Below are 121,896 nucleotides of genomic sequence, written 5' to 3' on the forward strand. Positions count from 1 at the left end.
GGTAACTATGTGGTAGCAGGTGTCAAACCCAGGAATCTGATATGCAAAGCATGAGTTCTATCTCACCAGTCCCACTCAATATTTTAAATTTTGTTATTTTTCTTGTGACTAAGGTCAGTCAGTGTTTTTCTGCTTTTTTACACCTGCAATTTAGCGCCTGTCCTGGATGGTGGTCCATAAACCAGCAGCTCTTACCAAGGTGGTAGGCCGGTAGTTTTCAACCTTTGTGAGCCTGCAGACTGTCCAGTTTGTGAGCAGGTGGTTGGAGATCACTGGCTTAAGTGACACAGTTGTAACAGTGTCAATATTCCATAACTTCACTACCACCAAAGTGCCTAAGATCTTCAATATGGTACTTTTTCTTTTCCTTTCTTTACTTGCAGTGCTACACCATGTTTACCACCAGAGTGCATGGATCCCTCCACCCTTATCCCAAGGTCCCTTCTCTCCTGTTCCCTCTAGTACGTTCAGATCACAGTTCTCTTGAATTTATCTCAGGGGATTGCTAATCTCTTGTTTTGTTTCTTTATATATCATATATGAGTCAGATCATCTGGTCTTTGTCTCTTTCTTTCTGAGTCATTTCATTTAGCATGACTTCCTCCAGTTACATCCAAGGTGCAGCCAATTGCAAAATTTCCTTTTTTCTCACAGCTGAGTAGTATTCTATGTGCATGTATATATACATATATACATATATATTTATATACATATAGAAATATATGGTATATATATGTATATATATACCACAATTTCTTCATCTGTTCATTTGTTGTTGGACATTTGGGTTGTTTCTAGATTTGGGCTACTGTAAATAACATAGCAATGAACACAGGTGCACATATATCCTCTTGAACTAAGTTTTCATGTTCTTGAAAGCCAAAAGGAAGCTTTATTCTTAATTTTTTAGAAGTTTGCAAACCATTTTCTAAAGAGGTTAAGTCTTGCCAGCAGTGAATGACAGTTCCTTTTGCCATCTTTTTCATATACACCATTCTCACTGGTATAAAATGATATCTCATTGTCATTCAAAAAATTCTTATCTTAAAGACAAATTTAAGTGACAAAAAGAAATTATTAAATTGTCAGCAAAGTGACTCAGTAGTAAAGTACATGTGTAAAGCTTTGGGTTCAATCCTTGGAACCAAAATTTTTAAATACTTAATCATCATCATCATCATCGTTCATCATCATCATCCCGTTGATCATCGATTTTCTCTAGAGGTCTCAGTAACCTTTCCATTCATTCTAGCCCTGAGATTTTAGAAGCTTCTCTTTACTCGTCCTTCCCAATGGTGCTGCATTGGAGGCTCTTTCAGGGTCAGGGGACTGAGATCATTGTTACTAGTTTTGGCATATGAATATGCCACAGTGAATTTTCCGGGCTCTCCCATGTGGGCAGGAACCTTTAGATAGCTTGCCAAGTTCTCTGAGAGGGAGAGCTAGGTTATATATTGGTTTTATAGTCTCTGGATGTTGGCGGTTGATGAGATTACACAGCTCGAAGAGAGGTGGGGGGGAGGGGGCAGTTTCTGGGTGTGACTGCTTAACTACTGGAAAATGGGGGATCTGGATGGAAGAAGTCCAATCCCAATCCAATCTGAGTAGGCTTGGAGATCTCAGCCTGGGTCCCACACACCTGGGTTCCTCTGCTGGTTCTTTCATGTGTGAGGCTCATCCGAACGTGTGGAGAAGGGCCTTGAGCATGGCTGTGGCTGGGTTCCAGAGGTCTTCGGCTTCAGGGGCTCTGCTCAGGGTGGGGAGGGAAACTCAACCTCCCCCCAGGGGCCCTGGTGAAGACAGCCAGGCATGGGGGCAAGAGACTCTGCATTGCTCTCTTCCGGGAGCTTGGTTTTATAGTCTCTAGGTGTTGGCCATTACATGGCTCAGGGTATATATTAAGTATATTTTATTTATACTTAATAATAAATAAACTAAGAGAAATATTTATAAAGCATGTTAATGATGGTTAAAGATAACCATTAAGTTTAGTAGTGAAGATTAATTTGCTCCAATACAAAAGTGAAAATATAATTCATTTCTCTCTTTAAAAACTTAGTAAAGGGACCAGAGCAATAGTACAGCGGGGAAGGTGTTTGCCTTGCACACCGCAGACCCTGGTTCAATATCCAGCATTCCATAGGGTCCCCTGAGAACCTCCAGGAGTGATCCCAGATCCAGGAGTAATCTCTAAGCATCACCAGAGATTAAAAATTAAAATAAAGTGCACTCATTAAAAAAACCCAACTTAGTAGACACTTCACCTGTCTTTTTGTAAAGACAATAGAATTTTTCCTATATGTTATTTCATATTGATTTCTGAATTCTATGCAATAATGGACTACTGTTTGTGTCTTCTCTAAATCAAAAGATGTTCTACAATTTTATTGTAGTATTAAAATAAAGACTCGGGACTTTCTTTAAATAGGAAAATATTTTTAGTTGAGCATGCTGACAATACTGCTACTACTGGTATTTCCAAATCCTATTTCCTCCCTAACCATATGCTCTTCCAGTGTATATTTTCTGCTGAAATTGAGGGTCAAAAGAGAATCACACTTCTGTTTCCTGCTGATAGTATGAAACCAAAATAATAGCCAATGAAAGCAAACATCTGTGAAGGCTTAGTCATAGCAGTTACTCACTGGCAATACCTCCTAAAGTGTTACAGCTTTTACTCTGAGGGAAACAAGTTTAAATGCCTCTTCAATGTGTTGATAATCTCCCTTTAAAATCAAATTATTTCCTTGGCAAAATGATGTGTATTTAAAGGTGACTTTTTTCCTCCTAACTGAAGTGGGAGATAGTAGACACAACCAGAGGACAGGAGCGTTCACTAGCATGTTCATTGACTAATAAAGATGGGTTATTGGGGGCTGGGGATGTAGTTTAGTGGTTGAGTACATGTCTTTATATACAACGCCCTCATTTCTTTCAAAACAGTTTAAAGTAACATTTTTAGGTAAAACAACAACTCATATTGAATATAATTATCTGTGTTGACACAATAATTTATTTACTAGGTAATTGTCACTGGTTAAGTTTTATATCTTAACCAGACTCATTAATAATCCCTGAGCAAAAAGTTTGTTTCAAGGATTTATGCAAGGACTAAGTCCAAAATGAATAAACGGATTCTCCCTTGGAGAAAGTTCACTTAGGAAGGAATACTGTGAGTAAGATTTAATTTATGAAGTACTAGATTTTCTTCCCTTCTCTCTATTATTACGGCTATTATTGCTATAACTGGGGACTCACCCACCTGGCTGTGGGCTTCACATACTTTGGTTAATGGTACTTACCAGTGGTCACACACCTATTTGTGGTGCAGTGGCGATTGCACCTTTTGTTGTAGCACCAGGGTTGACTATGTTGTCAGCATCATCTTGTCATATGGAGTAATGCCAGGAATCAAATAATAGATAGCTCGCCTATCTTTTTATAAAGTAAGTATAATTTTTCCTACGTGTTATTTTATGTTCCGAAAATATCTTCCCAGTATGATATCAGCAAAGCAAGAGCTCTACCACAGTGGTGGTTGGGGGAGTCTCTCGAGCTGCTCCCAGTCATGTTCAAGGGTCTACCTGGTCCTGGGGACTGATCCAAGGTTAGCTGATGCATGTATTACCTCTTCAGTTCTAGTGTTGGATTTTTTATGCAGATTCTTAGCAGAGAGGAAAACTTTCTTTTTAACAGTTTGCCTAATCACCCTATAACTACCCTGTAAGTAGCAAAAGTAGACAACCCCACCACAGCTTCCAGCAATACCCCATGACCTTGGAGGTTGGCAAGTATGAAATTCACTAAGCAACTTTTAGGCAAGAGTCCCTGGGAAGAGTTCATGTTGCTGTCTTGAATCCAAAAGCAGACCAAAGGCAGAATTCCTTCCTCCTCAAGAATCTCAGGTTTTTCTTTTAAGGCCTTCAACTATAAAGCCCACCAGCAGTGTGGAGAGAAATTGCTTACCTCAAAGTTTACTGGCTTGAATGTTAATCATATTTTAAAAATACCTTCAAAGTCACAATATATTCATAATGGAAAGGACTCCTGCCAACAGAAAATGCACAGAATGAAGGGAGAAGTGGCAACTGTTTCTTGACTTATATAAAGTATTACTTGTTCTGGATGGGTTGGGAATGAAGAATCTATTTCATGGAGCCTGAGTGATAGTACAGCAGACAGAGCACCCTATGCAGCCAATCAAAGTCCAATCCTTGGCCTCCCAGATGGTCTCCCAAGCACCTCCAGGAGTAATTCATGAGTGTAGAACCAGGACTAAATCTTGAGCATGCCAGGTGTGGCCCCAACAACACACCATGCCCCCAAAGTTGTTTGCAGAAAATGAAGAGTAAAAATTAAAAAAATTAAAGTCTGAAGGGTCAACTTTTATGGATGCCTTAGAGATATAATGGGGACAGACACTGCCACCAATAAAAATTTCAAATATTGGGGCCGGAGCGATAGCACAGCGGGTAGGGCGTTTGCCTTGTACACGCCGGACCCAGGTTCGATCCCCGGCATCCCATATGGTCCCCCAAGCACTGCCAGGAGTAATTCCTGAGTGCAAAGCCAGGAGTAACCCCTTGAGCATCGCTGGGTGTGACCCAAAAAGCAAAAAAACAAAAACAAAAACAAAAAATTTCAAATATTTTCATATGACAGTGTAATTGTTGTAGAAGTTTCAAATTATCATTACATTGACCGCTACATCAAAAGGACTGGAGCGATAGCACAGAAGTAGAGCCTTTCACATGGCCGCCGACCCGTGTTCGATTTTTCCGTCCCTCTCGGAGAGCCCGGTAAGGTACCAAGAGTACCACACCCTCACAGCAGAGCCTGGCAAGCTACCTGTGGTGTATTGGGTATGCCAAAAACAGTAACAATGAGTCTCACAATTAGAGACGTTACTGGTGCCCGCTTGAACAAATCAATGAGCAACGGGATGACAATGACTACATCAAAATTGAGAGTCTCTTGCCCGCACACCTGGCTGTCTTCCCCCGGACCCCTTGGAGGGGATGGGCTCCAGCTTCCCTCCCTGTCTCAAGCAGAGCTCCCGGCGGTTGAAGACCACCAGAACCTAGCCACAGCTATGCTCAAGACCCCTCTCCACATGTTCGGATAAGCTTCACGCATGAAGGTACTGGCAGAGGAACCCAGGTGTGTGTAATCCCATTAACAGCCAACATCCAGAGACTTAAAAGCAAGCTCCCAGAAGCGATATCTTAGAACCTACTTCTCCCTCTGGGAGAAACTAGCAAGCTACTGAGAGTTTCCTGCCCACATGGGACAGCCTAGCAAGCTCCCCATGGTGTATTCATATGCTAAAGCCAGTAACTGGTGGATCTCATTCCCCTGACCCTGAAAGAGCCTCCAATGCGGCATCCTTGGGAAGGCCGAGTGGAGAGAGGCTTCTAAAATCTCAGGGTTAGGACAAATGGAGAGGTTACTGAGCCCGCTTGAGAAACTGACAGACGATCAACAGGATTTCGTGATTCGTGATTCATGATTGAGCATGATTATGTAATTTAGTATCTTCATAAAGAAATCATATACTATTCTAATTTTTAAATATTTTTATATATTTTATTTCATCATCATCATGTGTATTTGATTTTATACTTAAATAAAGATTTTCTTACCATTTGATTGTTAACAAAGTCCAAACACAAAATATGTTAAGAAATCTTATATAAAACAGTCTATAATTCTGTTCCATTTATATTCATTTATTTAAAAATATTTATAAATGCTACTTTGTTCCATATACAAACTCCTAACTAAAAATGTGCATTGGAAGAATTTGAAGAAACAAGTTTAAAAAGGAGTTAGGAGCATAGTCAAGTATTAATTTAAACACCAACATAAATGTTGCAAGAATAATAACAGAAGAAAAGCCATGAATTTAGGAACAAATCCATTTGAAGGATTTCTTAGTACTATGTAATTTGTTACTGCAAAGCTTCTGATTACTGTATAATCAGGCTGACAAATGACTAATACTGGGCAGGTCCAAACAAGTGAATTCTAGTTTTGTTTGGGACTCTGTCTCCCTGTTTTTGTGTAGTATTGTGGAATGCAATGTTCTTGTTTCCTCTGGGTCATCTACCCCTCACTCTGAAAGAGTTTTAAAATGTTATCTGGACCCCAAACCTTAGATGGAGTAATTACCCAGAATCTTAGAGAATATTTGCTTTATCTGCATTCATTTTTAAAATTATTTCCACAAATGAGAACACCTATCTCACAAAATGCATAATATTTTTTATTATAAAACTCCTGAAAAGGAGAAATAGAAAACAATTTTAATTAACTAAAATTCATAGAACTCACACGTAAAAATTATTATAGTGGGCAGTGAATGTTTGTGTTCTTGAGTTTGATTAAAATGACCGTTACCATGATGACCTCTCAGTGTCTGTGTTGCAAGCTATAATATCCCAAAGTAGAGAGAGAGTATGGGGAATATTGTCTGCCTTGGAGGCAGGGGGAGGGTGTGAAAGGGAGGGTATACCCAGATATTGGTGGTGAGGAATGTGCACTGGCAGAGGGATGGGTGTTTGATCATTGTGAGATTGTAACCCAAACATGAAAGCTTGTAACTATCTCACAGTGATTCAATAAATTTTTAAAAATTAAATTAAAAAGACTGTTACCTCAAAATTTGAACCTCCAAGTACAAACCAAATAAATAAATAATAAAACTGTTCTTTTGTTTTTAGTTTTACTTTGGAGTCACACCCAGTGGTGCTTACGACTTACTCCTACTTCTGTTTCTGCACTCAGGGATCACTCCTTGAGAGTCTCTGGGGACCCTATGGGATGTCAGGAATCCAACCCAGGTTGGCTATATGCACCCACTTTACTATAGCTCCGCCCCCAAACACTGGTTCTTGATTTAAAGAGCTGATGGCATAAATCATACATACACCCAGAAAGCGATAATATCTGAAGACAAGAAACATGGTTGCTGGGGGAGAAAAATAAGCACATCAGCCCAACACGCCGTGGAGGAGGTTAGTGTATGCTTCCCTCACCCTCAACCCACACAAAGCTGGAATGAGCAGAGAACACTGGCGTTGTTGAGACCTGGTTTTCTGGTTCTTACAGAGACGTTAGTGGTCTGAGCAATAAACATTAATATGAAATGTTTAGGTTTGGGGATATTGAAGAAAGAATCTAAAAATAGTCTTTATTCTCAGTTCTATTTACGTCTACACTCAAAGTGTGTGTTGTGTGTGTGTGTGCTAATTGATTAAAAACTATTCATTAGTTAGTAACTACAATGGCCTGAATGCTTGTGTTCATCCAAAATGTGTATGCTGTAAACCTAGCCTTTCAAATGATGGTATTTGAAGGTGTGATCTTTAGGATTAAGTCAAGAAGCAGAACCTACCTGAATGGGATTAGAAACCTTATAAAGGACGTCCAAGAGAGTTAGTTCCCTTGCACATCTGGACATGTGAGATTATGAGGAAACAAAACACAATTGCCAGAAAGTAACTCTCACCAGATACCAAGTCTGTCATTTTTTGTTTGTAAACTTCCCAGCCTTCAGAACTGTGAAAAATAAATGTATCTTGTTTGTAAGATACAAGACCCTGATATTTTATGTAGAAGCCCAAACGGGAATGGTAACATTTTACAGAGAAAAAAAAATTTGTAGGACTGTGGTCATTATTTCTCTTCCTTTTAGAAATAAAGAACAGATTCTTCTGTATTTTAGTATTCAATAGTTTCACGTTTTCATTTTACCATGGTAACATTTGGACTGGCAATCTTTTGCACCTTTTAGAAAACATTTTCCTTTTTTGCAAAGTATACAAAAGAGAAAGAGTAAGGAGTATTAAGATGTTTTAGTTAAACACAGGCATTGAACTCTCAAATGCTAAAGTCAGTTATTAGCAAATCTACTACAGTTGTCACCAAATTCTTAGAAGGAGGTAGGTGTTATAAAAAGCCATCTGAATTCTCCTTTACGGCTAAATAATGTAGTTGGAGCTGTAATCTATAGTTTATCACTTCTGAAACCTCCCTCAATGTGTCAGCCAAGGAAAGGAAAATCTTAATTAAACACTTTTTATTAGATGTAACAATGAAGACAGTGCCTTCAACTAGCCAGCATGATGTTGTAATGAAATGATTAGGACATGAGAAATCCTACCCTGACTCATGCCGAGATTGCAACCAATCATTTCTTAGAGCAATGATGAGATTAGCCTGTGATTTCATATTTTACTCCAGAGACTGTTGTTGAACCTTGAACAACCTTTGCATTTTATTATGAACAGGTCATTTTTAACTTATCTAAGACTTAATTGGACCTATACAAGCACACCTCATTTTATTGTACTTAAAGACATTATGTTTTCTACAAACTAAAAGTTTGTGGTAACCCTGTATAGAACAAGTCTATTTGGCATCAAAATCCAAATAACATGTACTAACTTCTTGTATCTATCTCACAATTAATATGTTTTAAAATATAACTCTATTATACATTTAACAGGCCATAGTACAGAGTATACTTATTTTTATATGCACTGAGAAACAAAATAGTTTGTTTCATTTGCTTTTTCTGCAACCAACACAGCAATGTCTCTTGGGTCTGCTCCTATATACTCTTTTGTCTGCCCAGAAACTCTTTCCCAGAAAGTGTCCTACTCCATTGTCTGATCTATAGGATTGCTCAGGTCTTGCAATATTCTAGTAATGTGGTACTGACCTGCAGCTATAATTGATGCACTGAAAGTGAGCACTGGACCTTAAAGGGATCCACTGGTCTCTTCCCTAGGATTCTTTTGATGGTTGTTAGCTATTGGGGACACACTCAACTGTGCTATTGAGAAAGCAAACGCATAGTACCAGGGATCCAGCCTAGGGCCTCTCCTATACAAGGCACAAGCTCTGCTACTTCAATACTATTTCAGCCACTTCCCTGGTCCTTCTCAAGAATTTGTTTTTAAACTGAAACTGAGACAGACATATCATGTCCCTCCAAGTGTTTACACTATAAAAGCTAACTTGAAAACTCTCCCTTCTGACATCTGCCTCACAAACAAGAAAGCTGCTCTATGGTGAGCACATAAAGCAGATGTGGAGAGAGGGGCAGAGATAGTGGTCCAAAGGAGAAGCTGGATTTTATTTTGTATTCCTGCTAAGTGGTTATACTTTAGCAGTTCTGATCTCCTTAGAGTTAATTACTCTTTACAATAAATCCATCTTCTTTTATTTATTTATTTATTTATTTATTTATTTATTTTTGCTTTTTGGGTCACACCCAGCGATGCTCAGGGGTTACTCCTGGCTTTGCACTCAGGAATTACTCCTGGCGGTGCTTGGGGGACCATATGGGATGCCGGGGATCGAACCCGGGTCGGCTGCGTGCAAGGCAAACGCCCTACCCGCTGTGCTATCGCTCTCGCCCCTCCATCTTCTTTTAATTCTTTTAGTTTTGGGGCCACACGTGGCGACACTCAGGGAGTGTTCCTGTGGGGTTTGAGCGACCATCTGGTTTCCAGGGATCAAACCTTAGTCAGCTGGTGTAAGGCAAGTGCCCTACCTGCAGTATTTTTCTCTCCAGAAACTCTTTTAATTTTTAAACTAGCCAGAGTAGGATTTTTGCACCCAAAAGTGAAAATTCTAGCTAACATTAATTTATTTGATAAATTCATTTTAATACTTAATACATAACTTTTTCCTAATTAGTCCATTATACCTCTTGAGAATAGAAATTTAAAGAGATTTTAGTTCATTTTCTAAAGAACATGTCTTTCAAATATGTGAAGAAACACTTTCTACTTTTTTTTTCTTTTTTTTTTTTTAAATTTATTTATTTTTAATTAGAGAATCACCGTGAGGGTACAGTTACAGATTTATACACTTTTGTGCTTATACTTCCCTCATACAAAGTTTGGGAACCCATCCCTTCACCAGTGCCCATTCTCCACCACCTGTAAACCCAGTGTCCCTCCCACCCTCCCCAATCCCATCTCCCCCCCACCCCACCCTGCCACTGTGGCAAGGCATTCCCTTCTGTTTTCTCTCTCTAATTAGCTGTTGTGGTTTGCAATAAAGGTGTTGAGTGGCCGCTGTGCTCAGTCTCTAGCCCTCATTCAGCCCGCAACTCCCTTCCCCCACATGGCCTTCGACTACAATGTAGTTGGTGATCGCTTCTCTGAGTTGACCTTTCCCCGGAACGTGAGGCCAGCCTCGAAGCCATGGAGTCAACCTCCTGGTACTTATTTCTACAGTTCTTGGGGAAACACTTTCTACTTTGAGATTCAATATTAACTTGGTGCTCATCCTAACTGTATCCTTTATTTTTCAAGTACTTGGCTCATATTCTCTAAGAAACTATACTATTTAGTACCATTCAGATCTTGACGGAGGGATGCGGGCGAGTTTTCTTTGTTGTCCTCCTAGCTGAGGTCCACACTTTGTGGAGCATTCTGGTTCTCCCATATTGGGCTTCACATTGGCCAATAACACAAACCTCCATACCAACTCTCCTCTCTTCTCCCCATCCCAGCCATGTCTGTCCTCCCCTTCAGATGACCATCCCCATCCACCTTCTATCACACCAAAGTATAGATTTTGTCCAGGTCCTGTCTCTTGTAATAAAATCTAGATTGGCCACTGAAATGCTGAATGTGCTTCAGCTTCATTGCTGTACTAAGGGAGTCTCTCTCTCTCTCTCTCTCTCTCTCTCTCTCTCTCTCTCTCTCTCTCTCTCTCTCTCTCTGGTGGTCTGATTCTGGGTAATCTCTGTTCCTTTTGTGTTCAAAACAAGGAACATCTTCCTTTACCACCTTTGTGATGTTTCTCTCTCTTTAGCTCAGTTCTGTTTGCATATTTCAGTTTCCTATTTTATTCTAGACAAGGTGCTTGGTGATATAGACTCAAAAATGAAGGAAGAGCTCTCATAATCTGGTAGAAAAGAAATGTTAATATATGAATCATTGATATCTCTCTCACCCTTGATCCGTGTTTAGAGAGAAGGACAGAGAAGGAAAGAAATCGGGGGGGGGGGGCGGAGTGATAGCACAGTGGGTAGGGCATTTGCCTTGCATGCGGCCGACCCGGGTTTGATTCCTGGCATCCCATATGGTCCCCCAAGCACTGCCATCTGACTAAAAATCAACTCTCAATAACTTTGTAAACCACAGTTTAATTATATAAAAATTTATTTAAAAATCAATCATTGAGTTGCAGTGTTTAAGAGGTACCACAACAGCGAATTTTCAGTGAAATTCTTACAAAATTATTAATACTGCACCATGTTACCTCACTGATTACAACCCACCAACCTATGCATCCAAATTTGTTCACATTCATTTCCAAACCTTTCTGGTTTTATCTCCTCATCTACATATCTGCTCTAGCCCTTCTCCCCTAAACTGTTCTTTTCTGTGAGATCTTCAAGAGAATATTGTTTCTTTGCTTCCTCTTTATTCCCTAAGGCACACAACCCTGAATGAGCTAAAATAACTGTTAATAAAGGACTTATTCTTTCATGCAGCGAAGCCACACTCTCTTTTCTGCAAAAAATGGAAAGTATGCTCTCATACCAGAAACTGTTAGCAGTATCTCAGTATACTTTTTGTTTGCCTAGTTGCTGGTTCCAGGCCACCAAGAGTAAAGGCTACATAACCTGATTTTCTTGAAGCTAGTCATGAGACCGTGATCTGATTCTGGCAATAAACTGAGTCAGAATAGTGCATGTAACTACCAGAATACCTTTTTTTTTCTCCTTTCCCTTATTCTGGCTGTTTAGAGTTAGAGCCTCCATCATGGAGATCAAATGGGAATAGGGTAGCCTTAGACATACTAAGGTGATTCTTCCCTTTATAGAAGGCTGCTGGGAGTGATCTATAGCCCACCACACTCAGTCCTTCAGCTACCGAGAGTTATCACATGGAAGGTGATGCCCACATCCAGTGATAGAACACAATGGTAGAAGAAAGGATTGGTCTTTCAGTTTATCTCAAGACAACTTGAGATTGGCCTTGGTCTGAATGACAGCTTGATTTTTCCCTCTGCTCAGTCTTGCTTTTCTTTAAATCAACCAGATGGGCTTTTTATGGCTATTTCCTCTGGCTGCAATATTCTTTGCCCACAATTACAGAGCCCAAATTCATCAAGTCCTCTCTGGTCTCCATTCAAAACTTTATCTCATTGGGTCTTGCCATGATGACTTACTTAATCCTATAAACTATTTGCCCAACCAGAACTCCTGATCCTCTTGCTCAGGATTTCCCCCTACAAATCTATTATGTTAAATCACTTATCTATTAGTCTATTTTTTAAAATTTATTTTTATAAAACACTTTATATACCCTATCACCTCCCAGTAAGATGCAATATCGCTGTAGCATAAGAATCATGCATCCTACACACCTACAATAATGCCTGGCACATAGCAGGCATTTGATAAAGATGTGTTGAGGGTCAGAGATAGTATAAGAGTTAAAGCACTTGCCTTGTACGCACCTAAATCCAATTCACTCTCTGGCACCATCATCAGGAATGATTCGTGAGCAGAGTCAGGAGAAAGGCCTGAGCCCTATCCACTGTGGCCCAATTTCACCCTCCTCTCCACTCCAACAAACCCCCAGAAAACATGCTCTTGAATGGGTAAATAAGAATATTTCCCTGTTTCAGACTCAGAAAAAATTACTGGGCAATAATCTCACATGAATTATTTATTCTTTATTATCCAATAGCAAAAACTTGATTATGTATTTTTCTGAGTTGCCTTACACCATCCTTTTTTAATTGATATTCACTAATATTTCATCATACAAAGACTCCTAAGAATTATGACACCTTAGTTCACAGCAGAGGCCTGTGATTTCTATTTTGATATGATAGCTATTATAGACAGTGATTTTCCCTGTAGCACTGTAGCACTGTCATCCCGTTGTTCATCTATTTTGCACCAGTAAGGTCTCCATTGTGAGACTTGTTATTGTTTTTGGCATACCGAATACACCACGGGTAGCTTGCCAGGCTCTGCTGTGCAGGCAGGATACTCTTGGTAGCTTGCTCTGAGAGGGACAAAAGGATTGGACCTGGGTCAGCCGTGTGCAAGGTAAACACCCTACCCGCTATGCTATCGCTCCAGTGATTTTTTTCCCTATGATAAAAATTTAGAAAAAACAAACCTGAAGTTCTGGGGCACAGTTCTTCCAGGACAATTTGCTGGGCTATATAACAGCGGACAAATGCTTCTAACGGGAACTGTTGTTCTCAAGCACAATTCATTGTAACTGTGTTGGAAAGTTCATTTTGCTTCATATCACCACCTCCTGAAAGAAGTCAGTATCTGTGAGGTTACAGGAAATTTCCTTTGAAGTTAGAACTTCAATAAAAACATGAACTAGATCAACTGAACACCCATGGAGTTGACCTGAGGATTAATTCTTGCAGCGCTGAACCCCCAGGGGAGCATCCTCCTGGCAAGCCCTTGCTTCTTCTCCATTTGTCTTAAAAGGTAGTAAAGGTTACTCAAATGTCAATATGCAAATTAGTAAGGTGATCAAGAAATTAGGATTGATTATAATTCAAACACATAGCTTAATAAGAAACAAAATATATTTAAAATATTTGCAATTGAAAAAAGATCATAGCCCTGACAATGAATACAATATTGTTACTAACTAATTATTGGATAATAACAGAAAGGGCTAAGTGTACAAATAGTAATTGTATTATAGTTATATCATTTGGATGGTATGTTAATAACTTCACAGAAAAAGGGTAATTACTCCATTAAAGAAATTGTTTACAAAATTGCCTCTGAAGCAATATTGCCCTTCATCAATCTACCTCTGACTAATTCAGGTTCTGTGATGCAAACAGAACTCAGAAAGTGTTGGATGCCACTACTGGTGGTCCCACGGATAAAATTCAGACCTCTTGTGTGCACAGCATATAACCCAATCATTGAGCTATCTCTCTGGCTCAAGTTGTAATTTTAAAACATTAAATTGGACTGGAGAGATAGTATAGTGGACAGGGTGCTTGCCTTGCTTGAGGCTCACTTTGGTTCAATCCATCCCTGACACTGCATACAGTCCCCATAGCAGAGCCAGAAATGATCCCTGAATACAGAGCCAGAAGACCTGAATGCCCACAAACAAAAAGAAATATATATATATATATATATATATATGTTCATTTTGCTTTAGTCTACTATGTATATAGTAGACTAAAGCTCCAAATGTTTGTCTTTGGACAGCTTTGGTTCTGTAGCCATATAGTTAATAAAGATTAGCACTGTCATCCTGTTGTACATCGATTTGCTAGAGCAGGCACCAGTAACATCTCCATTGTGAGACTTGTTGTTACTGTTTTTGGCATATCGAATATGCCACAGGTAGCTTACAAGGCTCTGCCATGCAGGCGGGATACTCTTGGTAGCTTGCTGGGCTCTCCAAGAAGGAAATGATTACTTTAGAGAAAAATTAGTTTATTTAAAAACATATTTATGGTGGGTGGGAGAGAAATGGAGGCATTTGTGGAGGAAAGTGCACACCAGTGAAGGAATTAGTGTTGGGATGTTGTATGTTTGAAACCAAATCATGAATAACTTAGTAATCCACTGTGACTAGATAACATTTTTTAAAAGAAAAATATTTTTGAAATAAAAATATATTGGGGTCAGAGAGATAGCACAGCAGGTAGGGCATTTGCCTTGCACACAGCCAACCCAGGTTTGATCTTTGGCATCCCATATGGTCCTCCAAGCCTGCCAGGAGTAATTCCTGAGTACAGAGCCAAGAATAAGCCTTGAGCATTGCTGGGTGTGGCACAAAACAAAGAGTAAAATAAAAATATATTAAGAATTTATATGTGGGGCTGGAGTGATAGTGCAGTGTGTAGGGTGTTTGCCTTATATGAGGCCGTCCTGGGTTTAATTCCCATCATCCCATATGTTCCCCTGAGCACCACCAGGAGTAACCTCCGAGCATCACTAGGTGTGACCCAAAAAGCAAAAAAAAAAAAAAAAATTATATGTGAGGCTTGGGGTTGAAACCAAGTTAGCCTCACGCAAAGAAAATGCACATTCCACTATATCTTTGGCCCCTCTTACTGATTTTCAATGAAACTTGACGATTATCATCAAATGGATATTCAGTAAACCAGTGGAAGACAACAAATTGGTATCTATATTTTATTTCAGGCTTTATTTTTAGCGGGGATCTCCTCTCAGATAGAACCTAAGGAAAGATTCTTTTGCTTCTTCTATCCCCCATCTTCTTGTATCTTGATATTAATTATTTTCTCTAACTCTTAGGCATGTAATACAGACTTTACTATGGCTGGGTCCCAGTACGAAATCATTTTTCTGAACAATAACAATTCCTTAATCTATTCAATAAAAGTCTATTGCTATCTTCAAACCAGTCTCTGAAATATTTCTCAAGTGGATGCATGGTACACTAACCAGATACACCTTTAAGATGAGGGCCTTTATTTTCCTAATTGCAGATATGTTGGCTACTAAAGGTTTAACCACTTGAATTCCTTTACAGGAATTTCCCATAGCCAAAGGGAGTTTCCTCATCTGAGGTCCACAACACTCCCATCTCTCCTGCCAGTGGTACCCATATATAGAAAGATGTGTGAGGGATTATAATACCCATTCTAACCTGAATACTTTAATACCCATCTTAACCTGAAGCAATTTTGAGAGAACAGTTCTGGCCTATACATGGAATTGGCAAAGGTCTTTGTTACACAGCTCTCAGTTCAACTTCTGCCTCCTTCTGCTTCTTTCAATGCTGCCAAAGGTGTTGACCCCAAAGCCAATTCCCAGTTAATTTTCTTTTTAGAAGGCTTTTGGCAGAGAGCACACCTTGCAATGTTTAGGGATTATTTCTGACCCTGCACTTAGGAATTACTCCTGGCAGTGCTTAGGGATAGGATGTTGGGGATTGAACCCAGGTTGGCTTCATGCAAGGTAAAGGCTCTACCTTCTGTACTATGGTTCCAGTCCCCTCTCAGTAAATTGTCTATGTGCTATTCTGTATTTCAAACTCTGCTTTTAAAAAACTAATGTGTGAGAATTCTGTTGGTTGTAATTGAACTATCACTTTCATTTAACAGTCTAAAAGTATGATGCTGACTTGTACACCGGTCATGGTAGACTAATTTCCATAATAATCAATCCCCAAAAGTTAGTGACTTATCCCAATAAAATGTGCTTCTTACAACTTTGTACATTAAAACCATAAATATTAATACCATTATAACCATGTCAACTAAACTGCAATAAAAATAAAACACTTGGGGACAAAGCTATAATATAGTGAGTAGGACATTTGTCTTGTACAAGGCCAACCTTGGTTTGATCCTGAGTATTTTGTATGGTTCACTGAGCACTGCTAGGAATAATTTCTGACAGTAAAGGCTGGAGGAAACCTTGAGCATCTCTGGGTGTGGCCCCCAAACAAAAACGAAAAACAACTTTTAAAAAATGAGCTTCTTGAGGTGTTTTTTGTGGAGTGTGTGTGTGTGTGTGAGAGAGAGAGAGAGAGAGAGAGAGACAGAGAGAGAGAGAGAGACAGAGAGACAGAGAGACAGAGAGAGACAGAGAGAGAGACAGAGAGACCCGGCAATGTTCAGGGGTTATTCCTGGCTCTACACTCAGGAATTACCCCTGGCAGTTCTGGGGGACCATATGGAATGCCGAGGATTGAACCTAGTCGGCCGCTCGCGTGCAAGGCAAATGCCCTACCCATCGTACTATTGCTCCGGCCCCTAAAATGTGCTTTTTGGGAACAGAGAGATAGAACAATGGTTAAGACATGTTTTTGTCTTTGACTGACTCATGACCTGATCCTATGGTCCTCCAAGCAATGCCTGAGGGTACAGCCCTGCAGGGTTCCAGAACTGTAGAGTGGCTGGGGAACCCCAGCACTGATGCCACAGAACCCAGGAAGCACCATATTATTGACCCTGCTCATTGAATTGCTGGTCCAGTTGGTAAAAAATTCCTGGAGGGGCCCCTAGGCCTCCTGAGAACTGATTGAGAGGACCACATTTTAAAAAAATGCTTTTGTCTATTTCATGATGCGTCAAAATTCATCACAATTCACTCTTTCTGTGTCCCAGACTTTTCCCAACCTTTGGTTCTACATTTTATGAAGAGTTCTGCCCTTCATCTGAAAGATGAGGAACACAATTTGATTACTTTGGAGGACATCAATCATAATAATATTCCATTGACTGAAACTCCGTTCAATGGTCACACCATGCCAAGTAAAACTGATGTTCATAGTAGTTTGTACTACAGTTTCATGGAATGCTGTGATTTTTAAAATCTTCCATATTCCATGATCCATGACACTCTTTTTAAAACTTTATCTTTGTTGTTAACTGTAGAGCTCACTCCTGGAAGGGCTCTGGGGACCATGTGTTGCTGCTATCAGATCCAGGACTTCTTTGTATATCAAGGTATATGTTCTGCCACTTGAGTTACATTGCAGCCTCCATGTCTGTGACATTCTCATATCACCTTTAAACTTGTTAAGACTAAAATGTCCTCCATTATTTTAAAAAATTATTTATGTATTTATTTATTTATTTGTTATTTGGGCTAGAGCGATAGCACAGCGGTTGGGCACTCACCTTTCACATAGCTGGCCCGAGTTCGATTCCCCCACCCCTCTCGGAGAGCTCAGCAAGCTACCGAGAGTATCGAGCCTGTGCGGCAGAGCCTGGCAAGCTACCCATGCATACTGGATATGCCAAAAACAGTAACAATAAGTCTGACAATGTGAGACGGTACTGGTGCCCGCTCAAATCGATGAGCAACGGGATGACAGTGACAGTGACTTTTTTTCTTTCTTTCTTTATTTATTTTAATTGAATCACCATGAGAAAAGTTACAAAGCTTTCAGGTTTAAGTCTCAGTCATACAATGAACAAACACCCATCCCTTCACCAGTGCACACGTTCCACCACCAAGAACCCCAGTAGACCTCCCATCCCACCCATTCCCCCGCCTCTGTGACTGATGATTTTCACTTTAATCCCTCTTTACTTTGATTGCCTTCAATATTTCAACAGAAATCTTGCTATTATTATTTGGAATTTTCTCCCAACAATCAGACCTGCCAAAAAGGCATCATTTGATAAATATGTTTTCCATTGCTGAGAATGAAGAGCATATGAGGCTGCACGGTTTTGGATTTCTGGTAAAATGTCATTATTAAAGATTCAAAAGCAGTTAAGTTCTTTCCCCTTTGATAAAATTTCTGTAGGGAGTGTGTGTGTGTATGTGTGTGTGTATGTGTGTGTGTATGCACAAGCACACAGTACAATATTATCATAACCAGTAAAATTAATGATAACTCCTTATCGTATCTGTGTATCACTCAGTATGTTTACACATTTCCTATTTCTCAAAAGCTTTTTTTGTTTTCAATTTCAGGATAGTTAGTGATAGCTATGTTATAGTTCTTGCAAATTGATCGTGCCAATACTCCTCCTAAACCTTTCCACAACTTCTAAAGGAGCAAGAGACTCCTCTTTGAGCCCCTTATAAACCACATTTTCATGAATTCTCCGACATGAGCTGATGGTGTATTTGTGTTTCTATCCTGCAAATAATTTTCACCCACTTTTTTATCTATTACCCTTTTAGTCAAAGCACTCACTAGCACTCCAGCAGAAATTCTTTTTTTTTAAATTTTTATTTAATCACCATGTGGAAAGTTACAAGTTTTCAGGTTTATGTCTCAGTTATACAATATTCAAACACCATCCCTTCACCAGTGCCCATATTCCACCACCAAAATCCCCAGTATACCCACCGCCCCTGCCCCCCCACCCCAAACTGTATAACTGAAGAATTTCACTTCATTTTCTCTTTACCTTGATTACGTTCTATATTGCAACACAAAATTCACTATTGTTGTTGGAGTATCCCCCAAAGAAAGACAGCCCTACTAAGGAAGCATTTGATAATTGGTTTTCCATTAAAAGATTGCATGTTTTCAGTTTTTAGAAAAGGTCTCGGATGTGTCCCAGTCCCGCAAGCCGGAGCCGTGTTAGTTGCTGCTCAGTGTCGCCAGGGCTCCATCTGGAGAAGGTGTGCTGGCTGCACCTCCTCCGTCCGGCTCCCCGGTGTTGTCCAACAGAAATTCTTATACATGCCACAGTTACGGAGACACTCCGATTATCATCTTTTCAGGATTAGTTGCAGCAAATTTCTTCTACTCCTTTTTTATGTTAATTGTTTTCATTTCACAAATAATGCATGTATTATTAGAAAATTTTTCAGAAAGAGTAAAGAAGAAATTTTTTTTAATTAAAATTTTTTTTTTTTTGCTTTTTGGGTCACACCAGCAGTGCACAGGGGTTACTCCTGGCTCTACACTCAGGAATTACCCCTGGCAGTGCTGGGGGACCATATGGGATGCTGGGAATCGAACCTGGGTTGGATGCGTGCAAGGCAAACACCCTACCCACTGTGCTATCGCTCCAGCCCCCAAAGAAGAATCTTGATTATTTTTGCATTATATCTAAGTCTACAATATTTATGTTGGAAATTGCCTAAATTAGCAATACTTTCGTTGTACTTGAAAGTTCATAATAAATCCATCATAAATATTAATACAGTAGCAGTCTTAATAAGTAAATATTTTATTAAATATATAATAATTTAGCTATTTACCTTCTGATCAAATTTCTTTCATCTTTAGTGATTTATTATTACTTAGACGAGACAAACTTCAGTTAACATAATAGAAATTATTTAATAACTCACTAAATATATTTTTATATTTATAAAGAAAAGCAATAATTATTTTAATATGATGGACTGAGTAAATATATATTACATGTGATATCTTATAGCCTACTTCTCCTCTGGGAGAACCTGGCAAACTACTAGGAGTTTCCTGCCCACATGGGAGAGCCTCGCAAGGTCCCAATGGTGTATTAAATGCCAAAACCAGTAACAAGCTGGGTCTCATTCTCCTGACCCTGAAAGAGCCTCCAATGCAACATCGTTGGGAAGGGTTAGGACAAATGGAGACATTATTGAGACCGCTCGAGAAATTCAAAATCAAGGGGATGATGATGATGATGATGATAATGATGATGATGATGATGATGATGATGATGATGATGATGATGATGATGATGATCCCTCCCACCACCACCCCCTACCCCCTTTGTGGCAGGCGGATTCCCTTTTACTCTCTCTCTCCTTTAGGGTGTTGTGGTCTGCAATGCATGTGTTAAGTGGCCAACATGTTCGGTCTATAGTCTACTTTCAGCACACATCTCCCATTCCAAGTGGGTCCTTCAAGCATCCTTTACTTGGTGGTCCCTTCTTTATCTGAGCTGCCTTTTCCCCCAGCATGTGAGGCCAGCTTCCAAGCCATGAAGCAATCCTTCTGGTCCTTTCCTTGGGTGTTAGTCTCCCATTCTGTTACTTTATATTTCACAAATGAGTGCAGTCTGTCTCTCTCTTTCTGACTCATTTCACTTAGCATGATACTCTCCATGTTAATCTACTTACATGCAAATTTCATAACTTCATATTTTCTAATAGCTTCATAGTATTCCACTGTGATTTCTAGTCCTTTTCACCTGGTTTTACTTATTTACGATCATTGATTTTTTACTTACCATCATTTTTTTAAAATTTACCATCATTGTGGTTTTATTTATTTATTTATTTATTTATTTGCTGTCAGTCTGTAGTTCAGTCATTTTTCAGGGCATTGCAAAAGTCAAACCCTTTGATCATTATTCCATTTTAAAAATGGGTGTCTTCAATGCTTAGAAACTTAACATAAAAGCATTTGTAAAATATATATATATATGTGTGTGTGTGTGTGTGTGTGTGTGTGTGTGTGTGTGTGTGTGTGTGTATACATATAGCCAGGCCCAAGATCTATAGGGGTTAAGACACTTGTATTGTTCCCTAAGCAAAGAGCCAGGAGTAGTCCCTGAGCACCTCTGGATGTGATTAAAAAAAAAAAAAAGCAAAAACACAACAACAAAAACAAATAAAATAACAACAACAAAACAACTTAGCAGCAGAGAATCTTCTCTGATTGCTTAGTTCTAGTTGACTTTCTTTTGTTTTCAGCGCTGGTACCACACAATTATTTAACTATTGGTTGTTCATATTGTTTGCTATTGCACCATGTGTGTACAAGTAGGAGGCAAAATGTGGGTAGAAGTATGTTATGGAGACAGGCTAAGGTATGGATTTAGTGTCATGACTAAACTGATGAACACAAAGGAATCCTGGAAACAACTAGCCCACAGAAATCAAGGAAACCTGGGCTGAGAATATACACAGGTGTATCAGTCAAATCCTGAGACCTGTAAGAGAGCTTGAAGTCAGTATATCAATGCTAAGAACTTGATTAGAGATCCAGAAATTCATAGGAAAAAAAAGAAAAGTAAGGCCTGAATAAGACTAATATTAAAAATTATAATGATGATAATGTGTCCTGCTTGACCAAAGACTGTGTGATATATATACTTTTTTTCAAAGTATCATCATATTAGTGACAAATCATTTATAGCTCTAAAAAATATATCTTCCTGAGTTTTAAACTAGATATAATGATCATACTAGATCTACTACTCATCTAATAAACTAGATTTATTTTATCACATTATCTGGTGACAGGAAGCTAGAATCTGCATAACAATCAAGTGACATAAATCTTGTACTCCATAGAGTTTGGGGATTACTGGATTAAAGTAGTGTGAAAGGGTTTCTTTTAGGAATGTGAGTCAGTAGTAAAGCACTTGCCTTGCATGGGTGATGAGGTTTGGGGTTCAAGGCAGGCACAGAAGACAAATTTCTAAGAGTATTATGGATGTCACCTTTCAGCCCAAGGATCTGGAAGCAAGAAGGCTCTTTCTTTCCATTTAACTTTATATTCTTCTGCACTATCCCAGGGCCTCACACATGCAAAGCATTTGCTGAACTACTGACTTCTGCCCAGCTCCAACTCTTCTATCCTTTTCATTGCTGTTTTATTTGTTTGGTTTGGGTTCTTCTTTTGGTACCAGGAATCAAAACCAGTACCACACTGTGCAAGACTCTATCCCTGAGCAACATTCCTGGTACTTTCTATACTAAAAAAAAAAAAAAAGCAAACAAACAAAAATCTGACCATTTTTTGAGTATATAAACTCATGTAACAATTTATTCCCGATAGAAAATTTTGAGACTTAAAGACTGAAACATTAAGTGCCAATTTTCGAAGTCATGTAAATTAGGAAATACATTACCAATTTAGATCTTTAGGGAAAAGACTGGGGCTGGAGTGAGATAGCACAGCAGGTAGAGCATTTGCCTTGCACGCAGCCGATCCGGGTTCGATTTCTCCGTCCCTCTCGGAGAGCCCGGCAAGCTACCGAGAGTATCCCGCCTGCAACGGCAGAGCCTGGTAAGCTACCTGTGGCGTATTCGATATGACAAAAACAGTAACAAGTCTCACAATGGGTTAATGGTGCATGCTCAAGCAAATAGATGAGCAAAGGGATGACAGTGATGGTGATTCAGAATGCCCTCAGGGGGGAAATCCTGCCACCACCACCCCATTCCTCACCCTTGCCCTAGCTGCCTTTATGGCAGGCACTTCTCTCTCTCTCTTCTCTCCCTCCCTCCTCTTCCTCCTCCTCCTTCTTCATTTTCTCCTGAGCTGCAACTCTTTATTTAGGAAGAGTTTGGTCTCTTTAATGGATAGAAAAATACTCAGTATGACTGGAGTCAAGTGAGTAAAAGCATAATAACCAATAGAGTAGACTGAACCGGACATGACTTTTTAAACTTTTCCACTCACAATGCCTTTTCTCCTAAGAAATGCAACACAGGTGAGCACTAGCATGAATACCTAGGATTCACTATGCTGTTGATTTTCAATTAAAGTTTTGTCATTGCTTATTCAGAAACATTTCTCTTTCTTCTTGAACATGTCTCTCTCTCTCTCTCTCCCACTCTCTCTCTTCCCCTTTAAATAAGATTACTTTGCTTCACAGAAAAGAAAGAGGTACTGAATTAGAAAAAGAATCATTCTTTTTTCAGTGTCAGATGACTAACCAATGCTTTTTGTTTGTTTGTTTGTTTGTTTGTTGGAATATTTTTTTGCTAATTTTTTTTCCGATCAGACCTGGCGATGCTCAGAGGTTACTCCTGGCTGCACTCAGGAATTACTCCTGGCTGTGTTTGGGGGAACATGGGATGATGGTGATCGAACCTGAGGTTGGCTGTGTGAAAGGCAAATGTCCTATCAGCTGTACTACTGCCCCATAACCAATGTTTTGTTTTGTTTTGTTTTGTTTTGAGCATCATCATACCTGGTGATGTTCAGGGGCATCTCCTGGCTCTGCACTCAGGAATTACTCCTGGGGGCTCTCAGGGAATCATATACAGTTCTGGGAATTGAACCCAGGTCAGCTACATAAAAGACAAGTGCCCTATCTGCTGGACTATCTCTCCAGCCCTGTTAATATTACCAATGTACAGAAAATACTAAGCAATGGGAATTTAGAGATACTAAACAGTTCTCAAACAGGATTTTTTTGGGGGGAGAGTCACATCTGGCGATGCACAGGGATTAATCCTGGCTTTGCACTCAGGAATTACTCCTGATGGTGCTCAGGGGACCATATGGGATGCTGGAAAGCGAACCCGGGTCAACCGTGTGCAAGGTAAATGCCCTCCCTGGGCTATTGCTCCAGCCCCTTTCTCGAACAGGTTTACATGTAATTCAGCATCTCCTGATGAGTTTCTGAAAAACAGACCACATTGGAGATTTTAACCTGTTAGATTTGGAATACAACTTGTGTTTCAGTTTTTGTTAAAAAATCAAAACAAACTTTCTTTTGTGTTTCTTGTGGTCATGGTTGGTTGAGAATTACCTAGGTAGGACCATCTTTATAGACTGATTAGGTTGATATAGGAACTTACTATAAAGAGAGGAGAGATACATTAACTGTGCTTTGCAAAATGGGAAGTTTTAAATAGAAATAAAAAGAGGGCAAATCAACTCTGCTAGCAGAAACTGAGAGATTAGAATAAGAAGGTGTCATTGGGGAGAGCAGATAAATCACTCTTCACAGAAGTCAAGGCCAATAAAGATGACAGTGTCCATTGAATAAGGTAATTGAAAGGTAATTGTTGACTTTTACAAATGTAATTCATAAGACACTGAATCTAGATTTATGAGTTAGGAAATGAATGATGATGGGGATCAAAGCGTGGGTATTCAAATCATTTGAGTATCGAGAGGCAGGGCAAATAGAGAATAGAACAAAACATAAATAGAAATTTAAAAGAAGGGGATCAAGAGAACTCTTTACTTTTTCATTTCAAGAAAAAGAAACCTGAACATATTTGTAGAGGAGAAAATCCCAAAGAAGAAGAAAAGGCTAGGTATTTTAGAAAGGGTAATACTGGAATTTATATCTTCCAGTTGTTAATGTCTAAGAATTAAAATAAGTTATCATGAAATAATACTAATTATAATTAATTCTAGGAAAACAGTAGGAATCACAGATAACTTAATCTGTTTCTTCTTACTCATTTTTCCCTAGGATTGAGGGCTTTTGAGTGTCAGGGGAATGAGACCTATTGTTATTGTTTTTGGCATATCGAATACGCCACGAGGAGCTTGCCAGGCTCTGCCCATGTGGGCGGGATACTCTCGGTAGCTTGCCAGGCTCTCCGAGAGGTATATTTGTGTGTATGTTTGTGTGTGTGTGTGTATATATATATATATATATTTATATACATATATCACTTGTATCACTTGTCATCCCATTGATCTTCAATTTGCTCGAGTAGGCGCCAGCAACGTCTCCATTCGTCCCTGTCACATGCCCAGGAACATGAAGAGCCTCAAACCATTCGTTCAGGTTTTGATGAAGAAGTCTGACCATCTCGTAGGTGAGCGGCCATGCGGTCTTTTGAGACATCTCGTGGAATCCAGTCAGTAACAGCTCTAGTCCAGCGGTCATCTCTAAATCACATTACTTGTCTGGCCCATCTGATTTTTGAAGCATTGGCAAACGAGACAGCATCCCTGATTCTTGATCATCAAGAGACATTGGAACTCTGGATTCCTTCTCTCCCTTGAGTGAAATGTGATATTCCAAGCATAGGCTCTTTCAATTCCTCCTTGGGATACCTAAGTAGCGTTCTTATCCTGTTTTCATAGGGCACAGGTCTCTGAGGTGTATGTTAGTGCAGGAAGAACGGTGGAGTCGAAAAGATGTGCCCGGAGCCAAAGTTTCTTTGTCCTCTTAACAACTTCTTTGATGCTCTTGAAGGTGTTCCACGCTGCTCTCTTCCTCCTGCGCAGTTCTGGTGCCAAGTCGTTCCTCATGTAGAGTTCTTGACCCAGATACACATAGCTGCTGCATTTTGATATGTTCGTTCCTTTGAGAGCAAATGGAACATCAAATGTTTAGGGCAGAAAATAAAGGAAATTTTTACCAACCCTGCCCATTTTTTCCCCACTTGATACCAGCTTCACAAATTTTGTGAAAATAATTGAGAATAGGTGCAAAAATTAATAGACATGCTTCAGGTAAGAAGAAATAGACAAACATGTATAATCTGAGGTAGAACTCAGTCAACTTACATTACTAGTTAAGGCCAGCATTCTTTTAGTTATTTCTGGCTCCATGTTCCTGGCTCTGTGGTTAAGGAATCACTCCAACAAGTGCTCAGGGGATCATGTGGCACCAGGGATCAAACCCGGGCATGCAATCAGTTCATTGAACTATCTTTATGGCCCCTTGATGCAAAATTGCAGACTAAAATATAAGTTTTGGTAAACATATGTACTGGGATGTTACTGTCCACCCCCACAAAACAAGCCCTTTAAGTATGAACTATAGATGAAAGGTTTTTACATTTGATTAGTAGCATGTCTCATGTATTTTTTTTAATGGGTCAAGGAGATATGCACAGTTTAAAACTACCTTTGTGTATGGATTAAAGGCTTAGACTTCCTAATTATACAAGCCACTGGATACAAGGTATGTGTCAACAACCATGATAAAACAATATTTTATGAAGCAATTTAAATTTTAATAGTTGTATAACTTGATTTCCTTGCATTCATTAAGGAATTTGCAAGCAAATAGATGTTTTATACCTATGTCACAGAAACATTAGAGAATGAGATTTCTAGCAGGCAAGATCACCAAACTCTTTGGATAAAACTCTTAATATAACAACAATTTTTAAAAGGTAAATCTTGGGGGCAGGGGGAAAAAGTAAATATTGGGGTCAGAGAGATGGCTCAGAGGGCTGGAGTCTAAGCTTTGCAAGCAGAAGACCCAGATTCTAACCCTGGCTCCACGTGGTCACACAGAATACCCACAATGGCCCAGAGCACTGAGCCAGATATAAAGATGGGCACCACTGGCTATGGCCCTTCCCACAAATAAAACAAAACACCTAAAATTTTCACTTGATTAAACTTAAACAAAATTGGGAGGAGTCATACCCTGGTGGAGTTTAGGGAACCTTGTGGTGTTAGGGATCAAAATTTCTTCAGCCCTCAAACTATTTGTTGTTTGTTTTAGGGCCACACCTATAGCGCTCAGGGTTGACACATGGCAAGCCAAGTGCCTTAACCCCTGTACTGTCTTGTCAGCCTTTCCAAACCATCTTGAAATAAAGAATAAAGGTTCTGAAGCAATGTTTTTACTATCATTTCTGGAATGTAAAAGCTGAAGTTACTTTCTCAGTTATCTAGTCAGGTGTTTTGCTCATAGAAATCATTCCTACTTTAGAATATATTTAGGAAACTAAGCTCCTGGGTAAGGGAGAGAAAGCTTAAGGCTGGAGCTCTTGTTTAAATATGTGGGCCCAGGTTTGGTCCCCCAGGATCTGGAACAACCCTCCAGCACCTCAGGGAGTAACTCCAAATTTAAACAATAGCAACAATTAAGAAAGTTTGTTCTTGGAGGCGGAAACTCCAAACAATAATAGTGAGATTTTTTGAAATATTGAATGTAATCCAAGTAAAGAGAAAGTAAAGTGAAATTTATCAGCTACACAGGTGGGGTGGGGGGCTGGAGGGTGGGGTGTGGGGGGGAGGTTTACTGTAGTTCTTGGTGGTGGAATATGTGCACTGGTGAAGGGATGGGTGTTTGAGCATTGTGTAACTGAGACTTAAGCCTGAAAGCTTTGTAACTTTCCAAATGGTGATTCAATTAAAAAAAAAAAGTTTGTTCTCATCTGTGGAATATAAAATAACAGAATGGGAGACTAACACCCAAGAATAGTAGAAATAAGTCCCAGGAGGTTTGCTCCAGGGCTTGGAAGCCGGCCTCACATGCTGGGGGAAAAGGCAGCTCAGATAGAGAAAGGACCACCATGTAAAGTGTGGTTGGAGGTCCCGCTCAGGATGGGAGATTCATGCTGAAAGTAGACTATAAATTGAACATGATGGCCACTCAATACCTCTATTGCAAGCCACAACACCCAAAAGGAGAGAGAACAAAAGGGAATGCCCTGCCACAGAGGTGGGGTGGGGTGGGGGGGATAGAGAGGGGGGTGGGGATTACCCATAGTGGAGAATGGGCATTGGTGGAGGGATGGGTACTCAAGCATTGTATGACTGAAACACAAGCACGAAAATATGTAAATCTATAACTGTACCCTCACGGTGATTCACTAATTAAAAAATAATAAATTAAAAAAAAGAAAGTTTATTCTCTTGAAATATGCTTTTATAAAATCAAGTTAAGAGTGAAACCAGAGTTCCTTAACAACTTTTAGTCTACTTGACTTAGTATTTATATTAGGTAGAAAACTCCAGACCTGTGGCTATGAACGCATATGCACGTTCAACACATCTTTAAATAGGGCTTCCAAGACTTAAGTTTTCAGCTAAGGATTCCTGACATAAGAAACTCCATTTTAATTCCCCTCCCAGCCAGACAGTAGGTCTGGGACTCCCCACTAGAGTTCCAAGTCAAATGCAGCCTAATAAACTTCTCAGGTCAGGGAATCACCACCTCCAGTTCCAATTGTTCCTCTGCAATAGCATACCAGTTTAACCATTAACTAGCTTAGTTTGCTTCTGTAACCTGCTCTACGGACTGCATCTCCTTATTGACTTCATCCATTGTCTAACCAGGATATGACTGTCCTTTATAGACTCATCCCTGTCTGTCCTCCGGCTGTGTGAGTTCTTTGGGACCCTGTAGTCCTGTAGCAGTTACTCCTGGTTGCCTGCCCTCAGTAATCAAGACTGCCCATTAGGGCTCTGACTCCGAGTGGGTGTGGTGGTCTCTGTTTTTCACAAAATGCTCTGAGAACAATTTCAAAGGGGTGTGTGTTCCAATGTCTCTGGGCTGTGAACTAAGCCAGAGCTCCATGCTGCCCCAGGAAGAAAACTGGTGCACTTTCTAACATAAATCTCACTGGACTTAACTACTAAAGTACTAAAATGCAGAAATCCTAAATCGCGCGGCTGCTATTGCGCCTGCATGACTTCATACCTCTTTATTCTCAGCAATGGAAAACTATCAAATGCTTCTTTGTCAGCAGGGCTGCTTTTTTTTTTTTTTTGAGGGGAAACTCCAACAACAATAGTGAATATTGTGTTGAAAAATGGAATGTAATCAAGGTAAAGAGAAAATGAAATGAAATTTATCAGCTCCGCAAGTGGGGGTGGGGGGCGGGAGGGTGGAGGCATACTGGGGTTTTTGGTGGTGGAATATGGGCACTGGTGAAGGGACAAGTGTCCGAGCAGTGTATAACCGAGATAAGCCTGGAAACTGTAACTTTCCACATGGTGATTTAATTAAAAAAAAAAACAAAACACAAAGGGGTGTGTGTGTGTGTGTGTGTCTGCACGTGTGTGTGACTTTTACAGGGCTTTAACAGTGATTAAGAGATAGTGGAGGCTACTGAGTGTCCTTCCGTGTGAAATACCTCTACCTGTGAAATACCTAGAGTAGAAACATAAGTCTCACGCTTGGAGGTTTTTATGCGGTACTGTAAAAACAGTTTCCATGGTCCCTGTCCACACGGTCTTCCTGCTCTGCAAGAACCTAGAGTCTTGCCCAGCTCAGGTGCTCAAACTAGTCAAGTGACTCTGCAAAGAGGGCACAGGGCTTATTCGATCTTCTGTGTCGGCTGGCTCTCTGTCCTTGAGCCACTTATTGGCCTTAGGGGCGAGGACAAATGGTCTTGGTCTCAGCAGCCAAGGCAGCCTGCGGTGCGTCATACACCAAACAGTCCAGGTGGCCCTCAGCGCAGCGTCCCTACTTAAATGGCCTTGAGCTGAAGGCCAGAAAGAAGCGGCCCTTCACCCCGACTTAAGAGTGGGGGTACAGTAGCTCCAAGGCGTTTCCTTCTGTTTTCCATAATGGGATGGGTAGCCCGGCCAGGCCCGTGTAAGGGACAGTTACCAGCCAACATAGATGGCACGCTCAGATGAAGCACCGCGCCCCTAGATTCCCAAGTCCCCCCATCCACAAGAACCACCTCGGAAAACTACAGGGGCCCCTTCCAGCGTTCGCGCCACAGCGGGAGCGACGGCTGGAAGCCAGAGGGGCTGGAAAGCCGCGCGGGGCGCGCCGCGCGGGGTCCCGCCTCTTCCAGGCCGCGCGCGCCGAAATCAAATGCGACAGCGGCTCGTTGGGCGTAGCGGCTCTCGGAGCGGGGCCAGCCTGGGCCGCCGCCCGCCCGCCCGCCCGGCTCGGCTCGGCTCGGCTCGGCTCGGCTCGGCGCGGCGCGTTGCGGGGCGGGGCCGCCTCGGGGCGGCGCGGCGCGGCCGGCGGACGAGGAAGAGAGGCGGGCGGCGCTGCTGTGCGCAGGCGCGCGGCGCCCCGCCTCCCCAGCGTCGGCTCCGGGGCGGGCGGCGCGGGCCCTCCCACTCTCCCCCGCGCCGCCTCAGAGCCCCGGCCGTCGCTTCACCCCGGCCGCCCGGCGTGCGCATCCTCCCGCCGCTCTGCAGGCCTTGTGTGAGTGTGTGTGTGTGTGTGCGGGGGGGGGCACCCCTTCGCCTGATTCCTGCGCCCCCGCCGCCGCGCTGCTCCTCGCGGCCCCCGCTCGCGTTCACGCTGTCGCCCGGGCCGGCGCGGCCGCGGGCAACCGCCCCCCCTCCCGCACCCACCCCGCCCCCTCCCCGCCTTTTCCGCCCAGCCGGCCCCCTCCCTCGGCCCGCCGCCGCTGCTCCAGATGAGGTGATGGCAACGGCCAACTTCGGCAAGATCCAGATCGGCATTTACGTGGAGATCAAGCGGAGCGATGGTGAGCCGGGCCCCGGGCTCGGGGTGTGCACCGAGGCGTGGGGTGGGGAGACGCGGGCGCCGGCCGCCTCATTGATGGCTCGGCCGTGGGGGCGGGAAGGCGGCGGCCGTGGCGCTTTTGTGTGTGTGTTGTGTGGCGTGTGTGTGTGTTGTGTGGCGTGTGTGTGAGTGCGAGGGGAGGCCGGCGTGGGGGTCCGCCGCGGGTGCCCGCTGCAGTGGCGGGGCCGGGGAGGGGCCCGGCGGGCGGAGGGGGAAGGGCCGCGCCGTCGCCGGCCCCGGGCGCCTCCCGCTCCTGCACCGCCCCGCATCCTCCCGCCGGCCGCGGCCTCGCGTCTCCCCGCTTGAGCCTTCCCGTCTTCCGGGGCCGCATCTCCGGGCTTGGGGTGGGGTGGGGTGGGGTGGGGGGGGATGGGGAGAGCGGGAAGAGCGTGTGGAGTTGGGTTGTCTTCGGCGTTTCCAGGAGCGGCGGCTGGTCAGAGGCCGCGGGGAGGGTGGGGTGCGGTGCGCCGCGGCGGGGACCTGCCCCAGGCTGGTCCCTCCGGTGCTCAGCAGGATGCGGAGAATGTCAGGCTCGGCTTTGAATGAGGGTGGGGGAGCCGAGGGAAGGAGTGGTGGTGATGTGTGTGTGTATGTGGGGGGGGGGGGTTGGGGGGCTCGATGCTTGCGCCTGGCTTAGAGGTGATGCGGCTGCACGGGGAGGCGAGGGCTGAGCCCGGGAGAGCGGGGCACGCGGCTGCGGGCGGGGGGTGGGGGGAGGCCGGATGTTGCTAGTTCCGCACCCTCGGGATGCGGCGGGGAGCAGAATAGTGGAAGGCGAGGTGCGGCCGTGTGACCTGCGCCGCTTGTGCGGGAAGCCTCGGGCTCGTGGTCTCTTTGCCCGGGTTCCAGGCGGGCAGCGCGTTTGCGTGCCCCGCTGGCGCGTCGTGGAGGTGTGCGGCGCTCCGGCCAGCCAGACTTGGCGTTTCTATTGTAAAGGAGATGGTGCACGGAGGGGCGGAAGTCGAATGATTTCCTTTCAAGCCGAAAATCGAAAGAACCGGCAGTGTATTAATACCCAGAGGTGTGCAGTGGTCTTTAGGCCATCTCCCTTAAGCCCAGACCTTTTATTAACGGTTGATTCATTAGCCTCTGAGTACTAACTCTCCCATTCTAACCCCCTTTGGGTTTCCACCAAATCAGGAAAAGCTGCGTTGACTTCCATATTTTGTCTATGATTTACTGGAAGAACCTGTATAGCGAATGGTTTCTTCCCTTCGTTATGTTTGAATTTGTGTTTACAACGGGAGCATCCTTAACCTGTATGTGAAAATATGAGGTACATTATTATACAGGTAGATTATTACTACAGAGAGCTTTTGAAGTTACCAGTAACAGTACTGGGAAGGAGAAGTCAGCCAATTACTTTTTAAAAACAGTGCTGTTTGGGAATGTCAGTTTACTGTAGACCATCTCCAAAAGTTAAGACGTATTGGACGTTGAGGCTGGGTGCAATAAAAGTGTAAGTTTTTCCATTTACATTTCCTCAAGCTTTACCTCTGAACGTAAGCTCTATTGGAGAGTATTAGGGTAGGATCAAGGCATTTATGGCTAATTATTTCATTGAAACTTACCATATTTGAAACAGTTTTAGTGCTCTGGAGGTTCTAGCATCTTTCCACTTTCACTTTCTTGTATGTACCAGAAACCCTGACACTTGTGTTCTTACACCAGTGTTAGTATTTTAAAATCCCATTTCAAATCAGTTTGCCTGTAAGAAATAGTGGATATCATTACACTGTGTATCATCCTAACCTGTGGCCCTAATATTTATGAGCCTCAGGTTAATGATGGAGTTGTGGCAGGTATCGAGAACTTGAAAGGAATACTCATTTAATTTGGATGGGGGCAGTTCATAGCGTAGAGAGGAGGTGATGTTCAGGAGCATTCCCCTCTAGCTTTCCCTTTTTAACTTAAAGAAGCTGTCTTGTTCCCCCCCCCCCCCCCTAGCAGGCATGTGTTAGGTAAAACATGGATTGGTGTCCAATAATAAACTTTGTGGTTGGATGAATACTAAAATAATGCTGGGGATCATGGAAATAACATAAATTAGGAAGTGTTTGCTGTCAGCTGATGACTTGATGCTTTTCTGCATGTTTCTAATGGTGATTCCTGCCCTTGTTTCAAGTATATTTTTCTATTACTGATCTCATATATTGGTGAAACATTCTTTCAAGGGGCTGCTCAAGACTAATCCCAGTAAAGTTCACTATTTACAGGTAGCCCGACAACCTCTGGGTCTCTAAAACTGAGCAAATAACTCTTTATAACTTATAAGACAGTCTGAGGATGAGGAAGGGTGCTTCTGCAGTGTCTTGGAGCCCCTGGACACTCCTGGTGACACTAGGTCCAGCAATGCCCTTTGAACTATCCCCCCCAGCCCCAAGACAGCATTATTTCTTTACATGTTATATTTGAGTACATTTTTCTAAATGTTTTCACATTGTGCTGAAGAAGGTTGGTATGGAGAATGCAATTAAGAGATGGCAGGCTGCCTACCCACACTTCCACAGAAGCCCCAGTGCTGTAGAATTGAAATAAGTACTAATAAATTCTTAGATTCCCTGAATTATCTGTGTATCCCCTCCATGAACCTAGTGAAGTTTCTTGCATTTAGGTTTTGAGTGGCTTATTCATTATTGGATTTTTGGTTTTCAAGAGTTATTTTAAATAAACATGAAATCTTACAGGAAACCTTTCCATCTGTGCTTATGCATGCGCTGCCGCCACCTCCCTATTTTCGCCTCCCATAAGCAAGACCATCCAGTTAAATCCAATTTTAGTTTAAGATTCCCAGAGTTGGTTGAGATCAAATGATCTAATGCTAATCTGACTACTGCTGTTCTAAGGTTAGAAGTGACAGCTTAAGTTTGGACTTCTGAGGTTACTTCTAGCCACAGTGGATAGACTAGTCTGGAATTGAACTGGTTTCTGCAAATGGGAGCTCATGTATAATTTATTTTCTTCCATGTGTCTTCCTATTATTTTTCTGATGCATATCCTTTTTAGAATTCACTTACTAAAGACCAGTCTTACTGTTTCTTACATAGCCAGATGGTCTTTACTGGGAAGGTGAAAAATTAGTCATTGTTAAAACATTCCTTATTTGTCCTATAATATAAGTACTACCCTCTGAGGATTGGGGGAGGGATGAGGAATGTTTTGAATATTTAGAAGCTGCTGCTCAAATGGAAATGTTTTTTGACATCTCTTAGTTTAATTATAGATTATTTCAACCAGAAAAATCCTTTGAGTTAATTTTCAGTTCTTATTTTTATAATATGGAAACTGAGTCCCAAGTCACTGTGACTTTATTAAAGTTTGTCAGTAGCATCCAGGAACCAGTCCTGCCTAGTGTAGAAATCTTACTATCCACAGATAGCAGTGACTGCTAGAGAGATAGTACAGTGGGTATCCCGGTTATCCTGCACACAGCCAGTCCCTGGATTTGATCCCTTGGCGCCCCAAATGGTTCCCTGATCACAGAGCCAGGAGTAAGCCCTGGGCACAGTTGGATATAACCCAAAATCTAAAATACTGCTACTACTAGCAATAATAATAATAATAATAATAATAATAATAATAATAATAATAATAATTGACAATAAAGGAAGAAGCCTGTTATTTGGGAGCCATATATAATTTTCTACAACTCTGTTGTTTCTTAACAGAAATTGTTTCTCAGTCATGGAAAGACTGTAGGAAAGTAGTGTTAAAGATCCAGATAGGAATGATACTATATAAAATGATGTACAACTAGAAGGCCATAAAAAACTAAAATTATGGGATAAAAATGTTCATTCCTTAATTAAACATTCATGAAAAGAGTGCTGTAATGAAATATATAAAATCCAGAGCAAGTTGAAGGTTTTGAAATGTCACTAAACCATTAGTGTAGGTATTTAGGGTAGGAAATGTTCAGAAAAAAAATGTAATTCGTATAATTTATTACTTTGTTGCATTTATTCTTCTGCTAGTTTATCTTTGCATGCTAGAGGATAAACTAAATTTAGGTATAAAAATTAACCACACAGCAATGCAAGTTTTCTTTGGGTACATATAGTTAAATTACTCTGATTATAAAGTGGGCGGAATGGATATGTGGATTAGTAATTTACTTTTACATGGTAGCTAGAATGATAAAATGGTTCAGTATATTTATTAGGCCTTCACTGTTTTCTAGACATTTTACCTAATGAGTTTCTTACAGAAACCTTATGAGGTTAGTAAGATAGGAAGATGACAGATGACAGTTCTGTAGGTAAAGAATTTGAGGTTGAATTATTTGCCAGGGTCACCTAGCATGGCATGAACCAGATTCTTATTTCTTCAAGTGCTGGTAAATGTTTGTGGATGATGGTATGAGTTATAAACTTTCTGTACTTGAATTTTTTTCCTTTTCTGTTTTTGGGCTATGCCCAGCAGTACTTGGGGCTTACTCCTGGTTCTGCACTCAGGAATCACTCCTAGTGTGGCTTGGTTGCCAGCGATCGAACCAAGGCTGGCTCTGTGTAAGGCAAGCACCCTACCCATTGTACTTTTGCTCCAGCCTCAGTGTACTTGGATTTCCCTTTCTCTTCCTTTCCATCGTTGGATGCTTAGGGGTTATTCCTGGCTCTGCACTAAGAATGGAATGTCAGGCATCAAATCCGGGGTCAGCAACATGCAAGGCAAGTAAGTGCCTTACCCACTGTACTATTTCTCTGCCTCAAGGATTTAAAAAAAAAAAAAATTTCTTACTCCTAGCAGAGAAGCTCAGAAAACTTGCCATTGATAAAATTGCTTAAACTTATCAATTTGGTGAGAGCAAGTTTAATTCTGAGAGTTTATTATGCACAGGAGCTAAAATTTAGGAACCTAAAACTTTTAGGTTCTTTTCAGTAGTCACTTGAGGTTTCTGAAAGTACCATGGAAAGCCAGAAATATAATTAGTCATTGCTCAGCCACTTGATTCTTAGGGAAAAAGTGTGGGAACCTAGGGAAAAGTAGTGTGTTCAAATTAAAAAACAAAATAGAGAAATAGCAGAGCCAGTCAAACCACTAATTGTTCAAATAGAAGAAGGAGTGAATGGAAAATCTATAATCATGTTCTTGAGAGATAATATCTGTATCTTCTGTTTGTAGTCACAGGTATGCTTGACATTAGTATTATGTTTATCTTTTTGCAAAGCTTATTCGATTCAGGTGTCCACTTTGCTTTTAAAACAATGATCATATAATCTAAAATAATTTATGGTGGGTTTCTTTTTATCTTTTTTTCTTTTTTGAGCTTCTGTTCTGTGCAGACGTAATATTTTAGGTCCTAGATAAGACTAATTTTCTTCTTGAATTGGTTGTAGAGCAAATACAGGTTGGTTGTCCTTTTATCACACACCTGCTCTTGGTTTAAGTAATACTAATGGTATCATAGAACCTAAGTGAAATAGACATAGAATCCCACTATACTAAACAATTAAGGATTTACTAGCTGCTAGTGTCTTTTATCTGGTGGGGGAGAGGACTTGGTGCCACATCGAGTAGTGCTCAGGATTTTCTCCTGGCTCTGTACTCAGGGATCATTCCTGGTGACACTTGGGGGGATATTTTATTTTATTTTATTTTTTTGGCTTTTTGGGTCACACCCAGCAATGCTCAGGGGTTACTCCTGGCTTCACACTCAGGAATTACTCCTGGCAGTGCTTGGAGGACCATATGGGATGCCGGGGATCGAATCCGGGTCGGCTGCGTGCAAGGCAAACGCCCTACCCGCTGTGCTATCGCTCCGGCCCCACTTGGGGGAATATAAAGGGTGATAGGAATCAGCCTGGAGTCAGCTGCATGCAAGGCCTGCACCTTAACCCTTGCACTATCTCTCTGCCCCTGCCCCTGTGCAAAGTACTTAAAGTGGGGAACTAAATAAATTAAAGTTTGTAGTCATTGGGATTTTGTCTAGTGAGAACAATATCCAGTGGGATCATGTTTCATTGTTCCTTAACCCAAAGTTAACTTTTGTTACTCTTTCCCAAATGGGAAAGAAGGTATCCCTTTAAAAAGTCAAACCTCTGAATCTAGCTTTGGGTTTATTTTTGATACTGCTTTCCTTTTCACTATCATTGTCAGTACTACCCTTGCAAATTGAATATGAGCATGAGGATAGTTAGATATATAGAGATATATAGACCTTGAATGATTATGGCATGTTACAAAATAGTGTGTTCTCAATTTGTTTTCCTGTTGCAGATTTTATTACATATACTGTAACAATAGCCTAATACAGGTTGAGCATTCTGATGGATGTTGGAGATGTCCAAAAAAAGGAATAAGGTTCATAGTCATTGTCCTCAAAAAACAAATTTGCTTTAGTGCTGATAGTTGGATTTCATTCTTTGTCTACATCCTCACTTCCCATTTTAGGTTTGGCCTCTTTAGTTGATTCTTAAGGTTAGGTGTCTTTCAGATGGAAAAATACTTGTCTTAATGCCTTCTCTCTCACCACCTCAGGTCATAGCTGATCCATTATCAGTTATTTCTCTTGGTGTGCTTTCCTAAGCATGTTCATGTTCAGCCTCAGAAGTCTTAAAGCACACCAACATCAGTGCTGGTAATCTCTGCACTCTACTGAAATTGGCATTATATGTCCTGACTGCTGTGTTTTCCATTCTCTAATATCTACTTGAATTTCAGCTTCCTAACTTTCAGCTTTTGTCCTAAGATCTCAAGAAAGAAGTTGTGTTCATATATACAATTTTGGTAGGCCAGTCCCTGGCAGCAGTTTACTCTGAATATACTGGGTTGGGATATATACCAGAGACTACGGAATGGAAAACAAGCTGCTTGCTGGTTCTTCTGTGTAATTTGGGAGTAACATCTCTATGCAGTGTGTCCAGGAGACTATAAGAATAAGACACCTACCCTAAGCCATATTTTACTTTTAAGTACTTTTTTCCATATTTTAATTGGTTTGCCATTTTAACAAGATTTCACCTATATAGACTGTTCTAGAGGAAGGCTAGGACCAGGAGGAGATTTTAGGTAGTATTTGCTGTTTTCACTGCAGTTTTAAAAAATTTGAACCTTTTTAACTTGTGGACTAGTAAGCTCCCTCCTTAGCCTCACCAGATAACTGGTATCATTTATGTTGCTGCCACTTGAAATCTATTTCTTTCTTGGGGCCAGAGTGATTAGGACAGCTGGTAGGGTATCTGTCTTGCGTGCCGCTGACCTGGGTTCGATCCCCGGCATCCCATATGGTCCCCCCAGCACCGCCAGGAGTAATTACTTAGTGCAGAGCCAGGAGTAACCTCTGAGCATTGCCGAGTGTGACCAAAAAAAACAACAAAAAATGATTTCTTTCTTGAAAAGTGAATTCAGCTGTTATTCTTGATACCTCAAGGGATTTAAAATTTGTGCCTTTCATAAGCGAAATGCTATGCTAAATGTGTAATATCCAATTTCTTTTTTGATTTTCATGGTAACAGTATGATAGATTGTGTTATATCCCTTTTACACAAGAATCCTGTGCATTGTATATTAAGTATATTGCAAGGATTTAAGCCTGAAGAAAGACCATGTTAGGTATTTTCATTATATGCATTGGTCAAGGTTTTGTGGTAGTCTATTTTAGGGGTGTTGAGTATGGGTATATATATATACATATACTTAATTTTTTTTTCCATTTTGAGTCATACCCAGCGTTCTACAGGGGTTACTCCTGGCTCATGCACTCAGGAATTACTCCTGGCAGTGCTTGGGGGATTATATGGGTTGCTGGGAATTGTACCCGGGTCAGCCACGTGCAAGGCAAACCCCCTACCCGTTGTGCTATCGCTCCAGCCCCCAGAGTATGAATATATTTAGAGAATATACTGGATAAATGTAGTTATGGGAAGTTTTTTCTATCTTTTGTTTTGGGGCCATATTCAGTGGTGCTTAGGGCATCATGTTATGCTAGAGATTGAACCTGAATGGGCTTCAGAATAGTGCATGAATCCCTGTACTTTGTCTCAGCCCCAGTGAGATTAGGAGCAGGAGGGTCAGTGTATAGTACTTTGAAACCCTCACTACTCCTTAGAATGATCGATGGGGCTTTGGGAAAAACTTAACCAAACAACAAAAGCAACAGTCTGCCTATTACTATTAATACTGCCCTACCTCCTACTGTTAATATCTGGGTACTTTGCCTAGGAGTTCTGACTTAACGTATTTGACTTTTTTGGTGGGGACAGCTGGATAACTGCAGACCAAACCTGGGGCCTCATATATGCTAAGCTTATGCTCTACTGTTGAGGTATTTACTTGGCCTGAGTTTCTGTTTAAGTTGATCATGTGTAAAGTCTAGGAGTCAGTCATTATTCTGTTGTAAATTGCCTCATACACTGGTCATTTCATGAGGTTGCCTAGGGCTGTGATCTGTTTTAGAAAAAAGTAACTTATATAATCAGACAAGACTTTGTTGGTTCCCACATTTATTAAAATTTAGATGGAGCGAGATGGCCAGTAGATTTCCATGCAGGGAAAGAGACATTTTAGAGTCTGTACACAACATTGGAGAGAGGATCATGGGCAGAAAACTGGAGGGCTGTTGAATAAATGGTCATTTGAATCAGGCAGACAGGAGAGTGAAGTAGGGAAGGTGGAGGTAATTGCAGGTAGTTATATTAAAGACTTTGTTTCAAAGGTAAAGTAAGACATTACTTGGAATTAATTTCTAGGATACTTGGAGACTACTGTAGGCCTTGATCCTCCTGAAAAGCAGTAATAGGAGTTGCTCATGATTAGTAATAGATTAGAAGGAGAGTGGTACTGAAAATGAGAGCTAGCACAGATAAGATTGCATCAGTCTGGGAGGGTGAACAATGATTAAGGATCTAGATGGAGAATGTACTTCAAAACGAATTGATGGTATATTTGTGCTAATTAAAGGGCAGAAAGGTATGAACTTGTGAAAAAACTTGCAGTTTATAAAATCTCTTCATTTCATATATTATTTTAAATTTTATTTTATTTTTTTAGGTTTTGGGGGTAACACCCAATGATATTCAGGGATTACTCCTGGCTCAATGCTCAGGAATTGCTCCTGGTGAACTTGGGGAACCATATGGGATGATGTCATGAATCAAACCCAGGTTGGCACATGCAAGGCAAAAATACCTTATCCACTGAACTAGCGTTCAGGCCCAATAATCGTGTATATTTTTTAAAATATAGAATAGGACCTGTGTACGGTTTGGTATCAAAGAGTATTTCAAGTTCCTTTTTGCCACTAATGTCTTAAAAGTCGAGTCTAAGTTATGAGCCAATGCCAATAGATGCTAATATGGACATCAGATTTATCTAAGCTACATAACTAGCTGCTTTGGTATCCTAAGAAGACTCAGTTACATAGCTAATTAACCAAGACCTCAGAATTCTTTCAGAGATTGGGAAGGGGTATATCTGGTGTCATTCCTTTAATGGATGAAGTGTTTTTATTCTTTTTTTTACCATTGTTCCCCCTCATGTTTTGATTTTTGAATTAGAGCTGTGCTTATACTTTTTTTATTTTTCTTTTTGGGTCACACCTGGCGATGCACAGGGGTTACTCCTGGCTTTGCACTCAGGAATTACTCCTGGCAGTGCTCAGGGGACCATATGGGATGCCGAGGATCAAACCCGGGTCGCCCACGTGCAAGGCAAATGGTCTAGCCCCTGCTCTCATACTTTTTCTCTGCTCTTATGCTTGTTCTATTCTTCCTTCTTGCCTTCCTTTTTTATCCACAAGATTCTGAATGTCATTTTAGTGTTTAGAATCTTTTAATTTATTTGCAACGTAAGAACTAAAAGGGGTGGGAGTAATAGAGCAAAGAGAATTTTCAGGGCAGTGAAATTATTTTGTATGGTACTTGTTACACATTTGTCAGAGTCCATAGACACATATAATAGACTTCAGAGTCCACGAATGTTGGATCAAGTGTGAGCCCTAATGAAAATTATGGACTGAATGTTAGTGATGAGTCCATCAGTCTAGGTCCCTCTGTTCTAACAAGCATGCCTAGTGAGGATTTTGATAGTATGGGAGATGATTATATAGGGGCAGGGAGTACAGGAATGCTACTGTCTCTTCCATTTTGCTTTGAACTTGACATTGCTGTGCTAACACAGCAGAAAGGAGGTGTGCAGACTGTAGGACTTAAAGTCAAAGACACCCTAGAAATAATTTATCAATTTGATAATCAGAATTTATAGTATTTAAGAAAAAGAATCAACCACGCAGGGTTGTAGTTAAAGTAACTTTTTGCTTATTTTAGTTGTGCTTGGAGTCACTATGACAGTTTAAGGTTTGCTGAGTTTTCAAATTATGTTATAGTACATATGAGGATTACATGTGGGGATTCTTCATACTTGGTAACCTTAGCCTCACTTCTTTAGCCATAGACATTTTGAATTCAGCGTCATGATACATGTGTATTTGAATCACACTCACCCTTACTACTGGCTCTGTGCTCTGTGCTTCCTCACAAGGTTCAGGGGATTTGGGATGCTGGAGATTGAATTTAGATTGGCCATATGCAAGGCAAATGCTCTACCCTCTGTACTAGTATTCTGGCGCCTCCCTGTCCACTTTTTAACATTGCTCTCTGTCCATTTTTAAACATCGGTGTTTCGTGGGATCTTACTCTAACCCTGCACTATTATTATTATTATTTTTAATTGAATCACTATGAGATGCACAGTTAAAAAGCTATTCATGATTGTTCAGTCATACAGTGTTCCAACACCCATCCCTCCACCAGTGTACATTTCCCACCAATGTCCTAAGTTTCCCTCCTGCCCCCACCCACCACCCCAGCATATCTCTATGGCAGGCTGGCAGGTAGGCAGGCAGGCAGGCAGGCAGTCTCTCTCTCTCTCTCTCTCTCTCTCTCTCTCTCTCTCTCTCCACACACACAGCTTTGGACATTATGGTTTGCAATACAGATACTACTTTTCACATTTTCACAATATTTTTGTTTGTTTTGGGGTCATACCCGCCAATACTCAGGGGCTACTCCCAGCTCTGCACTCAGGAATTACTTCTGGCAGTGCTTGGGGGACTATATGGGATGCCTGGGATCGAACCCGTATTGGCCTTGGGCGAGGCAAATGCCCTACCCACTGTACTATCCTCCTTTTCACATTATTCTTTCTCTGGGCAAACTGAATGCTTCTCTGCAACTCAGGCTGACTGCAGACATGTACTATTGGTACAATCACTGGATTACTGATGATCTCTCTAGTAAAATCTGTCAACAGTTATTTAAATTTGGTGTGCAAAAATGAGCCTGTTACCCTGTCCCTTTCTTCAAGTATTTCTCATTTCTTTGATTCACCCTGTTGCCCAAATCAAAAATATGGATGTCAGGGCCAGAGAGATAGTCGATGGGCTATCTCTGAAACTGAGTTCCAGTTTCTGTCCAGGCCCCACATGTTCCCCTTGACACCACCAGGGTTGACCCCTGAGCACCAAGTTGGGAGCAGCTTCTAGGCACTTCTTTTGGGCTCTCCCTCCGCTCCCTTCCATCCCCTGCAAAAACCCAGCCAAAAATAAAAAAACCAAAAACAAACAGAAAGTAACGTTGCTGACTTCGAATTTCGTGGTATTTATCTTTTGTTTTTGAAGAAAAAAATTTTAATTTACATAAGGTTTATTTGGGGGGGTCACTCTGCTGTGCTTAGGGCTTTTTCCTGGATCTACACTCCTAGAGGGGCTCAGGAGACTATATTGGTGCTGGGGAGTCAAAGTCCATTTGGCTGCATGCATGGCAAGCACCCTTGCCCTCTGCTTTATTTTTCCAGCCCTTTGTTCTTTGTTCTTTCTTAATCTCTCATAATTAACTACTTATCTCTTAAACTTGGAACTCTTTTTTTTTTTCATCTTTTCATCATAATTTTGATCAAGGTAGCATCATGATTCATCTTACACTGTTGCACCCAATTCCTCCACTTTTGGTAGATTACACTTTGAGTAAACTTTCAGATGTATATATCCCCACCTGCTTAAACTTTGGGGCCACTTTTAGCTTCTATATGGTTCCCAGGTCTAGAACCTGAGCAGTCTGATCTCTCAGGCTCATTTTGTGTTCTACTTTCTTTACCTTTATTGATGTTGTGTGGTTAACTGGCATCACCCCATGGTTGGGTGCTCACACCAGTTTGGCTGGCGGTGGAATGGGAGATAGTACTCAGCAGTGTAGTGTTCTGTGGGGGATGGCTTTGTGGCTCCATTCCTGCAAGGTAGCATTTTGCCACTAGCCACATCCCCAGGTCCTCCGTTTTATTTCTTGCCACTTGAGCTACTGTAGGTAATACTTAGTTCTTTTCTTAGAGTACTCCACTTCTACTTATCCTAAGTAACTCCTGGTAACTCCTGTTGTTCCTTTTTTCCTCTGTTAAATGTTCCATTCTTGGGGCTGGGAGATAGTACAGAGGAGAGAGGTAATACAGTGGTGTAGGTACAGTGCCTGCCTGTCTTGCATGCTGCTGACCTGGGTTTGATCCTCCACATATGGTCCTCTGAGCCTCATCAGAAGTCCCTGACCCCAGAGCCAGGAGTGAACCTGAACACATCCAAACTAAACCAAACATTCCATTCTTCCTTTATTGTGTTTTTTGAGGGGCCACACCCAGTCGTACTCAAGGCTTACTCCTGGTTCTGTGCTCAGGAATTACTCTAATCACTCCTGTGGTTTTTTTTTTTTTTTTGGTTTATTTTTATTTTTGGTCTACACCTGGGAATGCTCAGAGGTCACTCCTGGCACTCAGGAGTTACTTCTGATGGTGCTTCTGGGACCATATGGGACGCCAGGAATCAAACCTGGGTTGGCTTTGTGCAGCGCAAGTTTGCAACCTACTGTTCTCTCTCTCCAGCCCCTCAGGAATCACTCTTGGCAGAGCTGAGGGACCATATGGGGTGCTGGGGATCAAACCCTGCTTGGCTGTGCAGGAGACAAATACCGGGCTTGGACTTGCTGTCCTCTCTCTCCAGCCTCCCCCCCACACACACACACATTTTCCCTTGATACCAAGACAGGTGGACTCTGCAGTTCTACCTTATGTTCTCAAAGTCTCTGTTTACTGTCTGGTCACTCATGGGATTTTGTTCTGTTTAACTGTCTCAGGTCACAGTCCCTTCCTCTGTATCACCATTTCCAGGACAGGATTGCTACATCCTTAATGCTTATTTGCCGAAATGATTAAGTGAATGTCTAGCTCTGCTGGTTTTTTTTTTTCTTCTTTATAATTATTCTGTCTGTTCACAATTTCATTCTGAAGTTGATTTGTGTTCTTCACATCACAGGAGTATGGAATGGAAAGTTTAATGTTGTTGCTTTTAATGTACACTCTTAACATTCTTTTTAAATCTAATTACCTGTGTTGAATAGCAATACAATCCCATGGTTAATAATTAAGTTGCAAAAAAAGTCTTTGTCATACTCTTGCCCCTTAACCACTTGATTTTTCTCCCAAGAGATAAACCAGTGTTACCAGGATTTTGCATATTTGTGTAGAAGTATTTGTTTTATATTTTCAAGCAAATGTGTGAAATCTATTACTGTAAATATACACTTTTCCCCTATAGGTGATCTATTGTATGTCTGTATAGGTTAGGCAAATGCATATATGTGCATACTGTAGTATAATTAAATATCTGCAAACACATCTTTTTTCCTGCAGTTGGTATGCCCTTTAATTATAATTTTATTTTTATGAAAAATAGTAACAATACAGGGGCCAGAGTTATAGTACAGCAGGTAAAGTGCTTGCCTTGCATACAGCCAACCTGTGTTAGCACCCATATGGTTCCCCGATCCTTGCTAGAAGTAACCCTTGAACATAGAGCCAGGAGTAAGCCCTGAGCATTGTAATTTTGTTAGGTGTTTCCATTGTGATTTCTTTTGGGAGTGTACATTTACCTTCCTATCTATAACTTGTATATGTTTTTCCAAACCCTTGTCCATACAGTAAAACATGCTTTGTTTTATTTGGTTTTGAGGCACACTCAGCAGTGCTCAGGATTTAACTCCTGGCTCTGAACAGGGGTCAGTCCTGCTGAGGACTGCACCCCATATCCCCCAAGCACCCTGCCTGCTGTACTATTTCTCCAACCTCAACAGTATGCACTTTAAAACTTGCAACTTGGATTATGGATTTCAGGATGCACCTTTAAGAATCTTTTTCTGAAATCAGCTCACTCATAGATGACGTGCATAATTTATAGTGCTTATTATTCAGGGTTGGGGAATTTTAGACCCATGGGCAGTATAAGGCCAGCAGAATCCTGTGACCAGGCCTTGGTGCATGATGGGACAGACACATATGCTTCAGCTGCACACTGCTCAATTGCCTGCATTTGTTTTATGGTCTTTGGTGTTATAAATATCTAAATTGTCCTGGGTAGAAAAAAGCTTTTGTGACTTTTAAAGTCCCAGATATGTAATGAACAACATAAAAATTTTGGTGTTGTGATAGCCAATACAGAAAAACAAGGCATCACATATTTAACATCTTATTTTTAATTAAATTTTTGCAATAGAAGCTAGAACTGGTCTTAGTGACCGTAAAAGGGGGGGTGGAGATACTAATACTTGTCTAGAAGTTTAAACTTGAAGCTTGCCCCACAGGACTCATAGTATGCCATGTAGCACATGGTCTACTTTCAAAGAAGGCTTGAGTTTTATCCTGTACTTTCAAACAAGGTAAGAAAGAGGAGAGAGAGCATGAGAAGGAGGGGAGGGGGTGCGTTAAAGGGAGGAGGGGCAAGGGCAGGGCCAGGCTAGGTTAGAGGCGTGGACCCACTGACTTGACTATATGCTTTGCTTGTGGGAGACCCGGGTTTGATCCCAAGCACAGGAGGCGTTATTCCTGAGCAAAGAGCAGGGTCAGCCACTGGCCACCACTGACTGTTGCCACAAAACAAACAAACAAAAAAAACAAAACAAAAAACCAGCGACACAGTTTTAATGTCATAAAGTTGAATGGTTTTATGAACTAACAGGTTCGGGTTTTAAACTCTGAAATGTGCTAATGAAAATGTCACTGTCTAGCTCTATCAGTTTGAATTAGGTTAACTCATTTAAGGAGATTGTTTCAATATTGAGGCCAGAATCAAAGAAAAGCCAGTTACTTCTCTGTTCTTGAACTGCTCTAGGAGACTATCCTAACTAGGAACTGAGAGTATGTGGTTTGTTTTTATGTTCAGTCAACCTGTGTATTTAGTACTTTAGGCAGGGTGCTAGGTTGGTATTGAATATAAAGCTTGGGGGGGGTGGGGGGTGGGAGGTAGGGGTGTCACCAAAATAGCTGTGAGTAAAGCGCTTCAATTTAGACAAAGAACGTGGAAGATACACAGGCTTAAACATGCCACCCAATAATTTGTTGAATGAAGAGAAATCAAGTCAACATGTCAGTGCTTGAAGAATTTAGGGGGGGTGAGAACTATCTGAAAATGAAGAATGAGGAAAATTTATCTGTATCCAGATTTTGAAGGGCTATAAAGGATGTGATCTGTAACACGGCCTTTCTAGGCTGTATGTGATTAGGCTCTTTCCTTTCCAGTCCCCTGTTATACACTTGCCCTCTAACTTCACTGGCCTTCATTTAGTGATTTTTAATTGCCTGAGATTTTTTTTGCACAAACTTCCTTTCACATATTTTTTCTTCTTGCCCACTCTTCTTAGATTTTTGCGTTCAGTTCAAATATTACTTCTGTGAGGGGTAGACGTTTGATAACAATTCTTTTGGAAAAGTGCAGAATTGTGCCCCTGAAATATACAGTCTTTATAACCAGCATGTGTTACAGAATGCTCTTTCTTCCTTTTGATGAACATCTTGCATGAAAGTGGAATGTTTTGTTTTGATTTTTTTTTAAATTTAAGCACAATAATTTATGATTCTCTCTCTCTCTCTCTCTCTCTCTCTCTTTCTCTTTCTCTCTCTCTCTGCACACATGGTGGGGAGGGTGTTGTTTGTTCTTTTTTTTTTTTTTTTTGCCACACTAGCAGTGCCCAGGACTTACTCCTGGCTTTGTGCTCAGGGATCGCTCCTGATGGCCTTTGGGGGGGCCATATGGGATGCTGGGGATAGAATCTGGGTCAACCGCACAAAAGGCAAACGCCCTACCTACTGCACTATGTTTCCAATACTACATTCTGTTAGTGGTAGGATTTCATGCATATAAGTCAGTGATTTTTAATTGAAGTTCTGTGAACTGGTGCTGGTACACAGGTATAAAAAGGTTGAAAGATTTCCTCTGTTTAAAATGGTAGACTTGTGGGCTGTAATGATAGTACTGTGGGTAGGATACTTGTCTTGCCTGCAACTGACCTTGGTTCTGTCCCAGGCATCCCAAATGCTCCCCTGTGCACCACCAGGAATAATTCCTGAGAACAGAGCCAGGGGTAACCCCTGAGCACCGATGGGTGTGGCCAACTCCCCTGACCCCTGCTAAATAAAATGATTGAATTGTATGTTATGTTAACTATCACTATCACTATCACTATCATCCCATTGATCGTCGATCTGCTCGAGCAGGCCCAGTAACGTCCTAGCCCTGAGATTTTATCAGCCTCTCTTTACTTGTCCTTCCCAACGGTGCCCCCATTAGATGGTGCCGCATTAGACCCTCTTTCAGGGTCAGGAGAATGAGACCCATCATTGTTAACTGTATTTGGCATATGAATACACCGCTGGGAGCTTGGGAGGCTCTCCTGTGAGGGCAGGAAGCTCTCAGTAGCTTGCCAGGTTCTCCAAGAGGGAGTACTAGGCTATAAGATGTCATGCAGCCTCGAAGCTTCCAGGGAGCTTGGGTTTAGTCTCTGAATGTTGGCCATTGATGGGATTAGATGGCTCTGGGAGCAGTTTGTGGGTGTGGCTGCCTAGCTACTGGAAAATGGGGGATCTGGGTGGAAGAGGCCCAGTCCCCATCCAAGCAGGCTTGGAGATCTCAGTCCCGGGTTATGTTAACTATATCTCAACAAAATAACTTTGTGGAGAAAATGGTCAGTTATTTAAATTCGAACTTGGTAAAAGAACATTTTTTTATTGGGGGGAATCACTTGTACTTTTTATGTGACTTTTTTTGTTTTTTGCTTTGGACCACACACAGTTATGGCAGTCCTCAGAGGACCATATGTAGGGTGCCAGGATTTAATCCTGATCATTTCGTGTGCAAGGCAAGCGCCCTGCCCACTGTACTATCTCTCTGAATTTGCTTAAAATTTATCGTCTTAAGTAGATTCACACATAAACAACTGTTCCTTCTTTTATTTCAGAACATTTTTTTTTTTTAATCACGAAGAAACCCATACTCATTGTTAGTTACTCTGCATTCATTCATCTAGCTATGGTATGGAAGAATAACTTTCTGTTTTATGAATTTGCCTGTTTGGGACACATATATGGAACTATGATATGTGACCTTTAGAGACTAGATTCTTTCACAGCATAATCTTTACTCAATATTTATTTATTTTGTTTGCTGTTTCAGTACTTTTCTTTTTTGCACTTTTTTTCTTTTCTTTTTTTTTGTCACACTCTGTCATGGTTGAGAGCTTTGCAGATATTTTTTTCTCTTCCTTTTCTTTCTTGAAAATACCCCCCTCCCCTTTTTTTTTTGCCACACCTGGCACTGCTTTGGGCTTACTCCTGGCACTGCGGTCAGGCATCATTCCTAGAGTGCTCCAGCCCCAACAGTTTTTCTATCTTTTACTGTTAATTTTTTTTTAGTAAGGCTTTATCATAGATATGTACATATTGGGTAAACTGTATATCAAATATATTACATATGTGTGTCTGTGGTGGTGGGGTTTAGGTATCTACTTGAGATTTTGGATATAACTGTACCTTAAAAGTAAAATAATTCACTTTCAGCGATGCTTGGTTTAGCATTGTTCTAGTACAACCACAGACTCAACACTTTCAGTTAATATTTCATTTATTATTAATGTTTATTATTTATTACTCTAACCATTAAAAAATTTATAAGGAACACAGCCAGCTGCACTGAAACTAGCATGCTTGGAAGGACATGTGGTCTCTCTCTCCTGCTCAACTATCTTGGCAGTCCTGTGCTGTTTTACTAGGAATGTTTTAAGTGTAGCTATTTTAATTATTTGGCTTGAATAGGAATCTTCAGATGCTTCATTTGCTAGTGACGATTAACTTTAGGAGTAAAGGGTTTCTGAAATTGACCTGTGATGTGTTTATGACACTTTCTCAAGGGCTCAAGGAGGTCCAGATAGATAGCTTGATGGACTAGCCATCTGCTTTTCGTACAATAAATCAAGATTCAATTTCAGGCACCACACAGTTCCCCAAGCACATCAGGGAGTAGCCCCTGAGCCACTACTAGCGGTGGCCCCCAAACCTGCATCTAGCCCACTGTCCTGGAAGACGCACTAGCTTTTTTTTTTTTTTTTCTTTTTGGGTCACACCGGCGATGCACAGGGGTTACTCCTGGCTCATGCACTCAGGAATTACTCCTGGCGGTGCTGGGGAGACCATATGGGATGCTGGGGATCAAACCCAGGTCGGCTGCGTGCAAGGCAAACGCCCAACCCGCTGTGCTATCACACGGCCCCGCACTAGCTTTTTAATAGTAGTACTTTTCTTCTTTGTGGTCACCTGGCCTGCTGTTTCTGTAGACACTGACAAGTTCTTTTCTCAGTATGACTTGGCAAGAATCATCTCAGCTGACTGTTCAGATTGCTTTATGCTTAGGCTCTTTTATCAGTGAGAGGTCTTTTGAAAGATTCTGATATCTTTTTGGCCTCCTCATTGACTTGATGGCAACTTATACTTACTCTACTTAAGTTCTCTGAGGCTAGTCCTTAAGTTTTAAGTTTTGTTAATAAATATATATACAGGTTTACATTGTCTAGGTTATTGCTCTTGAAAATTACTGCAAAGCATTCTGAAAGTTTTCTGCCTCTGGTTAAGATTTTTTTAAAGCATAAGCAAAGAAGATACCTACCTGATGCTGTTTTGGTGTAGATTTCCTTTTGTTTTATTTTGTGGTCATACCTGGCTGTGTTCAGGGTTTGCTCTTGACTTTCCACTCAGGGATTACTCCTGTTGGGATTCAGGGACTACCTGGGGTGCCAGGGATTGAATGCAGGTTGGCCGTGTGCAAGGCAAGCACTCTACCCCCTGTACTATCGCTCTGGCCCTGGTCTGGAATTCCTTTCTGAGTAAATAAGAATTTAAGCCAGGAAATGATTAGATAATATTGTTCGTGTCCAGCAGAACATCTGTCAAGGCAAAAATCTTGGACTATCAACTTGTAATTTCAACAACATTACATGTTAAATTTTTTACTTTCTAGATAGCTATCATTAATTCTTTAACAAATATTTAGGATATTGTTATGCTGGGAATGTAGATGTGAAGAATGACCTTTTAACTAAATTGTCTTGGTAGTTGTTTAGATAAAATACTGGAACGAGTTAGCTTTATGAAATTTATCCTGTTGGATGTTTTGGCTGACTCATATTGATATATAACTCAGAATTTTAGAAATTTATTTTTATGTTCTTTTTTGCTAGTGGCTTTGTTGTTGTGGTGGTATGCTAGGGATTATACCCAGGGCCTCACAAATGTAAGGTAAGTGCTACCACCCTAGCCCCAGTAAGCTTGTATAGTTTTTTAAGTTATTATTTCTTTTGTTCTCCCATTCCAAATATATAGACTAATAATAATTAAAAAATTACTTACTTGGCACTTTAAGGTATCCTGGTCCTTTTATTATCTTTGTGCAGATTCAGAATGGAACTTTGCAGAAAAGCTACACAATACATCCTTCTGAATGATAATTTTACCCAAATTGTCCCTCAGTTCATTCATCACAGAAACTGCTCTTAGGAGATCTAAGTTTCTGTAACCCCAGGCAAATGAGCACTATTAAATTTTAACATCCCTTTTAAAGAGAAGGACCAGATGAGATAAGTTAAAAAATTGTATTTATATGCAGTTGTTTGCCCCGTTTAAAAATGGTATTTTCTTTGTGAAAACTATTGTCTGTAGTATTTCCTTTGTTATTCTAGTGACCAAAATCCACCTTTGTTTTCAAAATCTAAGAAGATAAATGCAAGAACTTTAAAATTTAGTTACAAACAATAACATCTTAAATGTGATATGCCAAAACAAAAAGGTCTCTATGTTTGGCTAAGTCATGTTCCCCGGGGACTGACTAAACAGCAACGGCACTGTTAGCAGTGTCAGCTGAGGCACTATTTGTGTTCTTCTCTAATGGCTCCCTGTTCTGCCAAGGCTGTTGAAGGAGGTGTGGTGCTTACATCGTCCTTATTAAGGATTCTTTTCATTATTGCTTAGATGAAATAACTAAACCTAAACCTGGCGGGTGGAGTGATAATACAGTGAGCAGGGGGCTTGCCTTGCATGCAACTGACCCTGGTTCAATCCCTCCATGAACCCCTGCGCAAGAGCCAGGAGTAAGCCCTGGGCACTGCTGCGCGTGACCCCAAAAAGACAAAGAACAAGCAGAAATACAAAACCTGGCTGTCACAATTTGGTGCTATAACTTCTGGATCTGCTGTCATGAAATCTCAAATCACATTTTTCTGTGTTCATACAAATATATATGAGGACAGAATATATATGGTTATGATAAACAGACATATTTACTGTTGGAGAGATGTAATTGGCAAAACAAGAACTATGTAGGGACGTTATTGTGTAGCTCACATTTTTCATTTTCTAAATATTTTTTGTAACTTTGTTATATTGTCTTTGTGTTTTGTTTCTGGGTCACACTCTGCTGTGTTCAGGACTTAACTCCTGGCTCTGAACTCAGGGATCACTCCTGGTGGTGCTCAGGGATGCTAGAGATTTAACCCTTCTGCTGTGTACAAGACAAGTGCTCTGCCTGCTATGCTATCACGTTGTCCCTCAAAATGATGCTTTGAAATACAGAGACTTAGGGACCAGAGAGATAGTACAGCAGATTAGTTGCTTGCCATGTTAATGGCTGATGACCCAGGTTTGATCCCTGGCACCCATATGGCAGACACCTCCCTCTCATGCTCCCCAAATCATGGAATGTGGTCCCCCAAAACGGCATCATTTTGGCAGTCTTCAAGAATGGGTATTTATGCTTGCTTATCTTAGACCTGCCTTGAGAAAATATGAGAAAATAAGGTTTTGTTACTACTTTTTAAAGAACTCAGTAAAACCATGGATGTGACTCATTGTGTGAGACCCTGGATTTAATCTCTGGCATTGCCAGACAAATAACCACAACAGTGGTTATTTCAAATTATGTAGTGGTATCTGGTGGAAAATTGGGCTATTACTAGAGAATTTATCTAATACATATAAGTGTATATATAGATGTATACATATATATATATATGCACACAATAGGGGAAGGAAGAGATGGACTTTAAAGTGACACTAGGACTGTGGGGAAGGGTCTTGTTCACTTTGGTGATGGAGAGGCAGGAAAGATGTACACCATAGCATGATGCTGTTGTAACCGTGTTACTTTAGCGTCAAACAAAATAAAATAATAGATATACTAGAGATAACTTAATTAGAACACAAGTTTAAGATTTTTTTTAATTTATTTTATGAATCACCATGTGGAAAGTTAGAAAGTTCTCAGGCTTATGTCTCAGTTATACAATGCTCAAACACCCATCCCTTCACCAGTGCCCATATTCCACCACCAATAAAAACAAAAACAAAACAAAACAAAACAAAAACAGTATATATCCCACCCCTCACCCCCCAACCCCCCCCCACCGTGTGACTGATAATTTCACTTCCTTTTCTCTTTACCTTGATTACATTCCAGATTTCAACACAAAACTCACTATTGTTGTTGGAGTTTCAACACAGACTCACTATTTTTGTTGGAATTTATCCCTCAAGAATACAGCTCTATTGACAAGGAAACATTTGATAAGTTTTCCACTGATGAGAATGAAGAGATAAAAAGTTGCGCGGCCACAGTTGCGGCCGCACGGTTTACAATTTCTGTATTATAGTAATTAAGTCCAGGGAGATTTAAGTTGGAAAATGAATAATTTCCCTTCCTGGAACAGCATGTAGCAAAAGCTTAGTTCAGAGTCTGCATACATGGTTGCAAGCACTCGCGGGAACCCCAAGTCCTAAAGCTTTCTCTGGTTCCTGCTCGTTCCAATCAACACGGCTGTGCAAAGGCATGGCCACCCGGGTCGAATCTCGGCCGGAGCCCGAGCTCCGGCCCCGGCCCGAGACTGCCCAGGTGTCCTGCGGCTGTTGCAAGTTCAAAGCACATTTTTTTTTCCCCCACACCACAAAGTTCATACCTGCTCAAAGGACCCACAAAATGTTGGACACCACGCCTTCTCCAGGAGGGGAGAGAGACCAAGAAAGAAGGATATTTCCTCCGTTAGCCGGCGTGGGGCAAAAGCTTAGTTCACAGTCTGCATACATGGTTGCAAGCACTCGCTGGAACCCCAAGTCATAAAGCTGGCTCTGGTTCCTACTCGTTCCACATCCACGCGGCTGTGCAAAGGCATGGCCACCCGGGTCGAATCTCGGCCGGAGCAGACTGTGAACTAAGCTTTTGCCCCACGCCTGCTAACGGAGGAAATACCCTTCTTTCTTGGTCTCTCTCTCCTCCTGGAGAAGGCGTGGTATCTGACATTTTGTGGGTCCTTTGAGCAGGTATGAACTTTGTGGCGCGGAAATAAAAAAAACAAGTTTAAAAATTTTTTATGGTATTTTGTGTACATATAACTGACTTGTGACTGCTAGTTACTTGAGTTTGCAAAAAGATTATTTTAAGCTAATAATTAAAAAAAAAATTTGGGCCACACCCTGGGGTGTTCAGGGCTTACATTTTGTTCTGTACTCCTGGCAGTATTCAGGGGAATCTTATGAGGTGCTGACGATCAGACCTGGGTCAACCACATGCAAGGCAGGCGCCTTATGTGCTGTATTGTGTCAGTGGTTCTTTAAATTATTTTTGTCATTAATTGATCAAACTTTAGACTAATGCATTTGATTTTTATAAGCTAATCATTTTAGTTAATGCCGCTGTTTTGATAAATGTATTAAGATCTTCACATTTAAGAAGAGTAAGAATTTATAGAAATAAGATAAACTGGAAATTGACGCATGCTTTCTGGAAAACGTCATGTATGCATATGTGTATCTCAACTCTGGTTAGGCAATAGAAGGAAAGAAGGAATTTATCATTCTAGAGACATCAAAAACAACTGCAGTTTTTAAAAATAAAGATCTTTTGGGGCAAGAAAGATAGTACAGTGGGTAGGGCACTTGCCTTGTACGTGGCTGACCTGGGTTTGATCCCTACTGCCCCATATGGTTTCCAAGTCTGCCAGTAGTGATTCCTGAGTGCAGAGCCAGAAACTAGCCCTGAGCACAACTGGGTGTGACCCCCAAACATGACTGTAATTCTCAAAAGAAAGGATTTTTCATATTTTTCCTAGTGTTCTAGCATCAAATCTATTTAATAAGATACATATATTTGTTGGGCTGGAGCCATTACAGCGGTAAGGCATTCGCCTTTCATGCGGCCGACCCGTGTTTGATTCCTCCGCCCCTCTCAGAGAGCCCGGCAAGCTACCAAGAGTATCGCGCCGGCACGACAGAGCCTGGCAAGCTACCCGTGGCGTATTGAATATGCCAAAAACAGTAACAATAAGTCTCTCAATGAGAGGCGTTACTGGTGCCCGCTGAACAAATCAATGAGCAATGAGATGACAGTGACATATATTAGTATTTTAAATATTCAGACTTGTAAATAAATATAATACTTTATTAGTTTTATATTGACTCTTTCTTCTGCTTTTGCAACCAAATTATACTATATGCTAGACTGTAAAAAACTAAGCCACGCCGAAGGGTGTGTGCACTCGTGGGCTCTCCGTGCGGCTCTGTCTCACCACCCGTGTTCAGTGCTCTGGAACCGCTGTGTGTGCTGTTGGTCAAGGCAGGCGACAGAAGGAAGAGGACCAAGCTGGTTGCTGATTAGTTACCGTTTATTCAATCTTCCATCTTTCCCATCTCCCGCACTTCTTGATCCACTTCTTGATCTACTGCCGCCTTCTCTGGCTTCTCTTGTCTCTCTTCCCTCTTTCTCTCTCCCCCTTACCCCTAGGCTACAAACAGCCAGGTATCAAAATCATCATAAGAAAGCCCTTCCTGAGGGCTGGGCATTCCAAAGCCCTTCCTGACTCTTAAGGTGTTCTTCTTCTTTTCTTAGTCCAAGCACTCATTAACATCTTAATACTAGTTATTTTTGTATGGACATAGCAAGAGATACCTTGAGGCTTGCGAGGCAGCTCTCCTGGCAACATTTTGCCACAGACTCAGACTACAGCACTCAGGCCAGATTAATCACTCCTCACCCTAGCAGGGTCCAAATCTAGTTATATTGTTTGGATCATGACAACATTTGTCCATGATCAAGCTCTTAACTTATAGTTAAGCATTAGGCACTTTGGCCAGGCCCATCTCGATGCCAGGGTAGCATACAACTCACCGCTTGCCTTTGGTCTGTCTCGTCCCTCGTAGGGACCTTGCTTTTGGGGGTGTTAGGAAGTAAGGGCAGCTGAGGCTTAGGTTGAGAGAACAGATGCCCAGGAGGAAAATACCATGTAGAGTCAAATGACTCCCAGGTTACAAAAGCATAGCATTTGCTAAGTCTTCCTGTGTCCATACAAAAAGGACATTGCTCTGAATAAACTATGCAAAGGACTCAAGGAGAAGAGAAAAACAATATTTACAAGTCAACAGAACACTTACAAAGAAGCTACAAATAAACACAGAGGAATAGGAGCACTGTGATGGGAGTAACCCAATAAACCTAAACTACCTGAGGCTATGTTATCCTACCGGGAATCTTTTCAGCATCTGTATTTTTTTTTGCCCAATGATTTACGACATTTCCCTCTATGATCTCAACTTGGGAATTATCCCAAAAGGCAGAAAGGCTTTGTTTCTTGGGAATAATTTAAAGCAATGAGTGTTTCTTAAGCAGTTGACAACTATCTGCTGATTAAATAAATAGTTAAATTTCAATGAAGGGGTAGCTGCTTTGGAATTACAGCCAGGTATAGTATTATGCATTCCTTCTGCTCTGTTTATGAGCACAGGAGATAATGTTGCTAATGAAAGATATTATTCTATAACTGATATCATTTTATCCTACATATCCTACATATCATTTTGTCCTACATATCCTATGTTATCCTACACTAGACAAGGTTTATGCCAACCTAATTGGTTAGCTGGCATTTCTTAACTTCACAGCTGCTGTGGATTCAGCTGTGAACTAGGAAACATAATAGAATTCTGTTTTCAAAGACCAAAAGGCAGTTGTCAACATGTGAAGCTTGGTTTTGATAGTTCAATAAATATAGGCTTTTATGGCAAGTTAAAGAGCACAAATACCCATATTGAGGAAGCTATTTTAATTTTAAAGTTTAGAGTGTCCAGAAGCATCCAACCCTGGCGTCATTCATATATGAACCCAAGCATTATCAAAGTGCACTCCAGAAGCTCTGAGCGTAGAGCCAGAAGTAAACTCAGAACACTGTCAGGCGTGACTCCCCCAAAATAGCAAGAACGATAGAAGGTCTAATAATATAGAGTCTGTCTATGTTAGGTTGGTTCATCAGGGCTCACGTGATTTGACTTTAGGTGCTTGTTATGTTTAGTCATCTGTGGCTTTTTTTCAGTTTTTGGGTAGAAGTTGATATTTGTTTTTTCCTGCGATTTCACCATAATAGAAACTTAAGTGATGCAAAGATTAATTTCTTCCCCCTTCTAAACCCTACCCCATGCTCCAGTTTTTGAGTAGGGACCACTTGCAAGGGTGCTTCTCAGCTACCCTGAGGATGCATTGTTTGGGTTTGGTAGCAAATTGCTGTGGCTCAGCAATCTTTAGGTACCACCAGGCCCACCTCAGTGGTGCTGCTTGGTGGTCGTGCTTGCAGACGAAGTATGCAGTACCAGGGGTTGAAAGCTGGACCTCCCACATTAGGCATGTGCTCTGTCATTTGAGTTATCTCCCCGGCGCCCTTCACTTATGTTGTGTCTCCGGCTCAGGCACTTGACTGTGCTGCTTGTCAGGAATTATATGTTTGTGAACTCTGTTGTGGTATGCTGGAGGCTGCATTTGTTGACACTCGGTAATGTGGACCAGTGCTGGGGTTCAAGCTTGAAGCCTCACACATGTAAAATAGGCACTCCTATTCCTACCACCACTGGCCCAACTTTTTATCTTTTTCCTTCCCCTGGGGATTCTAATCCTGGGTTTTACACACCCTTACGTGTGGGGATGTAATCTACACAGAGTCACATCCCACACCCCAAATTACTTCTTAAATGAATCAAACAAGTGATTTTTAAATAGGGCTGAAGTGATAGTATAGAGGGCAGGATGCTTGGAAACTGCTAATATGGTTTCAGCCCCCGGCACCCCATATGGTCAACTGAGCACTTCTGGGTGGGGACCCTCCAAGAAATTTTGAAATATAGGTTATGTTTTGAAATATTTAGTATATTATGGTGGTTTATTTGTTTAGTACATAATAGTAACAATAGGTCTCATTCCACTGACCCTGTAAGAGCCTTTAATCTTTGGGAAAGATGAGTAAGGAGAGGCTACAAAAATCTCAGAGCTGAGTGTAATAGAGACGTTACTGGTGCCCGCTTCAGTAAATTGACGGAACAGTGGGATGACTGATAAAGTGATACATAATAGTACACCCAGTGCATTGTTCAGAGAACCATGTGGTGCTAGGGATCAAACTCAGACCACCTTACATTCCAGTGCATACACAGATATAAATCCTATATAAACATTAGCTAAAATATTTTGCGTTGAATATAAAGTTTGAATTTTAAAACCCAAGAGGTATTAATTCCACTGGAAAAATAATGATTGGGAAGACATTCTGCAGGATCTGTCAGTAGTTCCCCAAACTCCTTGCCAATGTTTTTCACTCTCACAGTGGAAGTGAAAAAATTTTTACATTCAACAAATGGTGTTTTCTACACTGTAATTTATTGTAACAAATAGGTTGAAATAAAGATGAAATCTTTTGCTGGGCGATGGCTCAAAAGGAGTGCATGCTGATTTGGTCCCTGGCATTGCATGATTCCCAAGTGCTGTTCCCGGAGTAGCCTTCTATTACTGTAAGGTGTGATACAAAAAGCAAAAAAGAAAAAGGTTTCAATTACTGTGCCTGTGCCACATGTGACTGATTTGCCAGCCGAGGACCAATGCAGTTATTTTGTGAGAAGTTGTCCTGCAGGGTGGTGATGGCACCAGGGGAAGGCTCGTACTGAACTCACTGGAGCCACCTGGGAGTCTGGTATTGCCCTACTTTCTCTGGAGTTAGAAATAAGTTTCCTGATCTGGCACCTCTGCTTTCTGGCAGATTTCTACCTTTGTCCTTGCAATTTTCCCGCTTTTCTTTGATGAATGCAGTCCTGTACTCTTTGGGTGCAATGCTGAGTCTTAAATATCAAGTTTTCTTATTTGGCATACAAAGAAATAAAGCAAAAGGGAAATATCCAGTGGAAACAAAACCCCGTAGGTTCTGATCAGAGAACTGAGATTGGGAGTGTGAAAGGGTCCAGTGGATGATTGTTGAAGGATATTGGCACTTTGGTAGGGGTGGCTTTTGGTTTTATTTTGTATCCCTAAAATATATAAACATTTTTACTCTTACAAACCCATGTGTCGGGGCTGGAGTGATAGCAGAGCGGGTAGGGCGTTTGCCCTGCAGGAGGCTGACCCAGGTTAGATTCCCAACATACCATATGTTCCCCCGAGCACCGCTGGTAGTAATTCCTGAGTGCATGAGCCAGGAGTAACCCTTGTGCATCGCAGGGTGTGACCCAAAAAGTGTGTGTGTGGGAAAGCCATGTATTTTCATCAAAAAAGTACAAGGGAGTGGGAGATACAGTACAGTGGGTCGAGCGCTTGCCTGGCACATGGTTGATCAGGCTTGATCCCCGAGCATTTCATCTGGGTCTCCTGAGGACAGAGCCAGGAGTAAACATTAAAAAGGAAAGAAAGAAAAGAAGAAAGAAGAAATGTAAGAAGCCAGGAATGTAGTTTTGAAGTCAAGTTAATTTACATAAATACTGTTCTAATTATTTGGTTTGGGAACTGAACGTGGTGTTACCTTGAGGCTGCTCCAGACTTTCTGTACTTTGCAGGTGGTTCCCAGTAATTCTCAGGGGATCATATAGTCATGTGGATCAAACCTGGGCTCAATTCTTTCAGTTATCTCTTTGGCTCCAGTGTTGATTTTATCTAATTAGGCCAAATTACAGTTTTCCAAACTGACTCCCATTTTCATTGAAAATGATTTATAACTTAAGGCATGGGATGAGACTTTTGGTCAAAATAGTATAGTGTAGCTTATGTGTTGGCAACCTATTGTCCTAGATACAACAGAGAAAACTAAAAAGGCATGTAGTGAGCAAAGAGATAGCATAGAGATTAAGGCACTTATTGCCTTACATGCAGCCTTTCATGGTTCAGTTGCTAGAATGACCCCTGAGCCCAGATCCAGGTAGTAGCCACAGACCAAGCCCCTACCAGAAGGAAAAAAAAAAGTGTATAACCAGAAGACATCACTATGAAGTAGAAATGGATTAGAAATAGCACTGTAGCAGTGTCTTCCCATTGTTCATCAGTTTGCTTGAACGGGCACCAGTAACATCTCCATTGTGAAACTTATTGTTACTTTTTTGGCATATCGAATACGCCATGGGTTTCTTGCCAGGCTCTGCCATGCGGGTGGGATACTCTGGGTAGCTTGCCGGGCTCTCTGAGAGGGATGGAAGAATCGAACCCAGGTCGGCCGCGTGTAAGGCAAACGCCCTACCCCCTGTGCTATCGCTCCAGTCCACAACTATGTGAAATCACTTGAATGAGTAGCTGAATGAATGCATGCATTAAGATCATGAATTAAATGCACCATCATCATCACGGAGTTTTAGCATTCTGGTAATATGAAAGTATAAACAGACGGGAGAGGGAGTACAGGACATAAGGCACGTGCTTCGAAGCTGACCCCCGCTTGAATCCCTGACATCACAAATGGCCTTCAGAGTACCGCCAGGGATCACATCTAGTGATCCTACTCACTGGCTAGGAGCAGGACTTCAGCACCGCCAGGTATGGCTCAACATCCTCTGTCACTGTATCACTGTCACTGTCATCCCGTTAGAAAAGATGAAGTCATGATATTTGCATATAAGTGGATCAACACGGAAAGTATCATGTTAAGTGAAATGAGTCAGAAAGAGAGAGACAGACATAGAAAGATCGCACTCATCTTTGGAATATAAAATAACAGAGTGGGAGACTAACACCCAGTAGTAGAGATAAGACCAGGAGGTCTGCCCCACAGCTTGGAAATTGGCCTCACATGCTGTGGGAAAAGGCAGCTTAGATAGACAAGGGAATACCAAGTTGAGGATATTGGGAGGACCCATTTGGGTTGGAGGATGCGAGCTGAAAGTAGACTTTAGACTGAACATGAAAGCCACTCAGTACCTCTTTTGCAAAGTACAACACCCCAAAAGAGTGAGAACAAAAGGGAATGCCCTGCCGAAGAGGCAGGGTGGGGGTGGTGAGAGGGATACTGGGATCATTGGTAGAGGAGAATGGGTACTGGTGGAGGGGTGGGTAAACGGTCACTGTATGAGTGAAGCGCAAACACAAAAGTTATAAGTTTGTAACTACATCACAGTGATTCACTAATAAAATTTTTTAAAAAGTTATATCTGTTAAGCTACTTTAAAATAATCTCTATAGGGGCTGGAGTGATAGCACAGGGGGTAGGGTGTTTGCCTTGCACCCCGCCGAACCTGGGTTCAATTCCCAGCATATCCCATATGGTCCCCCGAGCTTACCAGGAGTAATTCCTGAATGCAAAGCCAGGAGTAATCCCTGAACATCTCCAGGTGTGACCCAGAAAAAGCCAAAAAAAAAAAATCTATAAAAATCTATCTATTTAATATATATTAAATATAATATTTTATGAAATTTATAAACACACACATGTATAGTCTCTGGGTGCCCACGGAAGGTCCCGGCGGCTCTCCCCCTTGCCGCCCCGGTTCGGTGGGTCTTGGGCTACTCTCCCAGCCATGGCAGCCTGTGCCATGGGGCAGACGGAGGAGGAAACGAGGGCCAAGCTAGTTGGTTGATCGGATTAGAAACATTGAAAAATAAATATGCAGCCAACGAGGGCAAAAGTTTGATTCCTAAAGGGCTGATTAGGCACTGAAAAATCAGTATGGCTCCTCTTTAAAGATGCTGAGAATTTTCTGATTTACTTCCTTGAACTAGATTTGTAGGAAATAATTTCTCTTAAGGGACTCAGTCCATTGCAAATAAGATAGAAATACAGGACATACTTAGTCACCGTACAGTAGAAACTATATCAGTTGCTTGTGGCTTTGGTTTGTTCAGATTGGTCAAGTGTATCATCTTGAGAAAATTATTTGGATATCTAGAATACCTCCAGGTGTTTAAAATTTAAAAACACTTCCAGGTAACTCGTGAATCAAAGATTTATAAAGAAAATTAGAATAAGGGGGATAGTTCCAAGTAATGAGTTCACATGCCAGTATGATTAAGACTCTGAGTTCATCCCTGGTACCACATGGTCCCCCCAAATTCTACCATACCCAGAGTGGTGCTGGGAGTGACCTTTTGCCTCCCAGTAGTGTTGGGTGTGGCCTCCGATAGATTTGAGAACCCTTTGAGCACCCTATTCAGCGCAGAGGGACAGAGACAATTAAATGAAGAAAATATGACAAGTTTATTGAGGTGCGCTGCTGGATGGAACTCTGCGAACCTCTGATGAAGCTGGGGAGAGACTAAGGGGGCTTTTAAGTTGTCTTGTGGGAGGGGGAAGGGGAGCGGGGAACAGAGACCAGTGGAACCGGTGTGTTTGGTCTGGCCTGTTACCTGTTACCTAGGAGGTGGATATGAGGAAGCATGGAATGCAGCCTCGTGGCTTCCTGTCCAGGTGGGCCATAAGTCCTGTCTTCATGTTGGAGGCAAGGTGATCTTTGATTCTTCCGGAAATGTCACTATTTCATCCGCCGGCCTGAGCAAACCTTACAGCCTCTGCAAAAGTTTTTTTTTAAATAATTACCTCCCAAATTAAAAGGATTTTGAATAATATTTAGAATATTACGTACAGAAATTTGTGACATGTTGCTAAAGCATTTCTTGGAGAGAAATAACTAAATATCCCAAGAATTTGGTGTGTGTGTGTGTGTGTGTGTGTGTGTGTGTGTGTTGGGGGCAGGGGGTATTGTTGAGGATTAAAACTCAGGACTTAGAACATAGGAGGAGCATGTGCTATACCAGTCCTTTCCACCTAAGAATTTAAGGGGGATGCTGGGAATGTGGTTCAGTAAAGCCATTAACTGTGCATGTGTGTATCAAACTCTGGATTCAATTCCTGATACCACCAAAACTTGCTTTCTTGAGGGAATGTCAGATTTAAGTTGAACAATTGAAATTTTAATAAAAGCGTTAAGTATCTAAAGGCTCCAAAAAAAAAAAAACACCCATTTTTGTCTCCATTCTTTTCCTTTCTGTCTTTGGGATGACATAGACGCTCACAGTTGTTGGTTACAGTGCTCACAAATGCTTGGTATTTGTAACTGTAATCAGATTTAGATGTGGGGTACCAGGATCAAAGTAGCTTCATGCCTACAAGAGAACAACTTCACCCTAAAATCACTTTTCTCAGACCCCTATTAGAAAAGACAAAATAAAATTAACAAGTCGGGTGAAATTGTTCAAGGAAAAAAGTTGAAAAATTGGGAAAGAAAATGTGATTGTCCAAATGAATCTCAAAATGGATTACCTCCCTACAGAGTCGTCTCCGGGCCCCAATCATTTATAATTTTAGAATTCCAGGAGCGCTTTGCTGTGTGACCACTCATGATATTCATAATAAGCAATAGAAGATAAATTATCTGGCATCTGCCTGTGGCAGGTAGGCTTGAACGGTGGTGGGGAAATTCGAAATAATGTTAGTGGGAAGGTGTAATGTGATGGGATTGGTGTTGAAATATTGAATATGGTAATGTGAACAACCTTATGAAAATAAAATTTAAAAATTAAAAAAAGAAAGAAAATGTGATATTCATTACAGATACTCAGTATGATTATGAACAACTTTATGCCCAATGTGTCATATAAATCTACTAGAAATTATCAAAGGAACCAAGAATAGAAAACTGCAATAATCTTACAATTATTATGGAAATCAAATCTTAGAATTCTAAGCCAAGATGGTTTGAACTGTTGATTACCAAACACTCAAGGTTCAGGTAATTTTGTTGCATAAAAACAGAGCCTGGCAAGCTACCCGTGGCATATTCGATATGCCAAAAACAGTAACAACAAGTGTCACAATGGAGACGTTACTGGTGCCCACTCGAGCAAATCGATGAACGTTAGGACAGTGATAGTGACAGAATAACTTTCAGAATAAATTGGTGTGAGGAGGCAATTTATGGCCAGTTACTCTCATACTGTTTCCCTATGCAGTTATTTAAGCTTCTCTAGGACAGTTCTTCCCCCCAACACCCCGTTACACACAGTCTCTCTCTCTCTCTCTCTCTCTCTCTCTCTCTCTCCCCCTCCCCCCCACTCCAAACCCCATAACTTACTGATAGGCTGGGTTCTCCCATCTCATGCTGTGGCCTCCCATATCTGTGCCTTATATCTGTGGTTCCCTTGGAATATCTCTAGGACTCCTGTCTGAGAAATGCTTCTCCAGGAGTGGAAATAGTTGTACCTTTTACTTGGCCCTGTGAATTGATGTCTGGTGACCACTTACATGTCTCATTTTCCAGGGGGAAAGAATCCTTAGAAAGGGCATTCTGATTTAAAGGATATTTGACCACCTTGTGAGTACAATGGAAGGTTGAATCCAAATTAGAGTCTGAAGAAGAAACCATCATGTTCAGATCTGATTTAACTTATTAACAAGCAGGACAAATTGATTGCTTGCTGAAGATACAGCATTGCTGTAACTAGCAGTTTTAGATGTTTTAGGTGTTCCATGGCTTGAAAAGTGTAGAATCCCCTCTCCCCCACCCCATGCCTGTAGATGGCAATGGAAGTCAATTCATGTGCTGTTTTGTTACATGTTTATTATGTGCAGTGATTTTGGAATTTGTCCGTGCTGCCACATTTAGGCTTACTCTATTCTGTTGTAAGGAAGATGTTTTTGGACTGGAGAAATACTATAGCAGATAAAGTACTTGCCTTCTACTTGACCAACCTGGGTTTAATCCCTGGAACCCCATGTGGTCCTCCAAGCTCCACCAGGAGTGATCCTTGAGCACGGAGCCAGGAGTAAGTCCTGATCACTGTCTGATGTGGCCCCCCCCAAAAAAAAAAAAAAGATGTAGGAGAGGATGTCTTGGGTTGGAGTTATAGTACAGCAGGTAGGGTAGGGCGCTTGCCTTGCCCGCACACAACCAACCCAGGTTCAGTCCTTGTCTCCCATAGGCCCCAAGCACTGCAGGACCATAGCAGGGTGTGTACCAGAAACACAAAAGAAGAGGTCTTGAAAACCAAATAGTTGCAAAAACCATATTACATTTAAAAATACACTTAAAGTGAAAAACAAAGGAATGGGCTGATTAGGGTTTAGGAACTAAGGAAAATAGTTCTCCACCTGACTTCTGTGCTGGTCTGTATCTGAGATCTGTCTTTTGTGAACCTCATGAAAGGAAAATCATGAGATTGTACTGAGGATTTTATCTCTCTCCCTACCCCCCTGACTGAACAGGGTTTGATACCTTGTTCTCAAAAATGACTGAATGACAGTAGGGCTTATTTTACAGGCCAAGACCCAGATTCTATTGGGAATTAGGCTGTCTTTGTCTTGCAAATGCAGGCATGGTTTTAGAGACTTGACAGAAAACTTATAGTACAGAACTATTAAAATTAACCCAAAGGAAGTTTCCCTGCTTATAAAATAAACAGTGACAGTTCAGATTTTAAAAAGACATAATTCAGGTGTCACTCAGCAGATTAAATTTTGGAATATGTAAGGAAAGCAACTCTAGGTATTATACAACATTATAAATGCATCTTTTGAAACATTGTTATTCAAAAGAAGACTGAAAGGAGAGTCAGAATCTCCTTAAAAGCCAGAACTATAAAGCCAGCTTTATTATCATGTTATGATAGTGATTATCTCTCGTAGCGTGAAAGGGTAGATCACTGAGAAAATGACACATAGGGTTTCAAAGTTACTGTCTTAAGAGGTGTTTTGTTGTTGTTGTTTTGGGGCTGTACCTGGCCATGCCCTGGAGATACCTCTGTCTCTTGACTCAGGTTATTCCTGGCCGTGCTTGGGGAACCATGAAGTTGGGGATAAAATCCGATTCCTACATGCAAAGCATGTACTCAGCCTGTTAAGCATCACTCTAGCCCTTAGAGGGCTCTTAAACTCTTAAACTGGTGGTATTTGTTCTGTTATTTTTTTGAGTATGGTAGTGTATGTGATGGAATTCACAAGAAGGTAAATAGGCATCAGATAGTCAAAGTGCAAGGAGTCAGTGAAGATGGAATACAGATGTTTTCTCAAACCAGAGAAATGGGATGATATTTGGAGGGCCATGATTGATGGAGGATTATCTCTGTGGAAGTGTTACTGCAAAAGTGGATTTACTTCTGAGTTTATGGATTTATTTTTTAGCTCATGGGTTCTTGACTATTGTATGAACAATTTGCATACCAAACACTTAAAGAGGCAAAATTTATTACAAAGCTTAAGTAGACAGGTCCCTCCCCAGTGTTCAGTCCTCTCTTTTTACCTGTGCATGATGTCACTGACTGTCTATCCAGGCCCAGATTACAGTGCCCTAGTTCTGTCACTCACTATCTCTGCTTCCAGCATATGATGACCTGGTCTTGTCCCTACACTGTTCTCTGTCCAGTGTGCACATCCGTTCCGAATCTGTGACCTGCCGTCGAAACGACCTGCCGTCGAAACCTTGTAACCCGTGACCCCTGCTGGGGCTTGGTGGCACTGTAAGCTGTTGCTGGGCATATGTACACCTGCCCCTTGGCTTTCTTTAGTCTCTGGCCACGGCAGGTGTGCATGGGTGAGAACCTCTGCTGTCTGCTTTCTGGGTGTAGGAGAGGGCAAGCCTGGGCCCTTCATCTGCTCCTGTCTCCTAACCCAGCCATCCCATGAACTATTTTGACTAGGTGTTTTTGTCCTGCTGAGAATTAAAATGTCCAGTTAAATTTACCTGGTGCTCCGTATCCTTCTACTAACTGTGACAGAATTTTGTTTTCGTTTTGGGGCCATACCCTGTGATACTTGGGATTTACTTCTCCTGGCTTTGTACTCCGGGATCATACTTAGCTGGACTTAGGGGACCATGTGGGCTGCTGGGGATTGAACCTGGGTTTGCCATGTGCAAGGCAAGTCACCTGTCCACTGTCGTATCTCTTGGCCTCAGAAGAATGTTTTTAATACTGATCTTCCTCTGTGTTGTCTGTGTCTAAGATCCTTATTAACAATGAATTTTAGATAAAGCATCACATTGTTCTGCCACTAGTAGCTTACCAGTTGTCAAGCAAAAACTTTCCTATAATGATTTTTTTTTTTTAAAAAATACTCATATATACCGGGCCCTCACAGTTAGCAATGAGGTATTTGTGAATCTCAGTGAACCATTTATTAAACTTTAAAAACAATCTTTAAGGGTATGTTAAGAAAGGTTAAAGTTTTGTGTATTTATGATACCAAGGATTGAACCTAGGTCCTCACTGGAATATTCTGCTGCTGAGCTACATCCTAGCCTTCTTTAAATTTTTTTTTTTTTCTTTTTGGGTCACACCTGGCAATGCACATGGGTTACCCCTGGCTCTGCACTCAGGAATTACTCTTGGTGGTGCTCAGGGGACCATATGGGATGCTGGCAAACGCCCTGCTCACTGTACTATCGCACTAGCCCCCTTAATTTTTTTTTTTTGAGAGCAAGGAATACCTCAGTGGTAAACTAATCTTTCAGGCATGAGGCCGTGAGTTTGATCCCTGCTAGTACTCCACATACTAAATGCAACCTCCAGCATATGGTAACCAGGTGTATGTAAATGCTATAAAATATGCAATACCCTTGTTTATTGGAACATACAACAAAAAGGGAAGGAGGAATTTTAAAATACAGAGAAGTATCCTTTGGTTTAAAAAAAGCATACTTAATAGATATGCCGAAAACAGTTACCAAGTCTCAAAATGGAGACGTTACTGATGCCAGCGCAAGCAAATCGATGAGCAACTGGATGACAGTGATGACAGTGACAGTGAATAGATACTATAGCTACTCCATGTAACATCTTTTTTTTTTGCTTTTTGGGTCACTCCTGGCGGTGCTCAGGGGACCATATGGGATGCTGGGAATTGACCCCGGGTCGCTGCGTTCAAGGCAAACCCCCTACCCGCTGTGCTATTGCTCCAGCCCCTTCATGTAACATCTTTATGTCAACAGACTATTTAAATTATCCTAGTAAAGGATTAGTTAAATTGCAATCTGTCTCATACATAAGGACCATCCCCAGCAGTTCCCAGCCCACTAGTTCAAGGCCTGAGAAGGATTAGTACTTGACCATTACTATTGCTATGCATAGTGGTGCTGGGAATCACATCTGTACCCTCTTAAGCTAACACCCTGCATGATAGTTCATTTTTTGTAGAATGCTACGTAGTTGTGAAAAGTAGCCATGTAGGACGTCAGAGAGATAGTTCAATGATAGTACAGAGCAAGCCCTGCACACAACTGACCCTGGTTCAATCCTTGCCACTTCATACCATCCGCAAGCACTGCCAGTGATGATCCCTGAATACAGTAGTATTTTGGAGCCCTGCTCCTCCCCCGCTTCTCACAGAAATTAATTTTTAGATCTATATTGTTTGTCTCTGTCACTGTCACTGTCATCCCGTTGCTCATTGATTTGTTCGAGTGGGCATCAGTAATGTCTCTCATTGAGAGACTTATTGTTACTGTTTTTGGCATATCCAATACGCACGAGTAGCTTGCCAGGCTCTGCCTCGAGGACTCGATACTCTCGGTAGCTTGCCGGGCTCTCTGAGAGGGGCGGAGGAATTGAACACCGGTTGGCCGCATGGAAGGCCAACGCCCAACTGGTGCCCGCTCGAACAAATCAATGAGCAATGGGATGACAGTAACAGTGACAGTGATATTGTTTGTCATGGAAAGGTTGTGAGTATACTTTAGTGTTGTTTAAAAGCCTCAAAGGCCAGGGATGTTGCTCCATTGTAGCACTTTTGCATCATATTTATGAGATCCTGGGTTCTTTCCATGTCCTCCCCCACTTTGGGGGGTTTGTTTTAGTTTTGGGTCCATGCTGGTGGTGCACAAGGCTATCCCTGACTCCGTGCTCAGCAGTGTAAGGAAAACACTTATTTGTGCCTTGGCACTACCCCTCCCCCCAAGCCTCTTGCTTTGTTTTTAAAGTGAAGGTTAAAACAAGTAAACACTTGTAGGGGCTTAGAAAATGCTTCCTTGGCTAAAACACTTGCCTGGCAGATGTGAGTTCATGGTGGTACAGCTCTTAGGTAGTCATGATATTCCTATTGTTTGTGATTCTGCGTGTAAAGGACACCGATTTCTCAGTGATTTCACCATTAGCCTTCGGTCACTATCTCTATAGTTACAAGTACTGAACAGATGCCAGTCTGCAGATGTACAGAGATTGAAGAATATTGGCTTAAAGCACTTGTCCAGCCAGCACATGGCCAAGAGTCAAAAACCCTGGTGTTAAAAATAAAAAGCACCAACGTGACCCTCATATCACAACCCCATGGTCCAGAAGCCACAGTGATGAGCTGGGCTGGGGATCACCTGTGTATTGTGTAAGAGCATTTACACCTTTTAATAATAGAAGTTCAAAACATGATTTTTATTTATTCTTCCTTCAAGTACTTTTTAAATAATTCTTTTTCTTCTGCCTTTTGATGTGATGGTCGGGGCGGGGGTGGGGTGGAGATCATTCACACTCCTTTCCGTTGCAGTTTTGGCACACATGCTCACTGGTGATGCACCCTCCAGTTGTGCCTGACATACTTCTCTGGTGTGACCAGAAATTCCTTGCCATTCTGGGACTAGCAAACTGTCAGAATTGCTCTCAGCACGAAAGATCAGACTCGTGGCCTTGTTCTCGAAAGCCAGGTGCTTTACCACTGAGTCATCTCGTTTCCCTTTCTTCAGATCTTTATATAAGCCCATAGACAAGACTGTGAGTAACAGTCATTTCATACATAAACAATAATACAAAACTATCAATGCCATGTTTTCTGTGAGGAAATTAAATGCTTTTGTTACAGTCATACTGTTTTATAGTGGGAATTTTAAAAATTGTTTCAAGAGCTACGCATTATCCTAAAGTAATTATATATGTTCTAAGGATTTTGTTTAGAATGTGCACATGAAAATTCATATATTCAGCATTATCATTTTATTAGATGTTGAAGATGCAGATATCTAACAGTCTCTTAAGAAATAATTTGAATGGGCAAGATGAAAACATGGAATAGGTTAAACAGTTTGAGAAGGTAGGAGGTAGTACAGTGGCTAGGGCACATGTTGGGCAAGGCTTCCATCCACCTCCTGGCCTGGCAGGCATCATGTGGACCTGGAGCCCCGCCCCCGCCCCCAACACCACATGGGTGGTATGGACAGTCTCCCCAGTTCCAGGACCACATATTAAACCACTTTCTCAGCTGAGTATTGCTAGGTGTGGCCCAGGGCCTCTTGAGTGCCACTTTTGAGGTTAAAAAAAAAAAATTGAGGTTCAGGAAAAGACAGGGTTAGACCTTGCCTTTTATGAGGTCAGGTCTAATTAAATCCTTCACATTGTGTGTGGTCCTTTCAGCACAGAACCAGGCATAACTTCTCAGCACTGCTGGGTATGGCCCCAAACCCAGTTCCCCAAAACTGGGACCTGGGGAGACCTTACCTCTCAGCATCCTCAGACCCTCGTATAGAACCAATGGCATAATTGCTTGAGTAACTGGGCTCTGGTCTCCCTGAGCACTGTTTGAGAGTTGTCCCCATCTCTCTCCTTATGTTTATAACCAGTTTCTCTTTCTAGGGTTTGTCCCAAAGAAATAATGTGACAAATGCACAGTGGCAAAGGTGTAGTATTATTTATTCCAGTGTTTATAGTAGTAGAAAATTGCACAGTAGCCTAAGTGACCCCCAAAAGGAATGAAATAACTGGAGATAAACATAGTGGAACTATGTAATAATTTAAAAAAGGTGGGTTGGGATGTGACTCAGTTGTAGAGGTCCTGTTTTGCATGTGTGCAGGATATTGTGGGTCACACACACACACAAACACACACACACACACAGAGAAAAGCAGGGAGAGAAGCCTCTGAGGGCCTCTCTAGAGAATGCCTAAAGAACTCAAGCATAAGCTTTGAATTCTAGAGGAATGGTCCACCATGCACCAGCAGGTGCAAACTTTGAGAACTGTCAGGAGGAGCCCAAAAACGAAAGGTGGGGGCAGGAATCATAGTGACCTATTAAGATCAATTTAATTATTATATTAATTTAATTCTTAATTTTTTTTCCTACAGATAGAAAATAGGGACAAAAAATTTGTGTGGATAAGGTGCAAAAAGAGACATTTTTGATAGGAATTTCCCAAACTTTTGTAGTCAAGATCTTTTATCTTGGTTTTAAAATGTGGATTTAAGGGTCCTGATGGGTAAAGTGGGTAGGTTGTTTGCCCTGCACTTGGCCAACACAGGTTCAATCTCTGATATCCTGAATGGTCTCCTTAGCATGACTATGAGTAACTTTTTGAGTGTAGAGCCAGGAGTAAGCCCAGAGCACCACTGGGGATGTCCCCAAAACAAAAAACAAAAACAGAAAGTTCACATTTTAAAAAAATCAATATAATAGTATTTGTCTTAATTTCTCTTTTGTGTTCTATAGTCATTGTTGATTTATAGGAAATTTGTATTTGTTTCTGGTGCTCAGGGCTGACTTGTGGCTCTGCACTCAGGGATCTCTCCTGATGAGGGTTTCGGGGACCAGCCCAGGTTGACTGCATACAAGGCAAGTGTGCTACCCACTGTTTTCTCTCTCCGGGTCCAGTTAGGAGTTTCTAACAGTTGCAGCCACTTATCAGAATAGAATCTCAGGCAGTTTATACTATCATAATCATCTATCTTACAAGAGGAAAACAAACTTTTAGTCTAATTCAATTTTTTTTAGAGTTCCAAGTCTTAACAATATAGCGAGGTGATTTATGGTTCCATAAACAAAAGTTCTTTCCCTAATTTGGAGAGTGTATAGATATCCTAAGAAATGCACTAGCATAGTTTAGAAAGGTTTGCAAAGTATAAGGTTGGATTTTTTTTATTGTGGTTTTGTGTTTTGGGCCACATTCAGTGGTGCTCAGGGCTTACTCCTGTTTCTGTGCTCAGGGATCACTTCTGGCAGGGCTCAGGGGTACCAGGGATCAGACTTGGTTGACCATGTGCAAGTTAAGCACCTTACCCACTGTATTGTCTCTCCAGGCCAAATGATTTTTGACTGTGTTAAGGAGTACCGTCATTCATGGCATTTAAAAAATACCTGTTTTGCCTCCCCTTAGGCCGAATACATCAAGCAATGGTAACATCTTTAAATGAAGATAATGAAAGTGTAACTGTTGAGTGGATAGAAAATGGAGATACGAAAGGCAAAGAGGTATGAACACTAGGCTAAGTTTTGTTTCTAGTCCCTTAATTTTCATTTTGCATTGGGAATAGGGGAGGGGCTGGGGAAAATTCTGATTATAAAATAGCAGAGAGTATATACTTTTTAATAGGATTCATTTGTCATTTTGTGAAATACTTTCAGATGATAAAAAATTTCATTTAAAGGTAGGTTTCTCTTGCATATTTATAATATCGCCTATATAATCAAGATCACAAAATGCTTACGTAAGAATTTTCAAATATATGTCAGTTTTAGTTCTAGATATTTCTATTTTTAAGACAACACATTGAGCTGAAACTCTTTGACATTTATTCTCTGTACATTTATTTGGAAAATAAGTACCATTGACATACACTCTAATAATAAATGCAATTTTACAAAACAGATTGACTTGGAGAGTATCTTTTCACTTAACCCTGACCTTGTACCAGATGAAGAAATTGAACCCAGTCCAGAAACACCTCCGCCTCCAGCATCCTCAGCCAAAGTAAACAAAATTGTAAAGGTTAGTGACAAAAACTAAGAGTTGTATATTTGTCTTCAGGTTTGAAACATGAGGACTTGGAAGATTGTTCTAAATAGTTGTTTACTTTTTTATTTTATCTTTCTTTCCCTGCCTTTTGTTGTTCTGATGACCAGCGGTCACGCTCACTTGGTGGTGGGCTTGCTAAAAGTAATATACAGGGTTACAGTGTTCACACAATTGATTGTGTTCACGGAAAGGTGGGGGGCGCTGCTGCAGACTTTGTTGCACTGTGTTAGAGGTCATACACTTTGTTGTGCAATTCAGCAGCAGTGCTGCTGGGCTGGGCTTGTATCCAGCATGTTGGGCAGCACTAAGAATCAAACCCATTGCCTCATGACCTACAAGGTACCCTCCAGCTGAGTTATTTGTTCCCACATTCTTGGTTGTTGGTTTTTTTTTTTTTCTTTTTCCAACCCCTCCCCCCCCCCTTAATTTGGCATTGGAGAATTAACTCAGTGGGCTAGAGCATATACTTTGTTTACAGGAGGCAGCCCATGTTCAGTTCCTGGAACCACCTGATGCTCTGAACACTGATCCAGGAGTAGCCCTCAGCACTGCCGAGTGTGACCCCAACAACAAATAACTTTAATTCTTTTTTCATTCTCCTGCGTATATATAAACACAAACTTAATTTTTTTTTGGCTTCTTGGGCCATACCTGGTAGCTATTGGGTTATTCCCGGATTGTGCTTGATTGCTCCAGGGACAAGAAACTGAGTGCAGTTTCTTGTGGTGCTAGAGATTGCACTCAGTCTACAAAACATGCATGAGCCTAGTCCTATAGACCTTTCCAAATATTGAGATTGTCTAATGCACAGTTAATGAGATGTGAATCTAAAAATTTCTTCTCTGGTTAAGATTTTTCCTAATACTGATAACTTCTTAAGAGGTATCGGTCAAAACCATTAGCTTGTCAGCGTCCATTAGTAGAATATGAATTTGGTAATGAAAGAATGACTTTAATAAATTTGTGTTCTATTTGAACTAGTAGTTTTATATATAAGAATTTATAGTATCTATCATAAATTCCTTATCAACTATAAAGAGTAAGCCATTGCAGTATCCTTCCTTATGTTTTTGTTTTTACAAAATAGATGTAATGTGTTTTTATAAAACACATTAAAAATTATTATTTTTTATTGTTGTCTCTTTGATTTTGGGTTACACCCAGCAGTGCTCAGGGCTTACTCCTGTGTCTCTGCTCAGATATCACTCCTGGCAGGGCTTGGGGGACTACATACAATGCTTGGGATAGAACCCAGGTAGGCTGAGTGTAAGGCAGACACTTTACTGGCTATCCTATCTCTCTGACCCATTTTGTTTGTTTTCGGTTTTGGGGCCTTACCTGGAGTACTCAGGCTTTCTCCTGGTGCTCAGGATTACTACTGGTGGTGCACAGGGGACCATATGCTATGCAGAGAATTGAATTGGGGTTGGCTGTGTGTAAGGCAATCTCCTTAATTCCCTGCCCTGCGCTATTTCTGGTACTGTTTTTAGTATTTTTAAAGAAAAGTCCCTTTTCCTTTGTATTGAAACTTACCATTAAGCTTTGTACATATACAACTCTTTGAAAACCAGGTGGTGTTGTTAAATCTGTCATTCTTTGTGTTCAGAAAGCATTCAAGAAGCATTTGTTGGTTTTCTCCGCTATTTACAAAGAGGAATATGACTTGACTTTAATCCTGTAACTCACTTTCCTGCTGGAAAAGCATATATATAAGTATCCAAATATAGTGTAAAAAAGTCTTAACTATCACTATTACTTTCTGCTTTGTAAACTATGCATAGAAATAGATTTCAGTTCATATGATTTTAAAACACTGAGAGCCCTGCTTGGTGGCTATTAGTTACTATTACAAATTGAGAGTATTTATAGTTTATTTTCTTAGAGTATATCACTAGCAACTCTACTGTGCTTTAAAATTGCCTGGAGAACTTATTTTGGAGGGTGCAGTTGGGGGAGGCTCCCAAGCAGTGCTCAGGAGCTCTGGAGGCCCCATCTGTGTTTCTTGACCAGCCAGGCTGTTGATCCAGCATGAGGGCTCTGTCCATTGCTGGGGGTACTCAGGTCACCTTGGGTTGTTGGAGACTTTCAAGGATGCACCTAGTGATGCTGAGGAGACCATGTGGTGCTGGGAATTGTACCTGGATCATATCTCCAGCCCCCTAGAGATTTCATGTTTTTAACTGCTCGTTCCTTGCACTTACTCCTAGAGATACTCAGATTTCTGTATAAGGAGATAGGATATTGCATCAATATCCATTAATTTTTTGTTTGTTTTTTGTAGGGGTGGGGAGACCCTTGACTCTGCTCAGGGGATTCTTCTGGCTCTGGGTTGGGACTGTGTGGTGCCCAGGACCCAACTTGGGCCTCCTTAAAGCATGTTCTCCAGAGGTAGCTCTATTATTGTTACTCAGGCCTTGATACCCCTTTAATAGTACTAATCTAATTAGAACACAGCTTGTATTGGAAACTATTGCATTTTGTTTTTCAGATGACAAAAGTTTTAATAAAGCTTTTTAACATGATAGTGCACATTTTGTGCATTTTTCTTGATCAGTTTACAGTGAACTGTAAGTTGTCTAAAACTACTTTTTATTCATAATCCCAGTAGATGACTGGAGAGATGGTACGGGGATAGGGTGCTTGCCTTCATGCCGCTGACAGACCCCAGTTCGGGCCCTGGCCATGCATGTGATTCTCAGCAAGGAATAAATAGCCTCTAATTTATTCTTTCCTGAGCAAGGAATAAATAGGCTCTCATCACTGCCAGGTGTGGCCCAAAAAGCTGCCCAAACACACACACTACTAAAACTCTGGCTTTAACCTGTTGCTATTGGAACTGGGAGATAATATAGTGGTTAGGGCATTTGCTTAGCATGCACCCAACCCAGATTTAATTCTCGCTGCCACATGTTCCCTAGGTGCTGTTGGCTGTACCTGCAGGCCCCCAGTAACACTGGGGTGCCCAGGGTATCCTTAGCACTGCAAGGCTCCAGTAGTGTTTGACCCTCAGGCCTTTGCACTGAACTGAGACCCTCAGTGGCACTTCTGCAGCCCCTGAGCACCCTCCCCCCACGAAGAAAGAACTCCAAACAAAAATTATCCCCTGACATACAAAGATGAAATTTCTCTTTTTGATAGTATGATGATTAAAAGTACAAACTTTAGGGGAATTTCTTCCTTATTTAGGTTTCTTTATCTATGAAACTGGAATGGCAAAATAATGACCTTATAGGGCTGTGGTAATGATTAAATTAATCAAAGTCTGAGCAGTGCTTAGTTCCTATGTTCAAAATAAATGGCTTTGGAGTTGGTAATACTTACATATAAGAAAGTTCAGTGTTGATAGTATTAATAGTACATTAGAAAATGGTTTTCTCCATTTAGTTTTGTTATTATGTCTTCCCTACTTTTATTTTAAGCAACCAAATTGAGGGTTATGTGTGTAAAGAGAGAATATAAATGTTCATTTTATAGAATCGACGGACTGTGGCTTCCGTTAAAAATGACCCTCCTCCAAGAGATAATCGAGGTAAGGTAAAAAATTATGTATTTTCCTGTTCATTTCCTGATATGGCCTTGTAGGAAAATTTTAAGTAAATGAAAGTAAATATTATTGCTGACAATTATTTAAGCTTTATATTAGTAATTTTTAAAATATCTTCTTTATTTCCCGATAAAATAATGTCAGTAATTTTGGTCCCTTGCACAACATATAGTCTCTTTAGCACCATCAGGTTTGACCCCAAAACAAAACAAATATCAGTAATTTTTTTTAAGTATGGTAAAAATAAAAAATTACACTATATGGAATTTTTTATGTATCTGATTTTCCATATTTGAGGGCAGAATTATGTAAAAGGGAATGAAGAAGTCACATTCAAGTGTAAGTTTAATCATAACATTTTGCATGGTTTTCTGGTTAACTTAGTAGGAGAGAGATTGTGGGAAACTTTGAAGTCAGGAAAGTTGAAACATTAAGGCCACAAGAATCACTAATCCCAGGCTTTCAATATTTTTTTTATGTAAGAAAGTGTAATGCGTAGTTAATTTATTCTCCCCATCACACACATACTCTCTCTCTTCTCTCTCTCTCTCTCTCTCTCTCTCTCTCTCTCTCTCTCTCTCTCTCTCTCTCACACATACTTTTTTGGGTTGTGAGTTTGGTTCTGAGCCATACCAGGTGATGCTCAGGGATCCTCCCTGGGCACACTGGGGACCATACGTGATGCTAGGGTTCAAACCTAGATCTGCCTCATCCTTTTTTTTCCCCTCATACTTTTGACTCTTTTTCACAGTTGAGCTCACAATTCTATTTTCCTACTATTGATGGTGGGGTAAGATATTTATAGGTACTAGAAATTATGGTTGAAAGTCTGTGTTAAACACTGTCCTTTGGGTTTGTAAAAACTTATATTTCTTTGTAAAATATTTAACTTTATAGTGTTTTCCACTTTATAATGTCCCTGCATATTTGAGAAACAGAAAGAGGGATTTGGATTGTAGAAAGTTGAACTTTTTGGGGGGCCACACTCAGCAGTCCTCAGGGGTTACTCCTGGCTCTGCACTCAGGAGTTATTCTGGTGGTGCTTGGAGGACCATATGGCGTGCCAGGGATCGAACCTGGATTGGACACGTGCAAGGCAAGCAGTTTACCTACTGTACTATTGCTCCAGTCTCAAAAGTTGTATGACTTCAATAAAATTTCTGCTTTCAGTACTACTTTCTGAATTACATAAATTTTTCTTCTTTTGTGCTAAATTATACAAATTTTTTTTTGTGTGTGTGTGGGGGGGAGGTGCACCCACATTGTGCTCTGAAGACCCAAGGGTCCGTTCCGATGATTCTCATTCAACTGTTCCAGAAGTTCAATGCTAGGGCTTAGAGGATGCATATTGCTACTCTGTCTATGGGTTGCTGGGGATTTCCAGGCCAGTTCTGGTGGTGCTTTTGAGGCGAGGATCCGGGGGTGGAGGGATGTCTCAAGGACTGCTTCTGGAGGTGTTTGTGGTCCATGTGATACTGGGCATTGAATCAGGGTCAGTCACATGGAACAAAAGCCCCACCTTAATCCCTGTGGTAACTCTCTAGTGCCTGAATTTTGTGAATTTTTTCAAAACCAGAATGCAGTTAAAATCTATTTTTATGGCCCCACCTGGCAGTGCTCCAGGATCACTTCTGGCAGACTTGGGGAACCATATGGGGAGTCGGGAATTGAACTTTGATCAGCTACGTGCAAGGCAGTCGCCCTGCCCACTAATGCTATCTCTCTGGCCCCTAAAATTCATATTTTTTTGCAGTTTTTGTGGAGCAGTGATCAGGGTTGAGGTTTATTGAATTCAGCTAATCATGAGGTTACTCTTGTGGTGCTCTCTCTGTCCCACTTAGGATGACAGGGAACTGCACCCTGGAAACATAGGGAGCCCATCCTTGGGTGCACTTGGGTGTCATTGCAAAGGACCTGGAAGGGGCCCCTCTCTAGGTACATGGACCGTCTTGCACACTTATTTTTTTGTTTGTTTGTTTTCTTTTTGTTTTTTGTACCACAGTTAGTTTGTTCAGAGTTTACTCCTGGCTCAGTGCTCGCAGGTCACCCTGGTGGGCTCAGGGGGACCATATGGAATGCTGGCTATGGAACTAGGATTGGCTGTGTGCAAGACAAATGCCTTACCTTCGGTGCTGTCACTCTGGCAGCCCTGTACATTTAATTTTCAGTGATTGTTATAAATGAAGTTTGTCTTTGGTTATTATATAAATTATTTAGATTGTGTTTTGTAGCAAAGATTACATTCATGAGACCCAAATCTGCACATAATTTTGACCACCTCTTTTAACTCATCAGTTAATTGAGCAGAATTAATTGTATATTCCACTTAACACACGATTAACTAGAGGCTTGGCATTTTGCTTTTTGCAGTGCTAGGAATTGAACCCCCGGCCTCACATCATATCCCAACACCTGACACAACATGTACATTTTAGTTCTTTTTTATGTCTCACTTTCTTTTTTCCAGGGTTTACCTTTACTATATTTTGGTCAAAGTTTAAAATTTTTTATTCCTTTGCAGTCATTGGTTCTGCACGTGCACGGCCTAGTCAGCTTCCTGAGCAGTCTTCCTCTGCACAACAGAATGGTAGTGTTTCAGATATATCTCCAGTTCAAGCTGCAAAAAAGGAATTTGGACCCCCTTGTATGTAAATTATGTATCAAGGATTCAATCATTTTAGGCATACATGTATTCTCTCTTGGTCATCCATATAAATTCACAAATGAACAGTATAATTGCCAATTTTATTTTATCACTGTTGGAAAATGTTTTTTTTAATTAGTTTTTTATTTCTATTTGAAAGGAAAACAAATATTAAATTATAATAGGGCTTCTGTTGCTTTGAATTAAAAATTTGGGACAAATAATAATTTGACATACTATAAGGCAGTTTTTACATTTGGTCCCCCCCACCCCCGCTTCATTCAAAACTTTGTGATTATAGACCAAGAGATGACATGTATCAATATGTCAGAGTCATTTTTTTTTCCGACTCTTTGTATATCTTCCCATTCCTAGTTTTGTCAAAGCAGCTCATAGTGGTTTAGGCATGCTTTATCATTGTGTATTCTTTCATTTGGCGTGTATGGTGAAATTACTCATTAAATTTTTGTGTTTAAGTTCAGTACTGTACAAATGATACTTCTACAGCTCATCTCTCTCTTTTCTTAGCACGTAGAAAATCTAATTGTGTAAAAGAAGTAGAAAAACTACAAGAAAAACGAGAAAAAAGGAGACTACAACAGCAAGAACTCCGAGAAAAAAGAGCCCAGGTTTGTTACAATAATGTATTTTATTTATGCACTAACTAAAAACTTATGTTAGGATCATAGGATCAGATGCTTGCCTTACACTTAGCCAGTTCTGCATTTGGTTCTTGGCAACACCTGTGTTTCCTGAGCATAGCTAGTTATGGCCCAAACTTCCTTCTCTGCCTTGTAAAATTAAATTTCAGTCCTGGTTACTGCGTGGACCAGAAATAATGTCCAGTGTAGTCTTGGTGCCTCCAAAGAGCTTCTGGACCTAAAGAGTGTACCATCAAGCATCACAAGATACAGCTCTATTTAAAAAATAAATTAGGAAAATACATTTTCAGGGGCTAGAGAGACTCCACTGGGTATTGTATTTGCGATGCACATGATCAACCCAGATTCAATCTGCAGCATTCCATATAGTCCCAAGCCCAGCCTGGAGTTATTCCTGTATGGAGAGCCAGTAACCCATGAGCATCCCCGGTTATGGCCCAAGAACAACAAGAAAGGAAAAAGGAAGTTTTCTTGGGCCAGAGATATTAGAGTGGGTGGGCACTTGCCTTGTATGCAACCAACTTGAGTTTGATCCTTGGCATCCCATGTTGTCCCCTGAGCCATGCCAGGAGTGATCCCTGAACACAGAGCCAGGAGTAGGCTGTGAACAGAGGTTTTCCTGGCACGTTTTTACTACACAAATTTGTCATATTTTAGTGGGTACCTGTTCTAAAGCTCTAAAGTGTATTCCATTTTGAATAATGCGCTGTTGTATAACAGTTTTAGTTTTGATTCACATTATACCACTTGAGAATAATAGGGTTTTAGCTTTGTATATAGATCTAAAAATGCATTTGGGAAAATTAAGTATATGATTGCACCATAAATTTTATTATTGTTTTGCATGGTCATAAATTCAGAATGTTGTAATGAAAGAGGAAGCGTGTGTTTTGATTTATACTAGCTATTGCAAGCAGACCTCTACTTCTCCCTGTGTCTGATTTAGATGGTTCCAAATGTAGTTAATAGTAGTAGAAGACAAATCTTCATCTCTCTACATAGCTTTACATATTATAAATTCTTGTCACACATTTAGTTTCTGTGTCTATGTTGTATTCGTAGAACTTGTTTCCTGTGTAGTACTGTTTATTTAAGAGTATATTTAAATATTAGTCATAAAGTTTTAAGTAGTTCTTAGTTTTCGTGTTCAATCTGAATAAATCAGTGAGGGTTTTGAAATAATACACAAAACATCACAGCTACTTAGCACAGACGCCCTCTGCTGTTTCCTTTGGGTACTCCAAAATAGTGTCACATTTCTTTGTGATTTTTAAAAATTTTTCCGTTATATTTTGCTTCTCAATTGAAGCAAATAGTTATATTATTTTTTAGAGCTACAATTACTAACGAACTGGAGCAATAGCACAGTGGATAGGGCGTTTGCCTTGCATGAGGTTGACCCTGGTTCGGTTCTTTTGTCCCTCCCGGAGAACCTGGCAAGTAACCGAGAGTATCCCACCCGCATGGCAGAGCCTGGCAAGCTACCCGTGGCGTATTCGCTATGCCAAAAACAGTAACAAGTCTTACAATGGAGACGTTACTGGTGCCCGCTCGAGCAAATCTATGAACAAAGGACAACAGTGCTACATTATTGCTAACATTTAAATAAATGTTTGTAAGTCTTTAAAAATTTAATTGTATATTCAATGGAAATTTTTTTTGGAAAAAACCTGACTTATTATAATGTTCTATAATTTATTACTCATGAACTAAGAGTGATTTTAACTATTGCCTTTTGTATCTTAATAGAAATTTTCTTTTTTGCTTCAAAAAAAATTGTAGTGAGTGCTCAGTTATTGAATTTCAAATATATATTTTTTCTTTTTAGTTATTTTTTAGTTCAAAAGCAGACAAATTGGGCTACGCCTGACTGTGATTAAGCTTTAGTCTGGCTCTTTGCTTAGGGATCACTCACGTTGCCAGGGACTGAAGCCAGGTTTGAAGAAAATGCCTTAATTGTTGTATAAATGTTTCTATTGTCTGATTTTAAATTTTCATTGTAGTTTAATTAGATAATCTTACAAAAGTGTTAACCTTTGTACTTTCATTGTACAAATTACTGTACCTTCACCACCACCACCACTATGCCCAGTAGTCTCCACCACTTTTTTTTTTTTTTAAATACTGTGCTGCGCTACACCATGCCTATCATCCAAGTGCCAGGATCATCTTCTTTCATGTCGCAGTAGACGAAAACTTGAGTTCAAAGATATGAGTGAAATTGTCCTGTGATTGTTTTTTATTCTCCAACTTATTTGGCTACCTCACATTCCATCTATATTGTATTAAACTGCAAGACCTCATCTTTTCTCATAGCTGAATGAATAGTGTGTGTGTCCGACCATTTCTATAACCACTTATGTTATTGGGCACTTGGATTATTTCCATGTCTTGAATATTGTAAATAATGCTGTGAAGAATATAGGTGTGTGCATATATCCTAAAGTATTTCATAATCGTGGGGTAGATGCCCGGAAGTGGAATCGGTACTGAGAGATCCTGAATTGTAAAGATACATATATATATGCATATATCTATATATATGTATCTTTAAAATACATTTATTTTATGTATGTGGCCTTTGGGTCACACCCAGCAATGCTCAGGGAATACTCCTCGCTCTGCACTCAGGAATTACTCCTGGCAGTGCTTGAGGGACCATATGGGATGCTGTGAATTGAATCTGGATCGACCATGTAGAAGGCAAACACCCTACCCCGTATGTTTGCTGCTCCAGCCCCATGAATTTTAAAGATTCTTTAAATACCCTTACTTTGAGTCCTTTGAATCTGTTGCTCTATATGAAGGAGAGAATGGAGCATAAAGGGAACTTGCTTTGCATGTGGCCAATCCCAGTTTGGTCCCTGGAGCACCAGGAGAGTGATCCCTGAGTATAGACCCAGGAATAAGCCCTGAGCACCACTGGAAGTGGCCCAAAAACAATGGTAACATAATTCAACATTATGTTTCTTTCTTTTTCTTTGCTTTAGTTTTTTTAAAATTGATTTTTTTGTTTGCAATATTCTAGCATACAGTCATTTAAGTTCATACTCGTGTGTGTGTGTGTGTGTGTGTGTGTGTGTGTGTGTGTGTGTGTGTGTGTGTGTGTGTGTGTGTGTGTGTGAGATTGTCATGCTCTTCTGTTCATTTCTCCTCCATCCCCTTTTTATCTCTGGTAACTACTGGCAGTTTTCATTATCTTCAGGAGTTAGTTTTGTTGGGTTTTGTGTGCATGTTTTAGTCTTTGTAGGTATTTATCAAAAGGAAATGCATGTAAATGAATATATTTTTACTGTACTGAATATTAAAAATTGGGATGAAAATAAGTTAGGAAGAAGAATCTGATTTAATAACTTTTTCTGAAGTTTATCTTTTCCATAGTTATTTGTCATTGTTTAAGATAAGTGATATTTTATTCTTTTATTTTCTTTTTTGGGATAATTAAGATATATATGAAAGATGAGTTTTGGAACTAGGTCAAAGTTAATTTTAGTGAGCGTTGGTTTGGAACTACCAGAACAGTTGAAGACTAGCATAATTGTGTTTTTAATAAAAAATTAATGAAGGCATATTATTTATCCTGAACTGTGAAATGAAATTATGTCACATCTCTAGTATGAGCTTGGGCTTGGCTATAACAAATGTTGTAGTCAATTAGTTTAGTTGTTAAAATAGATATTTGACAAAACAGATATTGTCCAAACAGATATAAAACTACATGATTATCAGTATGACAAATGATGAATTCCCTTTGTCTCACAGGATGTTGATGCTACAAACCCCAATTATGAAATTATGTGTATGATCAGAGATTTTAGAGGAAGTTTGGATTATAGACCATTAACAACAGCAGATCCGGTAAGATTTTTATAAATCAATACTCTGGAACTTCTTATACTCTAAATAAAATATGTTTGATACCATTCAACTAATATCTTAATTATGTGGTTTTACACTTTATTTTTTATTTTTTGTGGGGTTTTTTTTTTTTTTTTTTTGCCACATTGGTAGTGCTCAGGAGTTACTCACTCCAGCCTTTGTACTCAGGAATTACTCCTGGCAGTGCTTGGGTGACCGAATGGGATGCTGCAGTTCAAACCTGGTTAATCAGGTGCAAGGCAAGCTCCTTTACCTGCTGCACTAGTGCTTTGGCCCCAGTTTTTCCACTTTAATGAATATTCTTTTTTCTTTCATTATTATTTTTTGGGTGTGTGTGTGTGTGTGCAGGATGCAGATTTGGGCCACACCTAGTGATTTTCAGGGGTTCTGCACTCCGGAATTACTGCTGGTTGTGCCGGGGGTGGGGGGGGGGCCGAGCTCAGCCCATATAGAATGCCTGGAATTGAATCTAAATATACTAGGTGCAAAGCAAGTGCCTTCCCCATTGTACTATTGCTCTGGCCTTAAACCTCTCAGTGTTTGATAGAGCAGAGCAGCAATTTTAAAGGAGGAGTGATGTCAGAAGACCCAGTTTCCTTTCTGACCATCAGTTATAATTTGACCTTAGTTACAAGATTATTTCTTTCTTTGCTTGAGCAATCTATCCCATCATCATTGCAGTGTACCATGTTTGTTAATTTTTTTTAAATGTCATTATGGCTTTTAATAATAAGTGATATTAATAAGTGATAGTTTTTAGGACAGCAGTAGACCAAAACTCTAGTTCGGACCTATGTTGTTGAAAGATCAATTCTATAGACTCTTCCTTATCTTTATTCTTTAAAAAATTACAGTATGACAAGTATTTACATAGCATTTACTTTGTGTTATAAGTAATCTAGAGATGTGTTCAAGTATATTAGAGAATGTGTGATTAGGTTATATGCAAATGCCATATAAATTTATATGCAAGTCCTGATACAAAACATGTTTCGTATCAGGGACTTGAACTTCCTAAAATTCTTTGTCTAAAATTTTGCATATAATAAAGCTGAAAATAAGATATTTGATAGGAAGTTTGACTTTAATTGTAACAATTCATCTCAGTCTTATAATAAATCTAATGCCACTAAGAACAGTAGTGTCCCCCAAAAGTTTATTTCTTAATGACTCGCCAACTTGCAAAAATGTTTTCATTATAGTCCGAGTTTTTTAGAAATAATTATACCTCACAGCTGTTAGAATTTGTACAAGATAATTGTTATTTAAACTTAAATTTAAGCCATGCATAAACAGAAAATTTTTATAGGAAGTATTGTATTGCATAATATAGGCAAGTATTGCATAATATTAATAACCGGTGAAATAAATTTTATTTTTAGATTGATGAACATAGGATATGTGTTTGTGTACGAAAACGGCCACTCAATAAAAAAGGTATGATTGGTTCTGCCCTACTTGTAATTTATTTTGGTTTATAGAAGTCAGATTGGTTTAGAAGAGCAAACTATAAATCTTATTTTTTACAAACCTATACAAGTTTTATCTCAGTACATACCTATACATACATACCTTTTGTATATTTCTTTAGTTAGATCTGTTGGTTTATTAATATTCTATTAATCATTGCCATTTCTTGTTCATCATAGAAATCTTGGGTTTTTTTCCACATTGTTATTAAAGAATTATGTCTTACTGAATGACATAGGGTAATTATTTTTATAGAACTTCCTACTTTACAGAACATACTACTTAAAATAATATTGTGCATTAATTCAAGTGCTGTGAAAAATTTTGGGGCATTGATTTTCATTTATCCTTTTAGAAACTCAAATGAAAGATCTTGATGTAATCACAATCCCCAGTAAAGATGTTGTGATGGTACATGAACCAAAACAAAAAGTAGATTTAACACGGTACCTGGAAAATCAAACGTTTCGTTTTGATTATGCCTTTGATGACTCAGCTCCTAATGAAATGGTTTACAGGTAGGTAAATGCACTATTAATCAGAATTTTTTATTATAATACCATGTGTGCAGCCCACTAAAACTTAAAACGATCTTATGTCTAGAGTTGTAATGTGCTTTTCTTAGTTAAAACAAAGAAAAAATGTAATTGCAGAACACTAATGAAAATTAATACTTGTTTTCTATAATGTTCTCCAAATCAAATTTTTTATTACTTATTTTTTTATTTATCTCATATACTACTTGGAAACTTTTCCATTAGATGAAACGTTTCAAAAAATGTTAACATTTTCATAACAAGGGGAACTTCCATCTTTTTATCTCTATACTATTGAAATGATATGAAAATATTAATTATATATTTATCCTTAATTGTCTAAACCTTTATTTAGGGACTGGAAAGATAGGATAGTGGGTAAGACCTTACACATGGCCGACCCAGGTCTGATTCCTGGTACCCTTGAGCCTCTTAGGAGTGATCTCCCTGAGCACAAAGCCAGGAGTAAGCCTTGAGCATTGCTGTATGTAACCCCAAAACAGAAAAATAAATGATCATTTAAAAATTTTATAAACTTATTTGGCATTTATGTATTTAGGGAAAAAATTCTGTAAATCTTGCATTTTCATCTTCTCTTAAGTTTTGGGATAGATTATTACATGGAATTCTTTTCTAGTTAAAGAGTAAATTTGAAAAAAATTGAGATTTGCATTTATCAAACATTAAAATCTCATGTTTTTATGCCAGATACGGATGTTCATAGCTAATTTGTAAAATATTCACTTAGAAATTTTGTTACAGATCAGTTTTAGCAGATTACTGTTCTGTTTTTAAGAACTACCTTGGCGGTTACTTGAGTGCTCTATATTTTTGGAAGACAGAATATTTAAGGATCCTGAAGATTGAAGATTATTAAAAATCTTCTGTGTCCTCCTTAATCTGTAGATTTAATGGCCTTCTAATTCTCCTCAGTCATTTCTCTTTCATCAGAGAAATTTTGATAATTTTGACTTTAAATTTGATACTTAAATAGAATGTTTTTTGCTACTTTTGTTGTATACTCTCCTATTTTGCCTTAAAAAATGAGCAGACCTTTGTGTTCCATTTAAGTTATTTTGTATCTTACATTAAAAAGACTTGTTTTGGGTGTCAGAGAGATGGTACTGACCATGCCTTGCTTACAGCTGACCACAGTTTAGTCCTCAGCATGACACGGTCTCCCTTAGCATCATAATGTATAGCCCTGGAGGTCCTGATGCTCAGGGCTCACTCCTGGCAGGGCTCGGGGGACCATATAGGAATGCCAGGGATCAAGCCCGGGCTGGCCGTGTGCAAGATAAATAACCTACCCACTGTACCCTACTCTCTGAACCCTAGGAGGCCCAGGTTTATCCCTAGGGCTACATTTTCTCAAGCATTACTGGATGTGCCTTTAAAAAAAAAACAATAAAAATTTGGATTAGAGGTAGTACAAGCAACTTCCTTTCCACATAACTGACCTGGGATTGATCCCTATCACCTTGGAACTTTATGGGTACTTTGAGTACCCATACATCAGGAGTAAGTTCTGGAGATAGCTGGGTGTGGCCAAAGAGTAAAAGAAAACTGTCGGCACAGTAGTATTTTAAAAGTAAAACATTTGGGGCTGGAGTGATATGATAGCACAGCGGGTAGGGCGTTTGCCTTGCACGCGGCCGACCCGAGTTCGATTCTCAGCGTCCCATATGGTCCCCTGAGCACTGCCAGGAGTAATCCCTGAGTGCATGAGCCAGGATTAACCCCTGTGCAACGCCAGGGGTGACCCAAAAGGCAAAAAAAAAAAAAAGCAAAATAAAATTACTCTTTCAAGGAAATAGTAGCTTTTTTTTTTTTTAATGTTAGAAGATCTTAATTTCTTTCCTGAGTCACCTCCCCCACCCCCCACCCCTGTAGCTTTCTTCTTTTGAGGGTATGTCATTATTTTAGTCACATCCAGTGATGCTCAGAGGCTGTTTCCAGCTAGGTACTTAGAGGGCTCAATTGGACCATATAGGGGACCCAGTAGTTCAAAACAGGGCCTCCTGTACAAAACGTGTCTTTTTAGCTGTCTCTGTTACCATTAAAGAAATCTTTTTAATTTGTTAAAACTCCTGATTCTTGGAAGGGAGGGAAGGTTTATGTTTGTTTTATGTGGCTGTTACTGTCAGAGTTGTGTTCATTGATTCATGGTATATTACATTAATAAAATTTGAAAAGGGTGATATTACAATATTTGATGCTACTTTCATTGTTTGATTTAAGTAATGATCGCTGATAACGAATGAATTTCATTTTTAAGGTTTACAGCTAGACCGCTAGTGGAAACTATATTTGAAAGGGGAATGGCTACATGCTTTGCTTATGGGCAGACTGGAAGTGGAAAGACTCATGTGAGTAATATGTCCTAGTCTGACACTATAGTTTATTTTCCTAAATTAGTTTTATTTTGATATCTAAATTTTAAAATAAATTATTCCTGGGAAATGTCTGCTCTTTATTTTCTTTTTAACATATAGACTATGGGAGGTGACTTTTCAGGAAAGAACCAAGATTGCTCTAAAGGAATTTATGCATTAGCAGGTAACTTCTTTTTGCATATCATATATAAATGCTCAAGTATTGAGGTGTTTTGAAATAAGAATTGGAAATACTGTAGTATTTAAGGGTATTTACAGTGCTATGCATACTTTATGTTGTCAATTTTAGGTTATCAGGCTGATAAAAGATAGCGTTTTAGGGACAGAATTTATATTATGTTTATGTCATTGTAAGCTGTTTTCAGAGCTTAAAAGTTGTAGAACAGCTGGTATGTGCAAAGCTCTGTTTTGCTATTGTGAGAGTATTCTGACTGGGGGTGTGGCTTAGCAGTAATATGCATACCTCATGGGTGTGAAACCCTGGGTTCAAACCTGGGACACTGCAAAAAAAAATTTAAGTGGCCTTCTCTTTAGTGAATATGAAGAAGAGTGACATTTAAACCTAAAATGTAAAAAAAAATACTATTACTTGTGTAATAAATAATGCTATTTATTATTTAAATACTATTAATACTTCAAAATGCTATTAAAATACTATTAGTACTTATAAATAGAATTAATGTTTAGTCTTCATTTTTGTTATTGATAATTAGAATGTAGGTAAATAACAACATTCATCTAAAAGTAGAGAATTTAAGGCTAGGCATGTATGTCGTGGAGTTTATGCCAAAGAGCAATTTTGGGAATTTGATTTGCTTGGGGCTTGGGGGCATGTTAGGCCATAGCAGTAGTGCTCAGAGTATCACTCCTGGTGAGGTTTGGGAGACCATATGGGGTACCAGGAATTGAACCCAGATTGGACCTGTGTAAGGCAAGTGTCCTGCCCACTATGCTATTTCTCTGGTCCCTGAATTGCTTCTTAAAAACATTATTGTCACTTCTTAATGTATTTCCTTTGTGTGAAATTCTTTACAGCTCGAGATGTTTTTTTAATGCTGAAGAAGCCAAACTACAAGAAGTTAGAACTTCAAGTATATGCAACATTTTTTGAAATTTATAGTGGAAAGGTAAGTGAAAACTGTTAAATTAAAAAAAAAGTGGTTATAAAATATGTAGCAAAATTTACCGTTTAATTTTTTATGAAGTATACAACATCTGCTTAAATATATTTACATTATTGTGCAATAATCATAATCATACTTTTACATGTATTTGTATGATTCTTTATTAATTTATGCAGTGTCTTTAATGCCCATTGAGTCTTTTCAATTTCAGTATTTAACATGATTTTATTTATAGTGACATTTTACTGAAATAATCTCTCTGGATTACTCATGTTTATATAACTTTATTTCTTTAAGTTAGTTTTCTAATTTGAGTTATCATTTTATAGGTGTTTGACTTGCTAAACAGGAAAACAAAATTAAGAGTACTTGAAGATGGAAAACAGCAGGTCCAGGTGGTGGGATTGCAGGAACGGGAAGTTAAATGTGTTGAAGATGTTCTGAAACTCATTGATATAGGCAACAGTTGCAGGTAAATCTCTTCCAGGGAAGGAAATGGGCCAGAGATAGTACAAGGGTTTGGACACTTTGTATGTCCTTACATGAAGTTGACTCCGTTTAGATCCCTGGCACTGCTTGTGGTCCCCTACGCACTGTTGGGAGTGGCCTAACTTTCCCCATTTTTCTCCCCTTACCTCTTTACCCCCAGATCAATAACTTTTTTTTAAAGAAAGAAAAGATTGGGAACTCGGCCATAGAAATAATTGAGTGGCCTGAGTGCATGCTTTGCATGTAGAACACCCAGTTTCAGTCCTTGACACTGTGCACAGAGCCAGGAGGAACCACTGAGTACTGTTGGGTGTGAACCCACCCAAAAAAGAAAAAGAAACTTGATTCCATAATCTATTTTGGGTATGTTGGGTATAGCATAACAAAGCAAGTTTGTTATTGTAATACATCTTGCAATTAAAAGGCATTGTTCATAAAAACTTTTGTTTCTTTTAACTTTGAGCGGTATGTAATAGATTGATAATACACTATCAGTATGTTAGAAATATATTTTGTAGGCCAGAGCAATATTACAGGGGTTAAAGCATGTGCCTTACATGTGGCCAGCTGCAGTTTAATCCTTGGCACTACATGTGGTCCTGTCAGTACTGGCAAAAGAGACCCTTAAGCACAGATCCAGGAGTAAGCCTATAACATAGCTAGGTGTGGCCCAAAAACCAAACCAATAAAAAAAACTATATGTATACACATACATATGTATACACACATACACATATATCTATATATGCATATATATACATGTATATATACATATATGAAACAGATATGTCAAATGATGAAAATTGGTTGGCTTCTGAAAATACTGATTTGAATACATAAATTGATGTTTTTGTATTAAAATAATGTTAATCACATTGTAGGACATCTGGTCAAACATCTGCAAATGCACATTCATCTCGGAGCCATGCAGTGTTTCAGATTATTCTTAGAAGGAAAGGAAAACTACATGGCAAATTTTCTCTCATTGACTTGGCTGGAAATGAAAGAGGAGCTGATACTTCCAGTGCGGACAGGCAGACTAGGCTTGAAGGTGCTGAAATTAATAAAAGCCTTTTAGCACTCAAGGTAAATAAGGCAAAATTGATCATGAAATATCTTTTTGTGTGTGTGACTTTAAGTTTGTTTACTCAGAAACTGCTAGACACTTGTTTTGTGTAGTTTAGCTTCTATTTGCTCTTAGAGGTGTGTATTATATTTGCTTTTAGAAGTTTGTATTATATCCAGAAATCGTCTTTTTATTGTTTATTTAGTGTGTATAAAACATTTGTTAATTGGCAGATTAGTTCTAAAACTACTTTCAGGAGATTCTCAAGGGACATGATTTAGGACATTTAGGACAACAAGGAACTACAAAATTGAGCCAAGAAGTCATTTTTCAGAAAAATGTGGAATGACTTAGAAAAAGTCATTTCATATATTCTTCCTTGATTAGAAAGCCACAGGTTGGCAAAACTACTCAAAAGCACAGCTTTTTCTTCTGGAATTTTGCTTTAAAAGTTGAACTTTTACTGTTATTCTATTTTAGTTCTAATCACTGCCTCACAAATATTTTGGAAAATAAAAGTAGGTGTTATTATTTTTTTATTTTTTTGTTTTCATGTTCTTGAATTAGAACTTCGGTATAAAATTGTTAGTAAATTTTTCAGAACTGATCAGAATTTAGTCTTGGGAGTTATAGTAAGATCTTTTCAAATATGTTCATTACTCTTCTGTAAAAGTGTAATCTGCGATGCTTGCTTTCTTAATTTTCAGGAGTGCATCAGAGCCTTAGGTAGAAATAAACCTCATACTCCATTCCGAGCAAGTAAACTTACTCAGGTGTTAAGAGATTCTTTCATAGGTGAAAACTCCCGAACCTGCATGGTAAGTTTGTTTTCATTTGTTTTGTTGTTCAATGGATAGCTACACTACAGAAAAAATCATATATTAATGACAGTTATTTAAATCCTATTATGAGAGAGAACAATGATACGTAATATGTGATCCCTGACAGTGTTAGAATTACATTGCAATTATAACATGTTCTGTTTAGTAATTTTAGCATATGGGTTTTCTATTTGGCTTTCTTTTTTTTTTTCTCCCTCAGTTATAGTCATACCTTTCATGTATCTAACAATTTTGGATTGTATTATTACCTTACTAGATGCTAGTTCTGTTTTCCTAAAACTAATGAATATTTCTTGTTTTAGTAGAATTGAATATAGCTGAACTTAACCATTTTTTCCCTCCCCTGTCTGCATAGTGAATAAAATTGAAATTTTAGTTTAGTTCAGTTTTAGCTAACTTTGTTGCTTGGAGTAAACAGTACTATTTTACTGGTCAAGGATCAGCTGGAGATAGGGACAGTTTAGTTGTATAATTTGGGTTTCTCACTCTTTGATTCTCTCTCCTGGGTCAGACTTCACTTTGCAGCTATTATGGTTCCCAACTCCAAGCTTTGTCCTTTAATGTTTCTAGATAACAACAGTAAGGGATTTGGTTGCCCTTAATTGAAAACAAGCAAACAAAAAAACCGTAATAGAAAGGGGGAAGTTCATATAGATATTTCCTTCTATGTTTTCTGCCTAATTTGGACCATTATATGGTGCCTTCAGAGAGTTTCTATTTTAACTGAAGTTTATATCAGATTATGGACTTCTTATCTCAGAGTCCAAGTATCATTGATTTTTCTTTTTATTCAGATAATAACCATATTAAGATGAGTCCTTAATGAGCTATATGACAGTGTAACTATCTTCATTATTCATGACATTTTCTTTGCCTTTGCATTTCCCCCCAATAGATTGCCACAATCTCTCCAGGAATGGCATCCTGTGAAAATACTCTTAATACATTAAGATATGCAAATAGGTATGAAAATTGGTTATTCATTTTTAAATTTGAGGCGAGTAGAGCAGTTTATAACTGAATACCTAATAGCTTAATTTTATTAAATTGTTCTTTCAGTTTTCAAAAAAAAAATTGCATGTTATTCAATAAGATAACATTTCATTTGGCTCTAAAAAGTAAATAGTAAATTTAATTTTGGTAGAAAATTGTCTTTATCACTAGTAGAATTGGTCTGTCCTGATTATATTTTTCCATTTCACTAAGGTATATAGCATAATGTTTTAATGCATTTAAGCATACAAATTCTTCTATTTTAAGCTTCTAAAAGTTAGCGTTGAGACCAATCCTTTCATTGTTTATATGCTGAACATTATTTCTGATAACATGGGGGATATAAAGTCTGAGAAATAGTAACATGTTCTGATATTCTGTATGTTAATATATACTAATATTGTGCATATTAGTGCTACAGGCGTCAGTACATGACTGAATTATTATAAGTGAACAGATAAAACCATTATAAATTATTAAAACAGTTCATTCCTTAGAACATGAAATTCCTGCCAAACTGGATTGTAATGGACGTATATTTCTATTATCTCTATAATTGACCTAGAGATAAAATTTCTTGTTGATGCTCCATTTCTAGTTGTAGATCTCTTAATTTTGTCAACACAAGTATTTGTCCTATTTTTTGTTTTACTTACTATGGAGGTTTTTAAAATCTGCACTGTAGCACTGTCATCCTATTGTTCATCGATTTGCTCGAGCGGGTACCAGTAACGTCTCCATTATGAGACTTGTTAATGTTTTTGGCATATCGAATATGCCACAGGTAGCTTGCCAGGCTCTGCTGTGCGGGCAGGATACTCTCGGTAGCTTGCCGGGCTCTCTGAGAGGGACAGAAGAATTGAACCTGGGTCGGCCACGTACAAGGCAAACGCCCTACCTGTTGTGTAAATCTAAAATGCAAAAAAAAAAAATTGTTTTTAATCACAGAAGGGAATAACTGAATACTGACAAAATACACATGTCTTTCCTTAGACGGTGTGATTGAACTTTACCTATCCTTCCCCATTTCTGCTCAGAAGCTCCCAGTGTCTTTTCTAGATTACAAATTCTTTTTTGTTTTTTTTTGCTTTTTGGGTCACACCCAGCGATGCTCAGGGGTCACTCCTGGCTCTGCACTCAGGAATTACCCCTCATGCTCAGGGGACCATATGGGATGCTGGGAATCGAACCCAGGTCGGCTGCGTGCAAGGCAAACACCCTACCCGCTGTGCTATCACTCCAGCTCCTAGATTACAAATTCTTAAGAGTAATGCCAAGACTCTTGGCATTACTCTTAAGAATTGTCTGTACCCCAACATAACTGCTGTTCTGACTTTTTCAGAATAGTTTTTTTACTTCCCTTGATCATTTTAAAAAGTTCTATTACTTACTAATATCATCATCATCCCCTTGATTGTCAAATTTCTTGAGTGGTCTCAGTAATGTCTCCATTCGTCCTAGCCCTGAGATTTTAGAAGCCTCTTTTTATTCATCCTTCTCCAATGCGATGCCACATTGGAGGCTCTTTCGGAGTCAGGGGAATGAGACCCAGCATTGTTACTGGTTTTGGCATATGAATACACCTTGGGGAGTTTGCAAGGCTCTCCCATGTGGGCAGGAAACTCTTAGTAGCTAGCCAGGTTCTCTCAGAGGGAGAACTAGGCTATAAGATGTCCGAGAACTTGATATTATAGTCCTGGATATAGGCCGTTGGTGGGATTACATGGTGCCAGGGGCAGTCCCTGGGTGTGACCGCCTAGCTACGGAAAAGTGGGAAATCGGGGTGGAAGAGGCCCAGTCCCAATCCGAGCAGGCTTACTAATATATCTTTCAAAAATACATGCAGGTATATGTGAGCTTTATATAAATGGAATCATACTCTCTACTTTTGTGTTCTTTATTTGAACTTAGAGATTCTTTTTAATGGTGAAAACTGTTGGATTATTGGAAATATGAGCCCTTTGTAAAAAGAGTAAAAAATATGTTGACTTTCAGCTGGACAGTTAGTATAGGGGTTGAGCTCTTTGCTTTGGGGGTGGCTTACTTGCCTGCCCTGTTCGCCCCACAGCCTCCGGCACTGCATATGATCCCCAAGCACTTCCAGCTCCCTCCTGTACACAGAGCCAGGAATATCCTCTGAGTCCCATCAGATCTCTGTTTTCTTGCCTCTCAAATACATTGACTTCTTTAAAATAAAAAGACAACTTTATTTTATGGGACCAAAGAGAGTTCACTGGACAGAGCAACATGCTCTGACTCTTACCAAGTGTCCTCTGAGCATCACCAGGAGAAACCCCAGCACAAAGCCAGGGAATAGCTTCTGAGCACTGCTGGGTGTGCCAAAAAAGACTAACATTTATATTTTTACCTTTATAATAGAACCTTATTTTCTAAATTGAATTCTTTAGATTGATGAATCACAAGCTTTTAGGTTACGAACCCTGTAAACATTTTTTAAGTTATTTTAAAATATTTTAATTTACCTTTAAATTCTTTTTTTAGTCTCTTATTTTTAAAAGTATTTTAAAAATACCTCTAATAAGTAGTTTGATATGTGAGGTTTATCATTCATTTTGTTTACTTCAAAAACTTTCACTAGATATGAGAGGACCACCTTACTGTGGTAGATAGCGTCATGTTTTAGAATTAAGACAGATAAAAATGTTCTGTAAAGGAAGTAAAATGTTAAAATGCTGTATCTGATCTTTCCTGTAGTTTATTTACGTCTAAGTAAAATACTGTCATCTATTATTATCATGTATATCACTCGCATATATATTGTCACTTGCAGCATGACTTATCTGGTATAAATGATTTTTTTTTCCATACCAACACAAATAAGACATTTTAACCTTTTTGATTAGAATGTAATCCCCCCCTTTTTTTTTTGCTTTTTGTCACACCCAGCGATGCACAGGGGTTACTCCTGGCTCATGCACTCAGGAATTACCCCTGGCAGTGCTCAGGGGACCATATGGGATGCTGGGAATTGAACCCAGGTCAGCTGCGTGCAAGGCAAATGCCCTACTCGCTGTGCTATTGCTCGAGCCCTAATGTAATCCCCATTTGAAGACTGTAATTTCTGTGTATAATAAACTTGGGTTTGGCCTTAGGGCCTTTATTTTTTGTTTATTGAGATATGGGGGCCAAACTGAGTAGTGCTCAGGGTCTACTTCCAGCTTACTGCTTTTGGGTCACTGTGGCCACACCTTCCACATGCAAAGCACGCACTCTAAGCTGCTGTTCTCTCTCTGGCATGAGGGTTTTAAATCGAGGGGGAAGTGTGAACCATGGCGTCTAAATTGAGAAATGGTAGTAAAATTAGAGTTAAAGCAGATAGATATGAAAAGGTAGGTTAGCTTAATTCTTAACAGTTAACTAGGTATTTTGAAATCTCTATATATTGTTATGTTTGGGAATTAGTAGCTTTCCAAAGAGACAATAAAGGACAAGTGAATTTAGAATGAATCTTTGATAGATATTACCAGTAGGTAAAAGAAAGATTGTAAGTAATAGAAATTTACTCATTTAATTTACATGAAAAACTTTTTTTCTTTTAACTTTATCAATTTTTTACCACTAAAAATACTAGTTTAGAAAATGTAAAACTTAGCTTTGGGTACAAATTTTGTGTTACTGGAATAGGTAATGAAACTAAGCATGCATGTTGTTCTTCATATTTTTCTGGGGAGACCTCCTAAATGGTGCTTAGGAAGACCCTAGGGCCACTGCCATTGATTCTTCGACAATAGGCAGATAATACAAGCAAAGGTCTTGGGGCACAAGGGATTATCAGAGCCACTCCAGCAATCAGGCAGGCCTCTAGGGCCAGACCCAGAGGTGCTCAGGGACCTCTCCTGGACTCAGTGATGCTCAGGCTATCACATGGTTCTGGGGGTCAAACTTAGGCCACATGCAGGGCAAGCACCATAACCCTGTGCTTTCCAGTCCCAAAGCTAGTTTCTTTGTTTTGGGTTTGTTTTGAGGCCATACCCGGTAGTTCTCCGGGTTTACTCCTGGCTCTCCACTCAGGGTTCACTGCTGAGTTCACCCAGGGGTTTAGGGGATTATGTGGCAGGCTGCTAGAGATTGTATCTAGGTCAGTTGCATATGAGGCAAACACTGTATCCATTGTATTATGTCTCTTGCACCCAAAGCTACTTTTTAACTAGTTATGCCTCATACTCACTTTATGACTTTGGATTTGTTAGACTAACTTTTCTGAGATAGTTTGTCATCTGTAAAATGGACACAATATAAAACTGTTGCTAGATTTAAACTTATTAAACTTAATGTTTGACATGTATGAGGTACTTAATAATTGAAGTATTGTTAGGAAAGGATTGATCCCAAAAGTGATCTAAAGAATCACAATATGGTGGCCAGAGAGAGTACAGTGAGCAGTGCGCTTGCCTTGCTTATGCCTGACTAGTTTCAAAATTTGTACAAACAAATCTTTATAGCTAATGACATTTCTACATGCTGAGGAAAAATTAATTTATTTCAGACAGTGGGAGGCCCTTAGGACTTAATTCTCTTGTGAACTGTTTGAACAAAAACTATTGTTGAAGATTTATTAATGCTAATAGATAACATATTCATTGTATTTGTCACGCAAGATAATTAGATTGAATAGTCATGCAGATGAGAAGAGACTGTTCAAATTTAGGTGATCATCTAGTTAGAAGGATCATCAGAAGAGAGGAGTTTGTTTAGGGCAATCACATTGAATCAAAAAAATTAGAAGTACAGTGAGATTTCAAAAACCTCCGGATAAGTTGATATCCTTTGCTAAACAAAACTGGTACTAAATGCAAATTTGAAGTGTGTATTACTGTCTTTACAAGAGCATTTTCTTTTAATTTGTTGCTGTTTGGTGCTGCTGCAGAGTAAAGGAGTTTGGAATTAGTCCATCAGACATTCCCTTCTCACAGGGTAGTGGCAGTCGCCCTGATCTCTCTCCTTCTTATGAGTATGACGACTTTTCTCCTTCGATTACCAGGTCTACTTCATTCTATACATATGATGTTTATTTTAATAGTTTCTTTTGACTTGTTCTACATGTAAATATTTCATTTATACTTCTTTTGTCCTGAGCCATTTCATTTTTCATTTTCGTTTTGTTTGGCAGGTGGTGGCTTACTGCATGAGTTTGAGCTTCATTTTATGTACTTTTATTATTAATTTACTTGCTTTAAAAATACTGATTTTAGAAAATTGGCCTATTTCCTCCTACATTTTTAAGGATGATGTCATCTTTGCATGTTTTCCTTTATTCTGTACACATATATTTCCTTGTCCTCAAGGAAATAGCTAGAATCTGCATAGCAAGTGCTGTCTTCTAAATGGGAAAATAGTTTTTCAGTGGTGAAACTTCAAATCATAATTCTTACACTTGAAATAATAGCATGTAGCTATTGAAGATTATGAGTTAAAAATCTGCAACATTCATTTTCAGAATCCAGCAATAATTCATTTATTAATTGGGTCATTGTTATTTTCTCTTGATATAATTTAATGTCATTTACTTTGAAATAACCTACTGCATGCTTTAATTCTCAATTATCATGTGCAGTAATTACAAATGAAAAAATTGTAAAGCTACCCAAGTTGATCCCTGCAATTAGTTTACCATCCCTTTAGTATTTTCAGATTGTAGATAAATTTTAATTGCAAAGCTGACATCATCCATCTTAGTGTATTCATTGAATTACCTTTATATGAATAAGTTGTAATATATTTGTTCATTCTCAAGAGTATTTGTTGATATTAGATATTTCTTAAATGTTTGTAGGGTGAAAGAGTTGACTGTGGATCCAACTGCTGCTGGTGATGTTCGTCCAATAATGCACCATCCACCAAGTCAGATTGATGACTTAGAGGCACAGTGGGGTGTTGGCAGTTCCCCTCAGAGAGATGATCTAAAACTTCTTTGTGAGCAAAATGTGAGTGACTTCAGATAGTTGTACATCAGAATATATACTAAGATTAACTTCGGGGCTGACAAGATACAACAGATAGGGCACTTGCCTTGCATGCAGCTGACCTGGGTTGGATCCTCAGCACCCTGTATGGTACCCTGAGTGAAGAGCCAGAAAAAAATAAATGCCAAGCACCACTGGGTCTGTCCCAACCCAACCCCCACTTCAACTCCCACTCCAAACAAAAAATATTAGCTTCATTTTCTTACGGGCTGGTGTCATTTTTCAGCCACACACACATCTGGTGGTGTTTGGGGGGCTACTCTTGGCTCTGTGCTTGGATGTCACTGTGAGCCTGTTGAGTTCCTTCTCTGACCCCTGACTTTATTTAAAAATATATACTCTTGGGGCCAGAGCGATAGCACAGTGGGTAGGGCGTTTGCCTTGTACGCGGCTGACCTGGGTTCGATCCCCGGCATCCCAGATGGTCTCCCCAGCAGCGCCAGGAGTAGTTCCTGAGTGCAGAGCCAGGAGTAACCCCTGTGCATCGCTGGGTGTGACCCAAAAAGCTAATATATATACTCTTGCTTTTTATTACTTTTCTCACAAATCACCATATTGTGTCATTTTCTTATAATGATGAAAGGTAAGCATCTATAGTTGCTTCCTATAGACGTATTACATAGTACACATATAATACGCATTTGCTAAATATTTTATTTAGCTGATACAGCTGGATATGGTTAATATGATTACCCCTTTTTTAGAATTGAAAGATCAAATAACTTGACCAGAATCATACAAATTACAAATGCTGATTGATACTTGAGCCATAAGTTTATTGCTAGCTGCAATTAAATATTTGAAAATTATTCAACTGATTCTATCATTCATTAAAGTTATACATTTTTTTTAATACCTCCTAGTAGTTTTTTTGGTTTGTATTTTGTTATGTTTTGGGCCAAATCCTGCAGTGTCTAGCCCTTACTGAAAATTTTAAAGGTTAATGTAGTTGCTCTCAGAATGATTACCAAAGTAATCCTACATTGTACCATTGGAAAACCTAAAGATTGTCTCTCCCTATAGCAGGTTTTACATTTATTCTTTTCAAAAAAGTGTTGTTTTTTTTTTTTTTAATTTGAGGCATCGTGATTTGCAATACAGTTAACGATAGGGTTTCATGCTTACATCATTCAGTACCACACCTTCAGTCCACCCGACTGACCCCCTTCTATCTTATTCTCTTCCCCAAAAATGGTAGGTTCAGTTCTGTGGACCAGTTTCCAGTTCTATCCATCTTTGTCCATTTGTTATTCCCTTACTGTGTTTCTTTATAGCCTGCATAGGGCAGACCACTTCTGTATCTGTTCCTCTCTAACTTTATGCAGCTATAACTTCACATCCAAGTATTAGCAAATTGCATAATTCTATATAAATATATATATATGTGTATATATATATATATATATATATATATATATATATATCATAGTTTTTTTATCCAGTTCTGGTTTTAGACACTTGGGTTGTTTACAGATTTTGGCCAGTATAAATAGTGCTGCAATGAACATAGGAGTACAATTGTCTTTTCTGATTAGATTTTGGGCCCTTTGGGTTGGTGCCCAGAGTGGAATTGCTGGGTCATCAAATCTTTTGAAAAATGTCCATGTTGTTCACCAAAAGGGTTGAACCATTTGACATTCCTATCAGTAGTAGAGGAGGGTTCCTCACTTCCCCCCACCAGCACATATCAACTCCAACACTGGTTGTTTTTATTCTTTGTGATGTGTGCCAGTCTCACTGCTGTGAGGTAGTGTTTCATTTTTATTTTTTGGATATGCATGTCCCTGTTCTTCAGTGTTGGATAGCATTTTTCCATAAACCTATTGATCACCTGTGTGTCATCTCTTTGTTCATCCCTTCTTACCAGTTTTTGGTGTGGTTATTTTGTTGTTGACTTTGATAAATGCCTTTTTTAAAAGACTTTTTAAATGTAATGAATATTGATGGGCTGGTGCGATAGCACAGCGGTAGGGCGTTTGCCTTTCACACGGCTGACCCGTGTTCGACTCCTCTGCCCCTCTCAGAGAGCCTGGCAAGCTACTGAGAGTATTGCGCCCACACGACAGAACCTGGCAAGCTACCCCGTGGCGTATTGGATATGCCAAAAACAGTAACAATAAGTCTCACAATGAGAGACATTACTAGTGCCTGCTTGAACAAATCGATGAGCAAAGGGATGACAGTGACAGTGACAGTGAATGAACAGTGATTTACAAAGTTATTGATAGTTGAGTACATAATATTTCAACTCAGATCCCACCACCAAGTCAGTATACTTCCACCAGTGTTCCCATAATCCATCTTCATCCCCGTCCCTTGCCTGTCACTTGACAGGCACATTTCAAAATTTCAGTAATTGTTGATGTTTTCATTGTTGAATCTGTGTTTTGGTTATATAGCTATCCCACTCACCCATATCCCTAGTGTAGCTGAAGCCCTGATCCCTGCTCTTCTATAAATTCCCTTTCTCTTCTTCTTCCCCCCTTGATTTCTTTCTTTCTCTGCCCCTCTCTCTGAACATTAGGCTCAAGGGTGATCTAAGCATCCCCCACTTTACTACAGTAGAATTTCTTCATCTAGTATTCTATATAACACAAATATGTTGAGGTCATTTTGTATTTCTCTTCTGGCTTATTTCAATCAGCATGATATCTCTAGTTTCTGCCAGGTTGCAGCAAATTACATGATTTCATCATTCCTTGCAGCTGCCTAGTATTCCATTGTGTATGTATACCATACCTTCATAATCGATTCATTTGTCATTAGATGATTGATTCCATGTCTTTGCTATTATACTGAGTACAACAATGAATAATGGTGTTGTGTGTATGTCCTTTTGAATTAGTGGTTTTGTGTCCTGTGGTAGATGCCCAGTACAAGTGCTTTTTATATCTTGGATATTAACCCTTTGTTAGATGAGTGGTGAGTAAATATTTTCTACTAGTCTCTGAGTTTCTTATTTCACTTTGTATATTTTGTTTTTGTGGCCGCCACACTTGATAGTGCTCTGGGTTACTTCTAGGTATACTCTGGGAGGTGGTGTCCATAGTTGAAGCCAAGCCCTAAACATGGCAAAGTCCATGGCGCTAACTAGCTCTTGCATTTCATGCAGCTGTTCTTTAGGACTTTAATTCTATATATAGATTATCAGAAGTAATTCAATGGTTTAGCATGATAGCATGAGTTCTTACAGCCTTCTCCATGTTTGAGAGAACATGGATTCAATTCTACCAATCCCAGGAAATTATATTGAGCTGATTTGGCATTCCCCCTCTTAAATATTGGTGCATACGTACACATACAAATGCTACGATTTAATCTTAACAGAGTGAGTAAAATGGGATTGTATCCCTCAGCACCACTGCATTGCCAGTCTAAGCACTAAAACATCAGGTCCGCATTTACAGGCTAAGAATGATAAGGCCAGTACCCTCTAGCTTTGGTGGGTGTGGACTACCCCAGATTAAGTAAGATAAGGATAATATGGAAGACATGCTCTAGAAAACTAATACAGGTGGTCAACTTAAGGCAAAATGAAGTACTTCAGAGTTCTTTTTCAGAGTTGCACAGGAAAAAAAAAGATTTTGAATAGGCTCTGAGGATCTAGTGAGAATTTGCATTATGGCACAAGGCAAAGGAAATCAATAGGATATCTGAGCTTGTTGGGAAAGTAAGCAGATAAAGTGAGTAAAGGTTTCTCGAGTGTATGTTTCAGAGAGGATGTAGGAGAAAACTTGAGTTTCCTGTTAAAAAAGTGGGTGCCTGGGGCTAGAGAGATAGTATAAGGGATAATTATATAATTTAAATTGTGGTTAAAAGTAAGCAATACTTGGGGCTGGAGCGATAGCACAGCGGGTAGGGCGTTTGCCTTGCAATGCGGCCGACCCGGGTTCGGTTCCCAGCATCCCATATGGTCCCCTGAGCACCGCCAGGAGTGATTCCTGAGTGCAGAGCCAGGAGTAACCCCTGTGCATCGCCGGGTGTGACCCCCCCCAAAAAAAGTAAGCAATACTGAGAAAATAGCTATATTTACAGCTTCAGTAGATGGTTTTGGTTGTTGTTTTTGTTTTGTTTTGTTTTGTTTTTGGGTCGTACCTGGTGATGCTCACGGGTTACTCCAGGCTCTGTACTCAAGAATTATTCCTGACAGTGCTGGGGGACTTCTGAGATGTTAGGGATTGAATGTGAGTTGGCTGCATGCAAGGCAAGAGCCTTATCCACTCTAATATCTCTCCAGCCTCCTGCATTAGGTATACTTTCGAAAAACCACACTATTACAAAGTAGTTGGGTTTTTTTGGGGAAGTAAAATTGTTATTTATAGAAACCTGGAGTTGGGATGGAGTGAAAAGAGCAACAGAAGAAGAATTGAGAACACATCTCAGTTTGAAGAATAGACCTTCTCCAAGGTAGAGCATGCACCAAAAGATTTTAAGGGGATTCTGCAGTGAAATCTCAACTGAGTGAAAATTACTTCTTATACATAGGCTTAAGTTTCTGTTATCTTACTGATATATTAAATATTTTTGACCCCGAAGAAGAAATGAACTCCGTTTCATGATGTGTTTTAGTGATGATCACCATTAAAACTTGGTTATTTTCTAATGATATTTTTAAAAACCTGTTTGTTTTAAGGAAGAAGAGGTTTCTCCACAGTTGTTTACTTTCCATGAGGCTGTGTCACAAATGGTGGAAATGGAAGAACAAGTTGTGGAAGATCACAGGGCAGTGTTCCAGGTAAAGTAAGATAGTCGTGGCTCAGTGGTGGAGCACTGGCCTTGTATGTGTGAGACCCTGGGCTTGATTCTTGGTGTGCAGGGAGCAGCCTCCGAGTTCTTCTATGTTGTAAACAAAAACATCAAGGGGCTGTCTCTCTACATCAATTAATTATAACTTTGGGGCTGACGAAATAGTATAGGAGATAAGGTGTTTGTCTTGCATGTGTCTATTCTTAGTTTGAATCCCTGGCATTACGTACAGTCTTCTAAGCACCGCCAGAGTTCACTCTTGACAGAGCCAGTATCAGGCCCTTGCCCAAATTACTCCCTCTGCCCCCAATCCCCGTTTATAATAGTAATGAACTAACATGAGTAAGGCATATCCCTGAAGTTGATCTGGCACCATAGTTGGTCCCCTGAGCACTGTCAGGTATGACCAAAAAAAAAAAAAAAAGACAACAAAAATGAGTAGCTAAAACTTTTTAATGGGGAGCTGGAGCGATAATACAGTGGGGAGGGCATTTGCGTTGCACGTGGCCTACTCGAGTTCAATCCCTGGCATCCCATATGGTCCCCCAAGCACAGCCAGGAGTAATTCCTGAATGCAGAGCCTGCTGGAGTAACCCCTGAGCATCGATGGGTGTGATCTAAAAAGCAAAATAAATAAAAAAAGGTTAAAAAAAATGCTAGAAAAAAACCCAAACATTTTAGTGGGGGTTGGAGCAATAGTATAGCAGGTAGGGCATTTGCCTTGCATGTGGCTGAGCCGGAGCTCAATCCCTGGCATCCTATATGGTCCCTTCAAACACCGCCAGGAGTAACTCCCGAGTGCAGAGCCAGGAGTAACTCTTAACTCCTGAGTGCAGAGCCAGGAGTAACGCCTGAGCACCGCTGGGTGTGATCCAAAAAGCAAAAAATAATAATAATTCTTTGAATTTCATAGTTAAGTAAAAAGATATTTGTGGAGGCCAGCCTGATAGTACACTGGGTAAGGTGCTTGCTTTGCACATGGCTCACCCAGGTTCAGTCCCCTGTATCGTGTATGGTTCTCCCCAAACCCTACTACGAGTGACCTTAGTGCAGAACCAGAAGTAAATCCTAAGCACATGGCAGGTGTGGCCCAGAACAGCAACAATGAAATTTTTGTGTATGTGTGTATTTTTAGGACCGTGACAATGAAATTTCAATTACAGACAACATTTCTATACACTGTATTGAAAAGATTCTCCCTTTCGCTTTATGTTTGTAGTCCATTTTTAGAAAGGGTTTGAACATAGTCCTCATTTCATGTTAGGACAGTGAGACTTGAGAAGAGATTTTCTTTATTTTTTGTTTTTGGGCCACACTCAGTGGTGATCAAATCTCACTCCTTGCAGGGTTCTGCAGTGTTACCCATTGTACTGATTGTTGACTGGTGGTGAAGCTCTCCAGTTCCTTTTGTGCCCCTACACTGCCAGGGAGCTTTCTGCATTCTCTGTTCAAGCTGGCAGATGGAGCCAAATGGTTCTATCCTCTGTGGCAGGGCAGGGAGGAGAAGGAGATCCCAAACAGACTTACTGTTCAGTGTTTGTATGCTTGACTTGTTTTCTTCCTCAGATCCTTTCTATGGTAGAGTTAAGCAATGAAGTTACATAGGTTTATTTACCCTTTGTGTTTGTGCTTGAGTTTAAGGAACTGTATTTCGGGGGAGGGAGCAGGCTGGGGAACATTCCAAGAAGTGCTCAAGGTGGTCAATGCTAGGGCCTAAGGATTCAGGGCTGTGTTGGGCCTTGTGGTGCTGGGGACTGCTGGAACCTCCCTGCATTGTTCAGAGGCTTCTGGGTCTACACCAGCAGTGCTAAAGGGTCTACACCAGCAGTGCTAAACCATATCGTTAGGGTTCAAACTCAGGTTTCGGCCCAGGCAGAGCATAAACCTCTCATCATAGAGTTCTCTCCTCAACCCCAGGAAATAACTTCTTTATTTTGCTTTGGTGTTAGAAAGATGGTACTTTCTTTTTCTTTTTTAAGATGGTACTTTCTGATGCATTTGCCTTGCGTGTAGCCAACCTTGTTGTATTCTTGGAATCACATAGAGCCCCTCAAGTATCTCGAGCCATGCCATGAATAGCCTGGTATTTTCCAAAATTCCAAGATACATTTTTTTTTTCACTTTGTAAGTGTTTTATAGTCTGAAGATATTTAATATTAATAAAATATTTAATGTTCCAGAAATAATATTGTGTTTGGTTATAGTTAACGTACAAGATAATTGTAAATTGTTATGTCTTACAGAAAAAAAAAACCCAGCAAATTATTGGATGTCTTTTGGTCCTTTTAGGAATCCATTCGATGGTTAGAAGATGAAAAAGCTCTCTTAGAGATGACTGAAGAAGTGGACTATGATGTCGATTCATATGCTACACAACTTGAAGCTATTCTTGAGCAAAAAATAGATATTTTAACTGAATTACGGGGTAATTAATTTTTCATTTTACTGTTTGAAATCAGTTTAATTTTTGTGTGTGTGTGTGTGTGTGTGTGTGTGTAATAAAGAGATAATATAGAGGGTAAGGGCTGGAGCGATAACACAGTGGGTAGGGCATTTGCCTTGTACGAGGCCAACCCAGGTTTGCTTCCTCTGTCCCTCTCAGAGCCCAGCAAGCTACGAGAGTATCCCGCCCGCATGGCAGAGCCTGGCAAGCTACCCGTGACATATTCGCTATGCCAAAAACAGTAACAACAATCTCAAATTGAGATGTTACTGGTGCCCGTTCAAGCAAATCGATGAGCAACAGGATGACAGTGATAGAGGGTAAAGCACTTGCCTTGGACTGGGGTTTGATCCCCAGCACCTATTTTGAACTGGAGCGATAGAACAGCGTGTAGGGAGTTTGCCTTGCACGAGGCCAACCCGGGTTTGATTCCTCCACCCCTCTCGGAGAGCCCGGCAAGCTATCGAGAGTATCGAGCCCAAGCGGCAGAGCCTGGCAAGCTACCCATGCATATTGGATATGCCAAAAATAGTAACAATAAGTCTCTCAATGAGAGACGTTACTGGTGCCCGCTTGAACAAAAATCGATGAGCAACGGGATGACAGTGACAGTGACAGTAACCAATTCAATGATTTCCCTCCCTACCCCTAGTTTTTGGGTCCTACCCGGCAGTGCACAGGGCTTAATTCTGGCTTTATACTATATATTGTATAAATATATAGTATATTTTACATATACTATAAAGGGGGGTCACTCCCACTCAGAATTATTCCTTTTGGGCTCCTGAGCACCTCTGGGTGTTGCCTCAAAACCAACAAATCAAGGGAAAGTTACAAGACTGATACCCTTTCTATTAAAACAGAAGCAAGTGAGGGCCTAGGAGATAGTACTGTGGTAAGGTATTCAGGAGTAAGCCCTGAACATAGCCTGGTGTGGCCTCCACCCTTCAAAAAATAAAGAAGTATGACAGCCACATGCCATATTTTTGTGATAACTTTTAGGTAACCTACCCATATAAGTTAAATATTTGTTATATATCTAATTTTGTAGGCAGTGGTGATAAATTAGCTGTATCCATTTGTGTGCAAGTAGGCATTATGCGCTGTACAATACTTCACTGTAGCACTGTCATCCTGTTGCTCATCGATTTGCTCGAGCAGGCACCAGTAACGTCTCCATTGTGAGACTTGCTACTGTTTTTGGCATATCGAATACGCCATGAGGAGCTTGCAAGGCTCTGCCATGCCGGCAAGGTACTTTCGGTAGCTTGCCGGGCTCTGAGAGGGACAGAGGTGTTGAACCAGGGTCTGCCGCGTGCAAAGTAAACGGCCTACCTGCTGTGCTATTGCTCCAGTCCATACAATGCAGTACAATACTTAGCAGTATTATTTTGTCTTGGAGTCATACTTGTGGCACTTGGGGGTCACTCCCACTGATGCTCAGGATTTCATTGAGTGCCAAGGACTCAACCCATAACTTCTGTATGCAAAGAACCTTCATCTCAGGCTAAAGAGATGCTTTAGTGGGTCGGATGCTTGCCTTGCAAATAGCTGACCTAGGTTTGAGCCCTGGCATCATAGAGGAGATCCAATTCCCACTTGAGCCCACTGGAGTGATCCCTGAGCGCAGAAACAAGAATAAGCCCCAACTGAGCATTGCAAGGTGTGCCCACCTCCCCTTCCCTCCCCCCCAAAAAAAGTGAACCTTGTTCTGTTAACTAGCTAACAGTAACACCATCTCAGTTTTGATAAAAGAAAATTCTGTAGGGCCTGAGAGATAATGGATTAGGTGTTAGCCTTGCATGTATCCATGCATCCAACTCTGATTTGTTCCCTGCCACCACTTAGTTCCAATCCCTGCCATGTGTGGTTCCTGAGTATCTGGAACATAGCCATTGTGATTCCCCCCCCCCAAAAAAAAAATTCTGTAGACACCAAATATTTGCCATGTTGCGAAACCACCCTTCTTAAGAACTATAGGGAGGCTAATCATCTTAACAGATAATTTACACATCATTCTCTAATTATGAATTGGTACATAATGGGAATTAAAACAATCTTTTAGTCCAAAAAATTGCAAATTCTCAAATTGTGCAATCCTTTCACAGTCCTTGTTAAGGCAAAAAAAATATATCTTTTTTTTTTTCTTTTGGGCCACACTCTTCCATATTAAGGGATTACTTCTGGTTCTGCACTCCCGGGATCACTGCTGGGATCAATCCTTGCAGGGCTTGGAGGTCTAATGTGCAGCCAGCAGTCAAACTCAGGTTGCGCACATGCAGATTAAGTGCCCTACCCACTCTCTTATCTCTCTGACCAACCCCAACATCTCTTTTAAATTTGAAATGCTTTTAAACTTTGATAGCTTGAAAAAGTAAAATAGGAATTAGAAGCCGACATTTTCTGAATACTGAGAGATGTCTGTTTTGCAGATCAATATGATTAAGTGGTCCTTATGTGACTGTACAGTGTGTGTACACACACACACACACACACATCAATAGTCTGGTGCACTCCAAATGATTTGAAATAGATTAAAATTGAAAGGTACCACGTAGAACAGAATAATGTTATGAAACAAGCTAATGGGACTCATCAAGTCGCATGTCATGCAATACTTATTCCCTGTTCTTTTTTTTCCCCCCAAGATAAAGTGAAATCTTTCCGTGCAGCTCTACAAGAGGAGGAACAAGCCAGCAAACAAATCAACCCGAAGAGACCCCGTGCCCTTTGAATTGGCATTTGCTGCAAAAGGATCCCCAGAACCCTCACTTGTGTAACATACAATGGGTCAGCTGTAAGGGCCATTGGAAAGTTTGAAATTTTAAGTGTTGGTGGGAAATGTCTTGTCCCTTCACCTGAATGACATTTCAATTTTGTGAAACACTCCTTTGTCTGCAAAATGCTTCTAGTCCAGGAGCCACAACCAAGATACGGGAATATTGAAGTATTTTGTTTCATTTACCCAAATAGTGATTTACTTTTGGAAATCTCTGCCAATTTTATTTTCTATATAATGAAGTAAGATTGTGGAACCGATCCAGAGGTGAATAGTAGGGGGAACCACAGCATTTCCTTTTAACGCGATGCAATTTTCGTAGCAAGACTGAGAAGTTTTAAATCCTTTGCGTGCATGCATACCTCATCAGTGATTGTACATACCTTGCCCACTTCTAGAGAAAGCTGTGCTCACCTCTTCCTGCTCTGTGCCTTGACTAAGGCTATTGACCCTCAATTTCTGAAGCACAGCCAAGATAAATTACATTCCTTATTTGTTACTGTAAATTACCTTTATTGTGTGTACATTTATACTGTGTTTGAGACTTTTTTTGTGTGTGTGTGTGTTACTAGTTAATTTTGCAGGATGTGCCATATCATTGAATGGAACTAAAGTCTGTGACAGTGGACATAGCTGCTGGACCATTCCATCTTACATGTAAAGAAGTCTGGAATTATGATTTTAAAACCATATAACGTGATTATAATTTTCTTAGCATTTTCTTTGTAAAGAACTAAACTATAAACTAGTTGGTGTATAATAAAGAGTAATGAAATTCTGAGAAGAGTTTTATCTTAGGGTAATACATATATAATGCAGTGTGTTCCAGTGTGGTATTAACAAGACTAATTGTGCAATTTGATCTTTACCAATACCATTATTTAAGTGTCCATTAGCACACAAAAATATACCTTTTAAGTGTACTGTGAAAGGAATTGGCTTCTGATGCATGAACAATTACATGTACAATGAAAGTAGTCCATAATAGAACTGTTAGTTTAAGCCAATTGTAGACAGTACATAACACCCTTGAAAAAAGAAATAAGCTACAAGAGTTGACTTTTTTGCCATGAAGCAGATCCAATCTAAGCTCCACCCATTCATTACCAATTGTATAGTTCATCGTTATTTGGTGGAAATCAATTTTTCACACATAAATTGGTGTAGGGTATGCTGCTTTATAAATAGTGGCACTTACTTTACAGTTTTCCTATTCCAAGGAAGAAAACTGGCTGATTTTAATGTAAATGTTTTGTTAAAAGAATTATGTATCTCTCTAGGAGTTTTTCCTTCAGTTCCCAGGACAGAGTCCAGGAGTAGATTAACACCAAAACGTTTCTCAAGGATATCTTGTTTTGATTTACCGGGGGAAACTACTGGCTCATTCATCTGAGCCAGAAGGAAGCTATGAATAGAGTCACCTGAGCCATATCCCCTTCTTCACTCTTCACAGACCCAGAGGGTAGCTGTGGGAAATCCTAGCACCACGATGAAAAGCTCCTCTATAAACTTGAAATCTAGAAATGTAGATTTTCACAGTGTTCTTATTAATAAATGAAATCTATGGCTTAAGTTTTAAGAGCTAAATTACTTCAGTACAATCACCTTTGTTTTGGAAGGGACTCAGGTTATCTTGCAGCTATGATATGTTCTATTTACATTTATTTCAAAAAGAAGAGGTAGAATGAAGAACTGTTATTGACCTTACAGAGCCTATTCAAAAAAAGGTAGACTTTGAGACTGACCTGCAAATGGCAATAAAGAGATGTGAACTTGCTAATTTTAAAGCACAAAGATAAGCTTTAATTTATTATTTAAATTTGATGAGTTGTATTTCTGAAAGGTCTTCTTATATCCAAATATGCTGCCTTATACCACGATGGCTTCATTTTTATCAGTAATCAGGACACATTAAAAGTACTGGGAAAGATCTATATTATATTACAGTTCTTCAGTTTCATAAGATAGAGAAAATGGAAGGAACAGAAAGGGACTAAAATGTAGTTCATATATAAGGAAGAGTATTACATTTTTCATAAAAGGAAAATATGGTACAAAACAACTTTATGAGATTGAAAAACACCTGCTCATAATTATATTTCATATTTATGTAACAAGGGGCCAGGGATATGGCTCAGATGAACAGAGTATAGTTTATGTGAGGCCCTGGGTTTGATCCCTATCACAACATTCCCCTCCCAACCCCCTAGTATCATCAAGTGTGCCCTTGTGTCCTCTTCTCTTCCCCTATCTCTCTCTCTCTCTCACTCACACGTGTATGTGTAATGAAAGTCATTCAGTGCAGCTATTAAATTTTTGGATCTGGATTAAACATTGTCAAGACTGAAAAGCTGGTATTAGTTGATAATAGCTGATATCAGCTATTCAAGATTGAATAGCTGATCCTATTAGTAAGATGCATTATTTTATTTATACAGGAATATTTTAATATCACTTGAAAGCATATTTCAAATTCAGTACACCATACTAAAATTATTTCAGTTTCATTAAGATACAAAGGGGCTGGGGAAAGAGCTCAGTGGGCTCAGTGCATGCTGTGTGCATGGGATGTCTGGGTTCAGTGCCCAGGTCACATGGCCCCTTCCACACCCACAGCTAGAATTAGGTGTGGCTCCCAAACCAAAACCCCAAGAAAACCAACTGCTGAGAAGACTTAATTTCCTTAGTAGTAATTAGGGGACATGAGCATTGGGGCTGGATAGTACAGTATAGAAAGGAGGCATCTAACCCCTCCCACCTGTCGCTCAACTCTGCACTGTGTACTGTCCCCTGAGAAAAAAACAACTTAGTAAACTTATTATTTTTCAACCTAGTATTTTTTTAAATAGCTTATATGTATCAATAGTATAATTTTATTCAGAAGTCATGAATTATTAGGAATCAAAAGCAATGGGGAAATGGCTGGTTGTGTTTACTGTTTAAAATCCTAAGGGCAGGAGGAGACCAGACGGGGGTAGGGTGATTGCCTTGCACATGGCAGACCTGGGTTTGATTCCTAGCACGCCATATGATCCCTGCGTACCTCCAGGAGTGATCCCTGAGCACTGCTGGGTGTGCTCTCCCAGCCCCCCCCACCCCAAGAAAAATTGAAGGGCAGAAATTTTAACTTCTGATTTTTAAAACCCTTTGAAATCTTGTTAAAGTGATTAAGGAAAAACATACAAGCATGATCGTTACAGACTAGGAATCATGCCTATAAAGGAATATGCCTCATCTACCATGGCAGCAGCAGGAGCTCAGAACCATATGGACAATGATCCTACAGGATCGCTAAAGGAGTAGGTAGTAATAGAAGCTGTATAGGATACAAAGAATAAGAAGCAAAATTCAGTATATTAAGAAATGTTTACTATACACATGGATAACAAATGGCTTGGGGACTATTTCACTAAGTTAAGCATTAATTTTAACCTTACTACTTGAAGGACAAAGGCCTAAAGAGCTGAAAGCCTCAGGAGGTCATCTCAGTAATATATGTATATCATAGAAAACAGAAGATAAGCATCTTTAAGTGTATATACTTGTGCGTGTCTGCGGCTCTTCAACAATGAAGGCTGTGACATATAGATTGGACCCTGCCCTATGATATAAAAACAAAGCAAAATGAAAAATAATCGGATATTTAAAACTGACTTATTTCCTTAAGATGCCAGATCAACAGTAGTAATCAAGAATAGGGGAGAACAGTTTCTTAAAGAAGCAAAAAACAGTTCATCTCAAATTGTTAAAATCCAGGACACAGGAGATAGCTCAAAGGAGCAGAGCAAATGCTTTGTATCCAGGCCTAGGTTTGATCTTGCACCATATTGTCCCTGAGCATCCCAGGCCTGGTCTCCAAACATAAGTCCAGTTTCTTTTCTTGAACTTGAAAGATTGTTTCCAGATACTTAAGAAAAATGGATACCTTCTGCATTGAATCCGTGTAGCAATCTGAAATGAGAAATGAATGGGATGAAGACAGGAGCTGAGTTTTGTATCCCCTAACACAGCCTAGTTCCTAAACCATGAACTCCCAAACACAAACATACCAGCAAGCTCAAAGTCTACCTGCTCCTAATATTACTCATTGAAGCTTTATTTTCCAGCTAATAAGATAAATGTTTGTGAAAACCACACTTTTTTTGTTAAGTACACAAATAAGCATCATTTTGATACCTCTTTTTGTCAGAGCCGTATACTTAGAATAAATTGGGTTAAAATTATTCAGAATTCCACTATCCCAGGTCTAAGGTTACTGACATTTCTTCCATTTCAACACTGTAGTGTACAGCAGTCGACTTGGAATTCAAGAGAGATAAATGGCTTACCTCTCTGAGTTCTTAAGTTCAAGTTAAACACTGACATTACTTCTTTACTTCAGGTACTTATTTACCATATTCTAGTTTGCAAACTGCATATGCCTAAAACCTTGAAATTTGGTAAGGATGAAGCTAAGGAAAATGTTAAATCTGAGATTATGTTCAGGAAGCCTTGCAGGAGGAGGCTAAGATGAGTTAAAATGTCTGAAAAGAAACTAGGTACTTTTTACTTATTTATGCAATGCCAGGGGATTAAATCCATGTCTCATGCATGTAAGGCATTCAATTTACTGGTAAGCCACATCCCTGGCCATAGGAAGTTAGGTACTTATGAGTAACTTTCAGTTCCTAGGACTGACATCTGAAACAACAGTACTACTGGTCAGCCAGTAAAATAAACTCTTTGTCATACTGAACTGTGTTGCCGGTTTCTAAGTCAGATCATTGACTTTAAACTATTTTAAAACTCAGGTTTTACTCAGTCTCTAGAACATAAACATTTTAGATGAGTTGGCTGTCTTAGTTAGGAAATGGAAGTGTTATGTGATTAAAAATTACTGGTGTAACTGAAGTCTATTCTGCTTTCCTAAGACTCGCTTAATGAAAACAAACTTGTCTGCATTGCCCAGAAAATTAAAGATACTTGCAGTATATATAAAACCCGTGTCAATCTAAAAAACAAGTATTTACTACTTCAGTCAGAAAAATTATTTTAATGTGAAACTTTTTCATGCTTAATATTTAGCACTAGCTTATTATTTTTTTTTTTAAAAGAGACCCAATTATACATATTGTCTCTTGTACTTATTAGGCAACTTTGAAGAGATACTACACTATTTAGACTAAGTATGAGAGCCAGGGCAATGGCTCCAGGGTTGGAATGCATGCTTTGCATGCAGAGGCCTAGGGTCAGTCCCTAGCACCACATGGTACTCTGAATACTGAACCAGGAGTAGACCCTGAGCACTGCCAGGTGCAGCCCAAAGACCAAAAGGAAAAACTCAAAAATTTAAGTATGAACAGACATTGGGGAAGGGGCTGACGGGAGGAGCACACACGCACACCACAGCAGACACGGACACGAAGGCTGTCTCCTGGCTCAGACTGTTCTTCATTGTTCTTAAAATGTTCATTCCGATGCAGCTAACTAGCCTCCATCTTCTACACCAAATACTATTCCATGCCATGGAAGTGCTATGCAATAACTCCTGGTAGCACCTTAAACCGCTTAAAAGCCTTTAAGTCTCTGATCTGAAGGTGTCACTGTTAAGAACTGTAAACACTTGGAAAAAGGAAAATGTACTTACCTAATGAAGTCATCTATGTCCATGGAACGGGCCCGCTTGTCACTGAAACCTGTACTGGTTAGGATTTGCTGTATTTTATCTGCTATGCTGAAATCTTCTGGTATTATCTATCAATATAAGATTCAGAATAAATGAAAACATCTTTAATGAAGTCACCTTGACTCTTTTTTTTTTTTCCTGGTTCATTCAGCCTTAGTCACCTTCAATCAATCTGTTTTTGACAGTGTGAAAGCCTATTTGTGCCAATGAGAACTGGATCAATGGAGGCCAAAGATGTAGTCCCGGGTCAAGTGCTTGCATGCTGCCAACCCTGCCTCAGTTTGATCCCTTTAAAGAAGACCCCTGTTTAAAGAAAATCGCGTTGTTTGTCCACAGCATATGCCAGGAATGGCCTTTGTGCACTACCAGGAGTAGCCCCTACTCCAGCAGCACAGAACTGGGAGTAGCCTCCAACCTTCACCTTGTGTGACACAAATACCACCTCCTCCTGCTCCTGCTCCTGCCCACCTCCAATCCCCCCAGATTCCAAAATTCAGGTGCTGGAGAGGTAATGGGTGAATGGTGCCCTTGGGGCCCCAGAGTCCATGCACAGCCTGCTGCTTCTATTCGGCCCCCACCCCCACCTAGGATAGCCCAGTACAGGAAGCTCCTGAGCTCATGGTGGTATGGCCTGCTGGCCCTTGAACAGCACAGAACCTCTGTGCCTAACTGGCCAAATACACCAGGAGTGGCCTCCTGGTCCTCAGAGCAATACTTGAGAAGTTAAAGAAAATCTGAAATCGTTTCAGTCTTCCTAACATAATTTCATAATACATCACACTGTTGCACTGTTATCCCATTGTTCATTGATTTGCTCGAGCAGGCACCATTGTGAGACTTGTTACTGTTTCTGGCATATTCAATACGCCATGGGTAGCTTGCCAGGCTCTGCCGTGCGGGCGGGATACTCTAGGTAGCTTGCTGGCCTCTCTGAGAGGGATGGAGAAATAGAACCCGGGTCAGCAACGTGCAAGGAAAACGCCCTACCCGCTGTGCTGTCGCCCCAGTCATTCATAATACAAAATTAGAACTAAAATATATATTTTTTAAGTAGTTGTTTCTGCTTTAAAAATAAAAGCAAGTGGGGGCTGTATAGTACAGGAGGCAGAGCACTTGCCTCACATGTGGCCAACCCAGGTTCAATCCCCAGCACCTCATGTTTCCCCACTCAAGAGGGCCAGGAATAAGCTCTGAGCACAGTGGAGTGTGGCAAAAACTCCTACAACCACTGCCAAAAAATCACAGGTGGTTGCCTTGTTGCCTGAGTTTAGCACCCAGTATCACATATGGTCCCTCAAGCTCCACAAGGAGTGATCCCAAAGCACAGAGCCAGGAGTAAGGCCTGAGCACCACTGGGAATGGTCCAAAACTCAAGGAAAAATTAAAAAGTTGCTAAGAACCACATTATTTATTATTATGGGTGCAATAATTATTTTAACATCCAGATTTGGAAGTGACTGAGATGATAACTAAACTTATAATGGCTGTGTATGCAACAAGAAGGGATGATTTCAAATCAAATCAGAGGTGGGCAAATGTTTCAAATTATTTTAAGGTGCATATACTACACATTTCTAAAGTTTTAATAAAGTGATTACTCAGGATGGGTCACATGTTCTGCATGCAGATTACCCCCTCGCCCCCAGTTCCCAACTCCACCCCAGCCTCTGCCTATGTTTCCTGTACACTGCTGGGAGTGACCTGCAAGCACAAAGCTAGGAGCAGCCTTAGAGCATCAATAGGTCTGACCTAAAAATTGTTTTGTTTTTGGGCCACACCTGGACGTACTCAGAACTTACTCCTGGCTCTGTACTCGGGGATTATTCTTGGTGGACCATATGGGATACCAGAGATTGTAGCCCGGTCAGCTGCCTGCAAGGCTAGTGCCTTACCCACTGTACTATTGCTCTACCCCTCACCTCCATCAATTTTTTTAGTAAAATTGTTTCTCAGCTGAATCTATGGCTGAAGACAACTGTCAGTAAGGGGGCAGACTGAAGAAGCAGGTTGTTCAATGTACAGCAGCACTGATCTGGCAGTTTGTTAGGTTAGCTGTAATCAATGCCCTTGAAAAAGTCCATGGAATGCATGCGATTAGGATCTCCCAATGATAGGCAAAAGAAAATAAAGTGCCATTTTAAAACAACAAAATCACTGAAATTACGGAAAGAGTTTCTGCTTACTGTGTTATGGATCGAACAGTGAATTCTGTAGTTTTTTTCCAGTAGCTGTTGTACTGCACTTGACCTGTAGGATAAAAATGTGCTATCTATATCATCCCGGTACCGGACAACAGAAATGATCTACTCTAAAATTAAAGATTACATCAAGAGCTGGGAGAGAGCTGGAGGGCTGGTGTACCCTTACTTAGCATGCACAGCACCCTGGATGCAGTTCTGAGCTGAGACGTCATCTCTTCTCACCAGCACCACCAGTATGGCCTGGTGGCCCTCAGCTTTGAAGCCATCAGCTTGTATACACTTAGGTCCCAAATGACTATCATGAATCTTGCACAAGTGTGGAAGAGGTTCATCATCACACCACCTCTTCAAAGGAAAATCAGGCAGGTGATGTGTGATCAGCACCCCTATTTGGCTCAAAAGTCTAATCTCCTCCTCAAATGGGAACTTTTGTCATTAAACTCTCCTGCCACGCAAAGTTCAAAGTTAGTTCAAAAGTTTTTTTCAAGCGTGTCTAGCCATAGATAATCTTTATGATTTAGATTCTAAATCCTAAATAGATTTCGGTGTCTATCCAGAAAAAGAAAATTCTAACAATTACCACAGTCCTTTCTATGACAATGTCCTTTATACATTATAAATTCTTAAAATACTTACTTAAATGCAGCAGACAGAGTCTTATTCTTCCGAACAAAGGTGATCCTAACAAGGCCATCCCATTCCTGAAAGAGAAGGTGACTCTTTTCTTACAAAATACTAACTTCTCACCCAGGGTTGTTAGGAATTATTGTCTTTTAACATAGAAAACTGGAAGGAACCTTCTAGAGTAAGCACAATGTTCCAGATCGTGATTCAGCTGACACACATGTGCACACTTCACTTGTATGTATTTTTAGGAGGCGCCTTCTCAAGTAGTACTCCAATCCTGGGGACCAGTCAGCTGTGTGGGTCTCACATTTCAATGTGTTATACCCTGCAGTGCTCACAGTATCATGCGGTCTCAGGGATGGAACTCAGGGTCTCTCAGATGCAAATTATCTCAGATCTCTCTCTGTGGGTCCTCACTGATAGTTTACCCTCAATTTTAAAACTCAGAAAAATAAATATGGATTCTTCCATAGCTGAAAAAAATGACATGGCATTCAGGTGTTGGGGTACCATCAGGCTGTGCTCAGGACTTACTTCTGGCTCTGTGCTCAGGGATCATTCCTGGCGGGCTCTAGGGACCATATAAGATACCGTGATCAAACCTAGGTCAGATGCATGTAAGTCAAATGCCCTGCCCTCTCCACTATCTATCTCGTCAGTCCCTCACTTCCCAAGTCTTAATCAAATAGATACCTATTTTTCATGCCATAATTAAAGCAAAATGTAATAATCTTTCACACTTTTGCAACAAATTTCATGATCGTTTTTGGTTTTTACACCTATCTTTTGTCAAATTATTCCATCTACTCCTCCACAGGGATGTATCATAATTAGCATTTTCCTGCTTGAACATTCAGGTTCATTTTTATGTTGCTTGGCCATATGTGTGCACACAATGTTCAGATGCACATATTCTGGGATGGCCTCCCCCATTTTTATTTTGTGTAGGCTAAGAGGGAAATGCATAGAGAAATACCTTCTACCCAATCAACTTCCCCAGCTGATACCTTAGTGTCCCAAAGTTTAATTACCAGAACAGGGAAGCTGCCCTGGATAAGGCTCAACACTTTGGTGCCCCACCGTTATTTCAAGGTTCAGGATTTTTTTTCTTGTTTTTTTGGGCTACACCCAATGATGCTCAGAGATAACTTACTCCTGACTCTGCACTTAGAAATTATTTTTGGGGGCCACATGGGATGCCAGGGACTGAAGCAGGGTGTGTAAGGCAAGTGCTCTACCTGCTGTACTATCTCTCCAGTACAAAAGCTCAGTATTTTGATCTCACCTGAAAATTGATAGGTGGTGGTGGATTCTTCGGCTCTATTCGTACAACACTGGACTCTACCTTAGGTGGAGGTCTGAAGTTATTCTTACCAACCTGTTCATCACAAAGATTAAAGAGTCTGTCAAAAATAACTTTAATAATCAAACGCTCTCCATGAGTAATACAAGCCAGATGTTCAAAGATGAGTTTAGTTATACTACTTCAATAATGATCACTTACTTTCATTAGATGGTCTACACGAGCTAACAACTGTGTATTAATCGAGAGTCTGCAATATAACTTGTCTCCGGGTTTTGCAACTAGTCGGAGAGCAAATTCTCTCTGAAACATAAGTATAGCACATCTGAAAAGAAAGTAGAAAGAGAGAAAATAAATGGTCACTTTCAACCATAAATGTATTTTCTTCAGTGGGAAAGAAGTAATTATACTATCTCTCCAGGCCCCTGTGTAATCTAGGCCACAAACATTTATAAATTTGCATAAATCATGCAAGGGTTTTGTGAAAGTATAACCATATGGAACCCATGCACTGAATGTGTTCTGATATAATTTATCACGTGTCATTCTGAACATCCATGATTGTGGGCTGGAAAGATAGAACTGGGGGTAAAGTGCTTGCCTTACATGAAACAGAATCTGAATTGATCCCTGGGACTGTGTATGGTCCCCTGAGCCCTGGCAGGAGTGATCCCTAGCCAAAGGACCAGGAGTAAGCCCTTAGCACCACCATTGTGATGCAAAATGCAAACACAAAACAAACAAAAAAGCCCAATGGTCATGAGTAAGTTTGTTTTATAATCACTACATAGTTTTTGACTTGCCTATGAAATATGTACATAGATATACTAGAAACTAATCAGGAAGTCACAGTTGTTGTCTAGAAAAAGGGTAGTAAAGAGTCTAACCTAGACTAATGTCAAGGATGAAAAAATAGTGAGTCTGGTCTCAGAAGCAAGATTCACACCATGTCGTCAACAAGTAACTCAGCTGAAAAAAGAGAGAAAAGCCGCTACACAAATCAATTCTTTCTACTAAACAAATTCTTAGCAGTATTTCAATTTAACTGACCTTTCTCTTTGGCTCTGTGCGTTCATGGCCTATTATCTTTCTAAGATTGGGCAGTAATTTTGGCCTTTTTGTCACATACCTGAAAAATGGTCGGTGCAGCAAGAGTTTGAAGACAAAGGGAGAAGAGATCTGTAAGAGAATTAAGTAGTTATCATACCAAATATGTGCTACAGTATATACATTAATGTAATGGCTCAGTATAATGCCCCCAATAATTTGAAACCATACCTGATAAGGCAAATTTGCCACACAAGCATCGAAGAATGGCAAATCAGTTTTTAATACATCACCCACCATTACTTGAAGTTTGCTGGCCACAGGCCTGATTAAAAAAAAAAAGTAATTAAAAAAATAACACTGTTTCATGAGACTAAAATGAATTTTAACTCTAATATATATACTCACGTGCCCTGAACTCTTTTATGAAGCTCAGCAATAAGCCTTGGGTCAAGTTCACAGGCAATTACCTAAATTTAAAAACAAACAATGGTAACAGACTCTGAGAGCTGACCTACAGAACTAAGTTGGGTGTAAGAGGAGCCTAGAAACAATGGTGGAAGGATGCTGACACTCTAGTGATAAGTCTGGTGCTGGAACACAGACTGCCTGAAGCATCACTATACGAAAAGTACTGGAAACCATAGTGCCTAAAATACACACTGAAGCAAGTTCAAACAACAATTTGAAAATACCAAAAGTACAAGTTTTGAGGCCAGAGAGCGACTAAGCTCTAGAATCTGCTAAGACTGGTTGCAATTCTTGGTACCACATATGATTCCCTCGAGCACTACCAGGGATCACTCCTGAACAGCAGGTATAACCCAGAACCCAAAAACAAAAATAAAGTTTTTTAAAATATTTATTTATTTTGGCTTTGGGCCACACCAGGTGGTACTCAGGCCATTCTCTTCGCTCTGTGCTCAGCGGTCACTCCTGGTGGGTATGGGGTGTAGGAAATCAAACCTAGTGCAAGCATCTTACTTACTATACTCTGCCACGGCCCTCCTCCCCATTAATTTTTTAAAAAGATAGTTATAAGTTTAATCTTTTCTTATCACCACACTCAACTGAGGAGATGATGAAAAAAAAAATACCGTAAAGATATACTAAGAGGGGCCGGAGCGATAGCACAGCGGGTAGGGCGTTTGCCTTGCACGCGGCCGACCCGGGTTCGATCCCCGGCATCCCATATGGTCCCCCAAGCACCGCCAGGAGTAATTCCTGAGTGCAGAGCCAGGAGTAACCCCTGAGCGTCGCTGGGTGTGACCCAAAAAGAAAAAAAAAAAAAGATATACTAAGAATCACAGAAAACACGAATTTTTGAGCTGAAAAATAGTTCAATACGACGAGAGCAAATGTTGCATGCAGAAGACCCAGACTGGAACCCCTGCACTGCGTGGTTCCCTAAGTACTGCCAAGAACAACTGCCAGCTCTGCCAGAGCAGAGTCCGGACTAGCCTCCAACCAAATCTGATTAAATCGCTGCCAGATGTGGTACAAAAACAAAAGCAATGACAAAAAAGCAACTGTTCTGAGGAGGATATCACTTTTCTCATCACTAAGGTCCAGGATACACAGCAGGGAATCACTTCTCAAGGAAATGTACAGAGAAACCATATTAAAATTTCTATGTGGAAGGATCTAATGAGGTTTCTGTTCTCACAGATACATCATAAATTTTCTAAGACAAACCTTCTGACAAAGCATTTAGAGTTACTGTTAAATAACACGTAACAAAGCAAATTCACATTTTGTAAACCATGTGAACTGGCTCACATACTTATTTCTGGTATCAAAAACTAAATCTCTTTTACCTTTTTTGCCTTTTCGAGTAACTTTACAGTCATATTTCCAGTTCCAGGTCCAACTTCTAGCACAACATCAGTTGGTCTTAAGGCAGCCTACAAACAAGCATAACCACGTGAGCTTTTCTCGCACATTCAAACACATCACTTATACCTGACTACCTTTGCTCATAAGTACTCAGTTAAGAGATCTGATTCTTGCATCCTACCCTGCAATGACCTGCACCCCAACCTAAGAGTACATAATTCCTTTCTTCTACTTTATGGATAACCAAAGCTCCTTCTCACTTCTTGTTCTCCTCTTCCTCCTGCTCCCTAAATAAAATTATTTAACTTCTAAAAAATAAAAAAATGTCTTATTCTAACCCCATTGTTTCGGACATTCCTAAAATGACCCATGTGGTTAATAAAATGATCTCATTAATGGTAGATGTACTATCTCTTTCTTGTAATCTGAGGACAATAGTAAAAAGTCAGAAAATTTTAGAAGTCAAAAAGGGACTAGCAGGAGGCTGGAGCGATAGTAGAGCAGGTAGGGCTCTTGCCTTGAATGAGACTGCCCCCGGATGGATCTCCGGCACCAGGTATGTTTTCTTGCATCCCTTTTCCTGAAGCCCCCAGAGAGATCCTTAAGCATTAGAGCCCAAAGTAACCCCCGAACACCACCAGGCGTCGCCCCCAAACAAAATAAAATAACAAAACTAAAAACAAATCGCCAGCATCCCTCTCCTCTTCCACACCCACCTTATCGATGATGCTGTTAACAATGAGAGGGTTCTTCAAGATGTGCTGCCCAAGCCCGGTGTTGAACATAAGTCCTAGAAGAAAAACAAGAAAACAGCCTGAATCCAGCAAGTCAAAGCGGTTCTTGGAGTGCGGACGCAGGGACGCGGCGTGGTTGGGAACATGATTTCTCCAGAGTCCGGAAACGTCACATTTGGTGACAGCTCTAAGTCGGTCCCACATGGGGTGCGCGACCCGGGAGCCCCACGGCTGAGACCCTACGGGCCTCGGTACCCCAGAGCAGAACCTGGTCGGCGGGCCGGAGGGATAGCACAGCTGGGACTGCTGCTCGTCAGGGTTCGATCCCCGGTGGCATCCCTAGGGTCCCCCGACTCCTCCAGGAGTGATCCCTGAGCATAGGGTCAGGAGGAAGCCTTGACTGAGCTCATCCGGGAGTAGCCCCCGCAAACAAAAAGACGGTCCGCCCGCGGGCCTCGATCCCGGTGACCCAGCAGTGCCCAGACCCTCCGCGGTCCGCACCTCCCGCGCTCTTCAGCTCCCGGCGTTGTTCTAGTCGCTCGCGTCGGCGACCGCTCGCCCCAGACTTGACCTTCGGCATCTCCGCAGGCTGCGGGGCGCCCCGCAGACCCGACAGGGGAGCAGGAAGCCAAATCCCGAGCCGCGGCACCACGTGCGGGCCCGTCACCCCACGCCTCCCCGCTGCAGCGCTCCGGGACTCCCGGGACTCCGTAGGAAAGGGGAGGGCCGTCGCCCGCTCGCCCCGACTTCCGCACTCCCACCGCGCCCAGGGCATTCTGGGGATTGTAGTCGGGAGCTCCACGGAAGTCGGGACTCATCACCGACTCCCGGACCCCGCGCCACGCCGCGCTGCGTGGCCGGCTGAGGCAATTGGCGGCTGTAGGCGCGCCAGAGCGTGTGCGCGCTCCCTGGGCCGGACCGACAGGGCTTGCTGTCCGCGTCTCCGCCTTGCACTGGAAGTTGAGACTTCCTAACGCTGCTCCCCTTGCGGATGCTTTATCCGCTTCGGTTCTGGCGTTTCTGAAGTTCAGAGACGTTGTCACGTGACTCAATCCTGTTTTCTAGCAGATTCTGACTTGGAACCCCAGGGAGTGAGTTCATGGCTTGTAATGCTCCAGGGGTAGGGATAATTCTACTTGTTGGCCAGGAAGCAGTGGGAGGGAGGGGCGTAGTTTAACAGATATTATCTATTTTCAGTCTCGGTCTGATGCCCCCATGTGGGCTCCAGGATATTACAAGGGACCACAGGAGAAAATCTGT

At 40.4% G+C, this 121,896-nt stretch overlaps 2 protein-coding genes and 1 non-coding gene across 7 annotated transcripts; 1 reads left to right on the forward strand and 2 right to left on the reverse strand.

The window, feature by feature from the left end:
• The first annotated feature begins 29,883 nt into the window (after window positions 1–29,883).
• Window positions 29,884–113,000, forward strand: KIF2A (kinesin family member 2A). Of its 5 annotated transcripts, none has more exons than XM_004608466.2 (21): window positions 29,884–30,271; window positions 70,988–71,082; window positions 71,480–71,599; window positions 75,101–75,155; window positions 77,692–77,814; window positions 78,343–78,443; window positions 82,239–82,334; window positions 83,738–83,792; window positions 84,181–84,343; window positions 86,640–86,730; window positions 86,857–86,920; window positions 87,793–87,884; window positions 88,211–88,353; window positions 89,252–89,456; window positions 90,144–90,254; window positions 91,174–91,241; window positions 96,160–96,273; window positions 97,066–97,216; window positions 101,889–101,990; window positions 104,291–104,426; window positions 107,093–113,000. In XM_004608466.2, exons 1-21 carry the CDS (start codon window positions 30,208–30,210, stop codon window positions 107,176–107,178), a joined length of 2,235 nt encoding a protein of 744 aa, XP_004608523.1. In that variant the 5' UTR covers window positions 29,884–30,207; the 3' UTR covers window positions 107,179–113,000. The 5 variants fall into 5 exon arrangements, with proteins under 5 accessions (XP_004608523.1, XP_054979838.1, XP_054979839.1 ...); XM_055123863.1 differs by having other exon boundaries at window positions 96,160–96,243; XM_055123864.1 differs by having other exon boundaries at window positions 77,692–77,757.
• Window positions 110,571–121,372, reverse strand: DIMT1 (DIM1 rRNA methyltransferase and ribosome maturation factor). The gene is made up of 12 exons (XM_004608470.2): window positions 121,138–121,372; window positions 120,619–120,692; window positions 119,884–119,970; window positions 118,475–118,536; window positions 118,298–118,391; window positions 118,149–118,198; window positions 117,221–117,344; window positions 117,002–117,094; window positions 115,726–115,790; window positions 115,072–115,135; window positions 112,850–112,956; window positions 110,571–111,174 (listed from the first exon to the last, which is right to left on the reverse strand). The coding sequence occupies exons 1-12, from the start codon at window positions 121,214–121,216 to the stop codon at window positions 111,132–111,134; spliced, it is 942 nt and encodes a 313-aa protein (XP_004608527.1). The 5' UTR covers window positions 121,217–121,372; the 3' UTR covers window positions 110,571–111,131.
• LOC129400930 (small nucleolar RNA SNORA36 family) lies at window positions 116,657–116,790 on the reverse strand. Its single transcript, XR_008627978.1, has one exon. It is a non-coding gene; the product is annotated as a small nucleolar RNA SNORA36 family (small nucleolar RNA).
• Window positions 121,373–121,896: the final 524 nt, after the last annotated feature.

This window comes from Sorex araneus, chromosome 1, assembly GCF_027595985.1.
Source record: "Sorex araneus isolate mSorAra2 chromosome 1, mSorAra2.pri, whole genome shotgun sequence".
In the NCBI taxonomy this organism is placed as follows: domain Eukaryota; kingdom Metazoa; phylum Chordata; class Mammalia; order Eulipotyphla; family Soricidae; genus Sorex; species Sorex araneus.

Excerpts from the sequence above, each read along its gene's own strand:
- DIMT1 (XM_004608470.2), bottom strand. The coding sequence starts at position 121,216 with ATGCCGAAGGTCAAGTCTGGGGCGAGCGGTCGCCGACGCGAGCGACTA. Across the intron at positions 118,392-118,474 it reads CATAAAAGAGTTCAGGGCAC|GCCTGTGGCCAGCAAACTTC; the intron begins GTGAGTATATAT and ends TTTTTTAATCAG. Across the intron at positions 115,136-115,725 it reads ACTCTGTCTGCTGCATTTAA|GTCAAGTGCAGTACAACAGC; the intron begins GTAAGTATTTTA and ends TTTATCCTACAG.
- KIF2A (XM_004608466.2), top strand. The coding sequence starts at position 30,208 with ATGGCAACGGCCAACTTCGGCAAGATCCAGATCGGCATTTACGTGGAG. Across the intron at positions 77,815-78,342 it reads AAAGGAATTTGGACCCCCTT|CACGTAGAAAATCTAATTGT; the intron begins GTATGTAAATTA and ends CTCTTTTCTTAG. Across the intron at positions 82,335-83,737 it reads CATTAACAACAGCAGATCCG|ATTGATGAACATAGGATATG; the intron begins GTAAGATTTTTA and ends TTTTATTTTTAG.